Source organism: Pristis pectinata, unplaced genomic scaffold (assembly GCF_009764475.1).
Source record: "Pristis pectinata isolate sPriPec2 unplaced genomic scaffold, sPriPec2.1.pri scaffold_92_arrow_ctg1, whole genome shotgun sequence".
Lineage (NCBI taxonomy): Eukaryota > Metazoa > Chordata > Chondrichthyes > Rhinopristiformes > Pristidae > Pristis > Pristis pectinata.
This window is the reverse complement of record NW_026262576.1, coordinates 57,501-187,133: the sequence shown is the minus strand read 5'-3', so window position 1 is coordinate 187,133 and position 129,633 is coordinate 57,501. Positions and strand designations below refer to the sequence as shown.

At 55.4% G+C, this 129,633-nt stretch overlaps 2 protein-coding genes and 1 long non-coding RNA gene across 4 annotated transcripts; 1 reads left to right on the top strand and 2 right to left on the bottom strand.

Moving 5' to 3' along the window:
* Positions 1 to 13,806: 13,806 nt before the first annotated feature.
* hsd3b7 (hydroxy-delta-5-steroid dehydrogenase, 3 beta- and steroid delta-isomerase) lies at positions 13,807 to 31,099 on the bottom strand. Its single transcript, XM_052009964.1, has 6 exons — positions 30,875 to 31,099; positions 21,648 to 21,803; positions 19,023 to 19,131; positions 18,251 to 18,350; positions 15,307 to 15,469; positions 13,807 to 14,408 (listed from the first exon to the last, which is right to left on the bottom strand). Exons 1-6 carry the CDS (start codon positions 31,029 to 31,031, stop codon positions 13,966 to 13,968), a joined length of 1,128 nt encoding a protein of 375 aa, XP_051865924.1. The 5' UTR covers positions 31,032 to 31,099; the 3' UTR covers positions 13,807 to 13,965.
* Positions 31,100 to 40,892: 9,793 nt separating this feature from the next.
* LOC127567283 (perforin-1-like) lies at positions 40,893 to 95,389 on the bottom strand. The gene is made up of 3 exons (XM_052009967.1): positions 95,371 to 95,389; positions 91,759 to 92,318; positions 40,893 to 42,098 (listed from the first exon to the last, which is right to left on the bottom strand). The coding sequence occupies exons 1-3, from the start codon at positions 95,387 to 95,389 to the stop codon at positions 40,893 to 40,895; spliced, it is 1,785 nt and encodes a 594-aa protein (XP_051865927.1).
* LOC127567281 (uncharacterized) lies at positions 81,528 to 82,512 on the top strand. Of its 2 annotated transcripts, XR_007955855.1 has the most exons (4): positions 81,528 to 81,711; positions 81,872 to 81,951; positions 82,072 to 82,111; positions 82,472 to 82,512. It is a non-coding gene; the product is annotated as an uncharacterized LOC127567281 (long non-coding RNA). The 2 variants fall into 2 exon arrangements; XR_007955856.1 differs by lacking the exon at positions 82,472 to 82,512 and having other exon boundaries at positions 81,872 to 81,971; positions 82,072 to 82,149.
* Positions 95,390 to 129,633: the final 34,244 nt, after the last annotated feature.

Here is a 129,633-nt window from a genome sequence, read left to right as displayed (position 1 = left end):
GCGACAACGGCTCACACGAGGGGGCAGAATTTTAAGGTGATCGGAGGAAGGTATAAGGGGGAGGTTTTTTTTTACACAGAGAGCGGTGGGTGCGGGGAACGCACTGCCGGCAGAGGTGGTGGAGGGCAGATACATCAGGGACATTTAAATAGACACATGATTGATAGAGAAATGGGGGGCGATTTGGGAGGGAAGGGTTAGATGGATCTCAGAGCAGGATAAAATGTCGGCACAACATTGTGGGCCGAAGGGCCTGTACTGTGCTGTAGTGTCCTACGTTTTATTTATCTTTGTAGCTTATGGTGATTTTTACGTCTGGCACTGTACCTGCTGCCACAAAACAACACATTTCACGACATCTAAGTCAGTGATAGTAACCCTGATCCTGATCCTAATCCATTCCTTCCCAAAGGTGGAGTTTATCGTCAGCTACACAGATCCGTGTGTCCACAGGGCGCAATGAGAAACTTCATTGCAGCAGCATCACAGGCACAGAGCGTCGGAGAAGCAGCATTGACAAGAAAAGCGTAGAATAGGTACGATGCCCCCTTTCGTCGTTTGAGGGACCCCCCCCCCCCCCCTCCCCGTGCGCCCAGGCCGCGGCCCCGTCCCCGCGGAGCCTCCGCGCTGGCTGCCGAGAGAGGTGCGGACGCAGCCCGGCGCGACACGGAAAGCAGCCTCCCCTGCCTTCGGGAAGGCAGCCGGCGTAATCAGAGACCGCCCCCCCACCCGGGTCATTCACTCTTCTCCCCTCTCCCATCGGGCAGGAGATGCAGGAGGGCGCGTCCCACCAGGCTCCAGGACGGCTTCTACCCCACGGTGATAAGACCATCGAATACGATGAGATGGACTCTGACCTCACGGTCTGCCCTGTTCTGACCTCGCGCTAGTGTAACGCCTTACAGCGCCAGTGACCCGGGTTCAATTCCGGCCGCCGGCCGTGAGGAGCTTGTACGTTCTCCCCCCGTGTCTGCATGGGTTTCCTCCGGGTGCTCCGGGCGTGCTATGTTGGCGCCGGGAGCCTGGCGACACTTGCGGACTGCCCTCCAGAACACTCGACGCAATTAAGATGCATTCCACTGGGGGTGTGTGTGACCAATAAAGAAACCTCAGAGATGTTGTTGCAAATCTGGGACACAGCACGTCTCTCTGCAACTTGATCCTTTATCCCTAGATCCGGGATCCCTAATCACTGGAGTTTACCAACACTGCGATTGCTTTGGACCACCACGGACGTTTTGTTTAGTTCTAAGATTGTTTGTTCCTGTATAACTGATGGATGCCGCGCATCCAGTGCTGTGTGCCTGGGTGTTTCAGACATTAAGCTCCACGTTTGGCTTTTACCCACTCAGGTTCCTCCCGCGCGGAGGGTTTTCCTCCGGATCTCAGCCCCTGCAAGACTCTTGCGTTCCCGGCGCCTCTCGTGCGACGTTTGGGCTGCTGTGAAGGGTCACGCAGAGCAGAGGCAGGCGCTTCGGCCCGTCGAGTCCCTGCCTACCGTTGACAGCAGTGCCAGGTTTTGATTCTGCCCGCACTGCGGTCAGGCTCCCCCCACACCCCGGGGGGGGGGGGGGGGTGGTCACAGGGAGAGACTGCAGGCTCCTGACACACACGCGGACACACACACAGACGGACACACACTCACAGACACGCAAAACCAATCACATGCACACAGACACACAATCACACAGACACACACACACCAGACACACACACATACACAGACGTACACAAACGCGCGCGCACACACACACACACACACACACACACACACACACACACACACACTCACACAGACACACACACTATAATCCCAAGCAAACTCGTCACCAAACTCCCAGACCTGGGACTCAACACCTCCCTCTGCAACTGCGTCCTTGACTTCCTGACCAACAGACCGCAGTCAGTGAGGACGGGCAGCAAGGCCTCCAGCACAATTATCTCAACACTGGTGCCCCACAAGGCTGCGTCCTCAGCCCTCTACTGCCTGTACACTCATCGCTGTGTGGCCAGATCCTGCTCTATCTACAAGTTTGCAGATGATACCACCGCAGCGGGCCGTATCTCAAACAGCGATGAGTCAGGGTACAGGAAGGAGACAGAGAGCTTAGTGACATGGTGTCCTGACAACAACCTTTCCCTCAATGCCAAGAGCTGGTCACTGACTTCAGGAAAGGGGGCGGTGGACACGCTCCCGTCTACATCAGTGGTTCTGAGGTCGAGAGGGTCGAGAGCTTCAAGTTCCCTGGGAGTGAACATCACCGACAGCCTGTCCTGGTCCAACCACGCAGACGCCACGGTCAAGAAAGCTCACCGGCGCCTCTACTTCCTCAGGAGGCTGAAGAAATCGGGTTTGTCCCCTTTGACTCTCACCAACTTTTACCGACGCCCCACAGGAAGCATCCTATCCGGACGCATCCCGGCTCGGGACGGCGACTGCTCTGCCCGGGACCGCAAGAAACCGCAGAGAGTCGCGGACGCAGCCCAGCGCGTCACGGACACCAGCCTCCCCTCCGCGGACTCTGTCTTTACCTCTCGCTGCCTCGGTGAAGCAGCGACATAATCAAAGACCCCACCCACCCGGGACATTCTCTCTTCTGCCCTCTCCCATCGGGCAGAAGATACAGGAGCCTGAGGGCACGTCCCACCAGGCTCAAGGGCAGCTTCTACCCCACGGTGATAAGACTATTGAATACGACGAGATGGACTCTGACCTTACAATCTACCTTGTCATGACCTTGCGCTAGCGTAACACTATCACAGCGCCAGCGACCCGGGTTCAATTCCGGCCGCTGCCTGCGAGGAGTTTGTACGTTCTCCCCCTTGTGTCTGCGCGGGTTTCCTCCGGGCGCTCCGGTTTCCTCCCACATTCCAAAGACGCGCGGGTTAGGAGGTTGCGGGCGCGCTATGAACACACTGCCCCAGAACGCTCTACACAAAAGATCCAGTTCACTGTGTGTTTTGATGTACCTGTGACTAATAAAGATCTTATCTTCTACCCGCAATGCACTTCCTTGTATCTGTGACAGTTTGTATTCTGCTATTGATTTACCCTGGACTACCTCGTCCCGGGGTCGACACTTGCGGGCTGCCCCCAACAACACTCTACGCAAAGATGCAGTTCACTGTGTGTTTCGATGCATATGCGACCATTAAAGAAATCTTATCTTATCTCAGTTCACCGTGTAGTGAATTGATCCGCACGATCGGTGTGCAGGACAGGTTTTTAACTTGGACCTTGGTACAAGTGACAATAATAAACCGAGACCAATGCACAGGCCCCCAAACACACGCACCCTCCCCTTCCCCCTCGCCCTGCTCTCCCTCCTCTCCCTCCCCGCCAGTCTCCCCCTCCCCTTCCCCTGCTCACCCTCTCCCTCCCCCTCCCCTCCCGCCCCTGCTCTCCCTCCCCCTCGCCCTCCCCTTCCCCCTCCCCCTCGCCCTCCCCTCACCCTGCTCTCCCTCCCCCTCGCCCTCACCCTGCTCTCCCTCCCCCTCTCCTCCCCTCCCCTTCCCCTTCGCCCTCCCCCTCGCCCTCCTCTCCCCTTCCCCCTCGCCCTCACCCTGCTCTCCCTCCGCCCCTCTCCCTCCCCTCCCCTTCCCCCTCGCCCTCCTCTCCCCTTCCCCCTCGCCCTCACCCTGCTCTCCCTCCGCCCCTCTCCCTCCCCTCCCCTTCCCCCTCGCCCTGCTCTCCCTCTCCCTCCCCCTCCCCCTCGCCCTCACCCTGCTCTCCCTCTCCCTCTCCCTCACCCTCACCCTCCCCTTCCCCCTCGCCCTCCCCTTCCCCCTCGCCCTCACCCTGCTCTCCCTCCGCCCCTCTCCCTCCCCTCCCCTTCCCCCTCGCCCTCCCCTCCCCTTCCCCCTCGCCCTGCTCTCCCTCTCCCTCCCCCTCCCCCTCGCCCTCACCCTGCTCTCCCTCTCCCTCTCCCTCACCCTCACCCTCCCCTTCCCCCTCGCCCTCCCCTCCCCTCCCCCCTTGCCCTCACCCTCCCCTCCCCCTCGCCCTCACCCTCCCCTCCCTTCCCCTTCCCCCTCGCCCTCCCCTCCCCTTCCCCCTCGCCCTCACCCTGCTCCCCCTCGCCCTCACCCTCCCCTCCCCTCCCCTCTCCCTCCCCCTCGCCCTCCCCCTCGCCCTCACCCTCCCCTCCCCTTCCCCCTCTCCCTCCCCCTCGCCCTCCCCTTCCCCCTCGCCCTCGCCCTCACCCTGCTCCCTCTCCCTCCCCTCCCCTCGCCCTCCCCTCGCCCTCCCCTCCCCCTCGCCCTCACCCTGCTCTCCCTCTCCCTCCCCCTCGCCCTCACCCTCCCCTCCCCCCTTGCCCTCACCCTCCCCTCCCCCTCGCCCTCACCCTTCCCTCCCTTCCCCTTCCCCCTCGCCCTCCCCTCCCCTTCCCCCTCGCCCTCCCCTTCCCCCTCGCCCTCACCCTGCTCTCCCTCCCCCTCGCCCTCACCCTGCTCTCCCTCTCCCTCCCCCTCGCCCTCACCCTCCCCTCCCCCTCGCCCTCACCCTCCCCCTCGCCCTCACCCTGCTCTCCCTCTCCCTCTCCCTCCCCCTCACCCTCCCCTCCCCCCTTGCCCTCACCCTCCCCTCCCCCTCGCCCTCACCCTCCCCTCCCTTCCCCTTCCCCCTCGCCCTCCCCTCCCCTTCCCCCTCGCCCTCACCCTGCTCTCCCTCCCCCTCGCCCTCACCCTCCCCTCCCCTTCCCCCTCTCCCTCCCCCTCGCCCTCCCCCTCGCCCTCACCCTCCCCTCCCCTTCCCCCTCGCCCTCACCCTGCTCTCCCTCCCCCTCGCCCTCACCCTGCTCTCCCTCTCCCTCCCCCTCGCCCTCACCCTCCCCTCCCCCTCGCCCTCACCCTCCCCCTCGCCCTCACCCTGCTCTCCCTCTCCCTCTCCCTCCCCCTCACCCTCCCCTCCCCCCTTGCCCTCACCCTCCCCTCCCCCTCGCCCTCACCCTCCCCTCCCTTCCCCTTCCCCCTCGCCCTCCCCTCCCCTTCCCCCTCGCCCTCACCCTGCTCTCCCTCCCCCTCGCCCTCACCCTCCCCTCCCCTTCCCCCTCTCCCTCCCCCTCGCCCTCACCCTCCCCTCCCCTTCCCCCTCGCCCTCACCCTGCTCTCCCTCCCCCTCGCCCTCACCCTGCTCTCCCTCTCCCTCCCCCTCGCCCTCACCCTCCCCTCCCCCTCGCCCTCACCCTCCCCCTCGCCCTCACCCTGCTCTCCCTCTCCCTCTCCCTCCCCCTCACCCTCCCCTCCCCCCTTGCCCTCACCCTCCCCTCCCCCTCGCCCTCACCCTCCCCTCCCTTCCCCTTCCCCCTCGCCCTCCCCTCCCCTTCCCCCTCGCCCTCACCCTGCTCTCCCTCCCCCTCGCCCTCACCCTCCCCTCCCCTTCCCCCTCTCCCTCCCCCTCGCCCTCCCCTTCCCCCTCGCCCTCACCCTGCTCTCCCTCTCCCTCCCCCTCGCCCTCTCCCTCCCCTCCCCTCCCCCTCGCCCTCCCCTCTCCCTCCCCTCCCCCTCCCCTCGCCCTCCCCTCCCCTCTCCTTCCCCCTCGCCCTCACCCTGCTCTCCCTCCCCTCCCCCTCTTCTCCCTCTCCCTCCTCCCCCTCCCCTCTCTCGCTCTCCCCGCTCCCTCTCTCTCCCGTCCCTCCCCCCCCTCCCTTCCCGTCCCCTCCCGCCCTCCCTCTCCGTCCTCCCCCTCCCCGGGACAGTCAAAGGCAGAGCCGAGACACTCACAGCAGCACAGGACAGACAGGAAGAAGGGCAGAGGCTTCATCTCGCAGGGCTGATGTCCCTCCGGACACTGGTGAACTGTGAGCTCGGAGTTTCCCCCTTCCCTGCCCAAAGGTTCCTGTGGGAGGGAAGGGAAGGGCGGGGCGGGGCAGGGTGACACAGGTATGAGATTTACACGCTCGGTGATGAAACGAGAGTGGGAGGTGCGAGAGACTGCCTCTCTGGGCTCAGACAACTGACGAGACCTGTTCTCCCAGTTGCCTGAACAATTCGCCGCCCCAGTCACTGGAGTTTACCAGCACCGCCACCGCGTCGCTCTACGGTGGACGTCAGAACGTGGAACGGTTACGGCACAATTCAGGCCCTTCGGCCCACAAAGCTGTGCCGTACCTGTCCCTACCCTAGAAATTACTGGGCTCGCCCGTCGCCCTCAGCTCCAACAGTCTCTTGAAAGACCCTATCGTGTCCGCCTCCCCCACCGTTGCCGGCAGCCTGTTCCCCGCACTCGCCGCTCTCCGAGTAAAAAACTTACCCCTGACGTCTCTGTACCTACTCCCCAGCACCTTAAACCTGTGTCCTCTTGTGGCCACCAATTCAGCCCTGGGGAAAAGCCTCTGACTGTCCACCCGATCAATACCTCTCATCACCTTATACACCTCTATCAGGTCCCCCCCTCATCCTCCGTCTCTCCAAGGAGAAAAGGCCGAGTTCCCTCAACCTGCTTTCATAAGGCAGGCTCCGCAATCCAGGCAGCGTCCTTGTAAATCTCCTCTGCACCCTCTCTATGGCTGCCACATCCTTCCTGTAGTGAGGCGACCAGAACTGAGCACAGTACTCCAAGTGGGGTCATTTCTAAGTGTCTTCTTTCTTGTAAAAATTGTGCATCACTCATTTTTAAGTTCTCTCTTTCTCGTCGATGCTGTCCCTACCTGATGCTCCGTGCCCGCGTCCCTGCCGCCAGGAAGGTTTCCCAAGCGCGGCCGTGGACCGGTGCCTCCGACGGTCAGGCTCGGCTTTCGAGGCTGAAGGTGGGAAGAGGGACGGGACGGGTCCGGATCTGCGGCCGCCGGCTCTCTGTGTCGTTTGGCGGCCGCAGAGGCGTAGAAGTCACCGTGAGCCAATGGCGCGAGCGAGGAATAACGGGGCGGCGCCCGTGGGGGTCGGTGGACCGTTCGGGGGTCTGCCGGCGGAGGGGAGGATGCCGTTGAGTGTGGGGTCGGCAGGCTCCTGTACCTCCTCCCCGGTGGTAGTAACGAGAAGTGGGTGTGTCACACGGTGGGGAGGTTCCTCGGTGATGGACGCCGCCTCCCTCTCTTCCTGCCCTCTGTCCTCCCCCTCCCCCTCTCCCCCTCTCTCCTTCCTCCCCCCTCTCCCCCTCCCCTTCCCCCCTCCCCCCCTCCGTGATGGAGCTGGCTGAGACTACGACCCTCTGCGGCCTCTCGCGACCGCGCGCGTCGGAACCTCCACGCCAGGCAGCGACGCCCCCAGTAGGAACGCTCTCCGCCGTACATCTGTAGACGTTTGCAGGAGCCTCTGGTGACGTCCCGAAGCTCCTCAGGCTCCCAGCGACGTAGAACGGCTGGCGTACCTTCCACGTGCTGGGCCCGGGTTACATCCTCCGAGATGTTGACTCCCGCCTTCTCCCCTCAATCATCAAGTGGTGGGGGGTGGGGTGTGTTTCCTCTTGTGGGACGATCTCCAACCAGGGTGTGTGGAGTGGGGTGGGGGTGTCAGAGCTTCAAACCCAGGGGTCTCCGGCTTTAAGGGGAGAGGGGACGAGGTTTTTTCCCCTTCGGTTGAGCCTTTGGAACTCAGGAATTGTAGGACATAGAGCACAGAAATCGTTGGTGAGGCCACACTTTGGTAAATCGGTTTATTATTGTCACTTGTACCGAGGTCCAGTGAAAAACCTGCCTTGCACACCGATCGTACAGGTCAATTCATTACACAGTGCATCGAGGGTAAAACAGTAACAGAACGCAGAGTAAAGTGTCCCAGCTGCAGAGAAAGTGCGGCGCAGGCAGACAATAAGGTGCAAGGGCCTCGACGAGGGAGATCGTGAGGTCAAGAGTCCATCTTATGGTTCAATAGTCCTATTACAGCGAGGTAGAAGCTGTCCTCGAGCCTGGGGGCACGTGCTTTCAGGCTGTCGTATCTTCTGCCCCGACGGGAGGGAGGGAGAAGAGAGAATGTCCCGGGGTGGGTTGGGGGTCTCTGATTATGCCGGCTGCTTCACCGAGGCAGCGGGAAGTGCAGACGGGGTCCGCGGAGGGGAGGCTGGTTTCCTGGTGTCCACGACTCCCTGCGGTTTCTTGCGGTCCCCGGGAGGGGGCAGAGCAGTTGCCGTCCCGAGCCGGATCACTGGATTCAAAGTCACGGGACCATCTTGGAGCACTGCTCACCGTTTTGGTCACCCTGTTGTAGGAGAGACGTGGTTAAGCTGGGAAGAGCACAGAGGGAGATTTACGAGGACGTTGCCAGGACTCGAGGGCCTGAGTTTTCGGGAGAGGTCGGCCAGGCGAGGTCTTTATTCCTTGGAACGTAGGGGGCGAACTTACAGAAGTGTTTGAGGTGGACGGTCACGGTCTTTTCCCCAGGGTCGGGGAGTCCAGAACGAGGGGCCAGAGGCTTCGGGTGAGAGGGGAAAGATTTAAAGGGGACCCGAGAGCCAACTTTTTCCACTCAAGAGTGCGTGGAACGGGCTGCCAGAGGCAGGTCCAATGGGATCATTTAAGGAGCAATTGGACAGGCACATGGAGGGGCTGGGCTTGGAGGGATATGGGCTGAACGCAGGGAATTGGACTGAGCTGGGTGGGCCCTGGGGTCGGCACGGACTGGTTGGGCTGAAGGGCCTGTATCTGTGCTGTAGTGCTCTATGGCTCTATAGAACTGTATAGCACAGGAACAGGCAAGACTGTTGAAAGGTTCCCTTATACGATGAGATGGACTCTGACCTCACGATCTACTTGTTGTGACCTTGTACCTTGTAGCTGGGACACTTTACTCTGTACTGTTATTGCTTTTACCTGTACTACCTGAATGCACCCTGTACTACCTCAGTGCACCCTGTACTACCTCGATGCACCCTGTACTACCTCAGTGCACCCTGTACTACCTCAATGCACCCTGTACTACCTCAGTGCACCCTGTACTACCTCGATGCACCCTGTACTACCTCAGTGCACCCTGTACTACCTCGATGCACCCTGTACTACCTCAGTGCACCCTGTACTACCTCAGTGCACCCTGTACTACCTCGATGCACCCTGTACTGCCTCAGTGCACCCTGTACTACCTCGATGCACCCTGTACTACCTCAGTGCACCCTGTACTACCTCAAAGCGCCCTGTACTACCTCAAAGTGCCCTGTACTACAGTGCACCCTGTACTACCTGAATGCACCCTGTACTACCTCAATGCACCCTGTACTACCTCAAAGCGCCCTGTACTACCTCAGTGCACTCTGTACTACCTCAATGCACTCTGTACTACTTCAGTGCACCCTGTACTGCCTCAATGCACCCTGTACTAACTCAGTGCGCCCTGTACTACCTCAATGCACTTTGTAATACCTCAAAGCACCCTGTACTACCTCAAAGCGCCCTGTACTACAGTGCACCCTGTACTACCTGAATGCACTCTGTACTACCTCAAAGCGCCCTGTACTACCTCAGTGCACTCTGTACTACCTCAATGCACCCTGTACTACCTCAATGCACTCTGTACTACTTCAGTGCACCCTGTACTGCCTCAATGCGCCCTGTACTACCTCGATGTACTCTGTACTAACTCAGTGCACTCTGTACTGCCTCAATGCACTCTGTACTAACTCAGTGCACCCTGTACTACCTCAATGCGCCCTGTACTACCTCAATGCACCCTGTAATACCTCAAAGCACCCTGTACCGCCTCAGTGCACCCTGTACTACCTCAATGTGCCCTGTACTGCCTCAATGCACCCTGTACCGCCTCAGTGCACCCTGTACTACCTCAATGCGCCCTGTACTGCCTCAATGCACCCTGTACTACCTCAGTGCACCCTGTACTACCTCAATGTAACTGCACTGTGTAATGAACTGACCTGTACGATCGGTTTGCAAGAAGTTTTTCACTGGACCTCGGTACAAGTGACAATAATAAACCAGTCCCAACACCAGAGATGCATCATAACAGTGTCCGTCTCCCTCCGCTCCCCGCACATCCGTCGACGGGCCCTGCAAACCCCTCGATCGTACCTGCCTCCACCCCCACCCCTGGCAGCACATTCCAGGGACCCACCGCTCTCTCTGTAAAAAAACTTGCCCCGCACATCTCCTCTGAACTCTCCCCCCTCTCACCTTAAACGCACGCCCTCTGGTATTAGACATTCCCACCCTGGGGTGTGGGGGGAGAAAGATCCCGGCTGTCTGCTCTATCTGTGCCTCTCGTGATCTTATAAACCTCTCCCCTCGGCCTCCGCCGCTCCGGAGAGGACAACGCGAGTCTGTCCGACCTCTCCTCATAGCTCACGCCCTCGAATCTGGGCAGCGTCCCGCTGAACCTCTCCCACACCCTCTCCTAAGCCCCCCCGCACGAGGGGGTGGGGGAGCGAACAGAACTGAACCCAATACTCCAGCTGCCGCCCGACCGGAGTTTTATAAAAGCTGCAACGTGACTTCCCAACTCTTGGACTCAGTGCCCCGACCAATGAAGGCCGGCGCGCCGTACGCCTCGTTTACCGCCCTGTCGACCTGTGCGGCCACTTTCAGGGGAGCCGTGGGCTCGGACCCCAGGGACCCCTCCGTACACCGACACCGTTAAGGGACCTGCCGTTAACTTTGTACTTTCCCTTTGCATTTTATCTTCCAAAGTGCAACCCCTCGCACTTCCCCGGATTAAACTGCATCTGCCGCTTCTCCGCCCGGCCGATCGATATCCCGCCGCGTCCTCCGGCGACCTTCTACACCGCGCCGCCGATCGTTGTGTCGTCTGCGGGCTTGCGGACCCCACCCACACACGTTTTCATCCAAGTCATTTCTGTTTTCACAGGCGGCGGGGGTCCCAGCGCGGATCCCGGTGGGACGACCCCCCACCCGGGTCACAGACCTCCTGCCTGAATAAGTCCCAACCTCTATGGTCAGGCCAACTCCAGAAGGCTAAGTCAAGAGACAGAGAGAGAAAGGGGGAGGATGAAGGGTGATTAACCGGAGGACACGGAGAATACAGAGGGCGTGTGTTTTAAGGTGAGAGGGGGGAGAGTTCAGAGGAGATGTGCGGGGCAAGTTTTTTTACACAGAGAGCGGTGGGTGCCTCGAATGTGCTGCCAGGGGTTGGGGGTGGAGGCAGGTACGATCGAGGGGTTTGAGAGGCTCGTAGGCGGACGTGCGGGGAATGGCGGGAGACGGACGCCATGCAGGGAGACGGGATCAGTTCAGCGAGGGGTTTAATGACGAGTTTAATTAGTTCGGCCCAACATCGTGGGTCAAAGGGCCTGTTCCTGTGTTGTACTGTCCGATGTTGGGCTGAACTCCCTCAAGCTAAACCTCAGCCTTCCTGTAGCATGGGCAACCTATGACCAAGTTAGCCCATCAGACGTAGGAGCAGAATGAGGCCATTCAGCCCATCGGGTCTGTTCCGCCATCCCATCGGGGACTGATTTTTAATTTTCAAACCCATTCAACCTTCGTCCTCTCAGTTCCGGAGCGGGGGAGAGGGGAGGGGAGGGAGTGTGTGGGGTAGGGGAACGGCCCGTTACTCCTCCCGGGCAGCCCCCACGCACCCCCCTCAGATCCCGGACTCTCCCCGCCGCCCGGGAACCCCCTCTCCGACTCCCTGCCATCCGGGCATTCCCACCCCTCCCCGGATTCTGATATGTCTCGGCGGGCAAAGTCTCTCGGGGCCCGATTCCGTTTCCGAGAGCCGGTGCAGGCCACGGACGCTCCCGGCAGAGTTTCAGACGGCGCGGGAGCGGGGCAGGCGTTGCGGAGGGAACGGGGAGCAGCGCGGGCGGAGGGTGGGGTGAGGCCCTCGTGGTCCAAAGTCCTGGGGTGTAGACGCAAACCCAAGGCACAAGGTGTCAAGAGTCTGGAATTTCCCTGAATCACATTCCGGGGGTTAAAGTCCTGATTATCTATAGTGCTTCCTGGTCCTTCAACGGCTCGAACGCCACTCCCTGTGTCTGTGACCCCCTCCCTCCCCCACACCCCTCCCCGTCTCCATGGCCCACTTCCTCCCCTACACCCCTCCCAGTCTCCGGGACCCCCTCCCTCCCCTACACCCCTCCCCGTCTCCGGGACCCCCTCCCTCCCCTACACCCCTCCCCGTCTCCGTCTCCGTCACCCCCTCCCTCCCCTACACCCCCTCCCCGGGACCCCCTCCCCGGGACGCCCTCCCTCCCCTACACCCCTCCCCGTCTCCGGGACCCCCTCCCTCCCCTACACCCCTCCCCGTCTCCGGGACCCCCTCCCTCCCTTACACCCCTCCCCGTCTCCGGGACGCCCTCCCTCCCCTACACCCCTCCCCGTCTCCGGGACGCCCTCCCTCCCCTACACCCCTCCCCGTCTCCGGGACCCCCTCCCTCCCCTACACCCCTCCCCGTCTCCGTCTCCGTCACCCCCTCCCTCCCCTACACCCCCTCCCCGGGACCCCCTCCCCGGGACCCCCTCCCTCCCCTACACCCCTCCCCGTCTCCGGGACGCCCTCCCTCCCCTACACCCCTCCCCGTCTCCAGGACCCCCTCCCTCCCCTACACCCCTCCCCATCTCCGGGACGCCCTCCCTCCCCTACACCCCTCCCCATCTCCGGGACGCCCTCCCTCCCCTACACCCCTCCCCGTCTCCGGGACCCCCTCCCTCCCCTACACCCCTCCCCGACTCTGTAACTGATCTGCTAATACAGAGAAACTCTTAAAAGTATTTAAAATGCTCAGCAGGAGAAATGAAGGACATGAAGTAGGTTTCTCTGTCACAGGCACTGACCTACGTGCTGAGAATTTCCCGAGTTCTCTGTTTTTACTGCAGTTTGTTGGACAAGGAAAGAATCTTTTGTTTTTGGTTTTAGCCGAGGCGGAGTCTAATGTAATAGCGTTACGCTAACCGCTGCACTACCGTGCCTGTACCGGGTCCCGGCGAGGCTGCGCCTGGAGTACGGCGTGCGGTTCTGGTCCCCTTACTTGAGGAAGGATGTACCGGCTTTGGACGGGGTGCAGAGGAGGTTCACCGGGTTGTTTCCGGAGATGAGGGGGGGTCAGCCTATGAGGAGAAGTTGCGTCGCCTGGGACTAAACTCGCTGGGATTCAGAATGAGACGGGATCTTATAGAAACATAAAATTATGAAAGGGATAGACGAGAGAGAGAGAGAGAGAGAGAGAGAGGCAGGAAAGTTGTTTCCACCGGGAGGTGAGACTAGAACTGGGAGACGTAGCCTCGAGATTCGGGGGTGTAGATTTAGGACGGAGATGGGGAGGAACTGCTTTTCCCAGAGAGTGGTGACTCTGTGGGATTCCCTGCCCAGGGAAGCAGTAGAGGCTCCCTCATTAAATATACTTGAGGCACAAGTTAGATAGATTTTTGTATAGTAGGGGAATTGAGGGACCTTTCCCTCAATGTCAGCAAAACAAAAGGGCTGGTCACTGACTTCAGGAAAGGGGGCGGTGGACACGCTCCTGTCGACATTGACGGTGCCGAGGTCGAGAGGGTCGAGAGCTTCAAGGTCCCGGGAGTGAACGTCACCAGCAGCCCGTCCTGGTCCAACCACGTAGACGCCACGGCCAAGAAAGCTCACCGGCGCCCCTGCTTCCTCAGGAGGCTGAAGAAATTCGGCACGTCCCCCCTCGACCCTCGCCGGCTTTTACCGACGCACCGCAGAAAGCATCCTATCCGGACGCATCCCGGCTCGGGACGGCAGCTGCTCTGCCCCCGGGGACCGCAAGAAACCCCAGAGAGTCGTGGACGCGGCCCAGCGCGTCACGGACACCAGCCTCCCCTCCGCGGACCCTGTCTACAATTCCCGCTGCCTTGGGAAAGCAGCCGACGTAATCAGAGACCCCCCACCCACCCCGGACGTCGATTCCGGCCACCGTCTGTACAAGTGACAATAATAAACCAATTTACCATTTTAATCACCAGTTTAATCACATTGGCACAATGTTGTGGGGCAGAGGGGGGGAGGCAGGTTTGGGGGAGGGGGTTGATGCAGTTTTGGGGCAGCAGACCAACCCGAGAGCAGGGCGGAGGTCAAGAGCCAGGAGGCCAAGAGGTTCAGGGCCTAGTCGGCCGGAGGCGTCCGTCCCGCTCCCGGCCCCCTGGCGTCCCTCCCAGCCAGGCTCTGGACCCAGGCCTGGGTCCGGGCCCAGCTCTGAGCCCAGGGCACCAGCGGGCTGTAGCCAAAGTGTCGGGAGGCCTTGTTGGTGCGGACGCTGAAGGCGGTCGTGATCATGGCCAGCGTGTAGCGGTTGAAGATGGCCCCGGTCTGCCGCAGTGCGAGCGCCAGGCCCTCGCAGAGCAGGGCCAGCAGGTAGAGAGCCCAGTAAGGCAGCACGGGGGTCCGCCCCACCATCCGGATCCCGACGGGTCCCAGTATCAGGGAGTCGAAGTCCTCGTAGCTCAGGTACGGCGAGTCATCGTAACAGAAGTAAACCTGTCCACCCAGGACGTCCGGAGTGCGGTGGAGGGCGCGAGCTGCCAGGAGGTGCATCCAGGCCACGTTCCCTGCGGGGAGGAGGGTGAAAGGCAGTGAGCTGGGATTGTTTCGGGGGGGGGTGGGGAGAGGACGGTGTGTCTGACACCTGGTCCCGGTGCGGGGGGAGAGGACGGTGTGTCCAACGCCCGGTCCCAGATGGGGGGGTGGGACAGGACGGTGTGTCCGACACCCGGTCCCAGAGGTGGGGGGGGAGAGGACGGTGTGTCCGACGCCCGGGTGCGGGGGGGGGGGTGGGGAGAGGACGGTGTGTCTGACACCTGGTCCCGGTGCGGGGGGAGAGGACGGTGTGTCCGATGCCCGGTCCCAGAGGTGGGGGGGAGAGGACGGTGTGTCCGACGCCCGGGTGCGGGGGGGGGGGGGGGGGGAGGGAGAGGACGGTGTGTCCGACGCCTGGTCCCAGAGGTGGGGGGGGGGGGAGAGGACGGTGTGTCCGATGCCCGGTCCCAAATGGGGGGGTGGGACAGGACGGTGTGTCCGACGCCCGGTCCCAGAGGTGGGGGGGGGAGAGGACGGTGTGTCCGACGCCCGGTCCCAGAGGTGGGGGGTGGGTGAGGACGGTGTGTCCGACGCCTGGTCCCAGAGGTGGGGGGGGGGAGAGGACGGTGTGTCCGACGCCCTGTCCCGGGGGGAGGGAGAGCAGGGGAGGGACGGAGGGGTGGGAGGAGGGGAGGGGAGGCAGGGGAGGTGAGTGGGGTGGGGGGGGAAGGGGAGGGAGGGAAGTTAGGGGGAGAGGACGGGGACAGGGAGGGAGAGGGAGGGAGGGGAGGGAGAGTGAGAGGAGGGGGGGACGGGGCGAGGGGAGGGAGGACGGTGTGAGGAGGGAGGGAGGGAGGGGAGGACGGAGAGTGGGGTAGGGGCAGGGAGTTGGGGGGGGGTTCGGGGGTTCCCCGGCCGCCCACAACTCACCCACGTAGACTCGTCCGTGCTCCACCTCCCTCCCCGCCAGCCGCAACCTCCGGCCGCCGAACGCCATCAGACTGTGGTATAACTTCTCCATGATGGGATTGTCCTCTCCGTAGATGCCGGTGGGACGGAGGGAGCAGGTCACCAGGGTCCCCCCGCTCGCCACCTGTGGTGAGGTGGGACGGCGGGGGGTGGGTTACACAGGCTGTGCACGGCGCTGGGCCCGAGTCCGGTCCTCACCTCCTCTCCCCTCCTCACCTCACCGCACCTCACCCCCCCCTCCCCTCCCCGTCCCCCCTCCCCCCTCTATCCCCCCTCCTCCCCTCGCCTCCTCTCCCCTGCCCTCTCCCCTCCTCTCCTCACCTCACGCCTCCTCTCCCCCCTCACCCCTCGTCTCTCCTCTCCCCTCCCCTTCCATCCCCTCTGTATCCCCTCCCCTTGCCTCCCCTCATCCCACCTCCCCTCCCCCCCATCCCCCTCGCGCCCCTCCCCCTCCCTCTCCCCCTCCCCCTCCCTCCCCAGATCCCTTCAAACCCCCTCCAAGAGGCTCGTAGACGGATGTGCAGGGACTGGAGGGGGATGGACACTGTGTACGGAGAAGGGATTCGTTCGGTGAGGCATCTAATTAGTTCAGCACAACATGATGGGCCGAAGGGCCTGTCAGAGTCCTTTCCCCAGGGTGGAAACGTTCATCTGACTCTATCTGTGCCTCTCGTGATCTGATAAACCTCTCCCCTCAGCCTCCGCCGCTCCGGAGAGAATGACCCGAGTCTGTCCGACCTCTCCTTATAGCTCACGCCCTCTAATCCGGGCAGCGTCCCGGTGAACCCCTCCCGCACCCTTTCCTGAAGCCCCCCCCTGCACCCTCCCTGCAACCAGGACTGCACACAAGTGCGGCCTGATGAGAATGTTATACAGTGGCAGTATACCTTCCCGACTCTTGTACTCGATGCCCCGACCGAGGAAGGCCAGCGCGCCGTCCGCCTTCTTCACCGCCCTGTCGACCTGTGCGGCCACCTTGCCTGTGGACTCGGACCCCACGATCCCCTCTGTACACCAAAGCTTCTGCCATTTTCTGTGTACGTTCCCCTTACGTTTGACCTCCCAAAGTGCAACACCTCACACTTGCCCGCATTAAACTCCATCTGCCGCTTCCCTGCCCACATCTCCGACTGACCGGTATCCCACTGAATTCCTTGACAACCTTCCACTGCAGAGAGCTGCGGCCACAGCCCAGCACGTCACGGAAACCAGCCTCCCCTCCTCGGACTCCGTCCTCACTTCCCGCCGCCTCGGGAGAGCAGCCGACATAATCAGAGACCACCCCCCCCCCCCAACCCCCGCCCCGGGCGTCGATTCCGGCCGCTGCCTGTGAGGAGTTCGTACGTTCTCCCCGTGCGTCTGCGTGGGTTTCCTCCGGGTGCTCCGGTTTCCTCCCACGTTCCAAAGACGGACGGGTTAGGAAGTTGCGGGCGTGCTACGTCAGCGCCGGGAGCGTGGCCACACTTGTGGGCTGCCCCCCACCCCCCAGAACGCTCTACGCAAAAGATGCATCTCACTGTGTGTTTCGATGTATCTGTGACTAATAAAGAAATCTTATTTTATCGGGGCAGGAGATACGACAGCCTGAAAGCACGTACCCCCAGGCTCAAGGACACCTTCTACCCTGCCGTTATAAGACTATCGAACCATAAGACAGACTCTCGACCTCACGATCTCCCTCGTCGTGGCCCTTGCACCTTATTGCCTGCCTGCGCTGCACCTTCTCCGTAGCTGGGACGCTTTACTCTGCGTTCTGGTATTGTTGACTTGCGGGCTGCCCCCAGAGCACGCTACGCAAAAGATACCTTTCACCTCGTGCTTTGACGTACGTGTGACTAAGGTATCCTTCCCGCGTACATACCTCAACGCACTGTGTGATGAATTGATCTGTACGGACGTTTTTCACTGCACCTCGGTAACAGACCAATTTACCAATTCGCTGCCCACAACACGGCCAAATATTACGAGACGCACCATCAACACCTCCATCCAGATCCCCTCTATACACACCAGAACACAGAGACACCAACACCGACCCCTGCGTCAATGTTTCAGAGTGCGGTCAACTGGTTCTCGACACCACTGGGTTGTGCGCTGGTTGAGACACTCCCTCTGAAACCCCATCGACCTGGGTTCAGTCCCAGGACGGGGACTAATTCCTAAATCCTGCATTGAAAGTGCGGACCACTGCACTGCAGACAGAACCAGGCAGGGCCACACACAGGGTTCACGTTTCAGGCCCAAGAGCTCTCAGACACTGGGGCTCTGCATGGTTCCCCCTTCTGTCAAGTCTTGCTGAGTGCTTTCGGGATTTGACTTGAGGGGTGCAGGGGAAGGAGGGGGTCGCGGAGACGGGGAGGGGCGTAGGGGAGGGAGGGGGGGTCACGGAGACGGGGGTGAGTGTAGGGGAGGGAGGGGGTGACGGAGACGGGAAGGGGTGTAGGGGAGGTAGGGGGGGTCATGGAGGCAGGGAGGGGGTGTAGGGGAGGGAGGGGGTGACGGAGACGGGGAGGGGTGTAGGGGAGGGAGGGGGTCACGGAGATGGGGAGGGGTGTAGGGGAGGGAGGGGGTCCCGGAGACGGGGAGAGGGGTGTAGGGGAGGGAGGGGGTCACGGAGGCGGGGAGAGGGGTGTCGGGGAGGGAGGGGATGATGGAGGCAGGGAGAGGGGTGTCGGGGAGGGAGGGGATGATGGAGACGGGGAGAGGGGTGTCAGGGAGGGAGGGGTGTAGGGGAGGGAGGGTTCACTCAGACGGGGAGGGGTACAGCTGAGGAAGGACCTGCCCTCGGAAGCCTCAGCGAAGAGAGGCTGTCACACGGACCGCAGTCACACCGGACAGGACCACAGCTCCTTCCCGAGCCGTCTCCCGGTGTGGCCCACCGCAGGGAGATGCAGACACCCCTCACCTTCTCCCCATTGGCACTGAGGACGAGCTTCTCCGCCTTTGCCTTGCTCTGTGCGTACGGGCCCACGTTTTGGATGTTGTACTTGGTGTCCTCGTTGCCCCTGGGGAGGGAGCGGGGTGGAGAGGTGAGGAAGAGGACGAAGAAGGGACGATCCCACTAAATACCTCGCAGCCCGTCGACTGAGTCTGTCTGCATCCCGTCACAATCAACGGGAACTTATCCATGGCATCCGAGTTCGGAACCACGCACGGTGCTCCTGGTGTGTGGGTCTGACCCAGGGGGGGATACGGAGACGGGAACCGTGCACGGTGCTCCTGGTGTGTGTGGGTCTGACCCAGGGGGGGATACGGAGACGGGAACCGTGCACGGTGCTCCCGGTGTGTGGGTCCGACCCAGGGGGGGATACGGAGACGGGAACCGTGCACGGTGCTCCCGGTGTGTGGGTCCGACCCAGGGGGGGATACGGAGACGGGAACCGTGCACGGTGCTCCTGGTGTGTGGGTCTGACCCAGGGGGGGATACAGAGACGGGAACCGTGCACGGTGCTCCCGGTGTGTGGGTCTGACCCAGGGGGGGATACGGAGACGGGAACCGTGCACGGTGCTCCCGGTGTGTGTGGGTCCGACCCAGGGAGACAGAAACCGTGCACGGGTGCTCCAGGTGTGGGTCTGACCCAGGTGCAGTGAGTGAACTGTTACTCCCGGTTCCCCGGCAGACAGACACAATTCCCACTGCTGTCCTGGGACAAAACTGCCCTGCGGGTAGGTCTCACCTGATGAAATGGTCCCGATCCATGTTTGGTCCGACAACCTCCATGCTGCTGGTGTACAGGAGATACCTGATGCCCAACTCCTTGCAGGCATTGAGAACGTTAATTGTCCCTGTGCAGGGAGAGAAGGTTTCAGTCAAGCAGCCTGGTGCTTGAAGGACACAGCGGGATATTGATCAGTTGCTGACGTGGGCTGAGAAGCGGCAGATGCAGTTTAATCCGGGCGAGTGTGAGGGCTGCACTTCGGGAGGTCAGACGTTAAAGCGGACGGGACACCGTTAACGGCAGGACCCTGAACGGCTGTCGGGGTACAGAGGGAGACCCATGGGGTCCGAGATCCGCCAGCTCCCCCGAGAGTGGCCGCACAGGCTCGACAGGGCAGTGACGAAGGCGTGACAGGCCGCGCCGGGCCTTCATCGGTCCAGTGGCACTGAAGTCCCAAGAAGATTCGGGAAGTCATGTTGCAGCTTTTATGAAACTCCGTGCAGGCGGCAGCGGAGTATTGGGTTTCAGTTTCTGTTCGCTCCCCCACCCCCTCGTTCGGGGGGGCTTCGGAGAGGGTGCGGGAGAGGTTCACCGGGACGCTGCCCGGATTAGAGGGCGTGAGCTACAAGGAGAGGTCGGACAGACTCGGGTTGTTCTCTCCGGAGCGGCGGAGGCCGAGGGGAGAGGTTTATAAGATCACGAGAGGCACAGATAGAGCAGACAGCCGGGATCTTTCTCCCCCCACCCCCAGGGTGGGAATGTCTAATACCAGAGGGCGTGCGTTTAAGGTGAGAGGGGGGAGAGTTCAGAGGAGATGTGCGGGGCAGGTTTCTTCACACAGAGAGCGGTGGGGGCCTGGAATGTGCTGCCAGGGGTGGGGGTGGAGGCAGGTACGATCGAGGGGTTTGAGAGGCTCGTAGACGGACGTGCGGGGAGCGGAGGGAGACGGACACCGTGTAGGGAGACGGGATCAGTTCAGTGAGGGGTTTAATCACTGGTTTATTTAGTTCGGCCCAACATCGTGGCCGAAGGGCCTGTTCCTGTGCTGGACTGAGTCCTCTGTTCTATATTCATCCTGGAATCCCCCAGAACGTTCCCATTCATTTCGAGAGGTGTGGGATATAACGGCGAGGGTGTAACGCTGAGGGTTTACAGGGCGTCGGTCAGACCACATTTGGAGAGCTGTGGGGCCGTTCTGGGCCCCGTACCTGAGGAAGGATGTGCCAGCGTCGGAGAGGGTCCAGAGGAGGTTCACCGGGATCCCAGGAGGGGGTGAAAGGGTTAATGTACGAGGAGCGTTTGACGCCTCCGGGCCTGTCCTCGCTGGGAGTTCAGAAGGACGAGGGGGGGATCTCACTGAAACCTCCCGAATATTGAAAGGGCTGGATCCAGTGGACGTGGAGGGGGTGTTCCCAGCGGCGGGAGAGTCCGGGACCCGGGGGCACAGCCTCAGAATAGAAGGACGTCCCCTTCAGAACGGGGACGGGGAGGGATTTCCTCAGCGGAGAATCCGTGGGATCGGTCGCCGCGGACGGCCGTGGAGGCCGATCGCCGGGTGCGTTTAAGATGGAGGCTCTCGGCCAGCGAGGCCGTCGGCGTTCGCAGGGAGAAGCCAGGAGAACGAGGTGGAGAGGGGGAGAGGAATCGCCCTCCATCGAATGGCAGTGCAGACTCGATGGGCCGAACGGCCTCATTCTGTTCCTCCACCTTACGGGCCCAACTGTACCCAAGCCCAATTATTTCCAGTCACTCGATCTCTTGAAGAACCCGACTGAACGTCCGTCGGCTCCGCGGGAGTCTCTCCCTCCAGCAGCCCCTCGGGAGGTTCGTTCCAACCCCAGACCAAACCCCCCCCCCCACCCCACCCCGCCCCGGGGAAAAACTGGCTTCAAAACCTTCTGCCCTTTCGTACGGAAAGGTACGGAGCGGGACAGAGAGACATCTTCTGTTATTGGGAAATGTCTCCTACCCTTCAGCTTATGGGTGCAGACTGCACCCCCCCCCCCCCCACCCTCCCCAAGACCCCTCCGCCCCAGGGAGAACGGACCCAGCCCATCCTGGTCTCCCCTCGTAACCGAGACGCTCCGTCGCCGAGGGCAATGTCCTGGGGAGTCCCCCTCGGCACCGTCTCCAGGGTAGTCACCTCCCCTTCACGTAGTGTGGTGACCAGAACTGTACACGGTGATCCAAGTGTGGTCGCTCCGACGGTTTGTAATGTTGGGACCGTAACCTCTCGTACTCTGTGACCCGGCTAACGAGGGCAAGTGTCCTGTACGCCTTCTTCACCGCCTTATCTGCCTGTGTTGCTGCCTTCAGGGAGTGTGTGACGGGACGGTGCGGAGGGAGCTTCACCCTGTGTCTGAGTGTGTGGCGGGACAGTGTGGGGGGAGCCTCACCCTGTGTCTGACCCCGAGTGTGTGACGGGACGGTGCAGGGGGAGCCTCACCCTGTGTGTCGGACCCCGGGAGTGTGTGACGGGACGGTGCAGGGGGAGCCTCACCCTGTGTCCGACCCCGGGAATGTGTGACGGGACGGTGCGGAGGGGGCTTCACCCTGTGTGTCTGACCCCGGGAGTGTGTGACGGGACGGTGCGGAGGGAGCCTGACCCGTCATGCCCACGAGCGGTTCCTGCGGTTTTATTACCCTGGCAGTTCACGGCCCAGATCCTCTCCGCGGTGTTTGTCTGCCAGACGTCCACCAGACCTGCGGTGTGGATGACCAGATCGACGCCACGCGCCGCCTCAGTGACACTTCCTGCGTCAGCAATGTCCCCCTGGATCAACTTCACCTGCAACGCCTCTGGAAGGAAAGGACGGAACAAACTGAGGCCGAGGGTAAAACCCCGGCAGGGAGACTCAGTCGGAAACCATAGAACCATAGAGCACAATACAGGCCCTTCTGGCCCACAATGTTTGTGCCGGACCTTTAAACCTCGCCTGAGACTATCTAACCCCTTCCTCCCAGCACATACCCCTCTATCTTAAATCCCTCCATAGTGCTTATCTAACAATCTCTTGAACTTGACCACCGCCCCAGGCAGCGCATTCCACGCCCCACCAATCTCTGGGTAAGAAACCTCCCTCTGATATCTCCCTTGAACTTCCCACCCATTACTTTAAGGCCGTGCCCTCTTGTATTGAGCATTGGTGCCCTGGGAAAGAGGCGCTGGCTGTCCACTCTATCTATTCCTCTAATATTTTGTACACCTCTATCATGTCTCCCCTCATCCTCCTCCTCTCCAAAGAGTAAAACCCTAAGTCTCTCCTCATAATGCATCCTCTCCAAACCAGGCAGCATCCCGGTAAATCTCCTCTGCGCCCTTTCTCTAAAGCTCCCACTTCCTTCCTATAATGAGGTGACCAGAACTGGACACGGTGCTCCAAGTGTGGTCTGACCAGAGTTTTGTAGAGCTGCATCGTTACCTCGCGGCTCTTAGACCCGATCCCACGACTTATGAAAGCTAACACCCCATAAGCTTTCTTAACTCCCCTCTCCACCGGCGAGGCGACTTTCAGGGATCTGTGGATATGGACCCCCCCCCCAGATCCTTCTTGCTCCTCTACACTCCCCAGAAAGTCAGGGAGTGGAAGGGCCTGGCCTCTACTTTAATGCTCTATGTTCTCTGAGGGAGCCCGTCAAAGGCCCACCTAACGTCCACAGCTCTACCTTCAGCAATCCCCCTTGTCACCTCCTCGCAAAGCTCAGTCAAGTCTGCAAGTAGGTCAGGGCGGGCGCGGCAGTGTAGCGGTCGGCGCGAGGCTGTCACAGCGCCAGCGGTCGGGGTTCGATCCCCGCCGCTGTCTGTAAGGTTCTCCCCGTGTGTCTGCGTGGGTTTGCTCCGGGCGCTCCCGTTTCCTCCTACATTTTCCAAAGACGTACGGGTGGGTTAATTTGGGCTTAAAGGGTGGGCGGCGCGGACTCGTTGGGCCGGAAGGTCCCGTTACCCCGCTGTAAATAAGATTTTTTTTAAAAATCTGAATTTAATTTTAAGATTTAAGGCACGACTTGCCCCGCTGACTGTGCCAAGTATCCCAAATGCTCATCAAATGTATTGACCTCATTGTGCGGGTGGGTGGGAGCGTCGCCCATCATTTGGAGGAGGACCTGTCATGACATTGGAGTGTTGCCCAGCCATGGGAGAGGCCTGACATTGCATCGGATTACCACCAGGTGGGAGTGTTGCCCGCAAACTGGCGGGGGCTGTCCTTACATCAGACCACCACAGGGTGGGAGTGTTGTCCACAAATTGGATGTTGTTGGGGGGGGTCGCTGGATGCTGGCTCATGAACCCTCTGCCTATAATCCAGCCACTCTCTCCACAAGCCAAGTCAGTAAACTCACTGGAGCTGCCAAAGGTTGTGAAATTTTGCATTTTTTGTTGTTGTTCTGATGGATATTCACTTGGCGGGGGCCGGAAAGTTCGTCGCCAACCGGCGGAGATGGTCTGAGGTTCAAGCTGGTTGTCGCTCTGCGAGCTGTACTCCCAACCAGTGAACTTTGCTCGCCCGCTTGACTGAATTAACAGAGACATCGGAGTCCACGTTGGCCAAGTCCCCTAGGAGTGAACATCACCAGCAGCCTGTCCTGGTCCAAGCACGGAGACGCCACGGCCAAGGAAGCTCACCGGTGCCTCTGCTTCCTCAGGAGGCTGAAGAAATTCGGTTTGTCCCCTTTGACTCGCGCCGACTTTTACCGATGCCCCACAGAAAGCATCCTATCCGGACGCATCCCGGCTCGGGACGGCAACTGCTCTGCCCCGGGGACCGCAAGAAACCCCAGAGAGTCGTGGACGCGGCCCAGCTCGTCACGGACACCAGCCTCCCCTCCGCGGACTCTGTCTTTACCTCTCGCTGCCTCGGTGAAGCAGTCGGCATAATCAAAGACCCCACCCACCCGGGACATTCTCTCTTCCCTCCTCTCCCATCAGGTAGGAGATACAGGAGCCTGAGGGCACGTCCCACCAGGCTCAAGGATGGCTTCTACCCCACGGTGATAAGACTATCGAACGGTTCCCTTATACAATGAGATGGACTCTGACCTCACGATCTACCTTGTTGTGACCTTGCACCTTATTGTCTGCCTGCTCTGCGCTTTCTCTGTAGCTGGGACACTTTACTCTGCATTCTGTTATTGTTTTTACCCTGTACCTCAGTGCACCCTGTACTACCTCAATGCTCCCTGTACTACCTCAGCGCACCCTGTACTACCTCAATGTAACTGCACTGTGTAATGAATTGACCTGTACGATCGGTTTGCAAGACAAGTTTTTCACTGGACCTCGGTACCAGTGATAATAATAAACCAATTCCAACTCAGCGCATCATGGAAACCAGCCTCCCCTCCGCGGACTCTGTCTACACTCCCCGCTGCCTCAGGAAAGCAGCCGACATAATCAGAGACCCCCGCCCACCCCAGGACATTCTCTCTTCTCCCCCTCTCCCGTCGGGGCAGGAGATACAGCAGCCTGAAAGCACGTCCCCCCAAGGCTCAAGGACAGCTTCTACCCCGCTGTTATAAGACTATCGAATGATAAGACGGACTCTTGACCCCACGATCTCCCTCGTCGTGGCCCTTGCACTGTCTGCCTGCACTGCACTTTGTCTGTAGCTGGGACACTTTACTCTGCGGTTGCTTTTTGACCTCGATATACTGACATGGTGAAATGATCTGTGTGGGCAAAGTTTTTCACTGGAGCTCGTTACATCAGGCAATAATTAACCCATTTACTGACGTTCCCGATTAAACTCTCCCCGGTTCCTGCCTTACACTCTCGTAAAGCAGCTTATGGGTTTTTTTTGCCCACGGTTCCAACACCTCCCGTGTGTCTCACTGCGGGCGAAGCTCTTCTGGTCAACCTCCAAAGTCAATACATTCTTTCTTAAAACAAAAGAGGGCCAAGCGGTTCAGGGTATTGCAGCTAAAACCTTGCTGCACCACAGTGATGCATGGCCTGTGTTGCAATTCCAGCAGGTTTGCAATAAGAGATTTGTTTTCCTAATCACGTTCTGCCAGTTAGCATTTTCCCTTCATGCCCGGTGACATATTGATTCCTCTGCACTCCCGAAATATTGCAACGATGCGCGGCATTGCATTAGCTTCCTGGGTCTGCTGATTTTCCTGGCGTTCTGGAAATAATGACAACACGACAGGTTCATCCGTACAATACACAAGCGGGAAAATTACTCCAAGGTTTCCAAAGTGTTTCTGAGTAAAGGGCTCAAGCGCCTGGGGGGTGAGCCACAAGTGGATTTGGATCATCCGGTGTCCCGAGTGTTGGGAGGTTCAGGGTCCGGCTCATCCATGTCTGGAATCTGAGCTGGAGAGGCAGTGGAAAGGCCAGAGCCGGTATGTGGACCGGAGCCAGGGTCCAGAGTGTGGACCGGAGACGGGGTCCAGAGTGTGGACCGGAGCCGGAGTGTGAACTGGAGCCGGAGTGTGGACTGGAGCCAGAGTCCGTAGTGTTGACTGGAGCCAGGGTCCGGACTGGAGCTGGAGTGTGGACCGGGTAGGAACGCTGACCTCGTTTGCCCAACCCCGTCCTGGCCCGACCTCCCGAACCCTTCACGCTGCTCTCCGGCGGAGAGCTGGCACTGGGCTCGACCCATGAGGAAAGCTGCAGTGTGGTTGATCGGTCATCTGTGACCTCGCACGACAAACATCTCAAGGACACGCAGTGTCATCCTGCACTGTGCGTGACTCAGCAGGTACAGGGCCCGGCAACCGCACAGAACCTCTTCAAAAGCCCAGCGAAGGAAATTGACCTGCGACCACTAATCCCATCAAGATGTGTGGAGGATTTAAAACCTCAAGTTCCTGGGCGCCAGACATCTCCGAGGAGCTATCCCGGGCCCAACACATCAACGCAATCACAAAGCCAGTGGCTCTACTTTGTTAGGAGTTTGAGGAGATTCGGGACATCACCAAAGACCCTCGCAAATCCCTACAGATGTACGGTGGAGGGAGAATGTGTATAAGCTATAAGGAAAGGTTAGGAGAGTAAAAGATTGTGAGCCCTGAGACGTGAATTAAAGGGTACATCACTATGGCTGTGATAGACTGCTTGAAATAGCTGTGCTTCACTTTGTAGTGCCTTGCTTTGGGGATTTTGCTTGCTTCAGCTAGTTTTCCTCAGCCTTGAGGTATGATGGTACCAGTACAATCAGATCCTGTCTCAACAAGTCTGCACACTTGACTCTTGCTCCACTAAACTGACCCGGAGCTCACCACGAGAAACCTTCTGTTTCCAAAAATAACTGGTGGAACAAGATGGTCTGAAAAGATTAAGGAACTGTAGCTTTAGTAACTTTACTTTAAGCAAATTCCTTTGTCTGTAACCGATCACGATGTAGAAAATAAGTGCCATGCTGCCTAATGCATGATCATTACCTGTATGGTCATTGTTTGCACCTCTGAAAAAGTATAAGAACGTATGTAGATCAATGTATCTCAGAGACCACCCGGTCCGGGACGTAGGTGCCTGGCTCGGTGCTCTCTCCTCGGATCAAGTAATAAAGAGATTCAACGAGAGAGTCTTCTCTCCGACCAAATTCGACAGGAGAGCATTCTGACCGGGTGCATCACTGCCTGGTACGGAGGCTCCGGCGCGCAGGAGTCCGCAGAGGGTCATAGCCTCAGCCAGCTCCATCGCGGGCACGACCCTGCCCGCCGCCGAGGACATCGGTGCCTCAAGAAGGCGGCATCCATCACCGAGGACCCTCACTGCCCCGGGACATGCCCTCTTCTCGTTGCTGTCATCGGGGAGGAGGTACGGGAGCCTGAAGACCCACACTCAACGATTCAGGAACAGCTCCTTCCCCTCCACCGTCAGATTCCTGAATGGTCCACGGACCCGTGAAAGCCCCCTCATTATTCCTCTTTTGCGCTGTTCATTTAGTTTTGTAACATAGTGATTTTACGTCTAGCACTGTACTGCTGCCACAAAACAACACATTTCACGGCAGCTAAGTCAGTGAGAATAAAAGCCGATTCCGTTGCCGCCATTCGGTTAGATCACGGCTGATCTGGCCGTGGACTCAGTTCCACTGACCTGCCTTCTCCCCAGAGCCTTTAATTCCCCTACGAGGCAAAAATCTATCTAACTGGGTCTTAAATATATTTAATGAGGGAGCCTCTACTGCTTCCCTGGGCAGGGAATCCCACAGATTCACCACTCTCTGGGAAAAGTAGTTTTTCCTCATCTCCGTCCTAAATCTACTCCCCTGAATCTCGAGGCTACGTCCCCCCAGTTCTAGTCTCACCTACCATGGAAACAACCTTCCTGCCTCTCTCTCTCTCGTCTATCCCTTTCATAATTTTATGTTTCTATAAAATCTCTCATTCTTCTGAATTCCAGCGAGTATAGTCCCAGGCAACTCAACCTCTCCTCATAGGCTGCCCCCTCATCTCCTGAAGCAACCCGGTGAACCTCCTCTGCACCGCCTCCAAAGCCGGTACATCCTTCCTCAAGTAAGGGGACCAGAACTGCACGCCGTACTCCAGGTGCGGACTCGCCGGGACCCTGTACAGTTGCAGCGTGACCTCCCTGCTCTTAAATTCAATCCCTCCAGCAATGAAGGCCGGCGTTCCGTTTCCAACCTGTTGGACCTGCAAACCAACCTTCTGCGATTCATGCACAAGCACTCCCGAGTCCCTCTGCACAACAGCCTGCTGCAATCTTTCACCATTTAAATAATAATCTGATCTAATTTGCCTTCCAAAGTGGATGACCTCACATTTACCAACGTTGTACTCCGTCTGCCAGACCCTTGCCCACTCACTTAACCTATCCATATCTCTCCGCAGACTCTCCGCATCCTCTGCGCAGATCACAGTTGGGAGTCAGAAGGGATTTTGGATTGGGACATCTCTTACACAGCGTGGAGATAGACCCTTTCGCCCACCAAGTACAGCTCACCGGATACTGTTGTAGAACAGAGGGTTTAACTCCACAGTTCACTGAAAGTGGCCACACAAGTGCATAAGGTGGTAAAGAAAGTGTATGGCACGGTTGCCTCCATCGGTCGGGGCATTGAGTGTAAGAGCAAGGAAGTCACGTTGCAGCTGTATAAAACTTTAGTCGGACTGCACTTGGAGTATTGTGTGCAGTTCTGGTCGCCCCTGTTAGAGAACAGAGGGATCTTGGGGTCCACGTCCGTAGATCCCTCAAGATTGCTGCGCAGGTCGATAGGGTTGTTAAGAAGACGTATGGAGTGTTGGCCTTCATTAGTCGGGGGATTGAGTTCAAGAGCCGCGAGGTGATGTTGCAGCTCTGGTCAGACCGCACTTGGAGTATTGTGTCCAGTTCTGGTCGCCTCATTATAGGAAGGATGTGGGAGCTTTAGAGAGGGTGCAGAGGAGATTTACCAGGATTGGAGAGCATGTCTTACGAGGATAGGTTGAGCGAGCTGGGGCTTTTCTCTTTGGAGAGGAGGAGGATGAGAGGTGACTTGATAGAGGTGTACAAGAGGCACAGATCGAGTGGACAGTCAGAGACTTTTTCCCAGGGCGACAATGGCTCACACGAGGGGGCATAATTTTAAGGTGATTGGAGGAAGGTATAAGGGGGATGTCAGGGGTAAGTTTTTTTACACAGAGAGTGGTGGGTGTGTGGGACGCACTGCCGGCAGAGGTGGTGGGGGCAGGTACATCAGGGACATTTAAGAGACTCTGAGACACATGAATGATAGAGAAATGGAGGGCTATGCGGGAGGGAAGGGTTAGATAGATCTTAGAGCGGGATGAAATGTCAGCACAACACTGTGGGCCGAAGGGCCTGTAGTGTGCTTTAGTGTTCTACGTTCTGTATGGAGGGACCCAGGGGTACAGGTACACAGTTCCCTGAAAAATCCCGGGCCCAACACATCAATGCAATCACAAAGAAGGCACACCATCAGCTCTACTTTGTTAGGAGTTTGAGAAGATTTGGAACGTCACCAAAGACCCTTGCCGATTTCTACAGACGTACGGTGGAGAGCATCACCGCCGGGTACAGAGGCTCCAACGTGCAGGATCGCAAGAGGTCACAGAGGGCTGTAGACTCAGCCAGCTCCATCACGGGCACAACCCTCCCCGCCGCCGAGGACATTGGTGCCTCAAGAAGGTGGCATCCGTCACCGAGGACCCTCACCACCCCGGGACGTGCCCGCTTCTCGTTACTACCATCGGGGAGGAGGTACAGGAGTTTGAAGACCCGCACTCAACGTTTCAGGAACAGCTTCTTCCCCTCCGCCGTCAGATTCCTGAATGGTCCATGAACCCATGAACTCGTTATTCCTCTTTTGCACTATCTTTGTAACTTATAGTGATTTTACGTCTTGCACTGTACCCCTGCCAAAAAACAACACATACCACGACATCTAAGTCAGTGAGAATAAACCTCATCCTGATTATTTTTGGTTCCAATTGTGTCCCTCCTTGTACAACTTTTGTCTAATTTGTCGTGTCTCTGATGCCCTGTGCCTGTGATGCTGCTGCAAGGAGGTTTTCCATTGCGCCTGTGGACACACGGACCTGTGCGTCTGACAATAAACTCCGCTTGACAACTTCACTTGGACCTACACCCAAAAATACCAATGCCCCCGTAGAAAGCGCCCCATCCAGATGCATCCCAGCTCGGGACGGCAACTGCTCTGCCCCGGGGACCGCAAGAAACCGCAGGGAGTCGCAGACAGAGCCCGGCACGTCACGGAAACCAGCCTCCCCTCCGTGGGCTCTGTCTGCACTTCCCACTGCCTCGGGGGAACAGCCGGCGTAATCAGAGACCCCCACCCACCCCGGGACACTCTTTCTTCTCCCCCCTCCCATCGAGGCAGAAGATACAAAAGCCTGAAAGCACGTACTCCGAGGCTCAAGGACAGCTTCTATAAGACTATTGAACTGTTCCCTAGTATGACAAGATGGACTCTGGTACTTTCTCTGCAGCTGGGACACTTTACTCTGTATTCTGTTATTGTTTTACCCTGTATGACCTTGATGCACCGTGTAATGAATTGACCTGTATGATCAGTTTGCAAGACAAGTTTTCTACTGGACCTTGGTACAAGTGACAATAATAAACTGATTTACCCATTTCCCAATGTTCAGCCTCTGCTTTAAGCCCCCAGTCAGTCCCCCTTGTTTTGTGCACCTCAATCAGCCCCCTCCCCAGCGAAAGCAGACCCAGCCCATCACTGGCCTTGACGCTTGACCTGCCGATCGTATCCCGGCCATTGCTTGCTTAATCAGGTAGAGCCAATGATCCCACTGATCGACCCGCCCGTCCCCGACAGCAGTGACGGGGCAGGATTACGCAGGGGTCAGGGATCGGGGGAGTGTTTTTACTGTGGGGGGGGGGGTGAAGGGGTGGGGGTTTGGGGGAGGTATGGGGCTGAGGGTTGGGGAGGTGTGTGTGTCTCACCCGTGTGTGTGAGGCGCGTTCGCTCTCCCCCTCCCCCTCCTTTCCTCCCTCTCCCTCACCCCGACACCTCTCCCTCTCCCCCCTCCCTCCCTCTCCCCATCCCCTCCCTCTCTCCCCTTCTCCTTCACCCCTACACCTCTCCCTCCCCCTTCCCTCCCCCCTCCCTCCCTCCACCCCCCTCTCTCCCCACTCCCCCTCCCTCCCCCTTCCCCCCCTCTCCCCCCTCCCTCCCCCCTCTCCCCCCTCCCTCCCCCTCCTTCCCCCCTCACCCCCTCCCTCTCTCCCTCCCTCCCCCTCTCCCTCCCTCCCCCTCCTCCCCATCCCTCTCCTCCCCCTCCTCCCCCTCCCTCTCCCCCCTCAACCCCCTTCACTCTTCCCTCCCCCTCTCCCCCTTTCCCCCTCTCCCCCTTTCCCCCTCTCCCCCTCCCCGTCCCCCCTCTCCCTCCCTCCCTCCTCCTCCTCTCTCCCTCCCTACCAGTGCTGAGGGAGCACAGCTCCGGGTCCCCCCTCAGGTCGAAGACGCGGATCTCGGCGACCTGCCGCTCCCTCCGGGCCAGCAGCCGCACCAGGTGGCGGCCGAGGAAGCCGCAGCCCCCGGTCACCAGATACACCAGCCCCGGCTCCGCTCGCATCGCGTCCCAGCCCCGACCGTCCCGTCCCAGCCCGGCTCCGACCGGCACTGACGGCCCGTCCTGGAGCCCAACCCACGGGAGGAGGGAGGGGAGGGGAGGGGGACGGGCGTCCTGGCTGGGTTGTCTCCCCGCATCCACCCCTCCCTCCCTCTCCCTCCCTCTCCTTCCCCCCCTCTCCCCCCCTTCCCTCCCTCTCTCCCCTCTCCCTCACCCCCTCCTCCTCTGTCCCTGCCTCCCCCTCCTCCCCCTCCCGTCCCCCTCCTCAGCCCTCCCTCCCCACCCTCTCCCTCCTTCCCTCCCTCTCTCCCCCCTCTCCCCCCCCCACTCCATCCCGTCTCCCACTCTGAGGGTCAGTGCCTCCGTTTATCCCCCGGGCACGGAGGGGCTCCGGACCGAGTGGCGTCCGGTGGGGCCAACGCGGACGGGTGACCACGGGCCAGCACAGACGTTGGCCTGAGTAGCCTCTCTCCCCGCTGTACGGACCCAGGAGGGGAGGGAACGGGATGGAGGGGGAAGGGGGTGGGGAGTGGGAGGGCCGGGCGGGAGGGGGGAGAGAGAGGGGGTGGGGAAGGGGAGGGAAGGAGACGGAGGGGAGGGAGAGGGAGGGATGGGGAGGAGTGGGAGGGAGGGGGGAGTGGGAGAGGGAGGGGGGAGGGGGGGAGGGGGAGAGGGGGAGGGGAGGGAGAGGGGGAGGGAAGGAGAGGGTGGGGAGGGAGGGCTGAGGATGGGAGTGAGGCAGGGACAGAGGAGGAGGGGGTGGGGGAGAGAGGGAGGGGGATGCGATCAGGGGAGGGGTGGGGGTGGGGGAAGTGAGAGGGTGGGGGAGCGAGGGAGGGGGAGGGGGAGGGAGGGACAGAAGGAGGGAAGAGGGAGGAGGGAGGGAGGAGGAGGTCAGATACACAGCTGAGACACCCCACCCCCCCCCCCGCTCCCAGAGCGCCCCATCTCTGCCTCTTTAATTCCCACCCCCACCACCACCGCACCCGCCCACACCTCTCCGCCTGTCCCCTCCGGCACCGTCACTCCCCGTCCCAACACCAGCTCACTGAGAGGTGTTGGACCCGCGGGCAAAAAAAACCCACAAGCTGCTTTACAAGAGTGTCAGGCAGGAACCGGGGAGAGTTTAATCGGGAACGTCGGTAAATGGGTTAATTCTTGCCTGATGTAATGAGCTCCAGTGAAAAACTTTGCCCACGCAGATCATTTCACCATGTCAGTATAATGAGGTCAAAAAGCAACAGAAGAGTAAAGTGTCCCAGCTACAGACAAAGTGTAGCGCAGGCAGACAGTAAGGTGCAAGGGCTACGATGAGGGAGGTCGTGAGGTCAAGGGTCCATCTTATGGTTCGATAGTCTTACAACAGCGGGGTAGAAGCTGTCCTTGAGCCTGGGGGTATGTGCTTTCAAGCTCTTGTACCTTCTGCCCGACGGGAGGCGGGGGGAGGAGAGAGAATGTCCCGGGGTGGGTGTGGGGGTCTCTGATTACGTCGGCTGCTTCCCCGAGGCAGCAGGAAGTGCAGACAGAGTCCACGGAGGGGAGGCTGGTTTCCGTGATGCGCTGGGCTGGAATTGGTATTGGTTTATTACTGTCGCTTGTACCGAGGTCCAGTGAAAAACTTGTCTTGCACACCGACTTTACAGGTCAATTCATTACGCAGTGCATTGAGGTAGTACAAGTAAAAACAATAACAGAATGCAGAATAAAGCTTTACAGCTACAGAGAAAGTGCAGCGCAGGCAGACAATAAAGGTGCAAGGGCCACGACGAGGTAGATCGTGAGGTCAAGAGTCCATCTTATCATATAAGGGAACCGTTCAATAGTCTTATCACTGTGGGGTAGAAGCTGTCCTTGAGCCTGGTGGGACGTGCCCTCAGGCTCCTACCCGATGGGTGGGGGGAGAAGAGAGAATGTCCCGGGTGGGTGGGGTCTTTGATTATGCCGGCTGCTTCACCGAGGCAGCAAGAGGTATAGACAGAGTTGGATCCGGTTATTTTCGAATCTGCAGGTTCTTTCAGGAGTCCGGGAATGAGTTGAAACCAAGTTGGTGCTTCTCAAAGTTTCATTGGGAAAGTTTAAAACAAAGAAACAGTCACAGAACACATGGCGCCGGCTCTACTACTGGGAGATGAACCAGGACAGAAGGAACTGAAGGTGACTGAGGGCTGGGCTGGGCCAGGGAAGAGAGCAAGAGATAGAGAGAGAGAGATGAGCAAGAGAGAGAGATAAGGGAGAGAGATTAACAAAACACGACACCTTTTATACCTGAGATAAGAGGTAGTCCTTAGCTAACAGTCCAATCAGGAAACCGATTAGATACCTGTGGCCAAACCACCCAACGAGAACACACACATTCACCTGATGGTCGAACCGATAAGCTCGGAAGTGGCCATTCCTTGTGCAGTCGCCTGAGGTGTATTAAACACTATACATGTTAAAAAAAACTACTTAAAACAGTCGAATCCATCAACGGAGTCCATGGAGGGGAGGCTGGTGTCCGTGACGCGCTGGGCTGTGTCCACAACTCTCTGCAGTTTCTTGCGGTCCCGGGCAGAGCAGTTGGCATTCCGAGCCGGGATGCATCCGGATAGGATGCTTTCTATGGTGCATCGATAAAAGTTGGTGAGTGTCATAGGGGACGTGCCGAATTTCTTTCGCCTCCTGAGGAAGTAGAGGCGCTGGTGAGCTTTCTTGGCCATGGCTTCTATGTGATTTGTCTGGGACAGGCTGTTGGTGATGTTCACAATGTCCTGTCAATTCAGTGAAGACAGAATAGGAGGGCGGACACTGTTATTGCAGCAAGGCGACACTCAGTGGGGGTGTTGCCCACAAATCTCACACAGAGCACCGGAACAGGCCCTTCTGCCTACAGTTTCTCTGCTGACCGCGAAGCCAATTTAAACCAACCCTCACAATCCTCACAGGGCGCACATCCCTCCACTCGCTGCCTGTTCAAGTGCCCAAATGCCTCATAAACCCCTCGATTGTATCTGCCTCCACCCCCACCCCTGGCAGCACATTCCAGGCACCCACCACTGTGTGAAAAAAACTTGCCACGAACAACTCCTTTGAACTTTCCCCCCCTCTCGCCTTTAAACCATGCCCTCTGGCAGTTGTCATTTCCACCCCAGGAAACAGACTGACTATATAACCTATCTCTGCCTCTCGTGGGGTGGTGGACATGCTCCTGTCTACATCAATGGCGCTGAGGTCGAGAGGGTTGAGAGCTTCAAGTTCCCTGTGAGTGAACATCACCGACAGCCTGTCCTGGTCCAACCACGTAGACGCCACGGCCAAGAAAGCTCACCAGCGCCTCTGCTTCCTCAGGAGGCTGAAGAAATTCAGTTTGTCTCCTTTGACTCTCACCAACTTTTACAGATGCCCCACAGAAAGCATCCTATCTGGATGTATCCCAGCTCGGGACGGCAACTGCTCTTCCCGGGACCACAAGAAACTGCAAAGAGTTGAGGACACAGCCCAGTGCGTCAGGGACACCAGCCTCCCCTCCGTGGACTCTCGCTGCCTTGGTGAAGCAGCCGACATAATCAAAGACCCCACCCACCCGGGACATTCTCTCTTCTCCCCTCTTCCATCAGGTAGAAGATACAGGGCACGTCCCACCAGACTCAAGGGCAGCTTCTACCCCATGGTGATAAGACTATTGAACGGTTCCCTTATACGATGAGATGGACTCTGCCCTCATGATCTACCTTGCACCTTATTGCACCTTATTGCACTGCACTTTCTCTGTAGCTGTGACACTTTACTCTGTACTGTTATTGTTTTTACCTGTACTACCTCAATGCACCCTGTACCAGCTCAATGCACTCTGTACTACCTCAGTGCACCCTGTCCTACCTCAGTGCACTCTGTACTAACTCAATGTAACTGCACTGTGTAATGAATTGACCTGTAAGATGGGTTTGTAAGACAAGTTTTTCACTGGACCTCGGTACAAGTGACAATAATAAACCAATACCAATACCAAACCTCTCCCCTCAGCCTCTGCCGCTCCGGAGAGAACAACCCCAGTCTGTCCGACCTCTCCTTATAGCTCACGCCCTCTAATCCAGGCAGCGTCCCGGTGAACCTCTCCTGCATCCTCTCCAAAGCCCCCCCGCACCCTCCCTGTAACAGGGGGCGACCAGAACTGCGCACAAGTGCGGCCCGACCGGAGTTTTATACAGCTGCAACGTGACTTCCCGACTCTTGTACTCGATGCCCCGACTGACGAAGGCAAGCCCACCGTACACCTAATTACTGCCCTGGCTACTTGTGTTCTCACTCTCAGGGAGCTGTGGACTTGCGCCCCAAGATCCCTCTGTACATCAATACTCCTGCATTTTACTGTGTACCTTCCTCATCCAGAAGATTAAGGCGAATGGGACTTGGCCGCTTGGATTCAAGAGTTGGCCTGCCCATGGAATACGGAGGGTGGCGGTTGATGGGACGTATTCTGGCTGGAGGTCTGTGACCAGGGGTGTCCCGCAGGGATCCGCACTGGGTCATCCCTGTCTGCGACGTACAGAACTGACTTGGATAAAAATGTGGAAACGTGTGTGGGTGGGTCCGTAAGTCCGCAGACGACACAACGATCGGCGGCGCTGTGGGCGGTGTGGAAGGTCACCAAAGGGCACGGCGGGGGTATCGATCAGCTGGGCAGAGAAGCGGCAGATGCAGTTTAATCCGGGCGAGCGCGAGGGGTCGCACTTTGGGAGATCGGATGGAAAGGGACAGGACACAGTTAACAGCAGGACCCTTCACGGTGTCGGTGTACAGAGGGGATCCTGGGGACCAAGTCCACAGCTCCCCTGAAAGCGGCCGCACAGGTCGACAGGGCGGTAAGGAAGGCGTACGACATGCTGGCCTTCATCGGTCGGGGCATTGAGTCCAAGAGTCAGGAAGTCACATTGTTGTTTTATAAAACTCTGGTCAGACCGCATTCAGTTCTGGTCACCCCCCGTTACAGGAAGGGTGCTGGGGGGCTTCGGAGAGGGTGCGGGAGGGGTTCACTGGGACGCTGCCCGGATTCGAGGGCGTGAGCTATAAGGAGAGGTCGGACAGACTCGGGTTGTTCTCTCCGGAGCAGCGGAGGCCGAGGGGAGAGGTTTATAAGATCACGAGAGGCACAGATAGAGCAGACAGCCGGGATCTTTCTCCCCCACACCCCCAGGGTGGAAATGTCTAATACCAGAGGGCGTGCGTTTAAGGTGAGAGGGGGGAGAGTTCAGACGGGATGTGAGGGGCAAGTTTTTTTACACAGAGAGCGGTGGGTGCCTGGAATGTGCTGCCAGGGGTAGGGGAGGAGGCAGATACGATCGAGAGTCTAAGATCGCCACCTGAATGATAGAGAAATGGAGGGGCTATGTGGGAGGGAAGGGTTAGATAGATCTTAGAGCAGGATAAAATGTCGGCACAACATTGTGGGCTGAAAGGCCTGTTCCTGTACTGTACAGAGTTCAATGTTCTGTGTACATTTGACCTCCTAAATGCCCGACCTTCATCAAACATCTTTGTCACCTCCTCAAAAACCTCAGTCATGACCTCCTCTGCACAAAGCCAAGCTGACTGTCCCTTAAGACGCTCGCTTCTCCAGACGTGATGGGACCCCACCTCCACCAATCGTCTTCAATAATTTCCCGACCACGGATGTCGGGCTCACCGGCCCGTAGCGCCTGCTTTAACTCCAATGTCCTTCATGAACAGAGCATTATCATTGGCTGCTCTCCAGTCCTCTGGGACCTTGCCTGTGGCTATAGAAGGTACAAAGATCCCCGTCAAGGACTCAGCAATCTCCTGCTGCCTCTAGCAGACCCATGTCTCTCAGTCCCTCTCCCTCAGGGGGAGATCTGACTGGTGTCTCTCAGTCCCTCGGGGGGAGAGCTGTACACTGACCGGCAACCCTCAGTCCCTCTCCCTCAGGGGGAGATCTGTACACTGACCGGTGTCCCTCAGTCCCTCTCCCTCAGGGGGAGATCTGTACACTGACCGGTGTCCCTCAGTCTCTCTCCCTCAGGGGGATTGACTCCTGGAGTCAGAAAGTTATGCAGTACAGAAATGGCCCTTTGGCCCAACCTTCCCATGCTGACCGTGGGACTCCCCCGCCCTGGGTCGGCAACTCTCTCTGCCTCTCCTGATCTGGTCAACCTGTCACTCGTGAACCGCCTGTGCTCCAGTGAGAATGGACCCAGCCTGACTGATCCCTCCTTGTCACCAAAGTCCCGCCCTTTCCGTCAGCCTTCTGGTGAACCACGTCTGACCGCTCTCGAGCGCTGCCCACACGCTGACGAGCAGATCTGTCCACAATACACCAAGTGGAGCCTCACCAACATGGCGCCCCTGACTCTGAGACTCAGTGCCTGGGCTCACGGTGAGAAGCATGTCCAACGGCTTCTCTCACTCCCCTGTCGCCCTGTATCACCATTTTCAGGCAAGTATGAACCTGCACCCCAAGGCCTGTCTGTACATCGACTCTCTTGCCGTTTACTCCGAACGTCCTGCAGTGGTTGACATCCCAAAACCCATGAACTTGCACTTCTCTGGGTTGATTGTGACACTGTCATGGCTGACCTGTGTCCCTCTGTGTCGTTAGACAACCTTCGATGTCCTGACTGGGTGCGTCACGGTCCGGGACGGCGATCCGAGCGCGCAGGAACGCAAGCCGCCGCGGAGAGTGGCAGACTCTGCCCCAGTACATCACGGGCACGGCCCTCCCCCACCGTCGGGAGTACCTACAGGTGGGGCCGCCTCCAGAAGGCAATGGCCGTCGCCAAGGATCCGCCCCACCGTCCGGGCCGTGCCGTCTCCTCGCAGCTCCCGTCGGGCAGGAGGTACAGGAGCCTGAAGTCCCCACACCACCAGGCGCATCCTTCAACCATTTGGCTCTTGAACCGACCGGCACGACCCTCATCAGCTTAGCAGCTGTATGACCACTTTGATCACGTTGCACTAGAATGGACTTATTTTTTGTTCTACTTGTGTTCTGTCTCGTAAAATTGTGTTGAATTTATACCTTTCTTGTTGAATGCTGCTTATCTGATGCCCTGTGCCTGAGATGCTGCTACAAGGAAGTTTTTCATTGCACCCTGGGCACACGCAGTCTTCTACGTCTGACAATAAAATCGGCTTTGAACGTCGAACATGGAACAGTACAGCACAGAACAGGCCCTTCGGCCCACAATGTTGTGCCGACGTAGCTAATCCCTCCTACCGACAGAATGCCCTTATCCTCTCATTCATGCGCCCATCCAAGCCCCTCTTCAAAGCCCCCCCCCCCAATGAATTTCCCTCCACAACCCTATCAGGCAACGCATTCCAGGCATCCACCACTCTCTCAGTAAAAAACGTACCCCTCACGTCCTGTTCTGAACCTACCCCCCTCTCACCCTAAATGCATGCCCTCTGGTACTGGATCGCTCAGTAATGGGGAAAAGGTATTGCCTGTCCGCCCTATCTATCCCCCTCATCATTTTACACACCTCCAACAGATCACCCCTCAGCCCCCTCCGCTCCACCTATCACCGCTCTGCTTTCCCCTCCTACATATCGGGCTTCCCTTTTCCTATCTCCAGTCCCGAAGAAGGGTCCTGACCCGAGACGTTGACCGCCTACTTTCCTCCATGGATGCTGCCCGGCCTGCTGAGTTCCTCCAGTATCAGAGCACTTTTCTCTTCAAACTTTCCTATCCGTAGACCTAAGTGTCTTTTAAACGTCGTTAATGTCCCTGCCTCACCCACACCCTCTGGCAGCTCGTTCCATGTACGGACCACCCTCTGGGTGAAAATGTTGCCCGTCAGGTCCCCTATTAAACCTCTTTCCCCTCTCACCTTAAACCTGTGCCCTCTAGTTCTGGATTCCCCAACCCTGGGGAAAAACACTGGGCGCATTCACCCTATCGATGCCCCTCATGATTTTGTACACCTCTATAAGATCCCCCCTCAGTCTCCTACGGTCCACTGAATAAAGTCCCGACCTGCCCGACCTCTTCCATAAATCAGTCCCTTGAGTCCCAGCAACGTCCTTGTGGCAGGCACGGTTAGTTTAACGCTATTACAGCGCCAGCGACCCGGGTTCAATTCCGGCCGCTGTCTGTGAGGAGTCTGTACGTCCTCCCCGTGTCTGCGCGGGTTTCCTCCGGGCGCTCCGGTTCCCTCCCATGTTCCAAAGACGTACGGGTTAGGAAGTTGCGGGCGGGCTGTGTTGGCGCCGGAAGTGTGGACACACTTGCGGGCTGCCCCCCAGAACACTCGACGCAAACAGATGCATCTCACTGTGTGTTTCGATGTACGTGTGACGAATAAAGAGATCTTATCTTATCATTAATCTCCCTCTGCCTTCTATCCAGCTTAGCGGCATCTCTGCTGCAGCAGAGTGACCAAAACTGCACACAATATCCTATCTGCAGCCTCACCCGTGTCCTGTACAACTTGTCAGACAGCAGTATTAAGGAAGGCATCTGTTCCCAATGGAGACGCTTATTGAAGAGTGAGTGTGTTTTTTGGGAGGTTGGGATCCGCGGGATGGGTGACCCACTGAGTCTGGTTGAATGGCCTGAACAAATGTGCAGTCGACACCTGGTGACCCCACGGGGGCCGTGTGGTGTGCGTCGTGAGGCTGATCTCCGCGGCCCTGCCGAATCCCGCTCCTCCAACCCTCCCGTGTCCCTCCCACGGTCGAACCCCACCTCGGGGACCGTACCCTTTCTCCCGCTCACCCTCCCTGCCCCGGGGTCCTGTCCTCACCACCCCCCCTGAGAACTCCACGTCCCAGCACAACGCGGTAACTGTTCACACCGAGAGGCGGAATGATGCTCAGTGGTGTTTATTGCAAAAACGTGAGGTTATACGGAGAAGGCAAGAGGCAATCGGACAATTTCTTCTGGCGATTCGTAGTTCTAGGCATCTCTTTGCAAAGCTTCTCGTGCACGGGGAGGCTTACGACGTTCCTGCGATGATGTTGCTGCTCCGATGAAAGTCACCCGTCCTGGGACACAGGTCTGCCGGAGACTCTCCGGTATGTCCCCTGTGGACGCCAGGATCGTGGGAGACGGAGCCGTCTCTGAGCCATCCTCCTGCACGGGCGGCGTGGATCCGTAAATGACGTTACGCTCAAGCGATTAAGCTGGCTGCAATTTGTCGAGCTGGCTGGTGCATCTTCCCTCCAAAATGGGTCTGTGTTGGGGCAAGGGGTGGCTCCTGGGGGGGTGGGGGGGGGCAGGGGTGATGTAACACTCTACAGAGCGGTCGGTTCCTCGATACCCTTCCCACCGGTCCCCTTCCCCACACCCCCAAACACCAGCCATTGGCATAAAGCCAAGCGAGCCGGGATTGGTGGTCGGTTCTCACTCCCATTCCCACTGGGAATTCCCAGTGCCCGTGGGATTCTAGCAGCGGGGATTGGGAAGGTTTCGAGGTTTGTGTGTGGGGGGGGGGGGTCTCTCTCAGAGGATGAGCCCAGGACCGGTGGGGGCGCGGGGTGTGGTGACCCGGGCTATCACGGGTGATAGTGCAAAGGTCAGGAGAAGGAACTGAAGGGAACGCTCCTGAAGACCTGGGCAACAGAGGGTAAAGGTCATGGGGATGGAGGTGAGGGAGCAAGGTTGAGCAGGGGAGGGTCAGGAGGACGGACCTGAGGGAGCAGTCCTGGGGAGAGAGGGTCCTGGGCCCGAGCGGGTAAAGTTGAGGGCAATGGGACCGACCAGTTGCCCACCTCAGAGGCCCAGAGGATGACGGGCACGGAGTCTGTTCCCCTTGAAAAGCATCGGGCAATGGGACTGATGATCAGGGGGGAGGATGTGACACCAGGCCCAGGGGCAATGGAAGGACAGAGTCGGGCTTGGGATTGAGGTCGGTGAGAGGCCAAGGGTCAGGGGTAGATAACTTTGAGGAGGGCGTTCCCCGAAGAGGAAGTGGGGGAGTCGGGCGAGGGGAAGGACTGGTTGGTCCACAGGAGCCCAGTGAACCCACGGTTCCCCGGACACGGGGCGTACTGACGGCAGGTGCGGCCGCGCAGGTGGGACTCACAGGTGAAGTACACCCGGTAGGTGACCTTGCCGTGCTTGAGGTAACACGTACGATCAGTGTGGCCAGAGGTCAGGGGCACCTGGCAAGTCCCCAGGTGTTCATTCCTAAAGGGATCTTTATCGTAGACCTTCACTGTGAGTTTCAGGTGGTTTTCGGCCACCACTGTACTCAGATCCAATCTGGCGTTCCAGCGAGGGTTATTGTTATTGTTCACCACCCAGGTCCGCTCACTGGCCTTCCCGTAAGAGACCACCACAAAAGCGTCGGTGCCACTAAAATAGTCACCCCAGAGGTCGAAGCCCCTCTTGACGGTGACCACCAGGTGCCCCGCGCCCTTCTGCTTGGCGCAGCAGAGACGGTCCACCCAGTTGTTCTCTGGGCAGAGGCAGGAGCAGGGGTCGGAGGGGCTCTTGCTCTTGCCGGTGGGGCAGGTGGTATTGGAGCAGTCCCGCCTCAGGGCGTTGGCCATGATGTACTCTCTGAGGTAGAGCCCCAGCTGGTCACGCCGGCGGTCACTGGTGGGTAACAGGTGATGGAGGGGGGCCAGCCGGTAGTGTACCACCCCCGGCGAGGCCTTCAGACTTTTCAGCCAGCTGGTGAAGGCGGCGGGGTCAGAGGAGAAGAGGATGTCCGTCTCCCCGGTGGACTGACCTCCTGTGGCCTCCGTCAGCCTCTCGCTGAAGGCCTGGTGGAAGCTGCTGCCGTGGCTCAGGGACGAGGCCTTCCTCTTGCAGAAACCCATGCCAGCTGTGGCCTTGCCTGCCTGAACTACCTCGTAACTGGCCTCTACACTCAGGCAGTCCTTCACCTCCTCGGCGGTGAGGCCCTCCACCGCCGCCTTGCAGGTGCGGATGGCCGTCACGTCCTTGAAGGAGCCGCCCAGATCCACCAACCGGATGTAATGTGTTCCGAAAGTCTGCACCAGTCGGCGGTAGTGGTGCCGGGCTCCCCCGTAGGAGGTGTTGGGGATCCGGCGCAGGTGGGCGGAGAACTGGGGCGCCAGGGGGGGTGGGTCCTTCAGCCGGTAGCGGTACAGGCGGCAGCGGACCTCGTGGCTGGCGAAGCTGTAGCGGTCTGATTGGGCTTTGCGGGTGCTGAAGGACGTGACCTTGGACTTGGAACCAGCCAGTGTTAAACCGACCGACTGTGTGGGATGGACGGGCAGCTTCAGGCCAACCTTCCAGCTGTTGTCCACACTGGAGCTGACCGACTCAGCCAGCTGGGAGACTGAGTGGAAGAGCTGGCTGGACACGGCCCGGCGGCAGTTGCGCTGAGCCCGCCAGTCCACCGCGGCCAGGGGGAGTCGCTGGCGTTTACCCCCCATCAGTGAGTTTCTGCAGAGAGTGCAGGCCCCATTGGGAAGCTTCCAGCTCTCTACGTCCACCACATATGCCCCCTTGCGGGTCAACGTCACCACGTCGATACCCTCTCCGGCCAAACTGGTCCCTGGTACCGGGGACGCGGCCTGGCACTCTCTGGCACTGCCCGTCTGGCAGACGGCACCCACACCCCCCAGGAAGAGGAGCGCACAGAGCAACGTTCCCAATCTCCGACCCATCCCGGGCTCCGTCGCCGTGTCGACAGGGCTCCCCTCGGGTAGCGGAGGGCGGTCCGTCTGGAATGAGAATGGGAGATGGGGGTCACCCATGGATGGCGCCTCAGATCCACCCCCTTCTTCACCACCCCTTCACAGGGGGCCCGCCCCCACCACCCACCCCTCCACGAGGGTCCCCTCCCACCATCACCACTCCACGGGGGCCCGTCCACACCACCCACCTCTCCACGGGGGCCCGTCCCCACCACCCACCCCTCCACAGGGCGTCCCTCCCACCACCAACCCCTCCACAGGGGGCCGGTCCCCACCACCCACCCCTCCACAGGGGGATCCATCCCACCACCCACCCCTCCACAGGGGGATCCATCCCACCACCCACCCCTCCACATGATGTCCCTTCCTACCACCCACTCCTCCACAGGGGGTCCCTCCCAACACCCACCCCTCCACAGGAGGCCTGTCCCCACCACCCACCCCTCCACAGGGGGTCCCTCCCCACAAAACACCCCTCCACGGGGGCCTGTCCCCATCACCCACCCCTCCAAAGGGCGTCCCTTCCCACCACACACCCCTCCACGTGACGACCCTTCCTACCACCCACTCGTCCATGGGGGTCCCTCCCCACCAAACACCCCTCCACGGAGGACCCTCCCCACCCCCCCACCCCTCCACGGGGGCCCGTCCCCACCACCCACCCCTCCACTGTGTGTCCCTTCCCACCACCCACCCCTCCGCGGGTGCCTGTCCCCACCACCCACCCCTCCACAGGACGTCCCTTCCCATCACCCACCCCTCCACTGAGGGCCCGTCCCCACCTCCCACCCCTCCACAGGGTGTCCCTTCCAACCACCCACCCCTCCACGGGGGCCCGTCGCCACCACCCACCCCTCCACAGGGGCCCGTCCCCACCACCCACCCCTCCACAGGGGGTCCCTTCCCACCACCCACTCCTCCACGGGGGCCTGTCGCCACCACCCACCCCTCCACAGGGGGTCCCTTCCCACCACCCACTCCTCCACGGGGCTCCCTCCCCACCACACACCCCTGCACGGGGTGCCTGTCCCCTCCACCCACCCCTCCACAGGGAGCCCCTGTCAACCACCCACCCCTCCACAGGGGCCCGTCCCCACCACCCACCCCTCCACACGGGGTCCCTTCCCACCACCCACCCCTCCACAGGGGCCCGTCCCAACCACCCAACCCTCCACGGGGATCCCTCCCCACCACGCACCCCTGCACGGGGTGCCTGTCCCCACCATCCAACCCTCCACAGGGTGTCCCTTCCAACCACCCACCCCTCCATGGGGGCCCGTCCCCACCACCCACCCCTCCAAAGGGTGTCCCTTCCCAGCACCCACTGCTCAACGGGGGCCCATCCCGACCACCCAACCCTGCACGGGGCCTGTCCCCACCACCCACCCCTCCACACGGGGTCCCTTCACACCACCCACCCCTCCACAGGGGCCCGTCCCCACCACCCACCCCTCCACAGGGGGTCCCTTCACACCACCCACCCCTCCACGGATGCCCGTCCCCACCACCCACCCCTCGACAGGGTGCCCCTTCCCACCACCCTCTCCTGCACGGGGGCCCATCCCGACCACCCACCACTCCACGGGGGCCTGTCCCCACCACCCACCCCTCACAGGGCGTCCATTCCCACCACCCACCCCTCCACAGGGTGTCCCTTCCCGGCACCCACTGCTCAACGGGGGCCCATCCCGACCACCCAACCCTCCACGGGGCCTGTCCCCACCACCCACCCCTCCACACGGGGTCCCTTCACACCACCCACCCCTCCACAGGGGCCCGTCCCCACCACCCACCCCTCCACACGGGGTCCCTTCCCACCACCCACCCCTCCACGGGGGCCCGTCGCCACCACCCACCCCTCCACAGGGGCCCGTCCCCACCACCCACCCCTCCACAGGGGGTCCCTTCCCACCACCCACTCCTCCACGGGGGCCTGTCGCCACCACCCACCCCTCCACAGGGGCCCGTCCCCACCACCCACCCCTCCACACGGGGTCCCTTCCCACCACCCACCCCTCCACAGGGGCCCGTCCCCACCACCCACCCCTCCACAGGGTGTCCCTTCACACCACCCACCCCTCCACGGATGCCTGTCCCCACCACCCACCCCTCCACAGGGTGCCCCTTCCAACCACCCTCTCCTGCACGGGGGCCCATCCCGACCACCCACCCCTCCACGGAAGCCTGTCCCCACCACCCACCCCTCCACACGGGGTCCCTTCCCACAACCCACCCCTCCACGGGGTTCCATCCCCCTACCCACCAATGACTATGGAGAGGAGGAGTGGGATGGAGAGAGTCTGGAAGTCGGTGGGGAGAGGGAGACCGTCGGGGGAGAGAGAGAGTGAGAGAGGGAGGGAGGGAGGGAGAGAGGGAGAGAGGGAGGGAGAGAGGGAGAGAGGGAGGGAAGGAGGGAGAGAGGGAGAGAGGGAGGTAGGGAGGGAGAGAGGGAGGGAGAGAGAGACCGTCATGGAGGGAGTGACCCTGAATGACATGGGGGGGGAGAAGGAGACGGAGGGAGTCACAGAATCACAGCACGGTTACAGCCCAGGGGAGGCCACTCTGCCCCTCCAGTCTATCCCATCTCTGTGTGAGGGCAATCCCACCGTTCCCACTCCCCGCCCTCCCCCCACGGCCCGTGGTTTATCCAGCTCCCTCTTCAACACCACGATTGAAGCTGCCTTCACTGCTCTCCAGGCAGGGAATCCCAGACCCCAACCGCTCGCCACTGAAGCAAAACTTTCCTCAGCTTCCTTCTGCTTCGTTGTCCGGTCACCCTGAGGCGGTGAGCCCGGGTTCTCGTCCCTTCTACTGATGGGACGACCCTTGGACTGTGGGATCCCCTCGTAGACTCTCTCCACGACCCAAGTCCCCCGTCCCTGGAATCACTCAGGTCCACCCCTCCTGCACCTCCTCCGAAGCCTTCGCATCTTCCCTCAAGTGTGGCGTCCAGAACTGGACACAAAACTCCGGTGTTTCACAAAGCTCCTTCCCGACTCCTCGTCTTGTGGACCGAGCTCAAAGCCCTGGAGCCCGTCGACTTTACAAACCACTTTCTCACCACTTCTGACGAACTGTTCACCTCTTCCCCCTCAGATCTCTCTGATCTTGTGGCCCTCGTTGGTGTCGTTCCCTTTCGTTTATTCTGCCTCCCCATTCTTCCCACCGAGATGTGACCCTTCACATCTCTCAGCATTAAACAGCATCTGCCGCCCCTCTGCCCATCCCATCTGCTCTCTCGCTCCCTCTCCTTCTCCCTCTCTCCCCCTCTCTCTCTCCCCCTCTCTCTCCCCCGTCTCCCCCCTCTCTCTCTCCCCCTCTCTCTCTCCCCCCTCTCTCTCCCCCGTCTCCCCTCTCTCTCTCTCCCCCTCCCTCTCTCCCCTTCTCTCTCCCTCTCTCTCCCCCCTTTCTCCCAAGCCTCTGACCACCCAGACCTCCAGGTTTTGTGCCGTCAACAGATCTGGGAACCGTGAGTCCTGCTCCAATTCCTGGTCATTCACGCACGTTCAGAAAAGCACCGGACCAGGTCCTGACCCATGGAAACTCCACTGACCATCTTTACCTCTCACTGCCTCGGTGAAGCAGCCGGCATAATCAAAGACCCCACCCACCCGGGACATTCTCTCTTCTCCCCTCTCCCATCTGGTAGAAGATACAGTAGCCTGAGGGCACGTCCCACCAGGCTCAAGGACGGCTTCTACCCCACGGTGATGAGACTATTGAATGGTTCCCTTATACGATGAGATGGACTCTGACCTCACGATCTACCTTGTTGTGACCTTGCACCTTATTGCACTGCACTTTCTCTGTAGCTGGGACACTTTACTCTGTACTGTTATTGTTTTTACCTGTACTACATCAATGCACGCTGTACTACCTCAGTACACCTTGTACTACCTCAATGCACCCTGTACTACCTCAGTACATGTTGTACTACCTCAATGCTCCCTGTACTACCTCAATGCACTCTGTACTACCTCAGCGCGCCCTGTACTACCTCAGTGCACCCTGTACTACCTCAGTACACCCTGCACTACCTCAATGCACCCTGTACTACCTCAATGCTACCTGTACTACCTCAGCGCGCCCTGTACTGCCTCAATGCACCCTGTACTACCTCAGTGTGCTCTGTACTAACTCAATGTAACAGCATCGTGTAATGAATTGACCTGTATGGTTGGTTTGCAAGACAAGTTTCTCACTGGACCTCAGTACAAGTGACAATAATAAACCAACACCAATATCCTCCAGTCCGAAGATCAACCTTCAGCTCTGATCTTGTGGCCCTCGTTGGTGTTGTTCCCTTTCGTTTATTCTGCCTCCCCCTTCTTCCCACCGAGATGTGACCCTTCACATCTCTCAGCATTAAACAGCATCTGCCGCCCCTCTGCCCATCCCATCTGCTCTCTCCCTCTCTCTCTCTCCCTCTCGCTCCCTCCCTCTATATCTCTTTCTCTCTCTCTCTTTCTGTATCTGTCTATCTCTCTCTGTCTGTCTCTCTCCCCTCTCTCTCTCCCTCTCCACCCCCCCCCCCCCCAAGCTTCTCACTACCCAGACCTCCAGGTTTTGTGCCGTCAACAGATCTGGGAACCGTGAGTCCTGCTCCAATTCCTGGTCATTCACGCACGTTCAGAAAAGCACCGGACCAGGTCCTGACCCATGGAAACTCCACTGACCAGCTCCCTCCAGTCCGGAGATCAACTTTCAACCTGCGCTCTCTGCTTCCCGTTACTGGACTAATTTTGCCTGTGCACTGTGGCAACCTCTTTGCGGGAGGTGCGGGTGAATCACCCCTTCCACCCTCCGACTCATCCCGGTCCCACCCTGGGATCTCTCCACTGCCCCCCACCATAAGGGCAACACCTGCCCCTACACCACCCCCGTCCCCTCCACCCAGGGACCCAAACAGTCCTCTCAGGTGAGACAGAGATTCACCCGCACCTCCTGCAACGGCATCGACTGCATTCCGTGCTCCGAGGGCTGCCTCCTCTATGTCGGCGAGACCAGACGCAGACTGGGGTACCCGTCTCGCAGGACACCCGCGCTCCGTCCGTGGCTGCGACCTGCATCTCCCCGTCGCCCGTCGCTTCAACTCCCCCCTCCCACCCCACCACTGACACGTCAGCCCTCGGCCTCCTCCGCTGCCGGGAGAATTCCCAGCGCAAACCGGAGGAACAGCGCCTCGTCTTCCCTCTGGGAACCTTGCAGCCTAACGGCAGGGACATTGAATTCTCCCACTTTAGGTAACCCCCACACCCACCCTTCCCCACAAATCCCCCCCACACCCACCCCCAACCATGTCTCTTCTTCCCTTTCCTAGCGTCTCTCTCTTTTTTTCTGCCCCCCCCCCCTTTTTTCCTCCTTACATTTGACCCGTCGCCCGGTGGATCTGCCCCCCCTCCTCCCCCCCGCACCTGCCCATCACCATCTCTTACCTGCGTCGACCTCTCACCACCCTGTGCCCACCCCACCTCCCTTCTTCTGTCGGCCTGTCGCTGCTCTGTTTTCCCCTCCTATATATCGGGCTCCCCCCTTTTCCCGTCTCCAGTACCGAGGAAGGGTCCCCGACCCGAGACGTTGACCGCCTGCTTTTCTCCGCGGATGCTGCCCGGCCTGCTGAGCCCCTCCAGCGTCGTCGTGGGGAACATTAATCACGTGCGAGGGAGAGGCAGAGAGAGTGGGGGAAATATTGGTCATGAGGGAGAGAGGGGGAGTTGGGTGAGGCAGTGGGAAATTCCAGAACATCACTCACCCCAGGGTCACAGCATAGGCTGTGGGTCCAGTGAGGGTGTCGTGGGGAGGTGGGGAGGGGGGAGAGAGGGGAGGAGAGATGGAGAGGAGGGGTTGAAGAGGTTTGGACCACTCACGGAGGGGTAGCGTTGCCGAATGGACACCCTCCTACCCCTGAGATATAGAAGTGGACCTACCTGACTCTGCTCTTCCAGGAACTCCGAGCTTCTCCCGGGTCTGCTCCGGCTGGGTCCTGTCTCCGTGTCTCCCGGTGTCCGGTTGGGGTCCGAGGTCCAGGTCTCAGCCCCGACCAGGTTCTGAGCCACTGAGCAATTCACGGACCTTCTTAAGGTGATGACCACGTCACCAGGAGGGGAGGGGCTGTCTCGAGGAGCTCACACCCATGGGCTGACCTCAGGCATTGGAACAGGAAGTGTCAGTGGGAGGCTCAAAGGTGGGGCCTGTTCCCAAGGTGACTCCTTCCCTCCCTCCTACTGCGGACAGGGACGGGTTTGGAGGGGAGGGGGAGGCGGGAGTCTGTGGAAGGGGAGAGGTGAGATGAGGGGCTTTGTTGGGTCAAGGAGTCGTTGGCTGCAAGCAGCCATTTTACCAAATGGATGGGATGGGGGAGGAGGAGAGAGGGAGAGAGAGAGAGAGAGGGAGAGAGAGAGGCAGAGAGAGGGGGAGAGGGGGAGAGAGGGGGAGAGGGGGAGGGAGAACGCTGGAAAGACAAGGAGATAAAGGTGGATTGAGAGAGCAAGAGAGAGAGGTGAAGAGACCGTGTCGGGCAATGAGAGAAAGAGGGAACCAGAGACCATGAAACTGTCAGAGAGGGTTAGTCATCCAGAGAGAGATCACGGAGATGAGGGGGAGGTGTGTTTGGACGTTGAGGAGGGCGGGCGGGGGGGGGGTGAAGAATAGGGGGCAGCACCAAGGATGGACGGGGAGGTGGTGAGTTGAGGATCCGAGGGTGGTGGATGGAGAGGGAAGGGGTAACGGAGAGACTGTCCAACACCTCCTGGCCCGATACAGAGACCGGGCCTTTCCTGGACCCTGAGAGGAGGGCAAGGTGTCTCCGTCCCACACCAGCCCTCCATCAGTCCGGGGAACTTGAATGCTGCGTCTCGACCTGGTGACAAACCTCGCCGAGCCTCCCCCGTCGTGTCTAAACTCCAGAAACAGCTTGTGTACGTGAGCCACAGGGAGCCTGGGGTCGGAGAATTACCATCAAGAATCAGCCTTGACACCCTCTCACTGAGGATCTCACACCCCGAGTCACCTCTTCCTGGTGGCCCGTGGCCACTAAATCAACTCAGCTCGGCCAGGAAACAGGGCAGGCATTCTGCCAAAAGGGCAAGAGTCGGCCGAGGCCGACCATGGGGAGGCTGGAGCTTCCCCAAGCGGGACGGTCCCTGCCTGATCAGCCCCGTTGCCCTTGGGACCCCGATTCGATGTCAGTCACTCAAGAGGTGCAGACAATAAGTTCATCAACATCCAGACAAACCGAGAACAGTCTCCACACCAGGGTGTGAGATTGCTGGTGAGAGCTCTGAACACAGTTTGGTGCCTCGTGAGCCCCGGCCCTTGCAAAGAGAGTTGAAAAGGGGAAAGTAAACCCACTGTTCCCGCCTCCCACAGCGTCAGTGCACAGCAAGATCAAAACACCAACAGCAAAGGAGTGAGGCGCAGAGACACCAGTCAGTGCACAGATATCCCTGGGTGTCAGGGATATCGAGGGCTGGGCAGCAGGCTTCGAGAAGCGTAAACAGGAGAGGTTCGACACGGACATCAGCAAGGCCTTTGATAAGTCCTGCACTGTAGGCTGGCTCAGAAGGGTAGATCACAGGGGATCCAGGGTGATCTGGCCAATTGGTGGAAGGAGGCTGGTAGTGGTGGGTCTTCAGTCTGGAGGCCTGAGACCTGTGGTGTGCCGTAGGGATCAGTGCTCGGTCACAGATATTAATGATTTCGACGATACGTAAGAACCGGGAGCAGGAGGAGGCCATCTGGCCCGTTCAGCCTGCTCCGCCATTCAATAAGATCACGGCTGATCTGGCCGTGGACTCAAGCTCCACCGAACTGCCTTTTCCCCAGAACCCTAATTCCCCTACTAGGCAAAAATCTATCTAACTGTTTAGTGAGGGATCCTCTACTGCTTCCCTGGGCAGGGAATCCCACAGATTCACCACTCTCTGGGAAAACCAGATTCTCCTCATCTCCATCCTAAATCTACTCCCCTGAACTACGTCCCCTAGTTCTAGTCTCACCCACCAGTGGAAACAACCTTCCTGCCTCTTCTCTCTCGTTTATCCCTTTCATAATTTTATGTTTCTATAAGATCCCCTCTCATTCTTCTGAATTCCAGTGAGTATAGTCCCAGGCGACTCAATCTCTCCTCATAGGCTGACCCCCCTCATCTCTGGAAACAACCTGGTGAACCTCCTCTGCACCGCCTCCAAAGCTGGTACATCTTTCCTCAAGTAAGGAGACCAGAACCGCACGCCGTACTCCAGGTGCGGCCTCACCAGTACAGTTGCAGCGTGACCTCCCTGCTCTTAAATTCAATCCCTCCAGCAATGAAGGCCGGCGCTCCGTTTGGCTTCTCGATAACCTGTTGCATCTGCAAACCAACCTTTTGCGATTCATGCACAAGCTCTCCCAAGTCCGTCTGCACCACAGCCTGCTGCAATCTGTCACCATCTGAATAATAATCTGATCTTCTATTTTTCCTTCCAAAGTGGACGACCTCACATTTACCAACATTGTTCTCCGTCTGCCGGACCCTTGCCCGCTCACTTAACCTATCTATATCTCTCTGCGGACTCTCCGCATCCTCTGCGCAATTTGCTTTTCCACTCAATTTAGTGTCATCAGCACTCGGCCCCCCCTTCCAAATCGTTAATGTATATCGTGAACAGTTGGGGGCCCAGCACCGACCCCTGCGGCACCCCGCTCGCCACTGATTGCCAACCAGAGAAACACCCATTTATCCCAACTCTCTGCCTTCTACTGGTCAACCAATCCTCTCTCCATGCTTAAACGTTACCCCGAGCTCCATGTATCCTTATCTTATGGGTAGGTCTTTTATACAGCACCTTATTGAAGGCCTCTGGAAATCCAAGTGTACAACATCGACCTGTTCCCCTCTTATCCACTGCACCCATTATATCCTCAAAGAACTCCAGTAAGTTTGTCAAACAGGATTGGCCCTTCCTGAATCCACGCTGTGTCTGCCTGATGGAGCCACTTCTATCCAGATGTCTCGCCATTTCTTCCTGAATGATAGTTTCAAGCATTTTCCCATTAAGCTAACTGGCCTATAGTTACCCGCCTTTTGCCTACATCTTTTTTTAAACAGTGGCGTGACATTCGCTGGCTTCCAGTCCACCGGGACCTGCCCAGAGCCCAGAGAATTTTGGTAAATTATCACAGACGCCTCCACTATAACCTCCGCCATTTCCTTCAGTGCCCTGGGATGCATCCCGTCAGGACCAGGGGACTCATCTAGTTTTAGGCCCAGTAGTTTGCTCATCACTAGCTCTTTAGTGACAGCGGTTGTATCGAGGTCCTCACCTCCCGTCGCATCCATAACATCTCTCTTTGGCATGTCAGACGTGACCTCCACCGTGAAGACCGACACAGAATAGTCGTTCAAGGCCTCGGCCATTTCCACATTACCCAATATTAAATCCCCCTTTCTCATCTTCCAAGGGACCTACGTTCACTTTAGCCGCCCTTTTCCGCTTTATATAATATAAAATCTTTTACTGTCTGTTTTTATATCTTGTGCTAGTTTACTTTCAGAATCTATCGTCCCTTTCCTCATTGCTTGCTCAGTGGTTCTTTGTTGCTTTTTGAAGTTTGCCCCATCTTCCAGTTTCCCACTGCTCTTGGCGAGTTTGTGTGTATGAGCTTTTAGCCTGATGCCTTCTTTTAATTGCTTAGTTATCCGCGGCTGGCTCTCCCCACCCTTCCTGTCCTTGCTTGTAACTGGAAAATACTGTTGTTGGGTACCGAGAAAAATCTCTTTGAAAGTCTCCCACTGTTCAACTGTCTCACCACAAGTCCCTCTTGTTTAGGCATAACACACAGGTTTTAGATCGAACCCTCCGTTTGTGTGAGAAATTCAATCAGACTGTGATCACTCGATCCCCAACTACAAGATCGTTAGTTTTACCCGTCTCATTGCACAGGACCAGATCTAAGGTAGCATGTTCCCTTGTAGGTTCACCGACGTGCTGTTCAAGGAAGCTGTCACGGATGCATTCGATGAAGCCCTCCTCAAGCCTGCCTCAACCTACTTGATTCGCCCGATCTATGTGGAAGTTAAAGCCCCCCGTGACAACTGCAGTTCCATTCCTCCATGCGTCAGATATTTCTTGGTTCACTGCCTGTATCACTGTAATTTTATTATTCTGTGGCCTGTAGACAACTTCCACCAGTGATTTTATTCCTTGGAGGTCTATTTGGAGTTCAGTCCAGAGAAATGCGAGGTGGTGCACTTTGGAAGGACAAACTCCAAGGCGGAGTACAAGGTTAATGGCAGGATTCTGGGCAGTGTAGAGGAGCAGAGGGATCTGGGGGTCCATATCCACAGATCCCTGAAAGTTGCCTCACAGGTGGATAGGGTAGTTAAGAAAGCTTATGGGATGTTAGCTTTCATAAATCATGGGATTGAGGTTAAGAGCCGCGAGGTAATGATGCAGCTCTACAAAACTCTGGTTGGACCAGAACTGTGTCCAGTTCTGATCGCCTCATTCTAGGAAGGATGTGGGAGCGTTGGAAAGGGGGCAGAGGAGATTTACCAGGATGCTGCCTGGTTTGGAGAGTATGCATTATGAGGAGAGACTTAGGGCTTCACTCTTTGGAGAGGAGGAGGATGAGGGGAGACATGATAGAGGTGTACAAAATATTGAGAGAAATAGAGTGGACAGCCAGCGCCTCTTTCACAGGGCACCAATGCTCAATACAGGAGGGTGTGGCTTTAAAGTAATGGGTGGGAAGTTCAAGGGAGATATCAGAGGGAGGTTTCTTACCCAGAGAGTGGTTGGGGTGTGGAATGCGCTGCCTGGGGTGGTGGTGGAGGCAGGTACGTTGGTCAAGTTCAAGAGATTGTTAGATAGGCATATGGAGGGATTTAAAATAGAGGGATATGTGGGAGGAAGGGGTTAGATAGTCTGAGGCAAAGTTTAAAGGTCAGCACAACATTGTGGGCTGAAGGGCCTGTATTGTGCTGTACTGTTCTATGTTCTACTCCTAATCTCTACCCAGAAGGACTCAACATTCTGCTCCTCAGATCCTGTATCGTCCCTCACGATCGCCCTGATCTCATCCTTAATTAAGAGCACTACCCCACCTCCCTTACCTTCCTGCCCATCCTCCCCGATTTTAATCCCCGACCACCTCCACCCTGCAACCACCTTTCTGTAATGGCCACTAAATCACACCCCTTTGTACCGATTTGTGCCACAAGTTCACCGACCTTGTTCCGGATACTACGGGCACTCAGATAAAGTGTCCTTTTAGAATCGGGTAACCTTTGTGTCTTTTGCGTTTGACTTTTCCGTACTCCACTCTCACTTTTCTGTTTTCTAACTTTTGCTCTGGTCTCTGCTTTGCTTCCCTCGGTCTCTCTGCATGGATTACCACCCCCCTGCAATATTAGTTTAAACCCTCCCCAACAGCACCAGCAAGCAATCCCCCTAGGACATTGATCCCAGTCCCGAGATTGCTGCACGGTACGGCACGGCATGGCGGCACGGTAGTGTAGCGGTCAGCGCGATGCTATTACAGCTCCAGCACTATAAAGGGCGCGACGTGTGCTCGGCACCCCCTCTTTGACACCTTCGAGGGGCCACCCTGCTTCACTCCAGGCCGAGTTCCGTGGAACGGCGCTGGACAGATCGTTGGTGGTGTGAACTGTTAAAGAGTAGAGAGCGGTTTAGATAGTGCCCCGGCAGCATAGAGCCATGACTGCACTGAGCCAAGGGGTGATGGTATCGTATTGTTTTTCCTTGATTGTACGTACCTAGTTCATTGTGTGTGTGTGTGTGTTTGTGTGTGTGTGTGTGTGTGTGTGTGTGTGTGTGTGTGTGTGTGTGTGTGTGTGTGTGTGTGTGTATTTTATCGCCAGTGTGATTTTCCAACACTGGCTATAAACTGCGTGCGTGTGTGTGTGTGTTATTCTCGTTACCACATTCCCCGCTGCGTTCAGAGCCCTTGCTTTTGAGACCCATCAAATCTGTTTCCTCACTCACGACACGGTCACGGTCACGGTCTTTCTCCCATGGCAGCGGAGATTTAACCCAGAGGACGCATATTTAAGGTGAGAGGGGAAAGATCGGAAGGGGATCTGAGGAGAGGTTTCCCACACAGACGGAGGTGGGTATATTTCTTCAAGGTGCCGGAGGAGGTGGTATCGACAGGCACGTTTACAACGTTTAAAGGGCATTTGGACAGGTGCAAGGATAGAAAAAGCTTCGTGGAAAACGCACGCAGATGGGATTAGCTAGGGTAGACACCTTGGGCAGCACAGGCGAGTTGGGCTGAAGGGCCAGACTACGTGCTGCAGAACCCGATGACCCGACGAATATATGCCTGGTGGGAAAGTTCAAGGAGGATCCCAGAAGATTTAATAAATATATTAAGGGCAGGACAGAGTCCAGGGAAAGAGTAGGAAAAGTGTGAGTGCAGCCAGAGGGCGTGGGTGAGGTGGGAAATGAAAACTTGTGAACTCTATTCACCACGGAGAGGACAGTGTAGTTGGAGAATTCAGCAGCTGTCAGTGGAATTCCAGAACAAATTTCCAAGGAAAAGGAGGAGATATTAGATGTCTCGGTGGGTTTAAAGGTGGCTAAATCCCCAGGGCCTGACAAGGTGTCGCCCAGGTTGGCGTGAGAGGCAAGGGAGGAGATTTAAGGGACCCCGACAGAGATTCTTTCATCTTCACTGGCCTGGAGTGAGGGGTCGGATGGCTGGAGGGGAGCAAATGTGGTGCGTTTATCCAAGAAGGGCAGCAGAGAGAAGCCGGGTGATCAGATCAAGGGCCGCTGAGTGTAAACAGTGCCGACATCCTGTTGAAAAGGATGTGGGCTGCACCTTGTCTGCAACAGTTGGCTGAGGCCCACCAGGGTAGGCTGGAGCTTCCCCACCCGGGACAGGTTCTCCAAGCCCAGCTGTCCTTGGGACCCGAGTCAATGTCAGTCACACAGAGGGGCAGACAATAAATTCACGGACATCCGGACAAACCGAGAACGGTCTCCACAGCAGGGCGCGAGCTTGCTGGTGAGAATACGCATCTGATGGGGAGCCTTGGTGTGAAGACACGGCCTGTGAAAAGTGAGGTGAGGACAAGTAAACAGACAGTGCAGCCACAAAACTGTCAGTGCACAACACGATTAAAACACCAACAGCAAGGCAGTGTGAGAGAGACAAAGGCAGCTGTGCAAATACCTCCTGAGAGAGGGGCTGAAGGGTCACCTACTGAGCCAGTGTGGGTGAAAGTCAGAAACAGGAGGGGAGCAACTACTTTTTTGGGAGTATTCTACAGACCTGCCAACAGCCCGCGGGACACTGAAGAGCAGAGAAGTAGGCAGGTTTTGGAAAGGTGCAAAAATAACAGGGTTGTTGTCACGGGTGACTTCAACTTCCCTAATATTGATTGGCACCTCCTTGGTACTCAAGGTTTAGGTGGGGCAGAATTTTTTCGGTGTGTCCAGGAAGGATTTCTGACACAGCATGTGGACAGGCCGACTGGAGGAGAGGCCATGCTGGATCCGGTACCTTTTGGCAAGGAACCTGGTCAGGTGACAGACCTCTCGGTGGGCGAGCATTTCGGAGATGGTGGCCACAACTCCCTGACCTTTAGCCCAGCCATGGACGGGGATAGGAGCAGACGATATGGGAACGTTTTTAATTGGGGGAGGGGAACGATGGTATTAGGCAGGAACTTGGGAAGGTAAATTGGCAACATGTTCTCAGGGAAATGCCCAGCAGAGACGTGGAGATTGTTCGGGGACCACTTCCATGGCGCTCTGGATAGGTTTGTCCCACTTAGACAGGGAAAGGACGGTAAGGTGCAGGGACCATGGTTGACACGAGAGGTGGAACATTCAGTCGAGGGGAAAAAGGAAGTGTACTTGACGTTCAGGAAGCAAACATCAGGCAGGGCTCTTGACAGTTGGCCGGGAAGGAGCTTAAAAGGGACTTAGGAGAGTCGGAGGGGACATGAGCAGGCCTTGGTGAGTGGCATTGAGAAAACCCCAAGGCGTTCTACACGTATGTGGCCGGGGAGGACGCAGAGATCATTGTCAACGCCCCAGCAATCTCTTCCCTCACGTAGCAAGCTGGGGTATATCCCGTCTGACCCCGGGGACTTGGCGACTAGGGTCAGGGATGAAGGGCCTGGGGATGGAGGAGGTCCTTAGTGAATACTTTGCTTCAGTGTTCACCGGGGAGAGGGACTTAGACGAATGTGAGGTCAGTGCAGAACAGGCCAATGTGCTGGAGCATGTCAAGGTTAAGAAAGAGGCAGCGTTGGGGCTTCTGAAAAACATTAGGATAGATAAGTCCCCGGGGTCGGACGGGATATACCCCAGGTTGCTACGGGAGGTGAGGGAAGAGATTGCTGGGGCGTTGACAATGATCTTTGCGTCCTCCCCGGCCACAGGAGTGGTCCCAGAGGATTGGAGGATGGCAAACGTTGTTCCGTTGTTCAGTGAAGGTAACAGGGATAACCTGGGAATGATAGACCAGTGAATCTTACGTCAGTGGTGGGCAAACTATTGGAGAGGATTCTAAGGGACAGGATTTACGAGCATTTGAAGAAGCAAGGTCTTATTTGGGACGTCAGCATGGCTTTGTGAGGGGCAGGTCGTGCCCCTTTTCGAGGAGGTGACAAAACAAAGGTAGAGCAGTGGATGTGGTGTATATGGACTTTAGTAAGGTGTTTGACAAGGTTCCCCACCATGGGCTCATCCAGAGAGTCATGAGGCATGGGATCCATGGAGGCCTGGCTGCGTGGATTCAGAATTGATGGCCACAGAAGGAGACGGAGCGTATTCTGCCTGCAGGTCGGTGACCAGTGGTGTCCCGCAGGGATCTATTCCTGGTGATTTTTTATAAATGACTTGGATGAGGAAGTGGACGTGTGGGTTAGTAAGTCTGCAGATGACACGAAGGTTGGAGGGGCTGTGTATTATGTCGAAGGATGCCGTAGGTTACAACGGGATAGAGACAGGATGCAGAGTTGGGCAGAGAAGTGGCAGATGGAGTTCAACCCGGAAAACTGGGAAGTGATACACTTTGGAGGATTGAACTTGAAGGCAGAGTACAAGGTTAACGGCGGCATTCTTAGCATTGTGGAGGAACAGAGAGATCTTGGATTCAGAGTCCATAAATCCCTCAAAGTTGCCACACAAGTTGACAGGGTGGTTAAGAAGGGGTAGAGTGTGCTGGCCTTCATTAGTCAGGGGATTGAGTTCAGAGCCGCAGAGCAATGTTGCAGCTCTGTACAACCCTGGTTAGACCACACATGGAGTATCGTGTTCAGTTCTGGTCGCCTCACTATAGGAGACTTTGGAGAGGATGCAGAGGAAGTTTACCAGGATGCTGCCTGGATTGGAGAGCATGTCTTACGAGGAAAGGTTGAGCGAGCTGGGGCTTTTCTCATTGGAGCGACAGAGGATGAGAGGCGACTCGATAGAGGTGTATAATATTATGAGGGGCATAGATAAAGTGGACAGCCAGCACCTTTTCCCCAGGGCGGCAATGGCCAATACCAGAGGACATCCGTATAAGGTGAGGGGAGGAAAGTTTAGGGGAGATGTCAGAGGTAGGTTTTTAACACAGAAGGTGGTGGGTGTCTGGAACGCACCGCCGGGGGTGGTGGTCGATGCTGATACAGCAGAGACATTTAAGAGAGGCACATGGATATAAGCAAAATGGAGGGTTAGGGGCTGTGTAGGAGGGGAGGGTGAGATTGTTCCGAGAGTAGGTTTCCATAGGTCGGTACAACATCATGGGCCGAAGGGCCCATACTGTGCCGTACTGTTCCATGTTCTATGTTCTAAACCAATTTACCTTGTCGGCAGAGACCACCACGACACCATGGGTACCGGTCCGATTGCTGTCCTGAAGTTAATGGCCCTCTTGACAGTGACCTCCAATGAGGGAGAGTGTAGTTGGAGAATTCAGCAGCTGTCAGTGGAGTTCGAGAACAAATTTCCAAGGAAAAGGAGGAGATATTAGATGCTTCAGTGGGCGTAAAGGCGGATAAATCCCCAGGGCCTGACGAGATGTCGCCCAGGTTGGCGTGAGAGGCAAGGGAGGAGATTTCTCAGGCCCCGACAGAGATTCTTTCATCTTCACTGGCCTGGAGTGAGGGGTCGGATGGCTGGAGGAGAGCAAATGTGGTGGGTTTATTCAAGAAGGGCAGCAGAGAGAAGCCGGGTGATCACATCACGGGCTGCTGAGTGTAAACTGTTGAAAAGGCTGTGGGCCACACTTTGTCTGCAACGGTAGGCTGAGGCCCACCAGGGTAGGCTGGAGCTTCCCCACCCAGGACAGGTTCTCCAAGTGCAGCTGTCCTTGGGACCCGAGTCAATGTCAGTCACACAGAGGGGCAGACAACAAGTTCACCGACATCCGGACAAACCGAGAACGGTCTCCACAGCAGGGTGTGAGTTTGCTGGTGAGAATACGCATCTGATGGGGAGCCTTGGTGTGAAGACACGGCCTGTGAAAAGTGAGGTGAGGACAAGTAAACAGACAGCACTGCCACAAAACTGTCAGTGCACAACACGATTAAAACACCAACAGCAAGGCAGTGTGAGAGAGGCAAAGGCAGCTGTGCAAATCCATCCTGAGAGAGGGGCTGAGGGTCACTGGTCAGTGTACAGATCTCCCCCTGAGGGAGAGGGGCTGAGGGTCACTGGTCAGTGTACAGATCTCCCCCTGAGGGAGAGGGACTGAGGGACACTGGTCAGTGTACAAATCTCCCCCTTAAAGGGGTCTGAGACTTAGCAACAATGTTGTAATTATTGGCCAAGCAGACGTGGTGAGTGTGAGGGCCCGTACTGTGCCGTACTGTTCCATGTTCTATGTTCTAAACCAATTTACCAATTTACCTTGTCGGCAGAGACCACCACGACACCATGGGTACCGGTCCAATTACTGCCCTGAAGTTAATGGCCCTCTTGACAGTCACCTCCAATGAGGGAGAATGTAGTTGGAGAATTCAGCAGCTGTCAGTGGAGTTCGAGAACAAATTTCCAAGGAAAAGGAGGAGATATTTGATGCTTCACTGGGTGTAAACCATAGAACAGTGCAGCACAATACAGGCCCTTCAGCCCACAATGTTGTGCCAACCTTTAAACCTCACCTAAGACTATCTAACCCCTTCCTCCCACAAATCCCTCTATTTTAAATTCCTCTATTTGCTTATCTAACAATCTCTTGAACTTGACCAGTGTACCTGCCTCCACCACCACACCAGGCAGCGCATTGCACGCCCCAACCACTCACTGGGTAAAATACCTCCCTCTGATATCTCCCTTGAACTTCCCACCCATTACTTTAAAGCCGTGCCTTCTTGTATTGAGCATCGGTGTCCTGGGAAAGAGGCGCTGGCTGTCCACTCTATCTATTCCTCTTAATATTTTGTACACCTCTATCATGTCTCCTCTCATCCTCCTCCTCTCCAAAGAGTGAAGCCCAAGCTCCCTTAGTCTCTCCTCATAATCCATACTCTCCAAACCAGGCAGCATCCCGCTAAATCTCCTCTGCACCCTTTCCAACACCTCCACATCCTTCCTATAATGAGGCGACCAGAACCGGACACAGTACTCCAAGTGTGGTCTAACCAGAGTTTTGTAAAGCTGCATCATTACCTTGTGGCTCTTAAACTCGATCCCTCGACTTATGAAAGCTAACACCCCATAAGTTTTCTTAACTACCCTATCCACCCGTGAGGCAACTTTCAGAGATCTGCGGATATGGACCCCCAGATCCCTCTGCTCCTCTACAGTGCCCAGAATCCTGCCATTAACCTTGTACTCTGCCTTGGAGTTCGTCCATGCACAGACACCACCGACCTTTGTGTCGTCTGCAGACTTGCCAACCCACCCTTCTACCTCGTCATCCAAATCATTAATAAAAATCACGAAAACTAGAGGTCCCAGAACTGACCCTTGTGGGACACCGCTAGTCACAGCCCTCCAATCTGAATGCAATCCCTCCACCACAACCCTCTGCTTTCTACAGGCAAGCCAGTTCTGAATCCACACGGCCAAGCCTCCCTGGATCCTTTGGCCTCTGACCTTCTGAAGAGGCCTACCATGTGGAACCTTGTCAAACGCCTTACTAAAATCCATGTAGACCACATCCACTGCACTACCCTCATCGATCTTCCTGGTCACCTCCTCAAAGAACCCTATCAGGCTTGTGAGGCAAGATCTTCCCTTCAGAAAGCCATGCTGGCTGTCCCTAATCAGGCCATGATTCTCTAAATGATCATAGATCGTATCTCTTAGAATCCTTTCTAACAGCTTACCAACCACAGACGTAAGGCTCACTGGTCTGTAATTCCCTGGACTATCCCTACTACCTTTTTTGAATAAGGGGACAACATTTGACACCCTCCAATCCTCCAGTACCATCCCCGTGGATAAATCCCCGGGGCCTGATGAGATGTCGCCCAGGTTGGCGTGAGGGGCAAGGGAGGAGATTGCTCGAGGCCCCAACAGAGATTCTTTCATCTTCACTGGCCTGGAGTTAGGGGTCGGATGGCTGGAGGGGAGCAAATGTTGTGCATTTATTCAAGAAGGGCAGCAGAGAGAAGCTGGCTGATCGCATCACGGGCCGCTGAGTGTAAACAGTGCCGACATCCTGTTGCAAAGGCTGTGGGCCGCACCTTGTCTGCAACAGTGGGCCGAGGCCCACCAGGGTAGGCTGGAGCTTCCCCACCCAGGACAGGGTCTCCAAGCCCAGCTGTCCTTGGGGCCCCGAGTCAATGTCAGTCACACAGAGGGGCAGACAACAAGTTCACCGACATCCTGACAAACTGAGAACGGTCTCCACAGCAGGGTGTGAGACTGCTGGTGAGAATACGCATCTGATGGGGAGCCTTGGTGTGAAGACACGGCCTGTGAAAAGTGAGGTGAGGACAAGTAAACAGACAGCGCTGCCACAAAATTGTCAGTGCACAACACGATTAAAACACCAACAGCAAGGGAGCGTGAGAGAGACAAAGGCAGCTGTGCAAATACATCCTGAGAGAGGGGCTGAGAGACACCGGTCAGTGTACAGATCTCCCCCTGAGGGAGGGGGACTGAGGGACACCGGTCAGTGTACAGATCTCCCTCTGAGGGAGAGGGTCTGAGGGACTCCAGTCAGTGTACAGATCTCCCCTTGAGGGAGAGGGACTGAGGGACACCGGTCAGTGTACAGATTCCCCCTGAGGGAGGGGGACTGAGGGACACCGGTCAGTGTACAGATCTCCCCCTGAGGGTGAGGGACTGAGGGACACCGGTCAGTGTACCAATCTCCCTCTGAGGGAGAGGGACTGAGGGACACCGGTCAGTGTATGGATATTCCCTCTTAATGGGGTCTGAGACTCAGCAATGATTTAGTAATTATTGGCCAAGCGGACGTGGTGAGCGTGTGTCTCTGTGAGCAAGTGTACAGTGTCCACATGTGAGATACACATCAGTGGACAGACATCTCCCTGAGTGTGACTGAGAAGTCCTCATCTGTATGGGGATATCTTCATCAAATAGAAACCTGTGCACAAAGCCCAGCACATTAAAAGTGGTTTGTCATTGGAAGAGTCTCCCTGAAGGGGAGAGGTCCCGTCTTTAACAAGAGTTTCACCCCGTGAAGTTCTCTTTTCATTATATTATAAGGTTTTATTATTATTTTGTTTTGTTTTATAAGGTTCTTTTTATGTGTTTTATATAAGTTCTCATCGGGAATAGTGGGGAACTGGACTGCGCAGGTGCGTGACGTCAGCAGGTGAAGCGCGGGCAGTTTGAAAAGCAAACCGCCATATCCAGCGGGCAGCGTCGGAGCGGGCAGCGGAGTGAGAGGGAGCAGAGTGTTTAGGACTTTGGCTCAAGGGGCTTCGGCGTAAAGGAGCGAGGAAAGGTAGGTGACTTGAGGAAAGGAAGGGGTATGAGTGCGGTTTCCTGTACTCGGGTGTCAGAGGTGGGAGTTCCAGGAGTCTCCCTGCCTCCGGGAGGGCTACGTCTGCAACCGGTGTGTCGAGCTGCAGCTCCTGAGGGACCGTGTTAGGGAACTGGAGACGCAGCTCGATGACCTGCGTCTGCTCAGGGAGAGTGAGGAGGTGATAGAGAGGAGCTATAGACAGGTGGTCACACTGGGGCCACGGGAGTCAGGCAAGTGGGTCACAGTCAGGAGGGGGAAGGGGAAGAGTCAGGTACTAGAGAGAACCCCTGTGGCTGTACCTCTTGACAATGTACTCCTGCTTGAGTGCTGTTGGGGGAGGCAGCCTACCTGGGGGAAGCAACAGTGGCAGTGTGTCTGGCACAGAGTCCGGCCCCATGGCTCGGAAGGGTAGGGAAGGAGAGAGGCGGGCACTAGTGATAGGGGACTCTATAGTTAGGTGGGCAGACAAGCGATTCTGTGGACACAGGAGAGAAACTCGGAAGGTAGTTTGCCTCTCAGGTGCCAGGGTCCGGGACGTTTCAGATCGCGTCCAAGATATCCTGAAGGGGAGGGAGAACAGCCAGAGGTCGTGGTACATATTGGTACCAACGACATTGGTAGGGAAAGGAATGAGATCCTGAAAAGAGACTATGGAGAATTAGGAAGGAAGTTGAGAAGTAGGACCTCAAAGGTAGTAATTGCCAGGTTACTGCCTGTGCTAAGCGACAGTGGGTATAGGAACAGAATGAGGAGGAGGTTGAGAGATTGGAGTAAGGAGCAGGGATTCAGATTTCTGGATCACTGGGGCCTCTTTTGGGGCAGGTATGACCTGTACAAAGAGGACGGGTTGCACTTGAATCCCGGGGGAACCAATATCCTGGCGGGGAGGTTTGCTAAGGCTACTGGGGAGAGTTTAAACTAGATTTGTTGGGGGGTGGGATCCGAACTGGAGAGACTGGGGAAGAGGTGTTTGGCTCTCAAATAGAGAAAGCTTGTAGTAGGTACGAGAGGGAGGACAGGCAGGTGATAGGGAAGGGACGGGCTCAGACCGGTTTGAGATGTGTCTATTTTAACGCAAGGAGTATTGTTTACAGGGCGGATGAGCTTAGAGCTTGAATAAATACTTGGAGCTACGATGTGATGGCCATTACGGAGACCTTGGGTGGCTCAGGGACTGGAATGGTTGCTTCAAGTGCCGGGTTTTAGATGTTTCAGGAAGGACAGGGAGGGAGGTGAGAGAGGTGGGGGAGTGGCACTGTTGATCGGAGATAGTGTCACGGCTGCAGAAAAGGTGGACGTCGTGGAGGGACTGTCTACGGAGTCTCTGTGGGTGGAGGTTAGGAACAGGAAGGGGTCGATAACTGTGCTGGGTGTTTTTTATAGGCCGCCCAATATAGTAACAGGGATATTGAGGAGCAGATAGGAAAGTAGATCCTGGAAAGGTGTGAGAATAACAGAGTTGTTGTGATGGGGGATTTTAATTTCCCAAACATCAATTGGCATCTCCAGACAGTGAGGGGTTTAGATGAGGTGGAGTTTGTTAGGTGTGTTCAGGAAGGGTTCTTGACACAATATGTAGATAGGCCTACAAGAGGAGAGGCTGTGCTTGATTTGGTATTGGGACACGAACCTGGTCAGGTGTCAGATCTCTCAGTGGGTGAACATTTTGGTGATAGTGATCATAATTCTATCTCCTTTACATTAGCACTGGAGAGAGATAGGAACAGACAGGCTAGAAAGGCGTTTACTTGGAATAAAGGGAATTATGAGGCTCTCAGGCAGGAAATTGGAAGATTAAATTGGGAACAGATGTCCTCAGGGAAAAGTACGGAAGAAATGTGGCAAATATTCATGTGGAGCTCTGCATAGGCATGTTCCAATGAGACAGGGGAGTCACAAGAGGATACAGGAACCGTGGTGTACAAAGGCTATAATAAATCTAATCAAAAGGAAAAGAAAAGCTTACAAAAGGTACAGAGAGCTAGGTAATGTTAGAGATCTGGAAGAGTATAAGGCTAACATGAAGGAGCTTAAGAGGAAATTAGGAGAGCCAGAAGGGGGCATGAGAAGGCCTTGGCGGGCAGGATTAAGGAAAACCCCAAGGCGTTCTACAAGTATGTGCAGAGTAAGAGGATGAGATGCGAAAGGATGGGGCCTATCAATTGCAGCAGTGGGAAAGTGTGTATGGATCCGGAGAAATAGCGGAGGTACTTAATGAATACTTCACGTCAGTATTCACCACGGAAAAAGATCTGGGGGATTGTAGTGGGGACTTGCGGCAGGCTGGAAAGCTTGAGCATGTAGATATTAGGAAAGAGGAGGTGCTGAAACTTTTGGAAAGCATCAAGTTGGATGTTGCCGGGACCGGATGAGATGTACCCCAGGCTGCTATGGGAGGCGAGGGAGGAGATTGCGGAGCCTCTGACGATGATCTTTGCGTCGTCGATGGAGACGGGAGAGGTTCCGGAAGGTTGGCGGGTTGCGGATGTCGTTCCCTTATTCAAGAAAGGGAGTAGGGATAGCCCAGGAAATTATAGACCGGTGAGTCTTACCTCAGTGGCTGGTAAGCTGATGGAGAAGATCCTGAGAGGCAGGATTTATGAACATTTGGAGAGGTGTACTATGATTAGGAATAGTCAGCATGGCTTTGTCAAGGGCAGGTCCTGCCTTACGAACCTGATTGAACTTTTTGAGGATGTGACTAAACACATCGATGAAGGGAGAGCAGTAGGTGTAGTGTATATGGATTTCAGCAAGGTGTTTGATAAGGTACCCCATGCAAGGCTTATTGAGAAAGTAAGGAGGCATGGGATCCAAGGGGGACATTGCAGTGTGGATCCAGAACTGGCTGGCCCACAGAAGGCAAAGAGTGGTTCTTGACGGGTCATATTCTGCATGGAGGTCGGTGACCAGTGGTGTACCTCAGGGATCTGTACTGGGACCCTTACTCTTTGTGATTTTTATAAACGACCTGGATGAGGAAGAGGAGGGGTGGGTTAGTAAGTTTGCGGATGACACGAAGGTTGGGGGTGTTGTGGACAGTGTGGAGGGCTGTCAGAGGTTACAGAGGGACGTAGATAGGATGCAGAGCTGGGCTGAGAAGTGGCAGATGCAGTTCAACCCAGATAAGTGTGAAGTGGTTCATTTTGGTAGGTCAAATATGTTGGCGGAATATAGTATTAATGGTAGGACTCTTGGCACTGTGGAGGATCAGAGGGATCTTGGGGTCCGAGTCCATAGGACGCTCAAAGCGGCTGCGCAGGTTGACTCTGTGGTTAAGAAGGCACATGGTGTATTGTCCTTCATCAATCGGGGAATTGAATTTAGGAGCCGAGAGGTAACGTTGCAGCTATATAGATCCCTGGTCAGACCCCACTTGGAGTATTGTGCTCAGTTCTGGTCGCCTCACTACAGGAAGGATGTGGAAGCCATAGAGAGGAGATTTACAAGAACGCTGCCTGGATTGGGGAGCATGCCTTATGAAAGCAGGTTGAGGGAACTCGACCTTTTCTCCTTGGAGAGACGGAGGATGAGGGGGGACCTGATAGATGTGTATAGGATAATGAGAGGCATTGATCGTGTGGATAGTCAGAGGCTTTTCCCCAGGGCTGAAATGGTGGCCACAAGAGGACACAGGTTTAAGGTGCAGTGGAGTAGGTACAGAGGAGATGTCAGGGGTAAGTTTTTTTGACTCAGAATTCCGTGGAATGGGCTGCCGGTGGTGGAGGCGGGTACGATAGGGTCTTTTAAGAGACTGTTAGATAGGTACATGGAGCTTAGAAAAATAGAGGGCTATGGGTAAGCCGAGTAATTTCTAGGGTAGCGACATGTTCAGCACAGCTTTGTGGGCCGAAGGGCCTGAACTGTGCTGTCGGTTTTCTATGTTTCTAAAAGGAGGACGGCTGCAGTGGGGAGGAGACGGTCACCCACCTCTCTGCAGACTGTGGATTTGCTAAGAGGGTTTGGAGACAGATGTGTGTCCCGGTTCACCCTGCGTGACACAGGACTCCCTGATCTCCGGGCTGTTCCCGGGAACACACACCGAGACAGGCATCAGGTGCCGCTGAAGGTCATCGACTCGGCGAAGGACGGACTCTGGTCTGCCCGAGGCTCGTCGTTCTCCCAGCACAGCCAGATGTCCGTGAGGGAATGCTGCCGACTGGAACAGTCCCGGCTGCAGGAGTCCGTGCTGAGGGGCGCGCCCACAGAAAGGGTCCGTGGGGAAGGACCTCACTCTGGGCTCCTGCTACCGCACACAGAGGGGCTGAGTCAGGTGGGGAAGCCCCTCAAACATCGAAAGGCTGCACAGCCCCAGGGGGCCACATCACTGGCAATGGTGCTGCGGTTTAAAAGTTGATTAACACTCCTGAATGTATTGACCACGTGAGACTACGAACGTGTTAAGTTTTTGCACCGTGTTTCCTTTTTGTATAAATGTTTTATTGTGAATAAAGTTGATTTTTGAAACAAAAGAAACCCTCTGTATAAAGAGGGAGAAGGGGAGATTGTTTCATTAGAAGTGTTTCTGATCTTTCAGCCAAGACACTGATGTGTGATGCTCTGAGTGTTGTTAGTGATGTGAGGCATCAGCTCAGCCCAGAGCCCAGGGAGTGAGAGATCTCATCACAATCTCCGTCACCCGCTGCCTGCGGTCTAACAGTTCTTGGTAACAGCAGAGCATCTCCGTTCTAGAATGTCCTTCAGACTTCATGTCCAATTTTCATACCTGTTATGTGAAGCTGATAAGGACCACACACACACACACACAGACATACACGAATGCACGCATGCAAAGACACACAGAGACAAACACACAGACACAAACACACACCAGCATGAAGGAATCGACTCCGAGAAGCTGACAGCGAGACCTCCACACGGTCTGCCATCGTTTCACACAACATGAGTTTATCTCCTCTTATCATGTCCGTGTTTCACATCACCTCCATGTCCGGAAAGGAGTTGTTACAAACACGCAGACACCATTGCTCACTCAACACACACATCCACATACTCACACTGACACACAGCCAGACTCACACACACGCTGTTACACACACACAATACAGACACACCCACACAACCATACATGCACACATGCTGTCACACACACACAGTCTGTGTGATCGTGTGTACGTCTCTGCCCGCGTGTCCCACAGTTTCAGCTCTTGCTAACCAGTGCGTACGTGTGCGTCTCGGCATGTTGATGTGTCCGTGTCTGCACACGAGTGCGGTCAACTCCCGGATGGCATTTCTCTCTCCCTCTTTGTCTCCCTGCAAGCTCCCGTGCAGTGTGCCGTGTATCACCCTGTCAGCTCTGCGTACACGAGGCGGCGGTGGTGTGGGGAGTGTGGAAGGTTTGCAAGGCTGCAGCATGACATCGGTCAGCTGGGAGAGACATTTACAGTAAATGTTCGGGCCCCGGGGAACGTTGATGGACAGAGGGATCTTGAGGTCTGTTCACATTCCCTGAAAGCGGCAGCTCAGGTGGACACGGTGCTGAAGAAGGCAGACAAGATGCTTGCCTTCGGTGGCAGTGTCAGTGAGTACAGCAGCTGGGGCGGCATCTACCAGCTGGATAAAACATTGCTGAGGCCACACCCGGAGCTGTGCAGTCCCGGACGCTCCCTAAAGGAAGTTTGTGGGAGCGCTGGAGAGGGTGTTGAGGGGATTCACCAGGACGTTGCCTGGATTGGAGGACTTTGGTTACGGGGAGAGCTGGACAGGCTGGGTGTGGAGGCTGAGGGGTGACCTGGAGGAGGGATATAAAATGACGAGGGGGTGGATGAGGTCAAGAGTGGGGGTGTCTGAGACAAGAGGGTTCAGGATGACGGGAAGGGGCGGGGGGTTTAGAGGGGGTCTGAGGGGGAATTTTTCCTGCAGGGAGTGGTCAGAGTTTGGACAGTGCTCCCTGACGAGGGGGCGAGGCTGATACTGTCGCAACATTTAAGGAGCATCCGGACACGTCCTCGCGTCGCCAAGGCGGAGAAGGTGCAGACCTAACGCAGGGAACGGAGAACTGGTGCTGACAGGGACCACAGACAGCATGGCCGTGGTGGGCCAAAGGGCCTGCGTCTGAGCTCTGGCACTGCGTGTGTGTGTGTGTGTGTGTGTGTGTGTGTGTGTGTGTGTGTGTGTGTGTGTGTGTGTGTGTGTGTGTGTGTGTGTGTGCAAATGTTTTCAGGCAAATTTTGGCACCTCTCTGTGGGTGCGTGTGTGTGAGGGTCTGTGTGTGAGGGTGTTTGGGCCCGGCTGTTGGGAGCCGTTATGTGGCCATCAGCCCCTGTGTGGCCTCTGTGTGTGTGTGACCTGTGTGGACAGCATGGTGGTGGTGGGCCAAAGGGCCTGTTTCTGAGCTCTGGGACTGTGTGTGCGCAGATGTTTGCACCTCTGTGTGTGCACGCGGGCGTGTGTGTGCGGGTTCGGCTGTTGGAAGCTGTATGTGGCAATCAGCCCGTGTGTGTGTGTGTGTGTGTGTGTGTGTGTGTGTGTGTGTGTGTGTGGACCATGACGGAAATGACTCAGAGGCTCTCACTCTCAAACACACACACATGCGAACACACACAGGCCTTACAATAACGCAGACTGTGACACATTTGCTCACACTCTGACTGGTGCAGTTTGTTCTCACACACACAGCAACTGAATCTGCCCGATCAATAAATCCAATTCACACACCATGCTCAGATGGACACACAGGCGCACACCACACACACACACACACACACACACACACACACACACACACACACACACACACACACACACACACACACACACACACACACACACACACACACACAGAATCAGAGCACAGACAGGAGGTTCTATCTGAATCTGAGGGACAGTAATCTCACAAATAGAAATAAAGAGGTACCACTTCATAGCCACTACGGTGACGTGGTTGCTGTGACTTTTTCCCAGGGCGAAAATGGCTCACATGAGGGGACATAATTTTAAGGTGCTTGGAGGAAGGTATAAGGGGGATGTCAGGGGTAAGTTTTTTTACACAGAGAGTGGTGGGTGCGTGGAACGCACTGCCGGCAGAGGTGGTGGGGGCAGGTACATTAGGGACATTTATGAGACTCTTAGATAGACACATGAATGAGAGAGAAATGGGGGGGGGGCGCTCTGTGGGAGGGAGGGTTAAGCAGGATGAAATGTCGGCACAACATCGTGGGCCGAAGGGCCTGTACTGTGCTGCCATGTTCGATGTTCTCTGACCAAGGTTCGGAAATAAATGCGGCCTCTTGCTTCTACTTCCCACGCACAGAAATGAAATGTGTTTGCACCGTTAAACCGAGGCCCTGTCAGGTGGATGTGCGGCAGGTCGGGGGGGGTGGAATTCTCCCTCGTGCCCTGGCGCCAAGATTTATCCCTGAACCAATGCTGCTGGAAGGCAGGTCGGCCGGTCGTAGCTGCTGTTGGGAGAGTAATCTTCTCATTTGTCTGCGTGTTGCGGGAGTTCTGTCCCCACACCTCAGCGCGTTCCCGACTGCAACACCTCTGTGTGAAACAATCCCTCCTCCGATCCCCTCTCAACCTCCTCCCCCTCACCTCCAACCTCTGGTCCGCTGTCTCAGAAATCCCCCACCGTCCTCCCTTTCTGCCCCCCACCCCCCACCCCGTCTACTTCTATTGGGTCGCCCCTCAGCCTCCTTCACTCCAGGGAAAACGAGGCCGGCCTGTCCGGCCTCTCCTCATCGCGGAAGTTCTCCGTCCCAGGTAACGTCCTGGTTAGTCTCCTGTCACCTCTCTCCAGCGCCGGCGCCTCCTTCCCACAGTGCGGTGACCAGAACCGCGCGCAGGACTCCAAGAGTGGCCGAGCCAACGTTCCGTGGAGGTGTAACCCGCCGTCCCACCTCTTGCTCTCTCTGCCCTGGCCGGTGAAGCCTCTTTCACCTCCCTCTTCAACTGTGCTGCTACTTTTGGGGATCCATCGATTTGTAGCCAAAGGTCCTTCCATTCATCAACATTCCAGAGACCCCACTATCTACTGTGTATGTCCTACCCTTGTTTACCCCCCCAAAATCCATCACCTTGCCCTTGTGACCATTGCGTTCCTTCTGGTTTTGACCCTCACCACGTTCCAGCGAATCTGCCTCATGCTGAGCCTGAGACAACTCTCCTCGCTGTCTGTAACCCCATCAGTTGTCACCGCGTCTTCACACTGATTGTGTCCCAACATTTACGCCAACATTGAGTGTGTGTGTGTGTGTGTGTGTCTCCAGCATCAGAGCTGCCTTTTGTGGTACACCGCTGGACACTTCGAATGCAAAAACCACCCCCCACACCACCCTCTGACAAAGTCAACAGTTCGCCAGCTTGCCCTGGATCCCGTTGCCTCTGATCTTCTGGGCCAGCCGGCCACGTGGGACCTTGTCAAAGGCCTGACGGACAACACCTATCACACTGCCCTCCTCAATATGCTTCGTTACCCCTTCAAAACATTCAATCTGACTAGTGGGACAGGATTTCCCCACGAACAAACCCTTGCCGACTCTCCCTGATCAATCCAAGTGTAGATAAATCGTGAAGCTTCGAGTACTTTCACATCCTTTCCCCACCACTTGACGTCAGCCTCACCGGCCTGTAGTTCCCCGGCCTATTCCTGCTTCTCTCCCTGAAGAAAAGGAGACCATTTGTCACCTCCAGTCGCCTGGTAGCTCACCTGACTCTCCCGATTTCAGTTGCCTAAAACTGTAAAATGCTTCTCGAAACGCACGAGTCCCCTTGTCATCCAGGATTCCCCAACGTGGCTGGGGGAATGGCTCTTGGAAACACAAAAATAGGGAGCGGCCGTCTGTCCCTGAGAACCCGGGTATCCTCCCACATGGTCACGGCTGGTCTATCTCAATCCCAAAATCCCGTCCTCTCTCGTACCCACTGATTCCTTTTGTGTCTAGAAATCTACTGACCTCCTCAAATATGTTCAGTGACGTGGCCTCTGCACCCTCTGGGGGAGGGAATTCCAGATTCACAGCCCTCTGGGTGAAGGAATTTCTCCTCGTCTCAATCCCAAACATCTTCCTCCACACACTGAGACCGTGAGCCTCTTGTTGCAGATCCCCAGCCGGTGGGGAGAACATTCTCCCAACATCCAGTCTGTCCGTCAGCCCCTGTTACTCCGAGCTCCCGTCAATCCAGGACGAGTCCATCCGAACTTTCCTCGTCCGACAATCCCACTGGCCCAGGAATCAGTCTGGTGAACCTTCGCTGCGTCTCCTATCTTGGTCACAGAGTCGGAGAGTAACACAGCACAAGAAACAGGAGCAGGAGGAGGCCATCCGGCCCGTCGAGCCTGCTCCGCCATTCAGTTAGATCACGGCTGATCTGGCCGTGGACTCAGCTCCACTGACCTGCCTTCTCCCCAGAGCCTTGAATTCCCCTACGAGGCAAAAATCTATCCAACTGTGTCTTAAATATATTTAATGAGGGAGCCTCTACTGCTTCCCCAGGCAGAGAATCCCACAGAGTCACTCGTCTCTGGGAAAAGCATTTCTCCTCATCTCCGTCCTAAATCTACTCCCCTGAATCTTGAGGTTACGTCCCCCAGTTCTAGTCTCACCCACCAGTGGAAACAACCTTCCTGCCTCTTCTCTCTCGTCTATCCCTTTCATAATTTTATGTTTCCATAAGATCCCCTCTCATTCTTCTGAATTCCAGCGAGTATAGTCCCAGACGACTCAATCTCTCCTCATAGGCTGACCCCCCTCATCTCCTGAAGCAACCCGGTGAACCTCCTCTGCGCCGCCTCCAAAGCCGGTACATCCTTCCTCAGGTAAGGGGACCAGATCCGCACGCCGTACTCCAGGTGCGGCCTCGCCAGGACCCTGTACAGTTGCAGCGTGACCTCCCTGCTCTTAAATTCAATCCCTCCAGCAATGAAGGCCAACCTTCCATGTGCCTTCTCGATAAACTGTTGCACCTGCAAACCAACCTTCTGCGATTCATGCACAAGCTCTCCCGAGTCCCTCTGCACAACAGCCTGCTGCAATCTGTCACCATTTAAATATTAATCTGATCTTCTATTTTTCCTTCCAAAGTGGATGACCTCACATTTACCAACGTTGTACTCTGTCTGCCAGACCCTTGCCCACTCACTTAACCTATCCATATCTCTCCGCAGACTCTCCGCATCCCCTGCGCAGTTTGATTTTCCACTCAATTTAGTGTCATCAGCAAACTGAGATACACTTGGCCCCCTCTTCCAAATCGTTAATATGTATTGTGGCCACTTGTGGGCCCAGCACCGACCCCTGCGGCACCCCGCTCGCCACTGATTGCCAACCAGAGAAACACACATTTGTCCCAACTCTTGCCGTGGTTACCCGCAATAGATAGATGACTAGGAGAAGCAGAAGATTACTCAAGAAGTTAAACTTTTATTTGCAAAGAAAACTTGTGACAGTCAGACAGTCAGTTACTAGTCACCCTCTGACTACTGCCCTCTCTGACTGCCCCCGAGCAAAGCTCGAGGGCCTTTTTCATACCTTTTTCTCAGCTCAATTCTGTTGTTACAATCCATCATGTTCTCTCTTATCTTCAGTTTCATCTTTTACCATTTGCCTCCTTTCACAGTCGTCTCCTGGCTCACAACCATTTGCCTTTCGCCACAGTTGTCTCCTGTCTCAAACGCAGGGAGCCCCAGTTACTTATGGGCATTGGGAGTCCTGGTACTAGGCTACAGAATTATCAGTTATAAAACAATACTAGACTTACTCGCTACAAGGCTAACAGTTATAAAACATTACGATGTGCCCCTATAACCTATGACTTCTGAGACTTGCTGGCATCTGGCTTATCAGTTAAAAAAAAACTATCAGCTTCAGAACTGCTACAAAATCATTAGTTGCACTAACCCTAACGACCCTCAGCAACACAATAGATCAACAGTGTCTTCCTAGGAATGTGCTAACCATGGTTTAATGAGCTACAATAAATCAAAAGTGTCTCCCCAGGAATGGGCTAACTACTTCTTTAATGACCTATATGTTTCCCGCACTAAGAGTTTCCCGCGCTTGAGCTGAAGAAGGAGGCCCAGCGGCCATCTTAAGCACAGAGCAGGTTATGAATAAAAAAGTACGGCCTCTATTTTCTGTATATTCTATACTCCCTGCCTTCTACTGGTCAACCAATCCTCTCTCCGTGCTTGTACATTACCCAAAGCTCCATGCATCTTTATCTTATGGGCAAGTCTTTCATGCAGCACCTTATCGAAGGCCTTCTGGAAATCCAAGTATACAACATCGACCTGTTCCCCTCTATCCACTGCGCCCATTATATCCTCAAAAGAACTCCAGTAAGTTTGTCAAACAGGATCGGCCCTTCCTGAATCCACGCTGTGTCTGCCTGATGGAACCACTTCTATCCGGATGTCTCGCCATTTCTTCCTTAATGATAGTTTCAAGCATTTTCCCGATGACAGACGTTAAGCTAACTGGCCTATAGTTACCCACCTTTCGCCTACATCCTTTTTTAAACAGTGGCGTGACATTCGCTGGCTTCCAATCCGCCGGGACCTGCCCAGAGCCCAGAGAATTTTGGTAAATTATCACAAACGCCTCTACTATAACCTCCGCCATTTCTTTCAGTGCCCTGGGATGCATCCCGTCAGGACCAGGGGACCTGTCTACATTTAGGCCCAGCAGTTTGCTCATCACTACCTCTTTCGTGACAGCGGTTGTATCGAGGTCCTCACCTCCCGTCGCATCCATAACATCTCTCTTTGGCATGTCAGACGTGTCCTCCACCGGGAAGACCGACACAAAATAGTCGTTCAAGGCCTCGGCCATTTCCACATTACCCAATATTAAATCCCCCTTTCTCATCTTCCAAGGGACCTACGTTCACTTTAGCCGCCCTTTTCCGCTTTATATAATATAAAAATCTTTTACTGTCTGTTTTTATATCTTGTGCTAGTTTACTTTCAGAATCTACCTTCCCTTTCCTCATTGCTTGCTCAGTGGTTCTTTGTTGCTCTTTGAAGTTTGCCCCGTCTTCCAGTTTCCCACTGCTCTTGGCGAGTTTGTGTGCTTGAGCTTTCAGCCTGATGCCTTCTCTTATTTGCTTAGTTATCTGCGGCTGGCTCTCCCCACCCTTCCTGTCCTTGCTTTTAACTGGAATATACTGTTGTTGGGCACTGTGAAAAATCTCGGGTTGAACTCCATCTGCCACTTCTCTGCCCAGGTCTGCAACTGATGTGTATCCTGCTGTATCCTTCGCCCGTCTTCTGCCCCATCCACAACACCAACTATCTTTGTATCATCTGCAAATTTACTAACCCACGTGTACGTTTTCATCCAGGTCATTCAGAGACGTCACAAACAGCCGAGGTCCCAGTACGGATCCCTGAGGAACACCACTGGTCTCGGACCTCCAGCCAGAATAAGTCCCATCGACAACTACCCCCTGTCTTCTACGGACGAGCCAGTTCTGAATCCAAGCGGCCGATTCACCGTGGATCCCATGCATCTTAATCTTCTGCGTGAGCCTCCCATGAGGGACCTTGTCAAACACCTTGCTCAAATCCATGCAGACAACACCCACAGCTCGACTTTCACCGATCACCCTCGTCACCTCGTCAAAAAACTCAAATCAAGTTAGTAAGACACAACTTGCCCTGCACAAAGCCGTGCCGACTGTCCTTAATTAGGCCCTAGTTTTCCAAATGCTCATAAATCCTATCCCCAAGAATCCTCTCCAGTAACTTCCCCACCACTGAAGTGAGACTCACCGGTCTACAGTTTCCAGGATTATCCTTGTTTCTCAAAGTGAATACCGGCGCAGCACCAGTGCCGTCATGCGGCGTGTCAGGATCTGCAGCTGGACACACTTCCTGCACACGTGGGCATCAGGGACACCGGCAGCCTCCGAGATCCCACATTGCACAAGAGGAGCACGACACAGGTCTGAGCTCGCCTGCCGTGACTGGAAGCTTTGAGGGAAAGGTTTGGCTCGCTTCAGGCTTAGTAGGAAACTATGTTACGTTGTCAGTGTCAAGAGGCAGCACACTCTTAAGGGCGAGACCCTTAACAGTGTTGAAGAGCAGGGAGACCTTGGGGTGCAAGTCCATGGCTCGTTGAAAGTGGCTTATGGAATGCTTGCTTTCATTAATTGAGGTACTGAGTACAGGAGTCGAAATGCATCTCTATAGAGCTCTGGTTAGACCACATTTAGAGTATTGCGTGCAATTCTGATCAGAGAGGAAAGGTGAAGGGCCTTACCTGGTCCTCTCCGAAGCCTCTCGAGAGAAAGCCTCAAGGTCCCACTTTTACACTGGGCCACTGCACTTGATCTTACCTTCCTTTTAGCGGCCGCTGCTGCCCAATCAGCCAACGAGCCGATCGACGAGCCTCGCTGTCTTAACTCCTTCCCGCTCTCGCTCCTGGAAAGGAAGCAGGCCCTTCAGCCCAACCGGTCCATGCCGGCCAAGATTCCCACCTGAACTGTTCCCATTTGCCCGCGTTTGGCCCACGTCCCCCGAAACCTTTCCCATCCACGCACCTGTCCGAGCAGGCTATTAATGTAGCTGCCTCAGCAGCTCGACCCTCTGCATGAAGAGGTTGTCCCTCAGGTCCCTTTTAAATCTTTCCGCTCTCACCTTAAACCTGTGCCCTCTGGTTCTTGATTCCCCGAGCCTGGGGAGAGGGACTCTGTGCGTATTCACCCTTTCGATGCCCATCGTGGTTTTACACACTTCTATAAAGTCACCCCTCAGTCTCTGACACACCAAGGAATAAAGTCCTGGCCTGCCCGACCTGTCTCTATAACTCAGGCCCTTGAGTCCAGGCCCTAGTCGCAGAGAGATACAGCAGGGAAAGAGGCCCTTCAGCCCACCGAGTCCACACTGACCATCCACCGCCCACTTACACCGGCCCTACCCCAGTGCCGGCGTGGTCTCACCAACACCCTGTACCAGTGTAACGAGACCCCCTTGCTCCTGGCTCACGTCCTCCTGCAATGGCGGCCAACACCCCCTTCGCCCCCGGAGCCTCGCGCTCCACCTCACGTTTGCTCCTGGTGGCCGGTGTTCAGGGACACCCAGGTCCCTTGAGGAAGTCGAGCGATAAGACGGACTCTTGACCTCCCAATCTACCCCGTTATGGCCCTTGCGCCTTACTGTCTGCCTGCACGGCACTCTCTCTGTAGCTGGGACACTTCATTCTGCATCCTCTTATTGTTTCCCCTGTACCACCTCGAGACACTGATGGAGAGAAATGATCTGCATGGACAGCAGGCAAAACAAAGATTTTCAATGTCTCCGTACATGTGACAATAATAAACTGATTTACCAGTTTCGGGGACAGTTCAATTGTCTTATAACAGCGGGGTAGAAGCCGTCCTTGAGCCTGGGGGGACGTGCTTTCAGGCTTTTGTATCTCCCGCCCGACGGGAGAGCAGGGAGAAGAGAGAATGTCCCGGGGCGGGTGGGGGTCTCTGATTACGTCGGCTGCTTTCCCGAGGCAGCGGGGAGCGTAGACGGAGTCCGCGGAGGGGAGGCTGGTGTCCGTGACGCGCTGGGCTGCGTCCGCGACTCTCTGCCGTTTCTTGCGGTCCTGGGGCAGAGCAGTTGCCGTCCCGAGCCGGGATGCGTCCGGACAGGATGCTTTCTGTGGGGCATCGGTAAAAGTTGATGAATGTCCACGGGGACATGCCAAATTTCTTTGGCCTCCTGAGGAAGCAGAGGTACTGGTGGCTGCCTTAACTGTGGCATCTACGTGGTTGGACCATAGAACATCCAACAGTACAGTACAGGCCCTTCGGCCCACAATGTTGTGCCGACCTATACAAACCTTCTCCACGGTCAATCTCACCCCTCCCTCCTACACAGCCCATAACCCGCCACCCCTTATGCCCATGGGTCAATCTAAGAGTCTCTTAAATGTCCCTTTTGTATCAGCTTCTCCCAGCACCCCTGGCAGGGCATTCAACACACCCACCGCTCTCTGTGTAAAAACCCGGCCTCTGACATCTCCCCTAAACTTTACGCCACTCACCTTAAACTGATGTCCTCTGGTATTGGCCATTGCCGCCCTGGGGATAAGGTGCTGGCTGTCCACTCTGTCTATGCCCCTCATAGTCTTATAAACCTCTATCAAGTTGCCTCTCATCCTCTGTCGCTCCAAAGAGAAAAGCCTCAGCTCACTCAACCTTTCCTCATAAGACGTGCTCTCCAATCCCGGTAAATCTCCTCTGCACCCTCTCTAAAGCTGCCACATCCTTCCTATAGTGAGGTGACCAGAACTGAACACAATACTCCAAGTGTGGTCTGACCAGAGCTGCAACATCACCTCGCGGCTCTTGAACTCAATCCCCCGACTAATGAAGGCCAGCACCCCGTACGCCTTCTTAACAACCCTAGCGACCTGCGCGGCAACCTCGAGGGGTCTGTGGACTTTCCCTGTTTCTCCACACGGTTAAGAACCCTGTCATTAACCTTGTACTCTGCCTTCAAGTTCAATCTTCCAAAGTGGATCACTTCACACTTGTCTGGATTGAACTGCATCTGCCACTTCTCCGCCCAGCTCTGCATTCTGTCTCCGTCCCGTTTTAACCTACGGCAACCTTCTTGTCTGTCCACAACCCCTCCAACCTTCATCTCACCTGCAAACTTACTAACCCACCCCTCCACATCCTCATCCAAGTCATTTATACAAATCACAAAGAACAAGGGTCCCAGAACAGATCCCTGCAGGACACCACTGGTCACCGACCTCCAGGCAGAATATGCTCCATCTACCACCACCCTCTTGTCTTCTGTGGGCATCAACACAGCCAAGTCTCAATGGATCCCATGCCTCATGACTCTCTGGATGTGCCCACCATGGGGAACCTTGTCAAACACCTTACTAAAGTCCATATACACCACATCCACTGCTCTACCTTTGTTTTGTCACCTCCTCGAGAAACTCAGTCAGGCTCGGGAGGTGTGACCTACCCCTCACAAAGCCATGTGGACTATACCAAATAAGTCTATGTGTCTCCAAATGCTCGAAAACCCTGTCCCTAAGAATCCTCACCAACAGTTTGCCCACCGCTGACGTAAGACACAATGGCCTATAATTCCCAGAATTATCCCCATTTCCTTCCTTGAACAAGGGAACAGCATTTGCCACCCTCCAATCCTCTGGGACCACTCCTGTGGCCGGGAGGACGCACATATCATCGTCAAACTCCCCCCCCTCCCCCCCAGCAATCTCTTCCCTCGTAGTAACCTGGGGTACACAGTATCCCGTCCGACCCCAGGGACTTATCTGTCCTAATGACCCGGACGGGCTGCGGGTGATGCTCACTCCTGGGAAGTTGAAGCTCTCAAATCACTCAACATCAGCACAGCTGATGTAAACAGGAGTGTGTGTACTGCCCTCCCTTCCTGAAGGCAATGACCAGTTCTTTTGTTTTGCTGACATTGAGGGAAAGCTTGTTGTCAGGACACCATGTCACTCAGCTCTCTGTCTCCTCCCTGTACCCTGACTCATCGCTGTTTGAGATACGGCCGACAACGGTGGTATCATCTGTAAACTTGTCGATGGAGTTAGAGCAGAATCTGGCCACACAGCGATGAGTGTACAGGCAGTAGAGGGCTGAGGACGCAGCCTTGTGGGGCACCAGTGTTGAGAATAATCGTGCCGGAGGCCTTGCTGCCCGTCCTCACTGACTGCGGCCTGTTGGTCAGGAAGTCAAGGACCTAGTTGCAGAGGGAGGTGTTGTGTCCCAGGTCTCGCAGTTTGGTGACGAGTTTGCTTGGGATTATAGTATTAAAGTCAATAAACAACCGTCTAACGTAGGTGCCTTTACTGTCCAGCTGCTCCAGAGCTGAGCGTAGGGCCAGGGAGATGGCGTCCGCTCTGGACCTGTTTCGGCGGTAGGCGAATTGCAGTGGGTCGAGGGTGTCTGGGGGGCTGGAGCTGATGCGTGCCGTGACCGGCCTCTCCAAGCACTTCACGGGGGATGCCAGAGCCGCCGGGCGGTCGTCATTGAGGCACTTTTCCTCGTTTCTCCTCGGATATCGGGATGATAGTGGTCTTCTTAAAGCAGGTGGCAACCTCAGACGGAAGCGGGGAGACGCTGAGAGTGTCTGCGACCACCAGTGGGCGACGGTCAGTGCAGGGAGGCTCCGCTTCTGCTCCCCACGACTCGGTGACTCCCCCATCGCTCTCCCCACCCCGGCCCATCCCTGCAGCCTGCAGCCGGCTTGTTTGCCCAACCCTTCCGAGCACCGATGGAGGGCCATTGACCTCGAAAGGTCAATGTTTCTCTCCCCACAGATGCCAACTGACTCACTGAGCAGCTAAGGCACCATTTTTTCTTGAGGTATTGGTATCGTTATGAAAATGTTGACTGGAACGTCTGTATTTACATGTTTTACAATATTATTCAGTCACATTGTGAAATGAGAGCCAGACCTTCCCAATTTGTGGACAACACCCCCGCCCAGTGGTGTGTTGCTGTAACGACAGGCTGTACTGATTTGTGGACAACACTCCCACCTACTGGGGTGGTCCTGCAATGACAGGTCCTTTTCTTTCAGTGAACAACACTCCCACCCAGTGCAACAGTCAAAGGCATTTCCAGCATCTGGAGTTATCTTGCGTCCCAGATTTCAAGCATCTGCAGTCTCTTGCGTCGCCTTTTGAGTGTTGCTCCGAATTCCCAGCATCGACAATCTCTTGTGACTCCGACCCAGTGATGTTTCGCAGCAAAGTCCTTTAATTTTTGTGGCCAACACTCCCAACCCAATGCTGTTTCCTCCTGCAATGGTTTCCTCCTGCAATGAAGAGTGCATTCGTTTAGGGGTGTCGCTCTCGCTTTATGCATGAAATATTGTTCGTTTAAAAACTGCGAGGCTGCGTGGGAGAAAATTCATAACCCAACTGTCTTTGTACACAGATCCGTTGAAATTAGTGTGCACTTTAAGTGTGCATCATGGTCGGGACTGATATCGTGGGCCGAAGAGCCTGTTCCTGTGCTGTAATGTTCCACGTTCTGTGAAAATTGCGTTAAAACCCCACGAATTATTGGCTTTAAATATGTCAGTGGATGGTAACATGATATGCCAATGTTAAGTAATGGAAATAACATTACTTCAGATGAAAATATTCATTTAAAAGTCTGTATTTTTATGGATTGGAATATTATAGGCGTCAAATATGTTTGGATAAAAATCATTTCAAGTTTATTTCGAAACAGGTCTCTCTATTTTGTGGACAACACTCCCACCCAGTGGTGCTTTGCTGTAACGACAAGCATTCTTATTTTGAGGACAATACTCCGACCCAGTGGTGTCTTCCTGCAATGACAGGTTGTCGGGTCACTCAAGCCACAAGTGTCCCAGACATTTTTAAATGAATTTAAAATAATATTAAATATATACTGTTAATACTGTAAGTAATAAAATAATTTATTTAACAATATTAGGACCTGTCATTGCAGACAGATACCACTGGGTGGGAGTGTTGTCCACTAAAATAAAGGTCCTGTCATTACAGACAGATACCACTGGGTGGGAGTGTTGTCCACTAAAATAAAGGTCCTGTCATTGCAGACAGATACCACTGGGTGGGAGTGTTGTCCACAAAATAAGAAGGCTTCTGCTCCTTTATCTCCTTTGGGCTGAAGAGAGGCGACGATGATAACTTTCCCCGGTATTAACAAGGATTGCCTTCAATGTAAATGGCCAAGATGGGGTTCAATTTGTTCAATACATCCGGGAAAGGGTTCGAAAGCAGGATGCATTGGGATTGGTTTATTATTGTCACTTGTACCGAGGTCCAGTGAAAAACCTGTCTTGCAAACCGATCCTACAGGTCAATTCATTACACAGTGCAGTTACATTAAGATAGTACAGGGCGCATTGAGGTAGTACAGGGTGCACTGAGGTAGTACAGGGTGCATTGAGGCAGTACAGAGCGCATTGAAGTAGTACAGAGCGCATTGAGGTAGTAAAGGGAGCATGACGTAGTACAGGGTGCATCGAGGTAGTACAGGGTGCATCGAGGCAGTACAGAGTGCACTGAGGTAGTACAGGGTGCATCGAGGTAGTACAGGGTGCACTGAGGTAGTACAGGGTGCATCGAGGTAGTACAGGGAGCACTGAGGTAGTACAGGGTGCATCGAGGTAGTACAGGGTGCACTGAGGTAGTACAGGGTGCATCGAGGTAGTACAGGGTGCACTGAGGTAGTACAGGGAGCACTGAGGTAGTACAGGGAGCACTGAGGTAGTACAGGGTGCACTGAGGTAGTATAGGGTGCATCGAGGCAGTACAGGGTGCATTGAGGCAGTACAGGGTGCATTGAGGTAGTACAGGGTGCACTGAGGTAGTACAGGGAGCACTGAGGTAGTACAGGGTGCATCGAGGTAGTACAGGGTGCACTGAGGTAGTACAGGGTGCATCGAGGTAGTACAGGGTGCACTGAGGTAGTACAGGGTGCACTGAGGTAGTACAGGGAGCACTGAGGTAGTACAGGGCGCATTGAGGCAGTACAGGGAGCACTGACGTAGTACAGGGTGCATCGAGGTAGTACAGGGTGCACTGAGGTAGTACAGGGTGCATCGAGGTAGTACAGGGTGCACTGAGGTAGTACAGGGTGCATCGAGGTAGTACAGGGTGCACTGAGGTAGTACAGGGTGCATCGAGGTAGTACAGGGAGCACTGAGGTAGTACAGGGTGCATCGAGGTAGTACAGGGTGCAGTGAGTTAGTACAGGGTGCATCGAGGTAGTACAGGGTGCACTGAGTTAGTACAGGGAGCACTGAGGTAGTACAGGGAGCACTGAGGTAGTACAGGGTGCACTGAGGTAGTATAGGGTGCATCGAGGTAGTACAGGGTGCATTGAGGCAGTACAGGGTGAATTGAGGTAGTACAGGGTGCACTGAAGTAGTACAGGGAGCACTGAGGTAGTACAGGGTGCATCGAGGTAGTACAGGGAGCACTGAGGTAGTACAGGGTGCATTGAGGTAGTACAGGGTGCACTGAGGTAGTACAGGTAAAAACAATAACAGTGCAGAGTAAAGTGTCCCAGCTACAGAGAAAGTGAGAGTTCTGCGAAGGAGGGAGCTGTACTTGACCTTATCGTCGGGAATGAGCAATGGGCAAGTGGTCAAGAACCCTTTGGACACAGTGACCGCAATTCGACAAACTTCCAGTTAATCATGGAAAAGGCTAAGATTGGACCTCGACTTAAGATCTTAATTTGGGGAAGGGCTGACTTCAATGGTACAAGACAGGAGCTGGCAAAGGTAGACTGGGGGCAGCCACTGGAAGGATAAACATCTGGTAAGTGTGAGACATGGAAAGGTGAGCTGGTGAGAGCTCGGAGCCTTGCCCCTGAAAGGGGTAAGAATCAAAGTTGGGAAGATTCGGGACCCTCGGTGAGCAAGGGAAACGGAAGGTTTGACCAGGAAAACGGAGGACGTGTTGTCAGGTGTGGGAAATCGTCGCTCTTGAACCTGAAACAGGAGGTCTCCTCAGGGACCAGCAGGGAAGCTCTGTGCGGAGCCAGGGGACGTGTGCCGTGTCCTGAATGAATACTTCACATGTGTGCTCACCGGGGAGAAGCGTGGAGGTCGGGGAGGTGCGGGCTGACGGGCTGACGGTCTGGGACACATGGGCGTCAGGAGAGAGGAACTGTCGGTGATATTGTCCATCGTAATTGGTGGTATCGACACACCTTAAATATGGAACAGAGAACAGTCCAACACGGGACAGGCCATTTGGCCCACAATGTTGTGATCTTGATGCCAGTTTATACTAAACAGCCTCCTCCTGTGGACCATCCCTGCCCCGCCGTTCCCTCCATATTCATGGGAATATCTAAAAGCCCCTAAAACGCCACCAGACCGTCTGCTCCCACTGCTAACGCCAGTATCCCATTCCAGGCATCCACCACTCTGTGTAAAACATTGGCCTCTCATGTTAGTGTAACGCCATCACAGCGCCAGCTGTCTGCGAGGAGTCTGTACGTTCTCCCCGTGTCTGCGCAGGTTTCCTCCGGGCGCTCCGGTTTCCTCCCACGTCCCAAAGACGTAGGGGGTTAGGAAGTCGCGGGCGTGCTACGTTGGCGCCGGAAGCGTGGCGACACTTGCGGGCTGCCCCCAGAACGCTCTACGCAAAAGATGCATTTCACTGTGTGTTTCAATGTACGTGTGGCTAATAAAGAGATCTGTCTATCTTAACCTTGAAACCATGTCCTCTGGTGTTTGATATTTCTCCCCTGGGGAAAGATTCTGACTGTCCACCCCATCTCTGCCTCTCGTAATTTAAAATCCTCGATCAGGTCTCTCCTCAGCCTCCGACGTTCTTGGGAGAAAGACCCACGTTTGTCCGACCTCTCCTTACAGCTCACGCCCTCTAATCCAGGCAGCTTCCTGGTGAACCTCTCCTGCACCCTCTCTGTAACGAGGTGACCAGAACTGCACAATGAAGGCAGATGTGCTGTACGTCATCTTCCCCACCTTGTCCACTTGCGTGGCCACTTTCAGTGAACTGTGGATACTAACTGCACCCCAAGGTCGCTCTGGACCTCAGTGCTATCGAGGGAACTATTAACTGTAAACTTTCTCCTTCCATTTGAAGTCCCAAAGTGCAACACCTCACACTGGCTCAGATTAAACTCCATCTGCCACATCTCTGCCCATATCTGTAACTGATCGATATCCCGCTGAATTCTTTGACAGTCCTTCACACTGTCCACAGCACCAATCTTGGCGTCGTCTGCAACTACCACAGCTCCCTCTATCACCACCCTCTGCGGGCGAGCCAATTCTGAATCCACGCAGCCAGCTTTCCCTGGATCCCGTGCCTCCCGACTTTCGGGAGGAGCCTTCCCTGAGGAACCTTATCAAACGCCTTACTACATGTGCATCACACCCACTGCTCGACCTTTATCAATGTGCTTTGTCACATCCTCAAAGAATTCACTCAGGCTCGTGAGGCACGACCTGCCCCTCACAAAGCCACGCTGACTGTCCCTCATCAGCCGATGCTTCTCCAAATGCTCATAAATCCTGTCTCTAAGAATCTTCTCCAGTAATTTGCCCACCACTGAAGTTAGACTCACTGGTCTGTAATTCCCAGGGTTATCCCTACTCCCTTTCTTAAACAAAGGAACAACATTTGCCACCCTCCAGTCATCCAGCGCTACTCCTGTGGCCAGTGAGGACGCAAAGATCATCGCCAAAGGTGCAGCAATCTCTCCCCTCGCTTCCCGTAATAACCTTGGATATATCCCGTCCGGCTCCGGTGACTTATCTATCCTGATGTTTCGCAACAGTTCCAGCACATCCTCTTCCCTCACGTCGACACGCCCTAACGTATCAGCCTGTCATACGCCATCCTCACACACGTCGAGGCCTCTCTCTCTGGTGAATACTGAAGCAAAGTATTCATTAAGGACCTCCCCGACCTCCTCCGACTCCAGGCACGTTTCCTCTTTTATTGCTGATCGGTCCCCCCCTCACTCTCGTCATCCTCCTATTCTTCACATGGGTGTAGAACACCTTGGGGGTTTTCCTTGATCCTACTCGCCAAGGACTTCTCCTGCCCCCTTCTCGCTCTCCTAAGTCCATTCTTCAGCTCCCTCCTGGCTGCCTCGTAACTCTCCAGAGCCCTGTCCGATCCACGCTTTCTAAACCTCAGGTAAGCCGCTTTCTTCCTCTGGACAAGATATTCGACATCTCGTGCCGACCACGGTTCCTTCACTCCCCCATTCTTCCCCTACCTCAATGGGACAAACCTATCCAGAGCCCCATGCAAGTATTCCCCAAACAACCTCCACATTTCCGCTGTGCACTTCCCCAACAACATCTGTTCCCAACTTACGCTCCCAATTTCCCGTCTAATAGCATCAGAATTCCCCCTCCCCCAGTTAAATACGTTCCCGTATCGTCTGCTCCTGCCCCCCTCCAAGGCTATGGTCAAGGTCAAGGAGTTAAGGTCACTGTCTCCAAAATGCGCTGCCACCGGGAGATCTGAAACCTGATCAGGCTCATTGCCCAGTACCGGGTCCAGTACGGCCTCTCCTCGAGTCGGCCTGTCCACATACTGTGTCAGGAATCCTTCCCGGACACACCGAACAAACTCTGCCCCATCTCTCGCCTTTACACTACGGAGGTGCCAATCAATATTCGGGAAGCTGAAATCACCCAGGACAACAACCCTGTTATTTTTGCACCTCTCCAAAATCTGCCTCCCGATCTGCTCCTCAGTGTCTCTGCTGCTACTGGGGGGTCCGTAGGATACTCCCAACAGAGTGATCGCTCCCTTCCTGTTTCTGACCTCCACCCACACTGACTCAGTGGACGATCCGTCCAGGACGTCCTCCCTTTCTGCAGCTGTGGCCCTGTCCCTGATCGGCAAAGCCACTCCCCCCCCCACCCCCCCCCCACCTCTTTTACCTCCGTCCCTGTCCCTTTTGAAACATCTAAACCCGGGAATATCCAGCAGCCGTTCCTGCCCTTGCGACAGCCAAGCCTCTGTAATGGCCACCACGTCGTAGTTCCGTGTACTGACCCACGCTCTAGGTTCATCAGCCTTGTTCCTGAAATTTCTCTCATTAGACACCCTTCAGCCCATCCAACTGACTGCAATTTTGCCCTTTCAACTGCCTCTCCTTCCTCACAGTTTCTCTACGTGTACTCTAAATGAACCAACCTCTGACCTATCTCGCTGGCTCCCATCCCCCTGCCAAACTAGCTTAAACCCTCCCCAACAGTTCGAGCAAGAATATTGGTTCCCCCTCCAGTTCAGGTGTAACCCGTCCCTTTTGTACAGGTCGTACCTTCCCCAGAAGGGATCCCAATGATCCACAAATCTGAAACCCTGCCCCCTGCACCAAATCCTCAGCCACGCATTCATCTGCTAAATCAACTTATTCTTACCCTCGCTGGCACGGGGCGCAGGCAGCAACCCAGAGATTACTGCCCTCGAGGTCCTGCTTTTCAGCTTCCTACCTAGTTCCCTATAATCCCTGTTCAGGCCCTCATCTTTTTACCTACTTACGTCATTGGTACCAATATGTACCACGACCTCTGGCTGTTCACCCTCCCCCTTCAGATCCCAGACGTCCCTGGCACCCAGGAGGCAACATACCATCCGGGAGTCTCTTTCACGTCCACAGAATCTCCTGTCTGCCCCCCTTACTGTGGAATCCCCTATCACTACCCCGCTCCTCTTCTCCCCCTCTGCACCACACGACCAGGCTCAGTGCCAGAGACATCATGGCGGCCTTCCCCTGGTAGGTCAGCCTCCCCAACAGTATCCAAAGCAGTATACCCGTTATTGAGGGGAACAACCACAGGGGTACCCTGCACTGCCTGCCTGTTCTCCGTCCTTCTGACAGTCACCCAGCTACCTGCCTCCTGCAGCCTCAGTGTGACTGCCTCCCCGTAGCTCTTGTCTACGTAATCCTCGGTGTCCCGTAGGAGCCGAAGGTCATCCAGCTTCAGCTCCAGTTCCAGTTCCCTAACACGGTCTGTGAGGAGCTGAAGCTGGATGAACCTCATGTAGCCGTAAGATCAGATCTTTATTAGTCACATGTACATCGAGACACACGGTGAGATGCATCTTTTGCGTAGTGATTTTGGGGGGCAGCCCGCAAGTGTCGCCACGCTTCCGGCGCCGACACAGCACGCCCACAACTTCCTAACCCGTACGTCTTTGGAATGTGGGAGGAAACCGGATCACCCGGAGGAAACCCGCGCAGACACGTGGGGAGAACGTACAAACTCCTTACAGGCAGCAGCCGGATTTGAACCGGGGTCGCTGGCGCTGTAAAGCGTTACGCTAACCACTATGCTACCATGGCCGCCCCGTAGTTATCAGGGAGACTGGAGGTCTCCCAGAACTCCCACATCTCACAAGAACACACCACTGACCCAGGAGCCACGCTCACTACTTCGTCCTGGCACTAAAGGGAACACCAAAGCAAAAAAAAAGAAAGGAACGTACCTTCCCCTCTTCTCAGCAAAGCTTCAGTTCCCCACACTCAAACACTGGCCACTCACACAAACTCTGCTCTGCTTGTACCTGCCTCCCCTTGCTGTCGATAAGCCAATCAACCGGTAACAACTCGCAAATGTGCCTCGTTTAGACCCCTGCAAGGTGCAATTCACCAGCTCAGGCACAGAGACTCACCTTTTTCAAAGGTCCCGCTCCAAATCTCACTCCGACTCCCGACTCTGCAAGGTGATAAAGTCATGATAGATAGACATCTTCGTCAGTCACAGGTAGAAACCTCGTGGACCGTCCGCGGTCGTTCGGGGAGATGGTCAAAGCCCCGGAGAAAGATCACAGAAAAAAGAGGGCACCTTGGAGTACTGTGCTCAGTTCTGGTCGCCTCACTACAGGAAGGATGTGGAAGCCATAGAGAGGGTGCAAAGGAGATTTACAAGGATGCTGCCTGGATTGCGGAGCATGCCTCATGAAAGCAGGTCGAGGGAACTCGGCCTTTTCTCCTCGGAGAGACGGAGGATGAGGGGGGACCTGATAGAGGTGTATGAGATGATGAGAGGCATTGATCGAGTGGACAGTCAGAGACTTTTCTCCAGGGCGACAATGGCTAACACGAGGGGACATAATTCTAAGGTGATTGGAGGAAGGTATAAGGGGGATGTCAGGGCTAAGTTCTTTTACACAGTGGAACACACTGCCGGCAGAGGTGGTGGGGGGCAGATACATTAGGGGCATTTAAGAGACTCTTAGATAGACACATTGATAGAGAAATGGAGGGCTATGTGGGAGGGAAGGGTTAGGTAGATCTTAGAGCAGGATAAAATGTCAGCACAACATCGTGGGCCGAAGGGCCTGTACTGTGCTGTAGTGTTCTACGTATGTCCTAAGTCTGCTCAATGGGATTAGCAGAGATGGGCTCTCGATAGTCAGTACAGATAAGGTGGGCTGAAGGGCCTGGTTTTGTGCTGTAAACGACAAACTGCAACCTCTCATTCTCTGAAGTTGAAACAAATGTTTGAAATGCAAGCGTCTAATTCCTTGCAAGAAAATCTTTCGATTAAAGTCGCAGATCCTGGATCACGTTTTCTGTGCGTTCGTTGTCAAACTTTAAAAAGGGAAGTTAATTTCCACAGCAAAATGAAACTTTAACACTGAGCAAGAGTCAAAGATAAAAATCAGGCAGAGCTTCTCACACCTCTCACATTCACACATATCTGCGCCTTCTGAAAAAGCTCCTGCCGCTTTCTTCCAAGTTCAACGAGATGGAGTCTTTCTCGCAGACGCATCGTATCCCCTGGTCGCTGATTCATTTTGACAGAACGTCGGATGAGGGGATGTTTCCTCCCAGGACGGATTTAACACCTGGTGACCCCACGGGGGCCGTGTGGTGTGCGTCGTGAGGCTGATCTCCACGGCCCTGCCGAATCCTGCTCCTCCAACCCTCCCGTGTCCCTCCCACAGTCAAAACCCACCTCGGGGACCGTACCCTTTCTCCCGCTCACCCTCCCGGCCCCGGGGTCCTGTCCTCACCACCCCCCCCAGAACTCCACGTCCCAGCACACCGCCACATCAATGCAGGGATTGAAGGATGAGGGAGATACGTATTTGAAAGGTCAGGGAGGAGGCCTGAGGAGTCTCTCCCCCATCGGGGACCCCTGTTCCAGAGGGAGTCTCTCCCCCATCGGGGACCCCTTTCACAAGAGGGAGTCTCTCCCCCATCAGGGACCCCTGTTCCAGAGGGAGTCTCTCCCCCATCGGGGACCCCTTTCACAGAGGGAGTCTCTCCCCCACGGGCTCTACGGTGTGCGTTGTGAGGCTGATCTCCTCGGTCCTGCCAAATCCCGCTCCTCCAACCCTCCCGTGTCCCTCCTGTGGTCGACCCCTCCCCTCGGGGACCGTACCCTTTCTCCTCCTCCCCCTCCCTGCCCCGGGGTCCTGTCCTCAACCCCCCAAGAACTCCACGTCCCAGCACACCGCCGTAACTGTTCACACCGAGAGGCGGAATGATGCTCAGTGGTGTTTATTGCAAAAAGGTGAGGTTATACAGAGAAGGCAAGAGGCAATCGGACAATTCCTTCTGGTGATTCGTAGTTCCAGGCATCTCTTTGCAAAGCTTCTCGTGCACGGGGAGGCTTACGACGTTCCTGGATGATGTTGCTGCTCCGATGAAAGTCACCCGTCCTGGGACGCAGGTCTGCCGGAGACTCTCCGGTATGTCCCCTGCGGACACCAGGATCGTGGGAGACGGAGCCGTCTCTGAGCCCACCTCCTGCACGGGCGGCGTGGATCCGTAAATGACGTTACGCTCAAGCGATTAAGCTGGCTGCAATTTGTCGAGCTGGCTGGTGCATCTTCCCTCCAAAACGGGTCTGTGTTGGGGCAAGGGGTGGCTCCTGGGGGGGGTGGGGGGGCAGGGGTGATGTAACACTCTACAGAGCGGTTGTTTCCTCGATACCCTTCCCACCGGTCCCCTTCCCCACACCCCCAAACACCAGCCATTGGCATAAAGCCAAGCGAGCCGGGATTGGTGGTCGGTTCTCACTCCCATTCCCACTGGGAATTCCCAGTGCCCGTGGGATTCTAGCGGCGGGAATTGGGAAGGTTTCGAGGTTTGTGTGTGGGGGGGGGGGTGTCTCTCTCAGAGGATGAGCCCAGGACCGGTGGGGGCGCGGGGTGTGGTGACCCGGGCTATCACGGGTGATAGTGCAAAGGTCAGGAGAAGGAACTGAAGGGAACGCTCCTGAAGACCTGGGCAACAGAGGGTAAAGGTCATGGGGATGGAGGTGAGGGAGCAAGGTTGAGCAGGTGAGGGTCAGGAGGACGGACCTGAGGGAGCAGTCCTGGGGAGAGAGGGTCCTGGGCCCGAGCGGGTAAAGTTGAGGGCAATGGGACCGACCAGTTGCCCACCTCAGAGGCCCAGAGGATGACGGGCACGGGGTCAAGGGGAACAGAGGGGAAAAGCATCGGGCAATGGGACTGATGATCAGGGGGGAGGATGTGACACCAGGCCCAGGGGCAAAGGAAGAGCAGAGTCGGGCTTGGGATTGAGGTCGGTGAGAGGCCAAGGGTCAGGGGTAGATAACTTTGAGGAGGGCGTTCCCCGAAGAGGAGGTGGGGGAGTCGGGCGAGGGGAAGGACTGGTTGGTCCACAGGAGCCCAGTGAACCCACGGTTCCCCGGACACGGGGCGTACTGACGGCAGCTGCGGCCGCGCAGGTGGGACCCACAGGTGAAGGACACCTGGTAGGTGATCTTGCCGTGCTCGAGGTAACACGTATGATAAGTGCGGCCAGAGGTCAGGCGTTCCTGGCAAGTCCCCAGGAGTTCATTCCAAAAGGGATCTTTATCGTAGACCTTCACTGTGAGTTTCAGGTAGCTTTCGACCACCACTGTACCCAGATCCAATATGGCGTTCCAGCGAGGGTTATTGTTATTGTTCACCACCCAGGTCCGCTCACTGACCTTCCCGTAAGAGACCACCACAAAAGCGTCGGTGCCACTAAGATAGTCACCCCAGAGGCCGAAGCCCCTCTTGACGATGACCACCAGGTGCCCCACGCCCTTCTGCTTGGTGCAGCAGGGACGGGCCACCCAGTTGTTCTCTGGGCAGAGGCAGGAGCAGGGGTCGGAGGGGCTCTTGCTCTTGCCGGCAGGGCAGGTGGTATTGGAGCAGTCCTGCCTCAGGGCATTGGCCATGATGTACTCTCTGAGGTAGAGCCCCAGCTGGTCACGGCGGCGGTCACTGGTGGGTAACAGGTGATGGAGGGGGGCCAGCCGGTAGTGTACCACCCCCGGCGAGGCCGTCAGACTATTCAGCCAGCGGGTGAAGGCGGCGGGGTCAGAGGAGAAGAGGATGTCCCTCTTCCCTGTGGACTGACCTCCTGTGACCTCCGTCAGCCTCTCGCTGAAGGCCTGGTGGAAGCTGCTGCCGTGGCTCAGGGACGAGGCCTTCCTCTTGCAGAAACCCGTGCCAGCTGTGTCCTTGCCTGCCTGAACTACCTCGTAACTGGCCTCTACACTCAGGCAGTCCTTCACCTCCTCGGCGGTGAGGCCCTCCACCGCCGCCTTGCAGGTGCGGATGGCCGTCACGTCCTTGAAGGAGCCGCCCAGATCCACCGACCGGATGTAATGTGTTCCGAAAGTCTGCACCAGTTGGTGGTAGTGGTGCCGGGCTCCCCCGTAGGATGTGTTGGGGATCCGGCCCAGGTGGGCGGAGAACTGGGGCGTCAGGGGGGGTGGGTCCTTCAGCCGGTAGCGGTACAGACGGCAGCGGACCTCATGGCTGGCGAAGCTGTAGCGGTCTGATTGGGCTTTGCGGGTGCTGAAGGACGTGACCTTGGACTTGGAACCAGCCAGTGTTAAACCGACCGACTGTGTGGGATGGACGGGCAGCTTCAGGCCAACCTTCCAGCTGTTGTCCACACTGGAGCTGACCGACTCAGCCAGCTGGGAGACTGAGTGGAAGAGCTGGCTGGACACGGCCCGGCGGCAGTTGCGCTGAGCCCGCCAGTCCACCGCGGCCAGGGGGAGTCGCTGGCGTTTACCCCCCATCAGTGAGTTTCTGCAGAGAGTGCAGGCCCCATTGGGAAGCTTCCAGCTCTCTACGTCCACCACATATGCCCCCTTGCGGGTCAACGTCACCACGTCGATACCCTCTCCGGCCAGACTGGTCCCTGGTACCGGGGACGCGGCCTGGCACTCTCTGGCACTGCCCGTGTGGCAGACAGCCCCCACACCCCCCAGGAACAGGAGCGCACAGAACAACGTTCCCAATCTCCGACCCATCCCGGGCTCCGTCGCCGTGTCGACAGGGCTCCCCTCGGAGGGTGGTCCGTCTGGAAGAAGAATGGGAGACAGGGGTCACCCACGGATGGCGCCTCAGATCCACCCCCCTCCCCACCACCCCCCTCTCCACAGGGGGTCCATCCTCACTGTCCACCCCTCCGCAGCGGGGTCCCTCCCCACCGTCCTCCCCTCCGCAGGGGGGTCCCTCCCCACCGCCCACCCCTCCGCAGGGGGTCTGTCCCACCGCCCTCCCCTCCGCAGGGGGTCCCTCATACCTCCCACCCCTCCACGGGGGAGTCCCTCATACCGTCCACCCCTCCATGGGGGGGGTCCCTCCCCACCGCCCACCCCTCCACGGGGGATCCGTCCCACCGCCCACCCCTCCGCAGGGGGTCCGTCCCACTACCCACCCCTCCACAGGGGGTCCCTCATACCTCCCACCCCTCCACGGGGGGGTCCCTCATACCTCCCACCCCTCCACGGGGGGGTCCCTCCCCACCACCCACCCCTTCATAGGGGATCCGTCCCACCGCCCTCCCCTCCACGGGTGGTCCCTCCCCACCGCCCACCCCTACACAGGGGGTCCCTCCCAACCAACCACCCCTCCACTTGGGTCTGTCCCAACACCCACCCCTGCACAGGGGGTCCGTCCCCGCTACCCACCACTGACTATGGAGAGGAGGAGGGGGACAGAGAGATGGTGGAGGATGGAGGGGAGAGGGAGACCGTCGGGGGGAGAGAGAGAGGGAGAGAGAGAGGGAGGGAGAGAGGGAGAGAGGGAGGTAGGGAGGGAGAGAGGGAGGGAGAGAGAGACCGTCATGGAGGGAGTGACCCTGAATGACATGGGTGGGAAGAAGGAGACGGAGGGAGTCACAGAATCACAGAACGGTTACAGCCCAGGGGAGGCCGCTCTGCCCCTCCAGTCTATCCCATCTCTGTGTGAGGGCAATCCCAACGTTCCCACTCCCCGCCCTCCCCCCACGGCCCGTGGTTTATCCAGCTCCCTCTTCAACACCACGATTGAAGCTGCCTTCACTGCTCTCCAGGCAGGGAATCCCAGACCCCAACCGCTCGCCGCTGAAGCAAAACTTTCCTCAGCTTCCTTCTGCTTCGTTGTCCGGTCACCCTGAGGCGGTGAGCCCGGGTTCTCGTCCCTTCTACTGATGGGACGACCCTTCGACTGTGGGATCCCCTCGTAGACTCTCTCCACGACCCAAGTCCCCCGTCCCTGGAATCACTCAGGTCCACCCCTCCTGCACCTCCTCCGAAGCCTTCGCATCTTCCCTCAAGTGTGGCATCCAGAACTGGACACAAAACTCCGGTGTTTCACAAAGCTCCTTCCCGACTCCTCGTCTTGTGGACCGAGCTCAAAGCCCTGGAGCCCGTCGACTTTACAAACCACTTTCTCACCACTTCTGACGAACTGTTCACTTTTCCCCCTCAGATCTCTCTGATCTTGTGGCCCTTGTTGGTGTTGTTCCCTTTCGTTTATTCTGCCTCCCCATTCTTCCCACCGAGATGTGACCCTTCACATCTCTCAGCATTAAACAGCATCTGCCGCCCCTCTGCCCATCCCATCTGCTCTCTCGCTCCCTCTCCTTCTCCCTCTCTCCCCCTCTCTCTCTCCCCCCTCTCTCTCCCCGTCTCCCCCCTCCCTCTCTCCCCCTCCCTCTCTCCCCCTCTCTCTCCCCAGTCTCCCCTCTCTCTCTCTCCCCCTCCCTCTCTCCCCTTCTCTCTCCCTCTCTCTCCCCCCTTTCTCCCAAGCCTCTGACCACCCAGACCTCCAGGTTTTGTGCCGTCAACAGATCTGGGAACCGTGAGTCCTGCTCCAATTCCTGGTCATTCACGCACGTTCAGAAAAGCACCGGACCAGGTCCTGACCCATGGAAACTCCACTGACCATCTTTACCTCTCACTGCCTCGGTGAAGCAGCCGGCATAATCAAAGACCCCACCCACCCGGGACATTCTCTCTTCTCCGCTCTTCCATCGGGTAGGAGATACAGGAGCCTGAGGGCACGTCCCACCAGGCTCAAGGACGGCTTCTACCCCACGGTGATGAGACTATTGAACGGTTCCCTTATACGATGAGATGGACTCTGACCTCACGATCTACCTTGTTGTGACCTTGCACCTTATTGCACTGCACTTTCTCTGTAGCTGGGACACTTTACTCTGTACTGTTATTGTTTTTACCTGGACTACATCAATGCACTCTGTACTACCTCAGTGCACCCTGTACTACCTCAATGCACCCTGTACTACCTCAATGCACCCTGTGCTACCTCAATGCTCCCTGTACTACCTCAGTGCACCCTGTACTACCTCAATGCACCCTGTACTACCTCAATGCACCCTGTGCTACCTCAATGCTCCCTGTACTACCTCAATGCTCCCTGTACTACCTCAATGCACCCTGTACTACCTCAGTGCACTCTGTACCACCTCAATGCACCCTGCACTACCTCAATGCACCCTGTACTACCTCAATGCACCCTGTACTACCTCAGTGCATCCTGTACTACCTCAGTGCGCCCTGTACTACCTCAATGCACCCTGTACTACCTCAATGCACCCTGTACTACCTCAGTGCACCCTGTACTACCTGAATGCACCCTGTACTACCTCAGTGCGCTCTGTACTAACTCAATGTAACAGCACCGTGTAATGAATTGACCTGTACGGTCAGTTTGCAAGACAAGTTTCTCACTGGACCTCAGTACAAGTGACAATAATAAACCAATACCAATACCCTCCAGTCCGAAGATCAACCTTCAGCCTCTGCTCTCTGCTTCCCGTTACTAGACTAATTTTGCCTGTGCACTGCGGCAGCCTCTTTTACTCCACAGACTTCAATCTTGCAGAGAAGTCTGTTAGGTGGCACTTTCTCGGAACCCGTTGGGAAGCCGCTATCTACCACATCAGCTGATCTTAACGAATATTTCATGAATACTTGATGTCTTAAATGAAAACTTCTTGTCCGCATTTACTGTGGAGAAGCCAGTGAGTTCAACAGTCCTGAAACATATGGACATTACGAAAGGGGATGTGATGGCGGTGGGGGGGGGTGCACATTAAAGTGAATAAATCCCCGGGGCCTGACCGAGTGTATCCTGAGACATGGCGGGAAGCAGGGATAGAAATTCCTGGGGCTCCGGTAGAGACTTTTTGGATCTTCCTTTGCCACAGGTGAGGAACGGAGAGACTGGATGTTGTGCCTTTATTTCGGAAGGTCTGCAAGGACAAGCCGGTGTAGCCTGACATGAGGGGTTGTTGGAAAGTCCCTGGAGGGGGTTCTGGGGGGATAGGATCCACCTGCATTTGGAAAGGCCGGGGCTGATGAGGCAAAGTCAGCGTGGCTTTGTGCGTGGCAAATCGTGCCTCACCAATCTGACAGAGTTCTTTGAAGAGGTGCCCGAGAGAACTGACGAGGGCAGGACGGTAGACATTGTCTACGTGGACCTTAGTATGGCTTTTGGCAAGGTCCTGAACGGTTGGGAAGGGGAGATCACTTGGAATCCAGAGTGAGCTCGATAATTGGATGTAAAATTGTTGTCAGAAGGAGTCGGCAGGGGGGTAGCGGAGGGTTGCCTTTCAGACTGGAGGGCTGGGACCAGTGGTGTGCTGCAGGGATCAGCGGCGTTTGTCATCCAATAAACTATCTGATTTATTAATAATATTAATAAGTTTGCGGATGACTCAAAAATTGGTGGTGGGGTGGTCGGTGAAGAAGGTTGCATGAGGTTACGGCAGGACCCAGGTCAACTGGGAAAGTCCACAAGGGAATGGCAGGATGGAGTTTAAGTCTGACACGTTCAAAGCGACTTGGGAAGTTGAACCGGGGCAGGGCAGAGAAAGTGTTCAAGGCAGCTACAACGACAACGTTCAAGACCCACTCGGAGAGGTCCCTGGATAGGAGCAGTTCAGCGGGACCTGGGACAAGCTCAGGAAGGGACCTGGGCCGGTGTGGACGAGTTGTGTCGAAGGGCTTGTTTCCGTGCTGGACAACTCTGTGAATCTGCGGTTCGGTAACGGCAGTTCCCTCCCTGACTCCGTCACAGAGAGCAAAGCTTGAAGGGCAGACCGACGGGCTGGGATACAACCAGGCAACTGAAGAGGGAGGAGGAGAGAGCGAGAGGAGAGGGAGATACAAATACAGAGAAAGAGACAGACAGACAAATAGGCAGACAGATATAAAGTTAGAGAGAGAGGGGGTGGGGAACATCACAGAAACAAAGGACTACAGACACTGGAATCCAGATGAAAGACACGACGATGCTGGAGGGTCTCAGCAGGCCGGGCAGCGTCCGCGGAGAAAAGCAGGCGGTCAACGTCTCGGGTCGGGGACCCTTCTTCAGGACTGCCCGATATATAGGAGAGGAAAACAGAGCAGTGACATGTAGACAGAAGAGGGGAGACGGGGTGGGCACAGGGTTGTGAGAGGTCGACGCAGGTAAGAGATGGTGATGGGCAGGTGCTGGGGGGAGGGGGGGGCAGATCCACCGGGCGACGGGTCAAAAGGAAGGAGAGGGGGAATAAGGGGGTAGGATAAAGAGACGGGCTAGGAAAGGGGAGGCATGGTTGGGGGTGGGTGTGGGGGGGATTTGTGGGGAAGGGGGTGTGGGGATTACCTAAAGTGGGAGAATTCAATGTCCCTGCCGTTAGGCTGCAAGGTTCCCAGAGGGAAGACGAGGAGCTGTTCCTCCGGTTTGCGCTGGGAATTCTCCGGGCAGCGGAGGAGGCCGAGGGCCGACGTGTCAGTGCTGGGGTGGGAGGGGGGAGTTGAAGCGACGGGCGATGGGGAGATGCAGGTCGCGGCCACGGACGGAGAGCGGGTGTCCTGCGAGACGGTCACCCAGTCTGCGTCTGGTCTCGCCGACGTAGAGGAGGCCGCGCTCGGAGCACCGAATGCAGTCGATGCCGTTGCGGGAGGTGCGGGTGAATCACCCCTTCCACCCTCCGACCCATCCCGCTCCCACCCCGGGATCTCTCCACCGCCCCCCGCCATAGGTGCAACACCTGCCCCTGCACCACCCCCGTCCCCTCCACCCTGGCACCCAAACAGTCCTCTCAGGCGAGACAGAGATTCACCCCCACACCCCACAACAGCATCGACTGCATTCGGTGCTCCGAGTACGGCCTCCTCTACGACGGCGAGACCAGACGCAGGCTGGGTGACCGTCTCGCAGGACACCCGCGCTCCGTCCGTGGCCGCGACCTGCATCTCCCCGCCGCCCGTCGCTTCAACACCCCCCTCCCACCCCATCACTGACACGTCGGCCCTCGGCCTCCTCCGCTGCCGGGAGAATTCCCAGCGCAAACCGGAGGAACAGCGCCTCGCCTTCCCTCTGGGAACCTTGCAGCCTAACGGCAGGGACATTGAATTCTCCCACTTTAGGTAAACCCCACACACCCCCTTCCCCACAAATCCCCCCCACACCCACCCCCAACCATGTCTCTTCTTCCCTTTCCTAGCGTCTCTCTCTTTTTTTCTGCCCCCCCTTTTTTCCTCCTTACATTTGACCCATCACCCGGTGGATCTGCCCCCCCCTCCTCCCCCCCGCACCTGCCCATCACCATCTCTTACCTGCGTCGACCTCTCACCACCCTGTGCCCACCCCACCTCCCCTCTTCTGTCGGCCCGTCGCTGCTCTGTTTTCCCCTCCTATATATTGGGCTCCCCCCTTTTCCCATCTCCAGTGCCGAGGAAGGGTCCCCGACCCGAGACGTTGACCGCCTGCTTTTCCCCGCGGATGCTGCCCGGCCTGCTGAGCCCCTCCAGCGTCGTCGTGGGGAACATTAATCACGTGCGAGGGAGAGGCAGAGAGAGTGGGGGAGATATCGGTCATGAGGGAGAGAGAGAGAGGGGTTGGGTGAGGCAGTGGGAAATTCCAGAACATCACTCACCCCAGGGTCACAGCGTAGGCTGTGGGTGCAGTGAGGGGACTTAAGGAGGGTGTCGTGGGGAGGTGGGGAGGGGGGAGAGAGGGGAGGAGAGATGAAGAGGTTTGGACCACTCATGGACGAGTAATGTTGTCAAATGGACACCCTCCTACCCCTGAGACACAGAAGTGGAACTACCTGACTCTGCTCTTCCAGGAACTTCGAGCTTCTCCCGGGTCTGCTCCGGCTGGGTCCTGTCTCCCGTGTCTCCCGGTGTCCGGTTGGGGTCCGAGGTCCGGGTCTCAGCCCCGACTCTGGGTTCTGAGCCACTGAGCGATTCACGGACCTTCTTAAGGTGGCAACCACGTCACCAGGAGGGGAGGGGCTGTCTCGAGGAGCTCACTCGTGGGCTGACCTCAGGCATGGGAGCAGGAAGTGTCAGTGGGAGGCTCAAAGGTGGGGCCTGTTCCCAAGGTGACTCCTTCCCTCCCTCCTACTGCGGACAGTGACGGGTTTGGAGAGGAGGGGGAGGCGGGAGTCTGGGGAAGGGGAGAGGTGAGATGAGGGGCTTTGTTGGGTCAAGGAGTCGTTGGTTGCAAGCAGCCATTTTACCAAATGGATGGGACGGGGGAGGAGGAGAGAGGGAGAGAGAGAGAGAGAGGGAGAGAGAGAGAGGCAGAGAGAGGGGGAGAGGGGGAGAGAGGGGGAGAGGGGGAGGGAGAACGCTGGAAAGACAAGGAGATAAAGGTGGATTGAGAGAGCAAGAGAGAGAGGTGAAGAGACCGTGTCGGGCAACGAGAGAAAGAGGGAACCAGAGACCATGAAACTGTCAGAGAGGGTTAGTCATCCAGAGAGAGATCACGGAGATGAGGGAGAGGTGTGTTTGGACGTTGAGGAGGGCGGCGGGGGGGTGAAGAATAGGGGGCAGCACCAAGGATGGACGGGGAGGTGGTGAGTTGAGGATCCGAGGGTGGTGGATGGAGAGGGAAGGGGTAACGGAGAGACTGTCCAACACCTCCTGGCCCGATACAGAGACCGGGCCTTTCCTGGATCCTGAGAGGAGGGCAAGGTGTCTCCGTCCCACACCAGCCCTCCATCAGTCCGGGGAACTTGAATGCTGCGTCTCGACCTGGTGACAAACCTCGCCGAGCCTCCCCCGTCGTGTCTAAACTCCAGAAACAGCTTGTGTACGTGAGCCACAGGGAGCCTGGGGTCGGAGAATTACCATCAAGAATCAGCCTTGACACCCTCTCACTGAGGATCTCACACCCCAAGTCACCTCTTCCTGGTGGCCCGTGGCCACTAAACCAGCTCAGCTCAGCCAGGAAACAGGGCAGACATTCTGCCGAAAGGGCAAGAGTCAGCCGAGGCCGACCATGGGGAGGCTGCAGCTTCCCCAAGCGGGACGGGCCCTGCCTGATCAGCCCCATTGCCCTTGGGACCCCGATTCGATGTTAGTCACTCAAGAGGTGCAGACAGTAAGTTCATCGACATCCGGACAAACCGAGAACAGTCACCACACCAGGGTGTGAGATTGCTGGTGGCAGGCCCCGGAGATTTATCTGTCTTAATATTATTTAACAACTTCAATACATCCTCCCTCTTGATATCAACAACCTCAAGAACATTACCCCTACCAGCACTCCCTTCCGCATCATCAAGACCCCTCTCCCTGGTGAATACCGAAGAGAAGTATTCATTGAGAACTTCTCCCACTTCTGCCGCCTCCAGGCAAATTCTCCCACCTTTGTCTTTAATCGGACCTACCTTCACCCTAGCCATCCTCCTACCCTTCACGTACTTGAAAAAGGCCTTGGGGTTTTCCTTAACCCTACTAGCCAAAGCCTTTTCATGTCCCCTTCCAGCTCTCCTCAGCCCTTTCTTAAGTGCCTTCCTCGCTACCCTATATTCCTCACAGGCCCTGTCTGAACCTTGCTGCTTATACCTCACGTACGCTACCTTCTTCTCCCTAACGAGTCGTTCCACCTCTCTCGTCACCTACGGTTCCTTCACCCTGCCGTTCCTTCTCTGCCTCACCGGGACAAATTTATCCCTAACATCCTGCAAGAGATCCCTGAACATCGACCACATCTCCACAGTACATTTCCCTTCAAAAATGTCATCCCAATTTACCCTCCCAAGTTCTCGCCTCATGGCCTCATAATTCGCCTTTCCCCGATTAAATATCTTCCCGTCCTCTTTGCTCCTATCCCTGTCCATGACAATTCTAAAAGTTATGGAGCAATGGTCACTGCCCCCCAAATGTTCACCCACTGATAGATCTGTCACCTGTTCTGGTTCGTTACCTAAAACTTCATCTAATATGGCATCCCCTCCAGTCGGCCTGTCAACATACTGTGTCAGGAATCTGTCCTGGACACACTTAACAAACTGCGCCCCGTCTAAACCCTTGGCACTAAGCAGGTGCCGATCAATATTTGGAAAGTTGAAGTCTCCCATTATAATAACCCTGTTATTTTCGCATCTCTCCAAAAATTGCCTCCCGATCTGCTCCTCAGTATCCCTACTGCTACCGGGGGGGGGCCTATAGAATACTCCCAGGAGGGTAACTGCCCCTTTCCTGTTCCTAACTTCCACCCACATTGACTCTAGAGAGGATCCTTCGACATTATCCACCCTTTCTGCAGATGGAACCGTGTCCCTGACCAGTATCGCCGCCCCTCCTCCTCTTCTCCCCCCCTCCCTATCCCTTTTAAAACACTGAAAACCAGGAATGTTCAATATCCACTCCTGCCCCGATGTCAGCCATGTCCCTGTAAAAGCCACAATATCGTAGTCCCATGTACTTATCCAAGCTCTCAGTTCAGCTCCCTTGTTCCTGATGCTTCTTGCATTTAAGTAAATGCACTTTAGCCCATCCACCTTACTGCTTTTGTAGCCTGTACTCTGCCTCTCCTTCCTCAAAGCCTCTCTACCTGTTAGATCTGACTTTTCCCCGGCCCCTTCTTCCTCTGATCGACTCCTCCGGTTCCCTTCCCCCTCGCGATCTAGTTTAAACCCTCCCGAACCACCCGAGCAAACCTGGCCGCAAGGCTATTGGGCCCCCTCAGGTTCGGGTATAACCCGCCCTCTCTGTACAGGTCCCACCTTCCCCAGAAGAGATCCCAACGTACACTGGTCAGTGTACAGATCTCCCCCTGAGGGACAGGGACTGAGGGACACCGGTCAGTGTACAGATCTCCCGCTAAGGGAGAGGGACTGAGGGACACCGGTCAGTGTACAGATCTCCCCCTGAGCGAGAGGGACTGAGGGACACCGGTCTGTGTTCTCGTTCTTGCCTGCACCACTGTCGAACTGCACATCACGGCGACAGTTCACCTGCCACAGGATAAATCAAGCTCCATCTCATTACCGGAAAAATACGATTACAGGAGCCAATCAGCACGTCTTTTGTCGATTAATTTTTCCAAAGCTTCTCGTGCACGGGGAGGCTTTACGACGTTCCCGCGATGACGTCCCTGCTCCGATGAAAGTCACCCGTCCTGGGACGCAGGTCTGCCGGAGACCCTCCGGTTTGTCCCCTGCGGACACCAGGATCGTGGGAAACGGAGCCGTCTCTGAGCCACCTCTTGCACGGGCGGCGTGGATCTGTAAATGACGTTACGTTCAAGCGATTAAGTTGGCTGCAGTTTGTCGAGCTGGATGGTGCACCTTCCCTCCAATACGGGTCTGTGTTGGGGCAAGGGGCGGCTCCTGGGTTGGGGCGGGGGTGACGTAACACCCTCAAGGTGTTAAGGGAAGGGGTTGTCTCCTGGGCCCCACCCGCCCCTCCCCTCCTCCGCACCCCAACCACTGAGCTTGGTGCAGTCGGACGAACTGGGATTGGCATCTGCTCCTCACCCCCATTCCCACCGGGAGTCCCCTGTGCCCACAGAACACTCCGGGAGGCAGGGGTGATGGGAATTGGGAAGGTTCGAGGAACGTGGGGCGGGAAGGGAGAGGGCGTTGACGCAGGGCTCCCCAGGAGGGAAGGGGAGAGCGATGGGTGGCAGGGTCGAGCTGGGGTGAGCGGGTAAAGGTCAGGGGGATGGGCATGAGGGAGAAGGGACGTGGCGGCTGGGGGGCGACGTGAGGGGGCAAAGGTCAGGAGAAGATATCCTTAAGGAGGGCATCCCCTGAGGAAGAGGAACGGTTGGTCCACAGGAGCCCAGTGAACCCGGGACCCCCTGGACTCGGGGCGTACTGACGGCAGGTGGGGCCCTGCAGGTGGGGCCCACAGGTGGAGGACAACCCGATAGGTAACCTCACCGTACTTCAGGTAACACGTGTGATCCGTGCGGCCAGAGGTCAGGGGCTCCTCACGGATCCCCAGCAGCTCGGTCCTGAAGATGTCTTCATCGCAGACGTTCGGCGTGAGGTTCTGGCCACTGACGGCCACCAGCTCACCCCGGAGCAGGTGGCTGTCAGCGAGGGTTGTTGCTGGTGGCCACTGTTTGGGTCTGACCTTTGACATCCTGAAATGGGATATCCTGAGGCCTTCTCCATCATAGCCGGTGACTTCAACCAGGCCAACTTCAAGAGTGTGTCACTGCAATGCTACCAGCAGGTCTCCTGTCCCACCAGGGACCCAAACACCCTCAAGCATTGCGACACAACCATCAAAGGTGGCGACCGAGCTACACCCCCGCCCACAATTTGGAAAATCAGACCACCAGGCTGTGGTCCTCCTCCCTGTGTACAAACAGAAGTTGCAACGTGAGGATCCAGTACAGGAAGTCGTGCAGGGTTGGTCTGAGGAACGAGGCGAGCTTCTTCGTGACTGAGTCGGTAGGCTGGTCCACGTTCAAAGGCTCAGCAGCCAACCTCGATGAGTACGTCACCACCGTCACAGAGTTTATCAGCAAGTGCATTGAGGACTGTGTACCAAAGATTTAACCCAGGTGTTCCCAAACCAGAAACCGTGGATGAACCGAGAGGTCAACTCCCTGCCGAAGTCCAGGACGGTGGCATTGAAATCAGGTAACCCCGACCTGGACACCAAATTGAGATACAACCTCCATGAAGCCACCAGAGATGCCACGAGACAATACCAGTCCAAAACGGAGCCCCAGACCAGCCGCCAGTTGTGGCAGGGCTGACACGCTACAACGGGCTACAAAACAAAGTCGGGCAGCACCGACGACGACGGCGCATCCCTTCCCGATGAGCCTCGCGTTCTGTGTGCGGGTTGAACAGAAGGGGATTGGAATGCCACCACCCGACCCAACAGCCTCCAACGCACCTGAACCCACAGTCACCATTACAGCCGTCAGATCAGTCGCCCGGAGAGTGAACCCGAGGAAAGTGTCTGGCCCAGATGGTGTCCCTGGCCGTGTCCTTAGAGCCTGTGCAGATCAGCTGGCAGACATCCTTAGAGCCTGCGCAGATCAGCTGGCGGGGGTAGTTGCAGATATTTTTAACATCTCCCCACTTCAGTCTGGGGTTCCCACCTGCTTTAGGAAGACCACTATCATCCCGATATCTCAGGTAACGTACCTTAACGACGACCGCCCGGTGGCTCTGACATCCACCATCGTGAAGTGCTTCGAGAGGCTGGTCACGGCACGCATCAGCTCCAGCCCCCCAGACGACCTCGACCCACTGCAATTCACCTCCCAGCGAAACAGGTCCGTGGTGGACGCCGTCTCCCTGGTCCTACGTTCATCTCTGGAGCATCTGGACAGTAAAGACACCCGTGTTAGACTACTGTTTATAGAGTACAGCTCCACCTTCAATACTATAAATCCAAGCAAACTTATCACCAGACTCCTAAACCTGAGACTCAGAATCAGATTTGTTATCACAAGACAAGGGAAGCAGAAGTAGGCCATTTGGCCCATCGAGTCTGCTCCAAAAAATAGGATAAAAGAAAAGGAAATGAGAAATTGGGGGGGGGGGGTGCCAAAGAAAAAAACCTAACCCCAATTTCCGGCATTATCCCCATATCCCTTGATACCCCGACTATTTAGATATCTATCTATCTCTTCATCAAACGCCTCCAGTGATGCTGTACGTGGCAAGGAATTCCACAAATCCACGACCCTCTGGCTAAAGAAATTTCTCCTCATCTCTGTTTTAAACCTGGACCCTCTAATTCTAAGACTGTGCCCTCTGGTCCTGGACTCACCCACCAAGGGAAACAGCTTGGCCACATCTACCCTGTCCAGTCCTTTTGACATTTTAAGTGTCTCCAGTACGCCAGTGTACGCCAGTGAGTACACCAGTGTACGCCAGTGAGTACAGTCCAAGAGCCGGCAATCGCTCCTCGTACGTAAGCCCTTTCGTTCCGGGAATCATCCTCATAAATCTCCTCTGAACCCTCTCCAACGTCAGCACATCTTTCCTAAGATATGGGGCCCAAAACTGTGCACGGTATTCCAAATGAAGCCTCACTAGTGCCCCGTAGAGTCTCATCAACACTTACATATGTGGTGAAATGTGTTTTTTTGTGGCAGCAGGTACAGTGCAAGACATAAAAATTACTATAAGCTGCAATAATAATTAAATAGAGCAAAAGAGGAATAACGAGGGAGTGTTCATGGGTTCGTGGACCGTTCGGAAATCTGACGGCGGAGGGGAAGAAGCTGTTCCCGAGTCATTGAGTGTGGGTCTTCAGGCTCCTGTACCTCCTCCCCGATGGCAATAATGAGAAGAGGGCATGTCCCGGGTGCTGAGGGTCCTTAATGATGGATGCCGCCTTCTTGAGGCAGCGCCTCTTGAAGATGTCCTCGATGGCGGGGAGGGTTGTGCCCGTGATGGAGCTGGCTGAGTCTCCAAGCCTCTGCGGCCTCTTGCGATCCTGTGCGTTGAAGCTTCCGTACCAGGCGGTGATGCAACCAGTCAAAGTGCTCCCCACCTCCCTTTGCAACTGGATCATTGACTTCCTGACCAACAGACCGCAGTTAGCAAGGATAGTCAACAACACCCCCGCCACGATTATTCTCAACACTGGCTCCCCACAAGGCTGCGTCCTCAGCCCCCGACTCTACTCCCTACACGCTCACGACAACGTGGCCAGATTCTGCTCTAACTCCCATCTACAAGTTTGCAGGTGACACCGCTGCTGTGGGCCGAATTTCAAATAACGATGAATAGGAGTTCAGGTCGGAGATAGAGAGCCCAGTGACATGGAGTCATGACAACAAACTTTCCCTCAGTGTCAGCAAAGCCAAAGAGCTGGTCATAGACTTCAGGAAGTGGGGTGGTGAACAGGCTCCCGAACAGGTCCAAAGCATTGAAAGCTACAAGTTCCGAGGAGTGAACACCATCCTGAGCCTGTCCTGGTCCAACCCTGTAGACATCAGTGTGAAGAAAGCTCACGTACTTCCTCAGGAGGCTAAAGAAATTCGGCATGTCCCCTTTGACCCTCACTAGATTTTCTCAATGCACCACAGAAAGCATCCTATCCGGATGCATCCCGGCTCAGGACAGCAACTGCTCTGCCCGGGACCGCAAGAAACTTCAGAGAGTTGTGGACACAGCTGAGCACATCACGGACACCGGTCTCCCCTCCATGTACTCTGTCTACGCTTCTCGCTGCCTCGGTGAAGCAGCCGGCGTAATCAAAGACCCCACCCACCCCGGACATTCTCTCTTCTCCCCCCTCCCATCGGGCAGAAGATACAGGAGCGAGAAAGCAAGTACCCCCAGGCTCAAGGACAGCTTCTATCCCGCTGTCATTGAACAGTCCCCCAGTATGATCAGACAGCCTCCTGCCTTGTTATGGCCTTGCACCTTATGGTCTGCCCGCACTGCTCTTTCTCTGCAGCTGTAACACTTCATTCTACGTTCTGTTACTGTTTTCCCTTGTGTGACCTCAGTGCACTGAGGGGATGAAATGTTCTGTCTGGATGGCATGCAAAACAAGTTGTTCACTGGACCTCGGTACCTGTCACAATAATAAACCAATCTAACAATTTACCTTGTCGGCAGAGACCACCACAACACCATGGGTACCGGTCCAATTGCTGTCCTGAAGTTAATGGCCCTCTTGACAGTGACCTCCAATGAGGGAGAGTGTAGTTGGAGAATTCAGCAGCTGTCGGTGGAGTTCGAGAACAAATTTACAAGGAAAAGGAGGAGATATTAGATGTCTCGGTGGGTTTAAAGGTGGCTAAATCCCCAGGGCCTGACGAGATGTCACCCAGGTTGGTGTGAGAGGCAAGGGAGGAGATCGCTGGGGCCCCGACAGATTCTTTCATCTTCACTGGCCTGGAGTGAGGGGTCGGATGGCTGGAGGGGAGCAAATGTGGTGGGTTTATTCAAGGAGGGCAGCAGAGAGAAGCCGGGTGATCACATCACAGGCCGCTGAGTGCAAACGGTGCAGGCATCCTGTTGAAAAGGCTGTGGGCCGCACCTTGTCTGCAATAGTGGGCCGAGGCCCACCAGGGTAAGCTGGAGCTTCCCCACCCGGGACAGGTTCTCCAAGCCCAGCTGTCCTTGGGACCCGAGTCAATGTCAGTCACTCAGAGGGGCAGACAACAAGTTCACCGACATCCGGACAAACCGGGAACGGTCTCCACGGCAGGGCGCGAGCTTGCTGGTGAGAATACGTATCTGATGGGGAGCCTTGGTGTGAAGACACGGCCTGTGAAAAGTGAAGTGAGGACAAGTAAACAGACAGCGCTGCCACAAAACTGTCAGTGCACAACACGATTAAAACACCAACAGCAAGGCAGTGTGAGAGAGACAAAGGCAGCTGTGCAAATACCTCCTGAGAGAGGGGCTGAAGGGTCACCTACTGAGCCAGTGTGGGTGAAAGTCAGAAACAGGAGGGGAGCAACTACTTTTTTGGGAGTATTCTACAGACCTGCCAACAGCCCGCGGGACACTGAAGAGCAGAGAAGTAGGCAGGTTTTGGAAAGGTGCAAAAATAACAGGGTTGTTGTCACGGGTGACTTCAACTTCCCTAATATTGATTGGCACCTCCTTGGTACTCAAGGTTTAGGTGGGGCAGAATTTTTTCGGTGTGTCCAGGAAGGATTTCTGACACAGCATGTGGACAGGCCGACTGGAGGAGAGGCCATGCTGGATCCGGTACCTTTTGGCAAGGAACCTGGTCAGGTGACAGACCTCTCGGTGGGCGAGCATTTCGGAGATGGTGGCCACAACTCCCTGACCTTTAGCCCAGCCATGGACGGGGATAGGAGCAGACGATATGGGAACGTTTTTAATTGGGGGAGGGGAACGATGGTATTAGGCAGGAACTTGGGAAGGTAAATTGGCAACATGTTCTCAGGGAAATGCCCAGCAGAGACGTGGAGATTGTTCGGGGACCACTTCCATGGCGCTCTGGATAGGTTTGTCCCACTGAGACAGGGAAAGGACGGTAAGGCGCAGGGACCATGGTTGACACGAGAGGTGGAACGTTCAGTCGAGGGGAAAAAGGAAGCGTACTTGACGTTCAGGAAGCAAACATCAGGCAGGGCTCTTGACAGTTGACCAGGAAGGAGCTTAAAAGGGACTTAGGAGAGTTGGAGGGGACATGAGCAGGCCTTGGTGAGTGGCATTGAGAAAACCCCAAGGCGTTCTACACGTATGTGGCCGGGGAGGACGCAGAGATCATTGTCAATGCCCCAGCAATCTCTTCCCTCATGTAGCAAGCTGGGGTATATCCCGTCCGACCCCGGGGACTTGGCGACTAGGGTCAGGGATGAAGGGCCTGGGGATGGAGGAGGTCCTTAGTGAATACTTTGCTTCAGTGTTCACCGGGGAGAGGGACTTAGACGAATGTGAGGTCAGTGCAGAACAGGCCAATGTGCTGGAGCATGTCAAGGTTAAGAAAGAGGCAGCGTTGGGGCTTCTGAAAAACATTAGGATAGATAAGTCCCCGGGGTCGGACGGGATATACCCCAGGTTGCTACGGGAGGTGAGGGAAGAGATTGCTGGGGCGTTGACAATGATCTTTGCGTCCTCCCCGGCCACAGGAGTGGTCCCAGAGGATTGGAGGATGGCAAACGTTGTTCCGTTGTTCAGTGAAGGTAACAGGGATAACCTGGGAATGATAGACCAAAGAATCTTACGTCAGTGGTGGGCAAACTATTGGAGAGGATTCTAAGGGACAGGATTTACGAGCATTTGAAGAAGCAAGGTCTTATTTGGGACGTCAGCATGGCTTTGTGAGGGGCAGGTCGTGCCCCTTTTCGAGGAGGTGACAAAACAAAGGTAGAGCAGTGGATGTGGTGTATATGGACTTTAGTAAGGTGTTTGACAAGGTTCCCCACCATGGGCTCATCCAGAGAGTCATGAGGCATGGGATCCATGGAGGCCTGGCTGCGTGGATTCAGAATTGATGGCCACAGAAGGAGACGGAGCGTATTCTGCCTGCAGGTCGGTGACCAGTGGTGTCCCGCAGGGATCTATTCCTGGTGATTTTTTATAAATGACTTGGATGAGGAAGTGGACGTGTGGGTTAGTAAGTCTGCAGATGACACGAAGGTTGGAGGGGCTGTGTATTATGTCGAAGGATGCCGTAGGTTACAACGGGATAGAGACAGGATGCAGAGTTGGGCAGAGAAGTGGCAGATGGAGTTCAACCCGGAAAACTGGGAAGTGATACACTTTGGAGGATTGAACTTGAAGGCAGAGTACAAGGTTAACGGCGGCATTCTTAGCATTGTGGAGGAACAGAGAGATCTTGGATTCAGAGTCCATAAATCCCTCAAAGTTGCCACACAAGTTGACAGGGTGGTTAAGAAGGGGTAGAGTGTGCTGGCCTTCATTAGTCAGGGGATTGAGTTCAGAGCCGCAGAGCAATGTTGCAGCTCTGTAGAACGCTGGTTAGACCACACATGGAGTATCGTGTTCAGTTCTGGTCGCCTCACTATAGGAGACTTTGGAGAGGATGCAGAGGAAGTTTACCAGGATGCTGCCTGGATTGGAGAGCATGTCTTACGAGGAAAGGTTGAGCGAGCTGGGGCTTTTCTCATTGGAGCGACAGAGGATGAGAGGGGACTCGACAGAGGTGTATAAGATTATGAGGGGCACAGACAGAGTGGACAGCCAGCACCTTTTCCCCAGGGCGGCAATGGCCAATACCAGAGGACATCCGTTTAAGGTGAGTGGAGGAAAGTTGAGGGGAGATGTCAGAGGTAGGTTTTTAACACAGAGAGTGGTGGGTGTCTGGAACGCACCGCCGAGGTGCTGACACGACAGAGACATTTAAGAGAGGCACATGGATGTAAAAAAATGGAGGGTTATGGGCTGTGTAGCAGGGAAGTGTGAGATTGTTCCTGGAGTAGGTTTACGGTGGCATGCAAAAGTTTGGGCACCCCTGGTCAAAATTTCTGTTACTGTGAATAGCTAAGCGAGTAAAAGATGAGTAAAAGGCATAAAGTTAACGATGACACCTTTCTTTAATATTTTAAGCAAGATTACTTTCTTATTTCCAGCTTTTATGGTATCAAAATAACAAAAAAGGAAAAGGGCCCGAAGCAAAACTTTGGGCACCCTGCACGGTCAGTACTTAGTAACACCCCCTTTGGCAAGTATCACAGCTTGTAATCACTTCCTGCAGCCAGCTAAGAGTCTTTCAATTCTTGTCTGGGGGATTTTCGCCCATTCTTCCTTGCAACATGCTTCTTGTTCTGTGAGATTCTCCGGCCGTCTTGCATGCACTACCCTTTTGAGGTCTATCCACAGATTTTCGATGATGTTTAGGTCGGGGGACCGTGAGGGCCGTGGCAAAACCTTCAGCTTGTGCCCCTTGAGGTAGTCCATTGTGGATTTTGAGGTGTGTTTAGGATCGTTATCCTGCTGTAGAAGCCATCCTCTTTTCACCTTCGGCTTTTTTGCAGACGGTGTGATGTTTGCTTCCAGAATTTGCTGGTATTTAACTGAATTCATTCTTCCCTCTAACAGTGAAATGTTCCCCGTGCCACTGGCTGCAACACAAGCCCAAAGCATGATCGATCCACCCCCGTGCCTAACAGTCGGAGAGATGTTCTTTTCATGAAATTCTGCACCCTTTTTTTCTCCAAACATACCTTTGCTCATTGCGGCTAAGAAGTTCTGTTTTAACTTCGTCGGTCCAAAGGACTTGTTTCCAAAACGCATCAACTTGTTTAGATGTTCCTTTGCAAACTTCTGACGTTGAATTTTGCAGTGAGGACGCAGGAAAGGTTTTCTTCTGATGACTCTTCCATGAAGGCCATATTTGTGCGGGGGTCGCTGCACAGTAGAATAGTGCTCCACCACTCCAGAGCCTGCTAAATCTTCCTGAAGCTCTTTGCAGTCAAACGGGGGTTTTGATTTGCCTTTTTAGCAATCCCACCAGCAGTTCTCTCGGAAAGTTTTCTTGGTCGTCCAGACTTCAACTTGACCTCCTATTAACTGCCATTTCTTAATTCCATTACAAACTGAGGAAACGGCTACCTGAAAACACTTTGCGATCTTCTCATAGCCTTCTCCTGCTTTGTGGGCATCATTTATTTAAATCTTCAGAGTGCTAGCCAGCTGCTTAGAGGAGCCCATGGCTGCTGATTGTTGGGACAAGGTTTGAGGAGTCGGGGTATTTATAAAGCTTTGAAATTTGCATCGCCTGGCCTGTCCTAACGATGACTGTGAACAGGCCATAGCCCTAACAAGCTAATGAAGGTCTGAAACCTTGGTAAAAGTTATCTGAGAGCTCAAATCTCTTGGGGTGCCCAAACTTTTGCATGGTGCCCCTTTCCTTTTTTCACGCTAAAATTGTACTAAACAAAAATAAGACCCTAATCTTGCTTAAAATGTTGAAAAGAATGTTTCAGCTTTAACTTTATGACCTTTGGAGATCAGTTCATCTTCTACTCACTTAACTATTCACAGTAACAGAAATTTTGACCAGGGGTGCCCAAACCTTTGCATGCCACTGTATATACGTCAGCACAACATTGTGGGCTGAAGGGCCCGTACTGTGTTGTACTGTTCAAATGTTCTATGTTCTAAACCAATCTAACAATTTACCTTGTCGACAGAGACCACCACAACACCATGGGTACCGGTCCAATTGCTGTCCTGAAGTTAATGGCCCTCTTGACAGTCACCTCCAATGAAGGACATCATAGTTGGAGAATTCAGCGGGGGTTGTGGAATTCTAGAATAAATTACCAAGGAAATAGAGGAGATATTAGATGTCTCAGTGGGTTTAAAGATGCATAAGTCCCCAGGGTCTGACGAGATGTCGCCCAGGTTGGCGTGAGGGGCAAGGGAGGAGATCGCTGGGGCCCCGACAGAGATTCTTTCATCTTCACTGGCCTGGAGTGAGGGGTCGGATGGCTGGAGGGGAGCAAATGTGGTGGGTTTATTCAAGAAGGGCAGCAGAGAGAAGCCGGGTGATCACATCACGGGCCGCTGAGTGTAAACAGTGCAGGCATCCTGTTGAAAAGGCTGTGGGCCGCACCTTGTCTGCAACAGTGGGCCGAGGCCCACCAGGGTAGGCTGGAGCTTCCCCACCCAGGACAGGGTCTCCAAGCCCAGCTGTCATTGGGACCCGAGTCAATGTCAGTCACTCAGAGGGGCAGACAACAAGTCCACCGACATCCTGACAAACCAAGAACGGTCTCCACAGCAGGGTGTGAGTTTGCTGGTGAGAATACGCATCTGATGGGGAGCCTTGGTGTGAAGGCACGGCCTGTGAAAAGTGAGGTGAGGACAAGTAAACAGACAGCGCTGCCACAAAACTGTTAGTGAACAGCACGATTAAAACATCAACAGCAAGGCAGTGTGAGAGAGACAAAGGCAGCTGTGCAAATACATCCTGAGAGAGGGGCTGAGGGTCACTGGTCAGTGTACAGATCTCCCCCTGAGGGAGAGGGACTGAGAGACACCGATCAGCGTACAGATCTCCCCAAGGGAGAGGGACTGAGGGACACCGGTCAGTGTACAGATCTCCCCCTGAGGGAGAGGGACTGAGAGACACCGGTCAGCGTACAGATCTCCCCAAGGGAGAGGGACTGAGGGACACCGGTCAGTGTACAGATCTCCCCCTGAGGGAGAGGGACTGAGAGACACTGGTCAGCGTACAGATCTCCCCAAGGGAGAGGGACTGAGGGACACCGGTCAGTGTACAGATCACCCCCTGAGATAGAGGGACTGAGAGACACCGGTCAGTGTACACATCTCCCCCTGAGGGACTGAGGGACACCGGTCAGTGTACAGATATTCCCTCTTAATGGGGTCTGAGACTCAGCAATGATTTAGTAATTATTGGCCAAGCAGACATGGTGAGCGTGTGTCTCTGTGAGCAAGTGTACAGTGTCCACATGTGAGAGACACGTCAGTGGACAGACATCTTCCTGAGTGTGACTGAGAACTCCTCATCTGTATGGGGATACCTTCATCAAATAGAAAGCTGTGTACAAAGCCCAGCACATTAAAAGTGGTTTGTCGTTGGAAGAGTCTCCCTTTGCATAAAGGAGGACGGCTGCAGTGGGGAGGAGACGGTCACCCACCTCTCTGCAGACTGTGGATTTGCTAAGAGGGTTTGGAGACAGATGTGTGTCCCGGTTCACCCTGCGTGACACAGGACTCCCTGATCTCCGGGCAGTTCCCGGGAACACACACCGAGACAGGCATCAGGTGCCGCTGAAGGTCATCGACTCGGCGAAGGACGGACTCTGGTCTGCCCGAGGCTCGTCGTTCTCCCAGCACAGCCAGATGTCCGTGAGGGAATGCTGCCGACTGGAACAGTCCCGGCTGCAGGAGTCCGTGCTGAGGGGCGCGCCCACAGAAAGGGTCCGTGGGGAAGGACCTCACTCTGGGCTCCTGCTACCGCACACGGAGGGGCTGAGTCAGGTGGGGAAGCCCCTCAAACATCGAAAGGCTGCACAGCCCCAGGGGGCCACATCAGTGGCAATGGTGCTGCGGTTTAAAAGTTGATTAACACTCCTGAATGTATTGACCACGTGAGACTACGAACGTGTTAAGTTTTTGCACCGTGTTTCCTTTTTGTATAAATGTTTTATTGTGAATAAAGTTGATTTTTGAAACAAAAGAAACCCTCTGTATAAAGAGGGAGAAGGGGAGATTGTTTCATTAGAAGTGTTTCTGATCTTTCAGCCAAGACACTGATGTGTGATGCTCTGAGTGTTGTTAGTGATGTGAGGCATCAGCTCAGCCCAGAGCCCAGGGAGTGAGAGATCTCATCACAATCTCCGTCGCCCACCGCCTGCAGTCTAACACAGCTCTTGGTACCAGCAGAGCATCTCCGTTCTAGAATGTCCTTCAGACTTCATGTCCAATTTTCATACCTGTTATGTGAAGCTGATAAGGACCACACACACACACACACACAGACATACACGAATGCACGCATGCAAAGACACACAGAGACAAACACACAGACACAAACACACACCAGCATGAAGGAATCGACTCCGAGAAGCTGACAGCGAGACCTCCACACGGTCTGCCATCGTTTCACACAACATGAGTTTATCTCCTCTCACAAATGTTCTCTCATCATGTCCGTGTTTCACTTCACCTCCGTGTCCGGAAAGGAGTTGTTACAAACACGCAGACACCATTGCTCACTCAACACACACATCCACATACTCACACTGACACATAGCCAGACTCACACACACACGCTGTTACACACACACAATACAGACACACGCACACAACCATACATGCACACATGCTGTCACACACACCCATACACAGACACACACATGCTGTCACACACACACAGTCTGTGTGATCGTGTGTACGTCTCTGCCCGCGTGTCCCACAGTTTCAGCTCTTGCTAACCAGTGCGTACGTGTGCGTCTCGGCATGTTGATGTGTCCGTGTCTGCACACGAGTGCAGTCAGCTCCCGGATGGCATTTCTCTCTCCATCTTTGTCTCCCTGCAAGCTCCCGTGCAGTGTGCCGTGTGTCACCCTGTCAGCTCTGCGTACACGAGGCGGCGGTGGTGTGGGGAGTGTGGAAGGTTTGCAAGGCTGCAGCATGACATCGGTCAGCTGGGAGAGACATTTACAGTAAATGTTCGGGCCCCGGGGAACGTTGATGGACAGAGGGATCTTGAGGTCTGTTCACATTCCCTGAAAGCGGCAGCTCAGGTGGACACGGTGCTGAAGAAGGCAGACAAGATGCTTGCCTTCGGTGGCAGTGTCAGTGAGTACAGCAGCTGGGGCGGCATCTACCAGCTGGATAAAACATTGCTGAGGCCACACCCGGAGCTGTGCAGTCCCGGACGCTCCCTAAAGGAAGGTTGTGGGAGCGCTGGAGAGGGTGTTGAGGGGATTCACCAGGACGTTGCCTGGATTGGAGGACTTTGGTTACGTGGAGAGCTGGACAGGCTGGGCGTGGAGGCTGAGGGGTGACCTGGAGGAGGGATATAAAATGATGAGGGGGTGGATGAGGTCGAGAGTGGGGGTGTCTGAGACAAGAGGGTTCAGGATGACGGGGAGGGGTGGGGGGGTTTAGAGGGGGTCAGAGGGGGAATTTTTCCTGCAGGGAGTGGTCAGAATTTGGACAGTGCTCCCTGACGAGGGGGCGAGGCTGATACTGTCGCAACATTTAAGGGGCATCCGGACAGGTCCTCGCGTCGCCAAGGCGGAGAAGGTACAGACCTAACGCAGGGAATGGAGAACTGGTGCTGACAGGGACCACAGACAGCATGGCCTTGGTGGGTCAAAGGTCCTGCTTCTGAGCTCTGGCACTCTGTTTGTGTGTGTGCGAATGTTTGCAGGCAAATTTTGGCAGCTCTCTGTGGGTGCGTGTGTGTGAGGGTCTGTGTGTGACGGTGTTTGGGCCCGGCTGTTGGGAGCTGTTATGTGGCCATCAGCCCCTGTGTGGCCTCTGTGTGTGTGTGGCCTGTGTGGACAGCATGGCCGTGGTGGGCCAAAGGGCCTGTTTCTGAGCTCTGGCACTCTGTTTGTGTGTGTGCAAATGTTTGCAGGCAAATTTTGGCACCTCTCTGTGGGTGCGTGTGTGTGAGGGTCTGTGTGTGAGGGTGTTTGGACCCGGCTGTAGGGAGCTGTTATGTGGCCATCAGCCCCTGTGTGGCCTCTGTGTGTGTGTGACCTGTGTGGACAGCATGGCTGTGGTGGGCCAAAGGGCCTGTTTCTGAGCTCTGGGACTGTGTGTGCGCAAATGTTTGCACCTCTGTGTGTGCGCGCGGGCGTGTGTGTGCGGGTTCGGCTGTTGGAAGCTGTATGTGGCAATCAGCCTGTGTGTGTGTGTGTGTGTGTGTGTGTGTGTGTGTGTGTGTGTGTGTGTGTGTGTGTGTGTGTGTGTGGACCATGACGGAAATGACTCAGAGGCTCTCACTCTCAAACACACACACATGCGAACACACACAGGCCTTACAATAACACAGACTGTGACACATTTGCTCACACTCTGACTGGTGCAGTTTGTTCTCACACACACAGCAACTGAATCTGCCCGATCAATAAATCCAATTCACACACCATGCTCAGATGGACACACACACACACACACACACACACACACACACACACACACACACACACACACACACACACACACACACAGAATCAGAGCACAGACAGGAGGTTCTATCTGAATCTGAGGGACAGTAATCTCACAAATAGAAATAAAGAGGTACCACTTCATAGCCACTACGGTGACGTGGTTGCTGTGACTTTTTCCCAGGGCGAAAATGGCTCACATGAGGGGACATAATTTTAAGGTGCTTGGAGGAAGGTATAAGGGGGATGTCAGGGGTAAGTTTTTTTACACAGAGAGTGGTGGGTGCGTGGAACGCACTGCCGGCAGAGGTGGTGGGGGCAGGTACATTAGGGACATTTATGAGACTCTTAGATAGACACATGAATGAGAGAGAAATGGGGGGGGGGGGTGCTCTGTGGGAGGGAAGGTTAAGCAGGATAAAATGTCGGCACAACATCGTGGGCCGAAGGGCCTGTACTGTGCTGCGATGTTCGATGTTCTCTGACCAAGGTTCGGAAATAAATGCGGCCTTTTGCTTCTACTTCCCACGCACAGAAATGAAATGTGTTTGCACCGTTAAACCGAGGCCCTGTCAGGTGGATGTGCGGCAGGTCGGGGGGGGGGGGGGTGGAATTCTCCCTCGTGCCCTGGCGCCAAGATTTATCCCTGAACCAATGCTGCTGGAAGGCAGGTCGGCCGGTTGTAGCTGCTGCGTGTTGCGGGAGTTCTGTCCCCACACCTCAGCGCGTTCCCGACTGCAACACCTCTGTGTGAAACAATCCCTCCTCCGATCCCCTCTCAACCTCCTCCCCCTCACATCCAACCTCTGGTCCGCTGTTTCAGAAATCCCCCACCGTCCTCCCTTTCTGCCCCCCACCCCCCACCCCGTCTACTTCTATTGGGTCGCCCCTCAGCCTCCTTCACTCCAGGGAAAATGAGGCCGGCCTGTCCGGCCTCTCCTCGTCGCGGAAGTTCTCCGTCCCAGGTAACGTCCTGGTTAGTCTCCTGTCACCTCTCTCCAGCGCCGGCGCCTCCTTCCCACAGTGCGGTGACCAGAACCGCGCGCAGGACTCCAAGAGTGGCCGAGCCAACGTTCCGTGGAGGTGTAACCCGCCGTCCCACCTCTTGCTCTCTCTGCCCTGGCCGGTGAAGCCTCTTTCACCTCCCTCTTCAACTGTGCTGCTACTTTTGGGGATCCATCGATTTGTAGCCAAAGGTCCTTCCATTCATCAACATTCCAGAGACCCCACTATCTACTGTGTACGTCCTACCCTTGTTTACCCCCCCAAAATCCATCACCTTGCCCTTGTGACCATTGCGTTCCTTCTGGTTTTGACCCTCACCACGTTCCAGCGAATCTGCCTCATGCTGAGCCTGAGACAACTCTCCTCGCTGTCTGTAACCCCATCAGTTGTCACCGCGTCTTCACACTGATTGTGTCCCAACATTTACGCCAACATTGAGTGTGTGTGTGTGTGTGTGTGTCTCCAGCATCAGAGCTGCCTTTTGTGGTACACCAGTGGACACTTCGAATGCAAAAACCACCCCCCACACCACCCTCTGACAAAGTCAACAGTTCGCCAGCTTGCCCTGGATCCCGTGGCCTCCGATCTTCTGGGCCAGCCGGCCACATGGGACCTTGTCAAAGGCCTGACGGACAACACCTATCACACTGCCCTCCTCAATATGCTTCGTTACCCCTTCAAAACATTCAATCTGACTAGTGGGACAGGATTTCCCCACGAACAAACCCTTGCCGACTCTCCCTGATCAATCCAAGTGTAGATAAATCGTGAAGCTTCGAGTACTTTCACATCCTTTCCCCACCACTTGACGTCAGCCTCACCGGCCTGTAGTTCCCCGGCCTATTCCTGCTTCTCTCCCTGAAGAAAAGGAGACCATTTGTCACCTCCAGTCGCCTGGTAGCTCACCTGACTCTCCCGATTTCAGTTGCCTAAAACTGTAAAATGCTTCTCGAAACGCACGAGTCCCCTTGTCATCCAGGATTCCCCAACGTGGCTGGGGGAATGGCTCTTGGAAACACAAAAATACGGAGCGGCCGTCTGTCCCTGAGAACCCGGGTATCCTCCCACATGGTCACGGCTGGTCTATCTCAATCCCAAAATCCCGTCCTCTCTCGTACCCACTGATTCCTTTTGTGTCTAGAAATCTACTGACCTCCTCAAATATGTTCAGTGACGTGGCCTCTGCACCCTCTGGGGGAGGGAATTCCAGATTCACGGCCCTCTGGGTGAAGGAATTTCTCCTCGTCTCAATCCCAAACATCTTCCTCCACACACTGAGACCGTGAGCCTCTTGTTGCAGATCCCCAGCCGGTGGGGAGAACATTCTCCCAACATCCAGTCTGTCCGTCAGCCCCTGTTACTCCGAGCTCCCGTCAATCCAGGACGAGTCCATCCGAACTTTCCTCGTCCGACAATCCCACTGGCCCAGGAATCAGTCTGGTGAACCTTCGCTGCGTCTCCTATCTTGGTCACAGAGTCGGAGAGTAACACAGCACAAGAAGCAGGAGCAGGAGGAGGCCATCCGGCCCGTCGAGCCTGCTCTGCCATTCAGTTAGATCACGGCTGATCTGGCCGTGGACTCAGCTCCACTGACCTGCCTTCTCCCCAGAGCCTTGAATTCCCCTACGAGGCAAAAATCTATCCAACTGTGTCTTAAATATATTTAATGAGGGAGCCTCTACTGCTTCCCCAGGCAGAGAATCCCACAGAGTCACTCGTCTCTGGGAAAAGCATTTCTCCCCATCTCTGTCCTAAATCTACTCCCCTGAATCTTGAGGTTACGTCCCCCAGTTCCAGTCTCACCCACCAGTGGAAACAACCTTCCTGCCTCTTCTCTCTCGTCTATCCCTTTCATAATTTTATGTTTCCATAAGATCCCCTCTCATTCTTCTGAATTCCAGCGAGTATAGTCCCAGGCGACTCAATCTCTCCTCATAGGCTGACCCCCTCATCTCCTGAAGCAACCCGGTGAACCTCCTCTGCGCCGCCTCCAAAGCCGGCACATCCTTCCTCAGGTAAGGGGACCAGATCCGCACGCCGTACTCCAGGTGCGGCCTCGCCAGGACCCTGTACAGTTGCAGCGTGACCTCCCTGCTCTTAAATTCAATCCCTCCAGCAATGAAGGCCAACCTTCCATGTGCCTTCTCGATAAACTGTTGCACCTGCAAACCAACCTTCTGCGATTCATGCACAAGCTCTCCCGAGTCCCTCTGCACAACAGCCTGCTGCAATCTGTCACCATTTAAATATTAATCTGATCTTCTATTTTTCCTTCCAAAGTGGATGACCTCACATTTACCAACATTGTACTCTGTCTGCCAGACCCTTGCCCACTCACTTAACCTATCCATATCTCTCCGCAGACTCTCCGCATCCCCTGCGCAGTTTGATTTTCCACTCAATTTAGTGTCATCAGCAAACTGAGATACACTTGGCCCCCTCTTCCAAATCGTTAATATGTATTGTGGCCACTTGTGGGCCCAGCACCGAACCCTGCGGCACCCCGCTCGCCACTGATTGCCAACCAGAGAAACACCCATTTGTCCCAACTCTTGCCGTGGTTACCCGCAATAGATAGATGACCAGGAGAAGCAGAAGATTACTCAAGAAGTTAAACTTTTATTTGCAAAGAAAACTTGTGACAGTCAGACAGTCAGTTACTAGTCACCCTCTGACTACTGCCCTCTCTGACTGCCCCCGAGCAAAGCTCGAGGGCCTTTTTCATACCTTTTTCTCAGCTCAATTCTGTTGTTACAATCCATCATGTTCTCTCTTATCTTCAGTTTCATCTTTTACCATTTGCCTCCTTTCACAGTCGTCTCCTGGCTCACAACCATTTGCCTTTCGCCACAGTTGTCTCCTGTCTCAAACGCAGGGAGCCCCAGTTACTTATGGGCATTGGGAGTCCTGGTACTAGGCTACAGAATTATCAGTTATAAAACAATACTAGACTTACTCGCTACAAGGCTAACAGTTATAAAACATTACGATGTGCCCCTATAACCTATGACTTCTGAGACTTGCTGGCATCTGGCTTATCAGTTAAAAAAAAACTATCAGCTTCAGAACTGCTACAAAATCATTAGTTGCACTAACCCTAACAACCCTCAGCAACACAATAGATCAACAGTGTCTTCCTAGGAATGTGCTAACCATGGTTTAATGAGCTACAATAAATCAAAAGTGTCTCCCCAGGAATGGGCTAACTACTTCTTTAATGACCTATATGTTTCCCGCACTAAGAGTTTCCCGCGCTTGAGCTGAAGAAGGAGGCCCAGCGGCCATCTTAAGCACAGAGCAGGTTATGAATAAAAAAGTACGGCCTCTATTTTCTGTATATTCTATACTCCCTGCCTTCTACTGGTCAACCAATCCTCTCTCCGTGCTTGTACATTACCCAAAGCTCCATGCATCTTTATCTTATGGGCAAGTCTTTCATGCAGCACCTTATCGAAGGCCTTCTGGAAATCCAAGTATACAACATCGACCTGTTCCCCTCTATCCACTGCGCCCATTATATCCTCAAAAGAACTCCAGTAAGTTTGTCAAACAGGATCGGCCCTTCCTGAATCCACGCTGTGTCTGCCTGATGGAACCACTTCTATCCGGATGTCTCGCCATTTCTTCCTTAATGATAGTTTCAAGCATTTTCCCGATGACAGACGTTAAGCTAACTGGCCTATAGTTACCCACCTTTCGCCTACATCCTTTTTTAAACAGTGGCGTGACATTCGCTGGCTTCCAATCCGCCGGGACCTGCCCAGAGCCCAGAGAATTTTGGTAAATTATCACAAACGCCTCTACTATAACCTCCGCCATTTCTTTCAGTGCCCTGGGATGCATCCCGTCAGGACCAGGGGACCTGTCTACATTTAGGCCCAGCAGTTTGCTCATCACTACCTCTTTCGTGACAGCGGTTGTATCGAGGTCCTCACCTCCCGTCGCATCCATAACATCTCTCTTTGGCATGTCAGACGTGTCCTCCACCGGGAAGACCGACACAAAATAGTCGTTCAAGGCCTCGGCCATTTCCACATTACCCAATATTAAATCCCCCTTTCTCATCTTCCAAGGGACCTACGTTCACTTTAGCCGCCCTTTTCCGCTTTATATAATATAAAAATCTTTTACTGTCTGTTTTTATATCTTGTGCTAGTTTACTTTCAGAATCTACCTTCCCTTTCCTCATTGCTTGCTCAGTGGTTCTTTGTTGCTCTTTGAAGTTTGCCCCGTCTTCCAGTTTCCCACTGCTCTTGGCGAGTTTGTGTGCTTGAGCTTTCAGCCTGATGCCTTCTCTTATTTGCTTAGTTATCTGCGGCTGGCTCTCCCCACCCTTCCTGTCCTTGCTTTTAACTGGAATATACTGTTGTTGGGCACTGTGAAAAATCTCGGGTTGAACTCCATCTGCCACTTCTCTGCCCAGGTCTGCAACTGATGTGTATCCTGCTGTATCCTTCGCCCGTCTTCTGCCCCATCCACAACACCAACTATCTTTGTATCATCTGCAAATTTACTAACCCACGTGTACGTTTTCATCCAGGTCATTCAGAGACGTCACAAACAGCCGAGGTCCCAGTACGGATCCCTGAGGAACACCACTGGTCTCGGACCTCCAGCCAGAATAAGTCCCATCGACAACTACCCCCTGTCTTCTACGGACGAGCCAGTTCTGAATCCAAGCGGCCGATTCACCGTGGATCCCATGCATCTTAATCTTCTGCGTGAGCCTCCCATGAGGGACCTTGTCAAACACCTTGCTCAAATCCATGCAGACAACACCCACAGCTCGACTTTCACCGATCACCCTCGTCACCTCGTCAAAAAACTCAAATCAAGTTAGTAAGACACAACTTGCCCTGCACAAAGCCGTGCCGACTGTCCTTAATTAGGCCCTAGTTTTCCAAATGCTCATAAATCCTATCCCCAAGAATCCTCTCCAGTAACTTCCCCACCACTGAAGTGAGACTCACCGGTCTACAGTTTCCAGGATTATCCTTGTTTCTCAAAGTGAATACCGGCGCAGCACCAGTGCCGTCATGCGGCGTGTCAGGATCTGCAGCTGGACACACTTCCTGCACACGTGGGCATCAGGGACACCGGCAGCCTCTGAGATCCCACATTGCGCAAGAGGAGCACGACACAGGTCTGAGCTCGCCTGCCGTGACTGGAAGCTTTGAGGGAAAGGTTTGGCTCGCTTCAGGCTTAGTAGGAAACTATGTTACGTTGTCAGTGTCAAGAGGCAGCACACTCTTAAGGGCGAGACCCTTAACAGTGTTGAAGAGCAGGGAGACCTTGGGGTGCAAGTCCATGGCTCGTTGAAAGTAGCTTATGGAATGCTTGCTTTCATTAATTGAGGTACTGAGTACAGGAGTCGAAATGCATCTCTATAGAGCTCTGGTTAGACCACATTTAGAGTATTGCGTGCAATTCTGATCAGAGAGGAAAGGTGAAGGGCCTTACCTGGTCCTCTCCGAAGCCTCTCGAGAGAAAGCCTCAAGGTCCCACTTTTACACCGGGCCACTGCACTTGATCTTACCTTCCTTTTAGCGGCCGCTGCTGCCCAATCAGCCAACGAGCCGATCGACGAGCCTCGCTGTCTTAACTCCTTCCCGCTCTCGCTCCTGGAAAGGAAGCAGGCCCTTCGGCCCAACCGGTCCATGCCGGCCAAGATTCCCACCTGAACTGTTCCCATTTGCCCGCGTTTGGCCCACGTCCCCCGAAACCTTTCCCATCCACGCACCTGTCCGAGCAGGCTATTAATGTAGCTGCCTCAGCAGCTCGACCCTCTGCATGAAGAGGTTGTCCCTCAGGGCCCTTTTAAATCTTCCTGCTCTCACCTTAAACCTGTGCCCTCTGGTTCTTGATTCCCCGACCCTGGGGAGAAGGACTCTGTGCGTATTCACCCTTTCGATGCCCCTCGTGGTTTTACACACCTCTATAAGGTCACCCCTCAGTCTCTGACACGCCAAGGAATAAAGTCCTGGCCTGCCCGACCTGTCTCTATAACTCAGGCCCTTGAGTCCAGGCCCTAGTCGCAGAGAGATACAGCAGGGAAAGAGGCCCTTCAGCCCACCGAGTCCACACTGACCATCCACCGCCCACTTACACCGGCCCTACCCCAATGCCGGCGTGGACTCACCAACACCCTGTACCAGTGTAACGAGACCCCCTTGCTCCTGGCTCACGTCCTCCTGCAATGGCGGCCAACACCCCCTTCGCCCCCGGAGCCTCGCGCTCCACCTCACGTTTGCTCCTGGTGGCCGGTGTTCAGGGACACCCAGGTCCCTTGAGGAAGTCGAGCGATAAGACGGACTCGACCTCCCAATCTACCCCGTTATGGCCCTTGCGCCTTACTGTCTGCCTGCACGGCACTCTCTCTGTAGCTGGGACACTTCATTCTGCATCCTCTTATTGTTTCCCCTGTACCACCTCGAGACACTGATGGAGAGAAATGATCTGCATGGACAGCAGGCAAAACAAAGATTTTCAATGTCTCCGTACATGTGACAATAATAAACTGATTTACCAGTTTCGGGGACAGTTCAATTGTCTTATAACAGCGGGATAGAAGCCGTCCTTGAGCCTGGGGGTACGTGCTTTCAGGCTTTTGTATCTTCTACCCCGACGGGAGGGGGGGAGCAGAGAGAATGTCCCGGGGCGGGTGGGGGTCTCTGATTACGTCGGCTGCTTTCCCGAGGCAGCGGGGAGTGTAGACGGAGTCCGCGGAGGGGAGGCTGGTGTCCGTGACGCGCTGGGCTGCGTCCGCGACTCTCTGCGGTTTCTTGCGGTCCTGGGGCAGAGCAGTTGCCGTCCCGAGCCGGGATGCGTCCGGACAGGATGCTTTCTGTGGGGCATCGGTAAAAGTTGATGAATGTCCACGGGGACATGCCAAATTTCTTGGCCTCCTGAGGAAGCAGAGGTACTGGTGGCTGCCTTAACTGTGGCATCTACGTGGTTGGACCATAGAACATCCAACAGTACAGTACAGGCCCTTCGGCCCACAATGTTGTGCCGACCTATACAAACCTTCTCCACGGTCAATCTCACCCCTCCCTCCTACACAGCCCATAACCCGCCACCCCTTATGCCCATGGGTCAATCTAAGAGTCTCTTAAATGTCCCTTTTGTATCAGCTTCTCCCAGCACCCCTGGCAGGGCGTTCAACACACCCACCGCTCTCTGTGTAAAAACCCGGCCTCTGACATCTCCCCTAAACTTTACGCCACTCACCTTAAACTGATGTCCTCTGGTATTGGCCATTGCCGCCCTGGGGATAAGGTGCTGGCTGTCCACTCTGTCTATGCCCCTCATAGTCTTATAAACCTCTATCAAGTTGCCTCTCATCCTCTGTCGCTCCAAAGAGAAAAGCCTCAGCTCACTCAACCTTTCCTCATAAGACGTGCTCTCCAATCCCGGTAAATCTCCTCTGCACCCTCTCTAAAGCTGCCACATCCTTCCTATAGTGAGGTGACCAGAACTGAACACAATACTCCAAGTGTGGTCTGACCAGAGCTGCAACATCACCTCGCGGCTCTTGAACTCAATCCCCCGACTAATGAAGGCCAGCACCCCGTACGCCTTCTTAACAACCCTAGCGACCTGCGCGGCAACCTCGAGGGGTCTGTGGACTTTCCCTGTTTCTCCACACGGTTAAGAACCCTGTCATTAACCTTGTACTCTGCCTTCAAGTTCAATCTTCCAAAGTGGATCACTTCACACTTGTCTGGATTGAACTGCATCTGCCACTTCTCCGCCCAGCTCTGCATTCTGTCTCCGTCCCGTTTTAACCTACGGCAACCTTCTTGTCTGTCCACAACCCCTCCAACCTTCATCTCACCTGCAAACTTACTAACCCACCCCTCCACATCCTCATCCAAGTCATTTATACAAATCACAAAGAACAGGGGTCCCAGAACAGATCCCTGCAGGACACCACTAGTCACCGACCTCCAGGCAGAATATGCTCCATCTACCACCACCCTCTTGTCTTCTGTGGGCATCAACACAGCCAAGTCTCAATGGATCCCATGCCTCATGACTCTCTGGATGTGCCCACCGTGGGGAACCTTGTCAAACACCTTACTAAAGTCCATATACACCACATCCACTGCTCTACCTTTGTTTTGTCACCTCCTCGAGAAACTCAGTCAGGCTCGGGAGGTGTGACCTACCCCTCACAAAGCCATGTGGACTATACCAAATAAGTCTATTTGTCTCCAAATGCTCGAAAACCCTGTCCCTAAGAATCCTCACCAACAGTTTGCCCACCGCTGACGTAAGACACAATGGCCTATAATTCCCAGAATTATCCCCATTTCCTTCCTTGAACAAGGGAACAGCATTTGCCACCCTCCAATCCTCTGGGACCACTCCTGTGGCCGGGAGGACGCACATATCATCGTCAAACTCCCCCCCCTCCCCCCCAGCAATCTCTTCCCTCGTAGTAACCTGGGGTACACAGTATCCCGTCCGACCCCAGGGACTTATCTGTCCTAATGACCAGGACGGGCTGCGGGTGATGCTCACTCCTGGGAAGTTGAAGCTCTCAAATCACTCAACATCAGCACTGCTGATGTAAACAGGAGTGTGTGTACTGCCCTCCCTTCCTGAAGGCAATGACCAGCTCTTTTGTTTTGCTGACATTGAGGGAAAGTTTGTTGTCAGGACACCATGTCACTCAGCTCTCTGTCTCCTCCCTGTACCCTGACTCATCGCTGTTTGAGATACGGCCGACAACGGTGGTATCATCTGTAAACTTGTCGATGGAGTTAGAGCAGAATCTGGCCACACAGCGATGAGTGTACAGGCAGTAGAGGGCTGAGGACGCAGCCTTGTGGGGCACCAGTGTTGAGAATAATCGTGCCGGAGGCCTTGCTGCCCGTCCTCACTGACTGCGGCCTGTTGGTCAGGAAGTCAAGGACCTAGTTGCAGAGGAAGGTGTTGTGTCCCAGGTCTCGCAGTTTGGTGACGAGTTTGCTTGGGATTATAGTATTAAAGTCAATAAACAACCGTCTAACGTAGGTGCCTTTACTGTCCAGCTGCTCCAGAGCTGAGCGTAGGGCCAGGGAGATGGCGTCCGCTCTGGACCTGTTTCGGCGGTAGGCGAATTGCAGTGGGTCGAGGGTGTCTGGGGGGCTGGAGCTGATGCGTGCCGTGACCGGCCTCTCCAAGCACTTCACGGGGGATGCCAGAGCCGCCGGGCGGTCGTCATTGAGGCACTTTTCCTCGTTTCTCCTCGGATATCGGGATGATAGTGGTCTTCTTAAAGCAGGTGGCAACCTCAGACGGAAGCGGGGAGACGCTGAGAGTGTCTGCGACCACCAGTGGGCGACGGTCAGTGCAGGGAGGCTCCGCTTCTGCTCCCCACGACTCGGTGACTCCCCCATCGCTCTCCCCACCCCGGCCCATCCCTGCAGCCTGCAGCCGGCTTGTTTGCCCAACCCTTCCGAGCACCGATGGAGGGCCATTGACCTCGAAAGGTCAATGTTTCTCTCCCCACAGATGCCAACTGACTCACTGAGCAGCTAAGGCACCATTTTTTCTTGAGGTATTGGTATCGTTATGAAAATGTTGACTGGAACGTCTGTATTTACATGTTTTACAATATTATTCAGTCACATTGTGAAATGAGAGCCAGACCTTCCCAATTTGTGGACAACACCCCCGCCCAGTGGTGTGTTGCTGTAACGACAGGCTGTACTGATTTGTGGACAACACTCCCACCTACTGGGGTGGTCCTGCAATGACAGGTCCTTTTATTTCAGTGAACAACAATCCCACCCAGTGCAACAGTCAAAGGCATTTCCAGCATCTGGAGTTATCTTGCGTCCTAGATTTCAAGCATCTGCAGTCTCTTGCGTCGCCTTTTGAGTGTTGCTCCGAATTCCCAGCATCGACAATCTCTTGTGACTCCGACCCAGTGATGTTTCGCAGCAAAGTCCTTTAATTTTTGTGGCCAACACTCCCAACCCAATGCTGTTTCCTCCTGCAATGGTTTCCTCCTGCAATGAAGAGTGCATTCGTTTAGGGGTGTCGCTCTCGCTTTATGCATGAAATATTGTTCGTTTAAAAACTGCGAGGCTGCGTGGGAGAAAATTCATAACCCAACTGTCTTTGTACACAGATCCGTTGAAATTAGTGTGCACTTTAAGTGTGCATCATGGTCGGGACTGATATCGTGGGCCGAAGAGCCTGTTCCTGTGCTGTAATGTTCCACGTTCTGTGAAAATTGCGTTAAAACCCCACGAATTATTGGCTTTAAATATGTCAGTGGATGGTAACATGATATGCCAATGTTAAGTAATGGAAATAACATTACTTCAGATGAAAATATTCATTTAAAAGTCTGTATTTTTATGGATTGGAATATTATAGGCGTCAAATATGTTTGGATAAAAATCATTTCAAGTTTATTTCGAAACAGGTCTCTCTATTTTGTGGACAACACTCCCACCCAGTGGTGCTTTGCTGTAACGACAAGCATTCTTATTTTGAGGACAATAGTCCGACCCAGTGGTGTCTTCCTGCAATGACAGGTTGTCGGGTCACTCAAGCCACAAGTATCCCAGACATTTTTAAATGAATTTAAAATAATATTAAATATATACTGTTAATATAGTAAGTAATAAAATAATTTATTTAAAAATATTAGGACCTGTCATTGCAGACAGATACCACTGGGTGGGAGTGTTGTCCACAAAATAAGAAGGCTTCTGCCCCTTTATCTCCTTTGGGCTGAAGAGAGGCGACGATGATAACTTTCCCCGGTATTAACAAGGATTGTCTTCAATGTAAATGGCCAAGATGGAATGGAATTTGTTCAATACATCCGGGAAGGGTTTCGAAAGGAGGATGTATTGGTATTAGAACATAGAACAATTACAGCACAATTCAGGCCCCTCGGCCCACAAAGCTGTCCCTACCCTAGAAATTACTAGGCTCACCTGTAGCCCTCGATTTCACTCAGCTCCATGTACCGATCCAACAGTCTCTTAAAAGACCCTGTCGTATCCGCCTGGCAGCCCGTTCCCCGCTCTCTGAGTAAAAAACTTACCCCTGACATCTCCTCTGTACCTGCTCCCCAGCACCTTAAACCTGTGTCCTCTTGTGGCCACCATTTCAGCCCTGGGAAAAATCCACCCGATCAATGCCTCTCACCATCTCATACACCTCTATCAGGTTCCCCCTCATCCTCCATCGCCCCAAGGAGAAAAGGCCGAGTTCCCTCAACCTGCTTTCATAAGGCATGCTCCGCATCCCAGGCAGCATCCTTGTAAATCTCCTCTGCACCCTCTCTGTGGCTGCCACATCCTTCCTGTAGTGAGGCGACCAGAACTGAGCACAGTACTCCAAGTGGGGTCTGACCAGGGTCCTATATAGCTGCAACAATACCTCTCGGCTCCTAAATTCAATTCCCCGATTGATGAAGGACAATACACCATGTGCCTTCTTAACCACAGAGTCAACCTGCACAGCCGCTTTGAGCGTCCTATGGACTCGGACCCCAAGATCCCTCTGATCCTCCACACTGCGAAGAGTCCTACCATTAATACTATATTCCGCCAACATATTTGACCTACCAAAATGAACCACTTCACACTTATCTGGGTTGAACTGCATCTGCCACTTCTCAGCCCAACTCAGCATCCTATCTATGTCCCGCTGTAACCTCTGACAGCCCTCCACGCTATCCACAACACCCCCAACCTTCGAGTCATCCGCAATTCAGGTTTCGTGCAGTCCCCGGACTGACGGACGACTGGTGCGTCCTCCTCTCAGGATCCAGGAAAGGCCCGGTCTCTGTATCGGGCCTGGAGCTGCTCGACAGTCTCTCTGTTACCCCTCCCCTCCCTCTCCATCCACCAAACCTGAACAACAGGAATAAAACAAGTGCTTGCAGTAGCGCAGGTGAGGTCTCGCCAACACCGCGCACAGTTACAGCAAGGCTGCCAACCACCGGCCACCGTCCCTCGTTCAATATCGGCCAATCTTCAGCTTGCTGTGTTTTACACTGGCCTTGCGTGTTTCTCATATGAGGACAACCACAGCTCCCCGCAGTGCGCTCACACCCTTTAAACAATGCCCGGCCACAGAGGGGGGAAATTGGGCAAACTTCAAAATGAGCGCATCTCAGAGGGGATAGAGGGGAATGCTTGAACCGAGGAGGAATAGCTGCAAGGTGTCTTCCTGACTCTTACGCTCAATGAAGGCAAGAATCCCATACGCCTTCTTTTACCGTCCCATCTACATGTGTGGCCACTTTCAGTGAGTGAAGGTCTTGGACCCCAAGATCCCTCTGGACACCGGTGCCGTTAAGGGCCCTGCCATTAACTGCACACTTTTCCCTTACGTTTGGCATGCCGAAGAGCAACACCTCACACTTGCCCAAATTAAACTCTGTCTGCCATCTCTCTGCCCGTATCCGTAACCGATCTGTACTCTTGCTTGAGGCTTTGAGTTGATCAGTTTCTATTTAACACCACACCCATGCCCTTTGGCTCCACAGCACTTTATCATTTTAGAACGTAGAACATAACAGCACAGTACAGGCCCTTCGGCCCACAATGTTGTGCCGACATTTTATCCTGCTCTGAGATCTATCTAACCCTTCCCTCCCACGTCGCCCTCCATTTCTCTATCATTCATGCGTCTATCTGAGAGTCTCTTAAATGTCCCGAATGTATCTGCCCCCCACCAGCTCTGCCGGCAGTGTGTTCCATGCACCCACCACTCTCTGTGTAAAAAAATTTTACCTCTGTCCACAGGTCCACCAATCTTGGCGTCGTCTGCAACTGCCACAGTTCCCTCTATCACCACCCTCTGCAGGCGAGCCAATTCTGAATCCACGCAGCCAGCTTTCCCTGGATCCCGTGCCTCCCGACTTTCTGGAGGAGCCTTCCCTGAGGAACCTTATCAAACGCCTTACTAAACTCCATGTGCATCACACCCGCTGCTCGACCTTCATCAACGTGCTTTGTCACATCCTCAGAGAATTCAATCAGGGTCGTGAGGCACGACCTGCCCCTCACAAAGCCACGCTGACTGCCCCTCATCAGCCGATG

Bases quoted from the DNA above. Each gene is read 5' to 3' on its own strand.
- hsd3b7 (XM_052009964.1), bottom strand. From the start codon at position 31,031: ATGCGAGCGGAGCCGGGGCTGGTGTATCTGGTGACCGGGGGCTGCGGC. The intron at 21,804-30,874 runs GTAGGGAGGGAG...CTTTCCTTCCAG, and splicing joins GCTGTGCTCCCTCAGCACTG to AGGCGTTGCAGGTGAAGTTG. The intron at 15,470-18,250 runs GTGAGGGGTGTC...ACCTCACCACAG, and splicing joins TCAGTGCCAATGGGGAGAAG to GTGGCGAGCGGGGGGACCCT.
- LOC127567283 (XM_052009967.1), bottom strand. The intron at 42,099-91,758 runs GTCCGCTGCCGT...GCCAGCCACGAG, and splicing joins ACAGCTTCGCCAGCCATGAG to GTCCGCTGCCGCCTGTACCG.